Here is a 144,179-nt window from a genome sequence, read left to right as displayed (position 1 = left end):
TCAACCTCAACCTTTATTGGTTAATGATAATAATTTTCCTGGATACATTTCAGGTTTAGGCTGCTAAACATATTGCATCCCTCAAACCAAGCGGGGTTATGTTTTTGTTCCATGATTTCACTAAAATAAGGGAGGCCACAAATGCACTATAACGTGTATTGGCTCAACTAAACATTTGAACTTTCATCGGATCATCCCACATAACACTAGCAATTACAGTTCAAATTATTATTACTAGATTCAATTATTAAAAATTTTCAATTTTACTATCAAATTTTATGATTATCTAGCAATTTACTTTTTCTACCCCTACCCCACACTTATTTCATACAATGCCCTCATTGTATGCATAAAAATAAATCAAAATTAAAGAAAAGGGAGAAAAAGGAACAGACTCCCCTGGGATAGTGGCGTGAGCATCTCCAAAAGTGTGGAAAACGTACATCCTGAATATGGACCTCCAAAAATAGAAACTCAGTGTAGAACTGGGTGAATATGTAAATAAACCACGAACATGACTCGAAACTTCAATTCTTCAAAGTGGGTGCTAGTAAGTAGAAATGTGGGAAAGGAAAAACTGAGACACGTCGTGGCAAAGAGCACCACGTCGTGATATGAGATGAAAGCGCGAACAACAGGCTGCTTGATTTCTTCAAAGTTCATGAGCGCCACGACGTGGCGTAAGGATTCCACGTCGTGGAAACTGGACATCAGCAAAAATGCCTTATTTCTTTCATGCACTCTAGCAACTTGACCAATGGCTAAATGGTTTAAGACGCTTCTATGTAAATATACTTCCCAACTATAACCTCTCTCTTACTAACGTACCCCACACTTATCTTGAATTGTGGGTTCCAACTCACGACTCTAAGCTTCCTTGACTTGACTAGACAAACACGACTCTAGAGTTAACCTTATATGCTCCTTAGAATTCCAATGCTAATCTGAAAAATGGAACAACCCAAAAGAAATAAAAGAGTAACATCATAGTTCAAGAAAGTTTTACATTACAAACCAAATTCAAACATAAAAAAAAACTACTTAAAACAAAACAAAATAAAAGGAAAAGAAAAGAAAATCAATCATCATCTCCTTGGTCCTGCGCTCCATTTGGTCCTGCCCCGTCATTCTGCGGACGCCAAAGCTCCTACCATGTCAGAAAATAAGGATACTGTGGTGGCATAGAAGGTGGTCGGGTCACACCCAAATGCGAATAAATACCCTCAGTAAGCTGGGTATGATAAATGGAATGCCCCCGGAGGTTATCCAAATAAGTTCCCACCCGGCTCTGAAAAGGGTCGGTGGGCACTCCCTGTACATACTGTGAAGTAGCACGCTCTCTCTCGACCTCACCTCTAGCTCGCACATTCCGACGTCGTGGTCTGGCTGGTGGTTGCTGCCCTGGTTGCGCCTCCTCTTGCTCCTCATCTATCGGCGGTATAACAAAACGACCCCCGACATTCACCACTGCCCGCATAACTCCTAAGACTTGAATGGTCAAATCGGTGTCCGGGAATCGAGTAAGATTCCTCACAAAGTCATGGGTCAAAATATGATATGACCTAGCAAGGCGAGTAACCAAATGCCCCCCCCCCCCCTAATCGGACTCCCGGGCCTAGAATTGGCCGCTTTCTTCCCCATGAACCTCGCCAACATATACGGTAAATCATAGCAAACTCCCGGGGTAATAAGATTCCACAAATAAAACAAATTATGAATGGGGACTTTATCACCATGATGCTTGTGATTTATTGAAAAAGTGATCAGGCGATGTAAAAATCGGAAAACAGGATTCCGAATTTGTGACTCGAGTCACGAGTATTGTACTCATGGCTAGAAATACCCCGCCATAACTGAACATCCATAATACCGGGATTAAAATCCCGAACGCATCCAAGCAAGAACGGTATGAAAAACGGAGATTGAGTCTCCGCTTCGGTATAAAGCCCCATACGCCAAGCGAATTCCCGAAGACTACACTCTCTATAAACACCACCCAAACGAAACACAAGTGCCCGGTTGTAGGTAAAATCAATGGTGCGTTCCTCGAAGCATATGGTAGAGAAAAACTCCACCGATAATTCCAGGTATACGGGTTCTTGAATGGCAAACAAATTCCTCCACCCGTGACAAGTGAAAGAAAATTGATCTCCTACATATGTTTTCGACCAATAACGTTCCAACTCAGCAACCATTCCCACACCACCGAGCCATCCCCAATCGATAATTGGGGCTATCGCAAATTCCCTATTGTACAGCCATCCCAGCCGATTCTCATAAGTAGTTAACAATGGTTGGGGAATGTTTTGAGGAAACTGATATAAGGGATGTATACTCGCCACATCAATCGGGTTTTCCTCCTGTGGAATAGCTCTTCGTGGTCCCATTTCTGCATACAAAATCAAACCAACATCCAAAATATTAAAAGAATTTAAACTGTCTGCCAGAAGTCACGACGTGGCCAGGCTCACCACGTCGTGGACCGCAGTCGAACCCTGTATGTGGATCGGTCATTTTGTATGCGATTTCTACCAAAATTAATGCTTGGGGTTTGTTCCTATGGACATTTAAGGGATATGCAACCTAGAATCAACAACTAGTTTCAATCAATTTCGTGAATCACATAAACCCTAACCATGAAAGTTTAAAATTGTAAGAACTAACTACAATTAATGAGTAGAACACATACCAAGTAGAGTTAATTGACAAGAACTTGCAAGGAAATTGGAAGCAAATTAAGAACTTGGCTGTGGGGACTTTGTTCTCGTTCGTGCGGCAGTAGCATATGGGAATGAGAATGTTGGTCAACGGGTTTTAAGGAAATGGTCCCCCCGTGACTTTTTTAAAGGCCACGTCGTGGCTGGCTATGCCCACGTCGTGGACTTTAAAACTGTCATCTGTTCTCATGATTTCATTTTTTACCACGACGTGGCTGTATCAGCCCACAACGTGGCAAATGCCTGATTGCAAAAAAAAATTTAAAATCATACATTTTAACTATCTACTTTGCATCTCATTTATTAATTAAAGTTCCCACAGCTAATTCTTTGCTAAGTATCAGTTATTGGATGATGAGTTGTTATCTTCCTAATTAAAAACTAAAAAGAAAAGAAAATGCAAACCAAGCTCGGGTTGCCTCCCGAGAAGCGCTTCTTTTTCTTGGAGTCTTGAGTTAGACTCCGTGCCTTCTACGTTGAATCTTCTGAAGAGTCCACCACTAAGATCTTTTGTTCCTTGAATCGCCTCTTGTAAGCTTGAACTCGCCTTTTATATGCCTTCTTTGAATTCTCCTTTTTAGCTTTACCCTCTTCTTCAAGCTTGCATTTTGTGCCCTTGGGTTCTTCCTTGCACCCTATAGCATCCTCCTCCTCTTTCACCACCGGCTTTGTCACTCTTGAAGTGACCTCCTCTTCATCACTTGTCATCTCCTCATCCTCTTTGCTCACCCAAGAAGGCGGACTCTTGTAAGCCATGACTTCAATCAAATATGGAACAGATGCCCTCGGTTTTGTTCTTTTGACTTAATGAACTGCCTTGATCTCTTCTTCCATAAGCTTTTCCAGTTCTTCTAGTTCATTGTCTTCATTAATTGTGAACACCTCTTCTTTATCCTCTTGGAAGTCATCTTGTATTCCAAAAACTTCTTGTTCATCTCCAACCCTCAAAGTGAGCTTAGACTCACGAATATCAATAAGAGCTCCAGCAGTGTTAAGCAATGGACGACCAAGGATTATTGGAACATTGGGATCTTCCTTCATATCCAAAACTACAAAGTCTATTGGAAAAACGAATTTTCCAATTTTCACCAAAATATCCTCCACGATGCCCCGGGGTTGTGTCACTGAACGATTCGCCATGTGAATCTTCATTTTTGTAGCCTTCATCTTCTGAATTTCTAATTTTTGATAAAATGAAAAGGGAATCAAATTAATGCTAGCCCCAGAATCGGCTAAAGCATTAACCTTGATTTTATTACCAAACTCACACGGAAGAGTGAGGCGTCCAGGATCTCCCATCTTTTCTAGTGTCTCTCCCAACACGGCTTTTGAGGTTTGTTCACTTAGAACCACCTTTGATTGCTTCTTTAATTGTCTTCGAGTGTCTATCAAATCTTGCAGTAATTTCTGACTCTCGGGAGTTTTGGATAAGGACTCAACAAAGGGAGTATTAATCAGGATCCCCTTCACATGCTTTACAAACTCTAAATGCTCCTTCTCCAGTAGACTAAGTGCAGCTCGGGGTGGAAATGGCAACAGTGGCTGATAAACTGGAATGGGGTCAAAGACTTTTTGATCAGACATGCGCCACGTCGTGGCCAGAGGAGTGCCACGTCGTGGCGAAGCTATTTCAGCAACTTTTTCACTTTCGAACTTTGACTTCTTGGGTTTTGGATCGGGCTGCTGTGGTTCTTCTTCCAATGCCTCCAGGAACTCAGAGATTGCTTCTTCTTCAGTATCGATGGCCATTACGTGAGATTGTGTCTTTACTTTGGGATTCTTCGGGGACAATTTTTCATGAACCAGAGTGGCTAGTTGACCAAATTGTACTTCAAGGTTATGGATGGAGGCTTGCTGATTCTTTATTAAGGTTTGTTGTTCCATAATAGCAGAATCAGTGGCATCGTGTCTCTTTTCCGAAGCTTCGATAAACTTCATCAAAATGGTCTCTAGGTCGGGTTTCTTCTCGGCTGGTGACTGCTCCTTTTGATAAAAGCCTCGACCTGTCTGCCTATACTTCTCTTCTTTTTGCTTCTTATACTCTTCATATGGCAGCCACTCCTTCTTCGGTTTCCTCCAGTCCTCATCAAACTTATCCCCACTAGAGTAGCACACTTGAGCTTTTCTGTTCCCAAACTCATCTAAATTGCAGTCCTTGGTCAAGTGTGGACCACTACATCTCTCGCAACCCACTCTTATGGCATATATTGACTGGTCCATTTGTGTTATCCTTCGATCCATATTATTCAACATGGCCATTACAGCTGCTATTTCTTCAGTTTGGGCCCCTCCATCGCCTTTGATTCCATCTTGCCTAGGGTTGTGGTATTCGTGAGAGTGCTTCTCGAATTCTTCAATTAGCTCCTTGACCTCCCTTGGATTTTTCTTTGTCAAAGGTCCTTGAGAATCAAGGAGTTGTCTTGTCATAACGTTGACCCCATCATAAAAGATTGACATCTCTTGTTGCACATTTAGATCATGCTGAGGGCAATTTCTGAGCAAGCCCTTGTACCGCTCCCATGCTTCGTATAATGACTCCCCCGGCTGTTGCTCAAAGTTGGATATTGCCTTCTTGAGTTTGGCTATCTTGGACGGCGGGCAAAACTGGTCTAGGAATTGCTCACGCATTTGAGCCCAAGTGGTAATTGTACCCGGTGGGAGTGCTTTTAACCACTCCTTAGCAGCTCCTTTGAAAGTGATGGGAAGCATCCTAAGAAAGACTGTGTTTCTGTTGACATTTGGGACATTGAAGTAATCTGGAATGTCGTTGACTTCATCTAGATGCTTAAAAGCATCCTCATGATCTTTCCCGAAAAATGGGATGTCCTTCAGTGCAGTTAATATGTGTCCTTTCAACTCGAATGTGACAGTGGCAGGTATTGCGGGTTGGACTAAACCGGGACCCACATCTTCTCGGATCCGCTTCTTGTAAGATCCCATGGACATCTCTTCAATTACTGCCATCTCGTTCCTTGGCTCGTTCTCGGGTTCGCTTGTGTGTTCTTCAAATTCCGGCTTGGTATCGTATTCAGACTCGGTTTGGACGGGCGTATGATCCAAATGCTCAAGATTGCTCTTGTGCCTCGAGGATGAACTTGACTCTCTTGTCTTCTTTCCCGACTTCCTAGAAAAAGCTGACTTCAATTCTTGTAAGGGCGTCTTTTTCTTGTGAATTGCAGACTCGGGGTCTTCAAGTGGTGGCACCAAGGGTGTGTTTGAGCTTCTGGTCATGAACTCCTGCAACTTGCTAAACTAAAAACGTAAAACTAAACTAAAATAAGAAAAACTAACTAACAACTAAAAATCTAGTTTTTTTAAATGTCCACGTCGTGGCAGGTATATGGCCACGTCGTGGACTCTGTGACTGACAGAAAAAAAATTATTTTGCTGAAAAATTAACTTTTTGTGGTTTGTACTCCACAAGAAGGATCGGTTAATTTAATGCAAATAAATAAGCTAAAAACTAAGAAAAAACTAAGCCGTTCCCCGGCAACGGCACCAAAAACTTGATGTGCACAAAAGTACCCACTAATTTTAATATTTATAACCTAACAAACTTAACTAACTATGCACTTATAGGCAGTGTACCTAGTCAGATTACAGTATAGCTTGGGTAAGTCGGGTGTCGATCACAGGGAACGGTGTTCTAATTAATTTACTTACTATTAAATTAAGCTAATTATTAACAAGTTTAAAAGGGGTTTTATCTGATTTTACAAGATCAGATGAACTTAAATCAAATTCAATAAGTAAAAACACACTCTTGTTTAGTTTGAATCCACTTCTTCCTTATGGCTTAGCTAATGATTACGGATTATTAAGTTGGTTTTTAGTTGTATTAGTAATTTAGTTCTAACTTTACCAATAATTAACCAATTCATGTCAAACCATGTATGTTCACACATAATTAAACACAGAACTAATTATGAATGTAAATATGTTATGTAAGATTTGTAATATAAACGCAATTATGGTCACAATACACGTTCTCTAGCACAGCTAAGCTTATTTACTCTAATTACTAACTAAGATTGTTCAATCCTATCTCGAACAATTCAATGTTCACTAAATCATTAGGTAAACAAGTTCATGCAATTAATGGTCACTAAGTTACACAGAACATGCAATCAAGCAATTAGAGAAACAAACAATAGCATGCTAGGTTATACAAATCAACCACAAGCAATTTTTACCAACCAAACTTAATCCATAAAAATTGAACTATTCATAAGCTGGAAGCTTCATCTAGCTAAACAAGAGTAGCTAGATTCAGCTGCTCATCCTAGCAACTAATAAACCAACACAAATTGAATCAACGGAAAACATGTTCTTAATTAACTAAAATATAGACCTTTATTCTTTTTGGTGTTGAAAACCTTCTTCTAGACCCTTTCTTTCGCTCCAAATCGTCTCCTGGAACTCTTTCCTTTGGCCTAAAAGGTTCTTCTTTTCCTAATAATCAAGAACACTTAAATAAACTCCAAAAACCCGCGCCACGCCGTGGCTATCCAGGCCACGTCGTGGGCTTCAAGTTATCCGTACCGGGAAAGGAATCCTCCGAATTGCGATCTTTATCTTCTAGAACCCTCATGCCACATCGTGGCCGACTTTGCCACGTCGTGAATTCAGTAGCTTTCGTGGATTTATACTTTTCTTGTCTTTCAAGTCTCCTATGTTCCACATATTGTCACTTTTAGTCCCTCTCTTCGAAAATCCTTTTAATTGACTGAAAATAACAATTTAAAGTCATAAGTACCATTATTCTAAACATATTATCAACTTATTAATAAAAATGTACTTAATTATTGCCTAAAAATAGGTATAAATATGGCAATATCAGCAGTCAACAGCGGCAGCCACCACCTCGTGGTGATGGCGGTGATCTTCTTCAATTTTGACTAACAAAAACTTATATACATTCACCATTGAAACACCCACATAATATACACACATAGAGCCACCTCCCACGGTGGCTGGTGGCGGCAATGGGTGGCAGAAAACAACAGAAAACAGTGGCAACCACCACCTCATGGTGGTGGCGGTGGGTTTTCCGGCTAAAAATCGCACCTATGACCCCACGAATACAGCAACCAGCATGTACACTCGAACATACACTTATACAGCCACTGCCTTGGTGGCAGGCGTTGCCGGAAAAGACGAGAAAAACGGTCCAATGGCCACTGACGGCTGTAACGACGTCTCCGACGTCATATCTAAAGAAAAGAACGAGAGAATGAAAAAAGATGAGTTGTAGGTGGATTTACCATGCGTTTCTGGTAGCTCCCAACCCTCACACGACGAACACAACACCTCATGCGGTCTTCGATGCATCTCTCGGTGGTGGCGGCGGCGCTTCAACAGTACGGTAGCGAGCGGCAGACGACACATCGACGTGGCGGCGACTGAACACAAGGTTGGCGGCTGGAGTCTCACATGGTGGCTGGTGAATATGTTGAGTATTAGGGTTAGGGCTTAAACAATGGGAAGGGACACGGGTGTATCCCGTGTTATACCAAACTTTCATTCGATTTAATAAGTTTAGTCCGTCCCTTCAGAAATATTTTCGAAACTAACCCATAATTTATCCTTTCAACCCTCAGCATTAAAACCCATTAAAAATAGGTACAATATTTACCATTTACACCCCTGCTTCCATAATTCCTATCAAATTCGATCCTTAATTTACCAAACAACCCCTTAGCCTCCAAAATCTCTTTAAATGAAGTCCCAAAAGTTATCATTTACTCTATGCCTTTAATAATACTTACAAATTAAGTCCGGATTTTACACTTTTAACCCCCAATCTATGGAATTGTGATGATTAGCTCCTTGAGACCAACACCTTGCTATATAATTATTTATTTTAGGGCTACTATACATTAATTTATTTAAATATTTATTTACTTAATAAATGGGGTGTTACAACTCTCCCCTACTTAAATTAGATTTTGTCCTCGAAATTATTCATTACCATTCCTTACACGCTAAACCACTAAAGTAACATGACCACAACCATGGGCACACCCTAGCCTTCCCCAGGATAACCGTGACCAACCTTCTCAAGGCCCTAAAATCCGCAGATGAGCGAGTTCCTTGAAACAAGATCACATCTACTCCATCTGAAATCTACAGTCTCGAGGTTCCTACTAGAAGACAGAAGCAATGACCCAATTATCCCTGCATATCGCTTATACTTGGCCAAGGCTCAAATAATCCCACTGTGAATGACTTAGCATATCCTAAGCTATCTATGACTCTAACCATACATGAAATCCTATAATGCTAATACTGTCATGCATATCGGGGTGTTGGCCTCCCCTTTGGTCCATTTCAATCGGGTACTATACGAAATACTGGAACTACCTGAAACACTAAACTGTCTGAAACATTGAACTGCCTGAAACACTGAAATGCCTGAAACACTGAGTTGCTTGAACGGCATGATGCCACATGGCTGCTTCCCCAAAGTCCACCGGGACCTCCCTAGTTCCATCTTATCTGGAATGCTGACGTCCTGTCTGGTTGTTGAGCCAAGAGCAATCTCACAGTCGCCCCACGCAACATCCGAACAAAATCCTTGTCTTATTAATAGTTTCCACTAGTTATCTTGCCACTGCAGTTCTAACGACTTTCTGATCTAACTGATCGGGTCCATATGTCGGATCCTGACATCATCAACTCCAAGGATAAAGTGATTGCTACCTGACCAATGGTAGCCTTATGTCACAAACAACCTTCAACGGTCCATTGCTTCCTTGATCGCATAACTGTAGTGGCATTCCGACAATCTTATCCCTGGCTCCACCAGGTCTAATCCTACTGGGGAAATCCATAAACCAATCTGTGGATTTGCCACGCCCTCACTGCTACACTCGAACTGGTGGGTACTACTATTCCTTACGTGATCTAACAACACTCTCATGCTATCTACTAACCTAGTTAGTGTTACGGCTACACCCACAGACTTACAACACTCTAGCACTATCTACCAACCTTGTGAATGCTACGGCTACACCAGTAGACTTACAACACTCTAGCACTATCTGGCTGCTAGTAAATGATATGGCTACACCCGCGGACTTACAACACTCTAACACTATCTGGCTGCTAGTGAATACTACGGTTACACCCGCAGACTTACAACACTTTCTCACACTATCTCGATTGCTGATCACTAATATGAACATATTCAACGTCTAGCATACACATGACCTACCATCCAAACTGAACTCATGTCCTGACTGGAATCCCCAACGTGATTCCCTAAGGCCTACTATCACGTGACCCCGCTGCGTCAGTACCGCACTCATGTCTATGATCGAAGTGTCACAGTAAACTGCGAAACCATCTACATCCTTTAGCAAGGTGAGAATAGGTGCCTTGAACAACCGTTGTCTGAGAGTCTCGAAGGCTGCCTGCTGCTCAAGCCCCCAGAGAAAGGCCACCGACTTCTTGGCCAGTCGAGTCAACAAAACTGCAATCTTGGATAAGTCCCGAATAATTCTCTGGTAATAACCCGCTAGACCCACGAAACTCCGAACCTCAGTTGGAGACCTCAGAATCTCCTACTGCATCACTGCATTACGAGCTCTATCTTGGCCGGATCGACCATAATACCCTCCTGGTTGACAAGGTACCCAATAAATTTCACCCCACGCAACCAGAACTCAGATTTGGAGAACCTTGTAAAAATTATCTCCCTCATCAAAGTCTCTAGCACCCCCCCCCCCTTAGGTGCTCCTTGTCAATATCTCGTTCTCAAGCTCTAGAAATCGTATCATTCAGGGTCTCGCGCCCTGAGATACTCACAATCTCCCTGCTATCATTCTAAAGTATGTTACGATACCTTACCTTCTTTATTTCCTCATCTGCTACATACGGTGGTACCAAATAAGCTCTGTCCCAAGATTTGGCAGTAATCCCTGCCACAGTCTCAATCGTCTGCTGGAGATCCAATAACTCTTGCGCCTCACTTCCCTGGGCAAACTCTGCCAAGAATCTGGTCGAAAAGTCATCCCATAACATAGCATCGACCGCATCATCACTCAACTCACTACCAACCTCTGCCGTCAATCATGTGCTCTGTCCTTCATGAGATAGGAAGTAAGACGGATCTTGTCCCATTCGGGCAATGACTGGTACGAAAAGCGTTGGCGATATCTTCCAACCATCTGCTGCTAGCAATGGGGTCCCTAGCCCCATGATAATCTGGAGCTTCACAAGCTCTAAACTCCTGAAGCATCAACGCACACGTCCTTATCATGGTTGCTATCTCAGTGTAGAATGCACTCATCCTCTCATCATAAATCTCTAAAGTGCCCTCCTTGATCATACCGGAGATCATATAAGTCTGGTAAATGATATTGTGCGTACTCTCAGATGAAATGAACTCCCTCATCTGACCATCAAGATGTCCGGCTCTAGAGTCCGAGCTTGATCCCTCACCAGCACCAGAACTACCATCTAGCCTACCACATAGTGTCACTATACTCAGAAATATACCATCTCAATCATCAGAATACTCATCATAACTCGAGGGATCTCACACACTACAATTTTCACGGGTTCATCTCAGCCTTCCTTGATTTGAGTACGTATCCTCTACTTTCAGTAGTACGGACACATACTACCTTCCACATCTATCCATACTTTCCTCAAGAACTGCCTTGACTCCACCAAGTCCCTTCTACTACTACTATTGATCTCATGCTAAACTCATCCTAGGCTTGCCTTAGGGAAATCACCAACCCACTCTCCGCCATCAGCTGCATAAGAAGTCCCTGCTATACCCCCTAACTAGCTCGTGAATACTATTACATATCACTAAGACTAGATAATTCTTCGAATGAGAGATCCTACCCTACTGAAAGGGTTTTGAGCATTCTAACACTCCTATGGTGTACATCCAACCCTAGATGCTTTGGATCTATTTTTTCTCTAATATACATGCAAACTTTCAATATTCCAAAGCATCATCCTAACTAGCATATAATGAAGTATATATACTACAAAGTTCTAGTTAGATGACATAACTTTTGTTGTAGTTGGAAGCCTTGGACCTTTAAGAACTTAGTGCCCCAAGTGTTGCACCTCAAATGGAATCACACAACACCACCAACAATGGAGGAACTTGAGAGGAGGTTACTTGCACTTATAAAATCGGCTTGCCCTCTTGTGTCACCACTAGTCACCCATATCATGAGCTAGAGGGGTTCTTATATAGTGTGGCTTAATTAGGGCTACACCATGCAAACCCTAATGTGCATGACCTTCCATATTCCTCATGATCCATGAGTTTAAACCTCCATGGGTCACCACATGGGTTTAGCCCAACATAAGGAACTATGGATCATAAGCCCACATTATAAGAATGAATGATTTACATAACCAATCCCCATATATTTAATTAGTCTCTTTTGATCACAAAATTAATTCCAAATTAATTCTTGATCAATACTAATTAAATAATATTATTTCATATTAATATATTAGAACTTATAATATATTAATAAATCATAAATAACCTCTTCTCAAATATCCATCACTCAAATTGTTCCGGTGCCATGCAACCCAAATGGACCATGCTATTCTCGGGTCAAGTACACATGCCAATTATAGTTATGGGCTTAGACACCTAATCCAACAGTCTCCCACTTGGATAAGTCTAATAACTATTATTACAAGTTCGACTCCACAACCCAACTAGCAATCATAGCTCTTTAAAGTCGTTGTCAAACTCTGACCTAATCAATGACGCGTCCATTAGATAAGGGATCATATATTCCCCCATTCTAGATATTATATAGACATGAGACATGGATTTTAATCATTCTCTTTGTCCATCTGTTTTTTCCCAGTTTCCAATTTATGACGACCGACTAATTGAACAAATCAAATCAGTCCAGGCTTGGTTAAGCACTTAGGGGTCTCATCACTAAATCATCGAGGGGCCCACAGATATCGCTTTTATCCACATGGGGTAAAAGGAACGGATAAACTTCGACCCAAATGCTTGCTTGTACTTACTCATCAAATTACACACAACAATATGTTTTATAACATCCAAGTTACTAGTGCGTTTACATATGTCAATGTGCAACCGACTCGCAACTACAGCTCACATGTCTCCGCTTCAAGAATATAAGATATTATCGTCTCATAATCACTCGTGATAAAATCCATGAAGTGATTCAGATGTGCGTGGGTTGAATCCAATACTCGAATCTTATTCCAAGAGTACTCATGAACACTACAGCTATGTCTAAAACACCTAGATCAACTACAAACCCATTCATGAAAATCTTGCCTCAACACCTACTTCCAAAGTATCATCGATTGTGGATGGTTTGAATAACCTAGTTATTCAGGAAGTCAAATCATACAAAATGAAACACAAGAATAATACTAATCCTATATGGCCCCAAAACTTTTGAGTCCCGTATTGATTGCTTATTATTCATTATATAATGTTTTGAATAATCAACTTAATACTTGAATTAAAACAATAGTTTTCCCATGCTCCAAGCATGCACGCTTTGTTTATCTATGGTCTTTACTTTGTGAAATAGATCAATTGACAACATTTCAATGATTCTCATTTCACAATTCCAAACCCTTATTGCAAGTGTAAGAATTTCAAATTCTTATCACTGTTAGAAAGTGTTAGATTCTAAACTATCATGCAATGATTATTTTGTAATGTCTAGGTACCAAAAGTCATTGAGACTTGACCAACGATATTACAAAATATTCCTTTGGAGATTGTTACAAGACAATTCCATGGAAATGAAGTCTCAAATTCAAAGTACATTCCTTTGAACATCCTTCTAACATAAAAGTTTCTAACTTTCACATCTATTTTTCAACTCCCAATATGGAAATATTCCATATTTTCCATATGACAACTTATTATTAATAGACTATTGTCTATTCATAATAATGTCAATATGGTCCATCCAATAATATACTTCCAACTGTCATTAAGCGACTAATCATTGGCGAACCTTAGATTGTCCTTAACAGTTGCTTAACCACTTTAGTCATATCCGGTTCTATTCCTTTTTCCCTTTTAGTGCCCTAGGCATTTATAGCATATGCAATCGATCCTATACCCGAAGCATATGGGACACGATTCATAATGTCTAACAAAAAGACATGATACTTGATCAGTCTTTTGTTATAATATTTCTATTTTCCATATTCTTACAATTCGAATTATAAAGAGGGATGTCGTAATCATAATCAAATTTTGAGAACGCAATTAACATTTTCATATATAGAATTTTCTTATGTTGAACCATTCCAACATAACATTCATATATATTTGACTAAATTTGATTAAAAACTCAATGTAAGCTTTTAGATGTGAAATGAAGTATGAATTCCTCTCCCTTAATTATAGAAAAACAACATTTTCAAACCCTGCAACTTTGCGAATTGAAACTTTTGTTTTCTATAATTAATATTGCTAACTTGCAGCTCTTAACGTAATAATTGTGCTCCCACTAGCATAATAATTACATTCTTATTAGCATAACACTTATGCTCCAACTAGCTTTGACATGTACTCAGAAATCAGTTGGACATCTTGAAATCAATATTATTGACTTTTTTTTTACTAAAGTTCAGATTTCTAATATGAGATGCTTCGACAAGACTTTATCTAAGCTTCTCAAATTCATACACCTTTCCTTAGATAGCTCACATGTGTGTCTTAACAATTTTAGAACTTACAGCAATAAGTCTCAAATGTTTAGACCTTTTCCATTTCTCATAATTCGAGCTATGAAGAGGGATGTCGTAATCATAATCGAATTTGAGAATGCAAATAACACAATCGCTCTCTCCTTAAAATCTACTTAGTGAAAGTGTTTCCTCACAACCATTTTTATGAATTGGAGAGAAAACTTATGACACTTATATTTTATGGAGTATGTGTTCCTATCCATGTGAATTTATCATAACCATAATCACAAGACAAGGTTAGAGACATATCCAAACCCATATGGACAGAACTTGTTTAATCTTAATTTCTTGCCACTTGGCAGCACAAGGGCCTACCATTGCTTCCAAGTTGTTATGCAAACAATTGAGAACTCATAGAACTCACATACATAGTCAACTGTAACTGGAATAGGCATATAAACAAGGTTATGAACCTCAAGTTGTAACATCCCAAGTTCGAAACAAGAAGTGAAGGGTGCTAAGTGTAAATAAAGGAAGGGACTCGACGAGTAGGAACGCTTACTCGCCGAGTCAGAGCGGGTTTGGATCGCAAATCAAGTGACCAACTCGCCGAGTCGGAAGCTGGACTCGACGAGTTGGTGCTGGAATGAGAAAACCCTAATCTTAGGGTTTGCACCCTATTTAAAGGACTTTATGTCCTTCTCCCAGCCTCCTAATCCCCCTGAAAATTCCAAAAACCCTAACCTTCGTGTGAGACTTCATTATTGAGGAGATTGGAACTTGGAAGAGGAAATTGGTGGGAAAGAACTTTAGCAATTAAAGGCTTGCTGCAAAGGAGTGGTGTAGATCCGGGATCTACTTCAGTGGAGCATATATTGGAGGTAATAATCTGTTGCTTGGGCTCTTTGGTATCTAGATCTATTATCATTTGAAATTTAGGGCATTTTGGGTATGATTAAGATCTATTTCGAGTTATAGGCTTAGATCTAAGGTTGCTACTTCAGATCTAGTCTTGTGATGGTCCATAATGTCATAAAGTTTCGGTCATTGAGTTGTTGGTGAAGCCTCTTTGTCCAAAACCCAAGCCCTAGTGTGTTTTGGGCCTAAATCTTCATGGTTTCACGTAAAGTTTGCAACTTTATGTGAGGGTTGGATTGTAGAAGGGTGGATCTATGGATTTGAGCCTCTGCATGGATCAAATAGCTTCTAAATGGGTTGAGAACTGGAGAGACTCGACGAGTCACATAGGTGTACTCGACGAGTTGTATGAACATAAGCATGGACTCGACAAGTTGGAAGAACAACTCGGCGAGTCTGTTGAAGATTGCCTTGGACTCGGCGAGTCTGTTCTTGGACTCGGCGAGTCTGGTCGCGGAACCCAACCTCTTTTTGTTAAAGCCTTGGATTAAGTGAGTCGGTTGGCGACTCAGTGAGTCGAACAGGATGGGACTCAGAGATTGTTGGACTCGGCGAGTCTTGGGGCGACTCGGCGAGTTAAGTTGTGTAATGAGAGTTTTCTGGGTATGGGAACTCGGCGAGTAGAGTCAACCAGGAAGGTTGACTTTAACTGAGGACTTTAACTTTGACCAAGAGTTAACCAGTTTGACTTCCAAGGGTAATTTGGTAATTTTGGTATTTATGGAATTGGTTTTTCGTGTCGGTGGTCGGAGCAGCTTGGTCTTATCTCTTCAGTCGACAATTGTAGGTGAGTTATCCGCACTATATCAATAGGGTCTACGGCACCAAGGTTGGCCCTTTATCGGATGGAAATTCAGGTATTGTTTGTTATGTTATTGCTTTGCTAGACCTACATCCTGGTATTTAGGATGGTGTTATGTTAGTGACTTGGTTAAGGTCGGTACACGGTATATAGGGTAATGTTATGCTAGTGACCGGTTAGGTCGGAATCCTGGTTAGGATGTTGATATGCTATGTGATCTGATAGACTATTGTCTGGTTAAGGATTTGTTATGTGATTAATTGTTTTATGTGCACATGGTTGTTTGACGGGGGTTTGAGTTGAGGCGGGTCCTGCTTTGTGCTGTAGGCCAACATACCCAAGGCAGACCGGATATTCCGAAGGCCCGGCGAGCGGTCCGGATAGGCTGCAGGCCCCAAGAGGGCGGACCAGACGTGCCGAGGCTCGGAGAGTGGACCAGGCCGACTAAAGGCCCGGTGCGGCGGACCAATCCCACAGTAGAGCCGATGTGCATGGCTATTTTATTTGCGATATGTTATGAGTATGTTTATGTGTGGTTGGTATTTTGGGGGTAACTCACTAAGCTTTCGGGTTTACAATTCAGTGTTTTGTTTCAGGTACTTCAGGAGATCGTGGCAAGGCAAAGGCGTGATCGTACCGCTCCTCATGTTTTATGATTTACAAGATATGGTTCTGGGGAATACTCTGATGTTTAAATTATTTTGAAAACGAATGTATGAACTTGATGGTTTTTGAATGAATTAAAATGTTTAATTTGGCTCGAATTTTATGGTCGTTACACAAGTCATGTGCTAGTGATTAACAATAGGCTTACTCTTAATTAGTTCTTGAAATTTTTCAAGATCTTTAAGACTCTCACTGACCTCTTGACATATAAGATTCACTTGGTCAAGGAACATTACTTGACAAATAAATATTCAAGAGTTAGTTCGGATTCTAATCAAGACTAACACTTCACACAATTTGTCACACCCCCGGACCAGACGGCGGAAACGTCTGGAGGTGGGTGACTTCATTGTGCAGTATCATAACAATTGAATATAAATGAAACAGAGCAATCCAAACATCATACATTGAGATAAAAAAACTTACATGCTTTACATATTGTATTTGTTCTTCGGATTACACTAAAGATACATAAGTAGAAAACTTCAACTACAACTAAATGATCTTGCATGCGCGTCCCTTGTTTCCTGCTTACTAGATCCCTGAGAATACAAGTCGTTTTGAAAAGCGTCAACTAAAAAGTTGGTGAGTTCATAAGAATTTTTGTATAAAATCGTTCACACTTGTTTAGAATTGTTCTCGTTGTACTTTCAGAAAATCAGATATTTTCTATGAAATCGTTTGGAGTCTTGCCTTGAAAATCCTGGTTATATGTGTGCATGACATTACTTTCGTTCATCCTTATAAGGAGTGATCTTTGAAAAGTATTGCAATTTGTGGAAACGAGTTATGTCCGAGAATAGTTCTTTTGAATAGTCATAGTCGACCATTTCAAGAAAAATCCCTTATTTTCAAAAAAGAGAAATCGGGTTGAAAATCTTGTTCCTATTATTGAGTAAAATTGAGTGTGTGTTCTAGTTTATCGTTACCGAAATCGTAGAAAAATCGTTTTCTCCAGAAACTCCTATATTTTCGGCTATAAAATATTCGTAAGTTCTCATTTATCGTTATTAAAATCGTAGAAAATCGTTTTCCATTGAGTCCTACGCTTTTTACTTTGTAAAATAGCAGTATTTCGACTCTATACTCGTTAGGAGAAAGAATCATGGCAATTGTGGACATTCTACACAGTGAAAAGAAAGGACAGTCAATGCAACAAATGCGGACCATCACCTATCACATATAGGACAGTCAACACAACGTGCCAAATTTTATTTATGAGTTTTTCCTTACACAAATTTCTAGTTAATATAACATATTCTAATGAGTCGTTATAACCATACTAATCATGACGGAGGCCTGTGTTGGCGTTTCTCAAGTGCCCTCGGTTTGGAAAAGACATTTGTCACCCTATACTGGCCAGTCTAGCTGTAGCGAACAGCGAAGGTGCGGGGTGTCAACCCTGTATAGATCTATACACAAATTCCCGATCTCCCTCCAGGAGACTCTGGCTATAACTCCTTACAGGACTTAGACGTACACTAATATTTTCATATTTAGGTACTTTTGAGATTTGTCTGACTAGAATATTAACAACCTTTTGAGCAATCGTTAGAGTTCCATTATTTGTTAGATAAATAATGAAATTCGTACTTATTGAATAGAAATATCGTTCTCATTCCATATCGTTGATTGTGCTCGTTAACTGGGTGCTCATGTTCGTCCCTTTTCGTTTATTGAAAAATGAGTCATTTTAATCAAGAAAAAAAGTGTCAAGTTATAATTTGTATAAATTTATAACAGCCGGTTATGACACACATTTTCTGTTTATGACATATAGAAAATTACTTATGTTCTTGGAGGCTTTACGACGGCAGCTTATGACATGCAAATATTTCTGTCATAAAGGCTCTTTTTGTATATTTTCTTGACGCAAACTTTTATATTGAATATTTATAAAATAATCCCTGATAGTTTGCAAATGGTCACAAAGTTTCCATTTTTGAAAATTACAAGATATGGTGTCCATTTATTAAGGTCCTTTTTATAACTTCTATATCTAGACATGAAAGCATAGATAAAGGGGTTAAGTTGGACACTCCCAATAGTTGGGAGACTCTTTTGTACACAAAGTATCATGTGTTCTTTATGAAATTGTGAAACCTTACGTTCATGAATATATTATTGAAATATTAATTTAATAATATTTCACACATACATACAAACATACGTATATAAGCAATCATTTAAGAATTTAGGCAAGATTTGACTTGTACTCTCCCCCAAAAACATTAAAACATTGAAAAAGGTAGGGTATGAAGCTCACCTTGAGTTATTTGAGGAGTTGTCTGGAGTTATGGAGTGAAGATCTCAAGCTTAAACTCTTGCTGAGACGAGGAACTTCCCTGGGAGGGATGATTTCCTAAGGATGATCATCACATATTATTATGAATAAAATAATATGGATTCATCTTGAAATATTATAAAATATTAGATGAGTGAAGGAATTTACCTTACAAATCCAGGGAGAAATTGGGAATTTTGATTTCAGCAAGATCTTGTTCTTGCTCTTGAAATGAATCTTTGAGAGAAAATGAGAGGAGTGAGAGAAAATGTGAAGTCTAAACTCCTTACTGACATTGCTTTGAGGATGTAAAAAGGGAGGGAATCTTTTGTGGGTAAAGCATTGAATACTGTGATTTGCATGGGAAATGAGGATTCCATCAATTCACAAAGTCAACCTCTTTGTCCTTTCTTTTTATCCCAACCATTTATTTTTTTTATGAAAAATATGCTTAAAACAATGAATTTTAGAATAAAATAGGGATTTAAGGGGTTTAGGATAGGAAAAATACAAGTCTAGTGTGATACCCGACCTCAAAGTACCTTAAAATAGTGAAAAAGTCTGAAAATGACCAAATTCCGGAGCTAAAAGGTGAAATCCGAAGCCATTATGCGAATTCCGAAGTTATATCACAACTTCCGGAGTGGAGCTTTAGGTAGGGATGTGCAAAAAACCGCATAAACCACACAAACCGCCCACACCGCACCAAACCGCACCGCATAATGCGGTTTAGAATTTTGCAGTGCAGTTTGCGGTTCATAATTTTGTCAAATTGCACTATGTGTTGCGGTTTGTGGATATATATATATATATATATATATATATATATATATATATATATATATATATATATATCAAAGTTTCTAATCACCAAATACTTCATATTGTCCAATAACTTTATTCTATATCACGATGGTTAAATATGGTAATTAAAAACTTAAAAGACTATGATATCAAATTTCATAAGTCATAACAACTTAGCAAAACATTATATGGTTTTTTTTGTTTGCAATATTTATGCCTTTTAAAGGGTATGCAATATAATTAATAAATTTTAAAAGTGTTTAAATGCAATGAATAACAACCAAAGTTATAAATTGAAACAACTTATCAAACCGCATAAACCGCACAAACCGCCCGCATGAAACCGCGCCGCATAATGCGGTTTACAACTTTTGTGGTGCGGTTTGCGGTTTCCAAAAAACTCAAACCGTATGTGTGGTGTGGTTTGTTGTTGCAACTCTAAACTGCACCAAACCGCGCCGCAGACACCCTTAGCTTTAGGTATGCGAGGGTCTGAAGTAGTTGGCAAGAAGGTTCCGGAGGTGCTGGACAGGTTCCGAAGCAAACAATACTTTCCGGAGGGCTGTTCTCGGATTCCGACTTTAGGCACGCGTTTGGGTTGGTCCGGACCGAGGATGCGAGACTAGCTAGACTTCCGAAGCAATGCAAGGTAAAGTGTTCCGGAGTGATGATCTGAAGATCTGAACATGGAGCATCTGGAGTGAAGCCTTCTGGAGTCCATTAGAAGATCTGAAGCAAAAGGGTTCCAGAGTGAGAACCTTCTTGGTTCCTTAGAAGGTGTCCGGACTAAGAGGGTTCCAGACCAAAAGGAGTCCGGACCAAGAGGTTCAGGACCAAGAGGATCCTTTTGGGGTTTCCTCTTCTAGTTTTGAGCTGTTTTCGACTGAGAAAGGTACTTGTTTGAGAGAGATTTAAGATACGTGAAGAGATTTAGGAGAGATTTCACATACTTGGAGAGATTTGGGAGGGATTTCACATACTTGGAGAGATTTGGGAGAGATTCAATATACTTTGAGAGATTTCGCATACTTGGAGAGAATTGGGACAGATTTCACATACTTGGAGAGATTTGGGAGAGATTCACTATACTTGGAGAGATTTCGCATACTTAGAGAGATATGGGAGAGATTCACTATTCTTGGAGAGGGTTGCATTCTAACACTATATGGCTCTTTAGGAACTCATATTAAACACTTAGGTGTGTTAGCACAAGCCTCACTATAGTCCTTGCTTACTTGAGGATGAAATTTCCTAGCCAAAAAGGCTAATTATGACACAATTGGCCTTAGTTGGTCTTTATTTTATCCAAAACATCACAACTTACCAATTTCAAATGTATAAGAGTAAGAAACATTTTACTCTACATTTGATAAGTGTTATAAACCTTCTTAAGATTATGTCACTCAAGTTACAACCTTGGAATATGACTCTAAAAATTGTTTTTGGAACGAAGTATGACTCATCTTTGTAACAACACGTATTTTCAAAACAATTTTTTAATTTTTCAATTAATATAAAAATCATCCAACATTCTCAATTTATCAATTTTAACAAATTTCATCACGATAAAAACATATCCCAATATAATAAAACAAATCTCCTGCCAGTGTGTACGGATCATGTTGGCGCCTTCCTGCGATCATCGCTAGTACTTGAAACACATAACATATAATATTGTAAGCATAAATGCTTAGTGAGTTCCCCAAAATAACGCATACAACACATACGCCTCTCATGGCCATAACACTATGGGATCTTCCGATCCATGTGCCTCAGGGAACTTCCGTCCCAACTTTGGTAGACCTTCCGGCACTACCAGTATCACCTTCTGGTCCTCATCATCTTGACCTTCCGGTCCATACTCTGTTGACCTTCCGGTCCAGATCATGGTACTCATAACATACATAGCACATATATATATCACATAGCGACACATATCACATACTCCGCATAACATATAAAACCTTCCGATCACACATGGTTACCACCCTAGGTAAAGTATAGTGAGAAGACTCACCTCGTATGCTGTCTAGCAACTCACATGGTCGGTACCCCTGAACCTCGTAACAATGACCTAGCCCCGCCTAAACATATAAGCAATCATCTCAAGTCAATAACGGCTCTCTAGGCTAGATTAGTTCGTTCCAATGTTCTCTCAGAAGGCTAAAAGACCATTTTACCCTTCTAATGGTCCTAAAGTCCATGTGTTGACCCAACCCTAAAAGTCAATGAAAGTCAACGGTCAAACTTTGACCCGACTGGTCGAGTGCACATAGGTGACTCGGCGAGTCCCATCGTGTACTCTGGATCTTTCTAAACCTTACTCGACTTGTTGAGTGAACCTTCCACTCGACGGCTACATCCGGTCACGATTCGTGGGGCAACCCGACTCAACTTGTCGAGTTCCCTATGGATTCAGTGAGTTTCTTCCATAACTATCACCCAATCGACCTTCTGAGGTCAGATCTGCTTCTCTAACCTATAGATCTGACTTCCTTATGTCCAATAATCACGTAAAGGTCAAATCTTGACACTCATGCAATGCATTCAAAGCTTCTTTTGGTGAAATGGCTTCTAAAATGGCATCTTAGGTTCATTCCCTCCATGGGAAAATATAAAGTTGGATAGGTAAATCTCTCTGGGCCTCTAGAGGTCCAGATCCAGAGTATAACACTAAGAGGGACAACATATGCCTCAATTCAAGCCATTAAAGAGGTATAGAAAACCCAAGATTCAAGGATTTGCACAAAAAAGAAGAAAGTGTCGATTTTCTACCTCAACAATGGAGACCCAAGCTTGAAAACCACATAATCACAATCCCTTTGACCTTCTATTGCTGGAAACACCTTCTTCTTTGCAAAACCACAACAAAAGGGATCAAAATAGCGCTCTCTCTCTCTCTCTCTCTCACACACACACAACTTGCTCAAGCTCTCTAGGGTTTCTCTCTATGGACTGGTAGCCGCAAATGAGGGATATAAGGTCCCTTAAATAGGGCACAAGCCCGGAGATTTAGGGTTTTTGACATCAGTGCGGACTCATCGACTCCACCCATAGACTCATCGATTCCGTTCATTAATCCAGTCAACAATCGTGATCCTACTCGGCGAGTCTAAGCGTCAACTCGCCGACTCCCTCCTCATAATTCAAATTCAACAATCACAATATGATACCTAGAAATCCGGATGTTACAATTCTCCCCCAATAGAATCAGACTTTTCCCTCGAAGTCTAATTCTGTAAACAACTATGGGTGCTGCTTCCGCATTTCTGCCTCCGGCTCCCAAGTCAGCTCCAACCCTCTCCGATGTTGCCACCGAACTTAAACCAGGGGCACCTCCTTTTTCCTCAGAACCTTGATCTTCTGATCCACCACCGCGATTGGCCTTTCAACATAATTCAAGCTTGCACCCACCTGAATATCCTCCAATGGTACCACTACCGAATCGTCGGCTATATACTTCCTCAATTGAGACACATGAAAGGTATCATGTATCTGGCCCAACTCTGCAGGTAGCTCTAAACGATACGCTACCCTACCCACCCTCGCTGTCACCCTGAAAGGGCCAATGTATCGGGGCCCCATCTTGCCCCTCTTCCTGAAACGGATCACTCCTTTCCAAGGAGACACCTTCAGGAGTACGAAGTCTCCAACCTGAAACTCAAGCTCGGATCGTCGCCTATCCGCATAACTCTTCTGACGACTCTGGGTTGTTAGCAATCTCTGCTTGACCTGCTGAATCCGCTCAGTCATATGAAGCACTATCTCAGTGTTACCCATCACTCGCTGCCCTACCTCTCCCCAGCATATGGGAGTCCGACACCTCCTCCCATACAACAACTCGAAGGGAGGCATACCAATGCTTGAATGGTGGCTGTTGTTATAAGAAAACTCAGCTAGTGGTAGGTACATGTCCCAACTCCCTCCGAAGTCCAACACACATGCTCAGAGCATGTCCTCGAGCGTCTGAATCGTCCGCTCACTTTGTCTGTCCGTTTGTGGGTGGTAAGTGGTACTGAAATGCAGCCTCGTGCCCAACTCCTCATGGAACTTCTTCCAGAATCTGGAAGTGAAACATACATCTCGATCTGACACAATCGAGATCGGTATTCCATGTCGCGATACCACTTCCCTCACATACAACTCTGCCAGTCTCTTTGCAGAAGATCTCTCACTGATGGCAAGGAAGTGAGCTCTCTTCGTCAGCCGGTCAACGAACACCCAAATTGCATCGACACCCCTCGCGGTCCTCGGAAATTTGGTGATAAAGTCCATGGAAATATGTTCCCACTTCCACTGGAGAACCTCAAGTGGCTGCAACTTGCCATGCGAACGCTGGTGCTCATCCTTAACCCTGCGACAGGTCAAGCACCTCTCAACAAACCATGCAACATCCCTCTTCATACAGGGTTACCAATAATCTTTCTTCAGATCCAAATACATCTTATTGGCCCCGGGATGGATCAAGAACCTCGATATGTGTGCCTCCTCCATCAAGGTGGTACATGCCCCTCCCGCAAACAGCACCCAAATCCGGCCCTGAAAGGTCATAAGCCCTCGGCTATCAATAACGAACTCAGACACTTGCCCGATCACCCACTCCCTCTTGCGGTTCTCTGGTTTCACGGCTTTCGCCTGGGCCTCCCGAATGGTGTCCAACACTGGAGTCATCACCGCCAACCTCATACATACATCCCGAATCGGGGCACTCTCTGCCCTACGGCTCAGAGCATCAGCTACAACATTAGCTTTGCCCGGGTGGTATAGGATTTCACAATCGTAATCCTTTACCACATCCAACCATCTCCTCTGGCGCATATTCAGGTTTGGCTGATCCATTAAATACTTCAAACTCTTGTGGTCCGTGTATATGGTACACCGAACCCCATACAGATAGTGACGCCAGATCTTGAGGGCGAACACTAGTTGCCCCCAACTCCAAATCGTGAGTGGCATACCTCGTCTCATGAGGCTTCAGCTGCCTCGATGCATACTCTATCACATGCCCTCTCTGCATAAGCACTGCACCCAATCCTAATATCGATGCATCACAATACACCACAAAATCCTCCATCCATTCCGGGAGGGCTAATACTGGGGCTTCGCATAATCTCTGATGAAGCGTCTCGAATGAGGCCTGCTGCTCTGGACCCCAACTAAAAGTCACACCCTTCCGGGTCAACCTGGTGAGAGGAACGATAATCTTGGAGAAATCCATGATAAATCTCCGATAGTATCCGGCCAATCCTAGAAAAATCTTGATCTCGGTGAGGGATTTCGGCACCTCCCATCTTATAACCGCCTCAATCTTGGCCGGATCGACCAATATCTCATTCTGGTTAATGAGGTGCCCCAAGAACTAGACCTCTCGTAACCAAAAATCACACATGGAGAATTTGGAAAAAGCCTCTCTGACCTCAACACTCCGAGAATCTCTTTCAGATGCTCCTCATGCTGCTCTCCAGACCTTGAATATACCAGAATATCATCGATGAACACGATCACCAACCGATCCAACATCGGTCTGCATACCCTGTTCATGAGATCCATGAACGCTGTCGGTGCATTGGTGAGCCCAAAAGGCATCACCACGAACTCGTAATGCCCATAACAAGTCCAGAATGTTGTCTTCTGGATATCTTCATCCCGCACTCTCATCTGATAATATCCAGACCTCAGATCTATCTTAGAGAACCAAGATGCTCCCTACAACTGATCGAACAGATCATTGATCCTCGGTAATGGATAATGGTTCTTGACCGTCAACTTGTTAAGCTCCCAGTAATCAATGCACATCCGGTGTGAACCATCCTTTTTTTGACAAAAAGGATCACATCCGGTGTGAACCATCCTTTTTCTTGACAAAAAGGATTGGTGCTCCCCACGGTGACCTACTCGGTCTAATAAACCCCTTCCCCAGCAGCTCCTGAAGCTGCGAGGATAACTCCTGCATCTCTGGCGGCGCAAGGCGATAAGGCACCTTGGCTATAGGCGCTGCCCCCGGGACCAAATCGATGCGGAACTCCCCCTGCCTCTCGGGAGGCACACCCGGAAATTCCTCAAGAAAAACATCCGGGAACTCATGCACTATCGGAACATCATCAATCGAACTCGGCCTCCCCGCGGCCACTAGTGTGTCCATCACATAAGCTACAAATCCGTTGCAACCCTGCTGTAAACTCTGTCTCGCTCTAGCAGCCGAACAGAATGCTGACCTACTTCGGGTACCCTCGTCGTACACCGTAAGTGCTCCCCCACTAGGGTCTAGTATCGTCACCAACCGTCACTCACAGTCTATAACAGCCCCAAATCGGCTCAACCAATCCATGCCTACTATGACACACATGTCCCCCATCGCAATCGGGACCATATCTATCAGGAACTCAACACCGAAGATCTCTAGTACACATCCTCGAATCACATCCGTAGCATACAATCGGGACCATACCTGTTCGATCAACTTCAAGGTTCAAGTTATTTTTCGAAGATCGATCTAAGGTCAGGATATCATCAGCTAAAAGTAAGAGAGCAAGATATCGAGAAGACTGCATTCAGAACTAGATATGGACACTATGAGTTCTTGGTTATGTCGTTTGGACTAACCAATGCTCTGGCAACATTCATGGGTTTAATGAATAGGGTTTGTAATCCGTTCCTTGATAAATCCGTGATAGTGTTCATAGACGACATTCTGATCTACTCGAAAATCCAAAAGGAGCATGGCAGACACTTGCGAGAAGTGTTAGAAGTCTTGAAGAAGGAGAAGTTGTATGCAAAGTTCTCCAAATGTGATTTTTGGATTCGAGAAGTCCAATTCTTGGGTCACGTGGTCAACCAGGAAGGGATAATGGTCGATCCAGCAAAGATTGAAGCTGTAATGAAGTGGGAACAGCCGAAAAGTCCCACGGAGATCCGAAGCTTTTTAGGATTAGCCGGATATTACCGAAGGTTTATCCAAGGCTTTTCTTCGATCGCTAGTCCATTAACATCTTTGACCCACAAAGGAGCTACTTATGCTTGGAGTGATAAGCATAAAGAAGCATTCAAGAAGCTAAAGAAAAGGCTATGTGAGGCACCAATTCTATCTCTACCCGATGGAGTTGAAGACTTCGTTGTTTATAGCGATGCGTCTGGGGTTGGATTGGGTTGTGTTTAAACCCAAAGAGAAAAGGTGATAGCATATGCATCTCGACAGTTGAAGGAGCATGAAAAGAACTACCCTACTCATAATTTGGAGTTGGCAGCGGTAGTTTTCGCTCTGAAAATATGGAGGCATTACCTCTATGACACGAAGTGTAAACTTTTCACCGATCATAAGAGTCTCCAATATCTCTTTAATCAGAAAGAATTGAATATGAGGCAACGACGCTGTCTAGAATTACTTAAAGACTACGACTGTCAGATACTTTACCACCCCGGTAAAGCTAATGTTGTTGTTGATGCTCTCAGTCGGAAAGTCAATCTTGAAGGAAAAAGGCCAAGAGCGTTGAAAATAGAAGTTGTCTCGACCACTGTGGAAAGTATAAAGAAAGCTCAAGAAGAAGCTTCTGAGAAGAATGACCGAAAGGAGGAACGTTTAGGTAAAACGTTAGTGTTCGGTATAAACAGTCACGGACTGAAGGTGGTCCAAGATCGGATTTGGGTACCTAAGTCAGGAGGAATAAGAGATCTTCTGATGGAAAAAGCTCACAAAACCATGTACTCAATTCATCCTGGTAGCACTAAAATGTATAGGGACCTGAAACCCTACTACTGGTGGCCAACGATGAAGCTTGATGTTTCAAAGTATGTGGCCGTGTGTGTGACTTGTGCGGGAGTCAAGACACAACATCCGAAACCATATGGGAGTTTAGAGCCTTTACCTGTGCCTATGGATAAATGGGAAGACATTGCTATGTATTTTGTCACTAAACTACCCAGAATGAAAAGTGGTCACGACATGATTTGGGTGGTCGTTGATCGATTCACTAAGAGTGCGCATTTCATAGCAGCCAAGGAGAAATGGTCTATGGATAAGCTTGCGAATTCTTATGTGAAAGAAATTGTGAGGCTTCACGGTGTCCCGTTAACGATTGTGTCAGATCGTGATAGCCGTTTCACCTCAAGGTTTTGGAAAAGTCTACAAGAGGAAATGGGTACCAAGTTGTGTTTAAGTACAGCCTACCATCCACAGACTGATGGTCAGATTGAAAGAACGATACAAACACTTGAAGATATGCTGAGAGCATGTACCCTATAATTCCTAGGTAACTGGGATGAACATTTACCTTTGGTAGAGTTTTCCTACAATAATAGTTTCCACTCGAGCATAAAGATGGCACCTTATCAAGCTTTGTATGGACAGAAGTGTCGTACGCCATCGTGTTGGCTTGAGGTTGGGAAAAAGCAGTTTATGGGTCCCGAGATGGTCCATCAAACCGCTGAAAAGTTGAAAATAATTAGAGAAAGAATGTTAGCAGCTCAGGATTGTCAAAAGAGCTATGCTGACAAGAAGCGAAGACCGATGACTTTTAAAGTTGGGGATTCGGTTTTACTTAAAGTCTCGTCGTGGAAGGGACTTATAAGATTTAGTAAAAGGGGAAAGTTAAGTCCAAGGTTTATTGGACCGTTTAAAGTTCTTCAGAGGATTGGGAACCAAGCTTACAAGCTAGAACTACCAGAAGAACTGAGTGGTATTCATAACACTTTCCATGTGTGTTATTTGAGGAAGTTCATGGGAGAAGTTCCCGATATAATTCCAATTTCTGAATTGAGAATTGATGAAAACAAGAGGTTAATTGAAGAACCAGAGGCAATTGTTGACCTAAAGACTAAGAAGCTTCGACGCAAGATGGTCGAATTAGTGCTTGTTCGTTGGAAACATTCGAATGGGCCAAATCTCACCTGGGAAACGGAGAGTGACATGTTGAGTCGCTATCCGCATTTGTTTGTCGATGTGTGATTCCGGGGACGGAATCATCCTAAGGGGGAGAGAGTTGTAACGCCCGCGTTTCAAGGCTAGGCATTTTCATTGATGTAATAGTCTAGGTTAACCTTTGTAACCCGTTTTGAAATAATAAGAGCGTATTATTTGTGTATTATGTGATTCGATTAATTAAGAATAAAATAAGTGTCAAAATTTAAGTGTAAAATAAACTCAATATCTTTGCATAAAGTTGTAGTGGCCGAAACGAGGTTTCCGAATATATATAGAACGCCCAAATCTAACTTCGTATGAGGAAGTTATGATTTTATGAAGTTTCGACTTGGCAGTATGCAGCCCGAATCCTCGATTTGAGATCGAGCGGTTTATAGCCGGAACAATCTAAATGGGAATCGAAGATCTCGTTGTTAGTAGCGAAACGATGAAAAGTTAGGCGAGAACGGACGTCGGACGAAGAAGTTATGAATTTATAACGAAGTTTTCCTGTCCGGGCCTGCTAAAAATAAATAATAAAAATAAAGTCAAAATTAGCCGACGGAGTCTAAACGAAAGTTGTAGAGCGTAGTCTCACCTACGCGTGGATATAAATAACATCGAAAACGGAGTTCGTATGAAGAAGATATGAACTTTCAAAGTTTATTAAATAATTAATATTTAAATTTATTTATTATATCCGATATTATCCGAAGAGGAGTCACCGGACTTATCCGGATTACGCCCAGCGTAAGGCGGTACGCCCCGCGTACAGCGAAGCATGACGCGCCTCGCACTCGTGTGATTTCGGATACATAATCCATGACGACCGAGGCAGTATGCCCCGCGTAACCTAGTACGCCCAACGTACGTACTGCGAGGCCTCAGCCTCCTACAAATAGGATGCGATGGTTTCGGGCATTCTTGCTCATTTCTTCTCTTTTTCACGCCGAAGCTCTGCATGTAAACCCCCGAAGCCATCCTGATACCCCGATCTCATATCCAAGTTAAGAAGGAAGTTTTACGCTCCTGAGATCCCGAGGAGTGCGATTCCCGAGCCGAAGCTCTGCCCGCGAGGAGTTCGATTTTTGTGAAAATCTTCCAGATCTACGGAGAATCACTACTTCTGCAAGCCGTAGTGCTATCCGATCATCTTTTGATCAAGTGAGTGTGTAGTTACTTTCTTCCAACACATTATTATGAAGTATTTTATATAAAATACGTGCTATGTGTATATATTTTGTTGTTATATGTGTGAATGTATATCCACTATCTTCTATCTCATAGATCTGATTTATTCTCTATGAAATACGTGTTATGTGTGTGTGCCTCATCGGTTATGTGGATGGAATATGTATTGATTAAAGCATGCTATACAGGTTTTAAACTATGTATAAAAATGTATATTTTTATCTACTAATATGTTGGGTAGAACATGGGTAGACATTTGGTGTGTAATAAACAGATGAGAGGCCTCGATGTTGTTTTTATTTAGTCATCTAGCGGAGTTTAGATGACGACCACAGACTTTTCTAGACGGTCTTGTGGAACGCTAGCAGGCTCGCCACCTGTAGGTGTTAATGAACTTGAGTGTTCATTCGCTGTACTCCATCCCCCTTGGTTGCCTTATTTGACATATACTGCCGGGAAACCCCCGAATGCATGTGTTGTCGCCCCGATGAAATATTCTTAGACTAGGTCCCTTGTGTTAGTTATTTTAGGGACATAAAGTGAGAATAACGGGAATGGGTAATTGGGTTATTGTTGGTTGATGAAAATTAATTTAATTATTTATAGTGGGTTGAAAACCCTATATGCTCACCAGGCTCCCAAGCCTGACCCACTCAGTTTCTTTGTATTACAGGAAGTGGCGCGATGGCATAAGATGGATAATCATAAAGTTGTTTTGTTTACAAGTCTGTATATGTATATATTTGCTGAATGACTTGTAATGTTATCGTTTATGCGTTATGGTCTGTATCGGAACATGACATCCCGAGTTTTGTTTATATAATGAAAATACATTTCTTTATGAATGGCTTTCGTAAATATTATTTTATCATGTTTTGTTTTTGGGAACAAATTCTGCATCTCTTTTAAAATCAAAAGGATTTACTCTGAAAATGTTTAAAAAGCATAAATGAAACCGGTCTTTTCTGGCCGAGATTTTGGGGATGTCACAGTTGGTATCATAGCATTAGTTTAAGAGAACTAGGAATTTGTGGGATTTCTAGACTTAAACTTAAAATGCTAAGTGAAATTTGAGATGTGTGTCTGTTATATTTTAGACGCGAGCACTAGTTTATTTTAGGAAAATTGCCTAAAATGCTTTTATGTGCTAAATGTTATATGTTTGCCATATATGATATTATTTGTTCGGATCTATGGTCTGTTGCCGGCCGGATCTAGCAACCTTATGTGTGTAGGATTCTAAGCGTATGTCTACGAATTTAGAACTAGCATGTAAACGTTTCGGAGTGATAAGGATGATTTGAAAATCTATCGTGAAAGAGGATCTAATTTCACCTTATTTGGTGTGTAGATCAAAAATGGTGAGAACAAGAAGTGGAGTTGGAAATGCTGATGAAAATAGGAATCAACCACCAGTGATTGAGCAAATACATATCGTAGCAACAGCACCTGAGCCGATAACAATGGCTGGTGTACAAATGATGATTCAAACAATGTTGGATTTTCAAATGGAGGAGACTAGGCTGTTGCTTCAATAGAATCGTGAAGAACTGTTAATTCAAGTGGAAGAGCCTGAATTAAATGAAGGGCACTCGGAAGGTGGAAACTTCAGTGGGTCTGTTGGTCAAGCCAACCCACCGATAGTTAGGCAAAACAACCATGATGGAAGGAATGATGGAATGGGATGCAAGTACAAGGACTTTCTAACTTGCAAACCATCGACCTTCAATGGAAAGGAGGATCCGATTGGAGTTATGGATTGGATCTCAGAAATGGAGTTAGCCTTCATGACTTGTGGCTGCAGAGGCAAGTTGCAAACTATCTATGCAGTGCGTCAGTTCCGAGGTGGAGCCGTTCGATGTTGGAACACTCTAGGACAGACTTTAAGCCCTAATGAGCCACTGCAGTTGTCATGGGCAGAGTTCTTGGCGTAGTTCAAACGCTAGTTATGCTCGACTCAAAATCTGTTGGAATTGGAGAATAAGTTTTTGGCATTGACAAAAGGCAGCATGTCAGTTGATGAATACACTAATAACTTTACAGATAAGATGGAGTTTGCTTTGAGCATCGTTCCAGATGAGCTGACAAAGGTGGACCGGTATGCGAAGCGACTCCCAAGGGAGTACGAGGTGCCGGTACGTCAGGCACCTACTCTAGAGGCAGCTATCTGGGCTGCTAAGTCTGTTGAGAACATGATTAAGGGGAGAACCACCAACAAGGTTGAGGTTGGTGAGAAGAGAAAGTTTGAGGGAACATCTGGTTCCGGTAAGAAAAGCAAATTTTCGAAATCTAATTCGAAAAAGTTTGGTGGAGGAAAAGGAGGTGAAGCGAAATGGTGTGATAAGTGTAAGAAAAAGCACTTTGGGAAGTGTAGTGAGGATGTAACCTGCTACAAGTGTGGAAAATTTGGACATTTTGCCAATGAGTGTTCGAACAACAAAAGGATGTGTTTTGGTAATAATGAAGAGGGGCACATTTTGAAAGACTGTCCGAAGAAGAAGGAGGCAGCAAAGCCCAACATTCCACCAAAGCCGAAGGCGAGAGCCTTCCAGATGACACTTAAGGCTGTGAAAGATGAATCTGATGTCGCTTCAGGTACCTTTCTTGTTAACGAATTACCTGCTCAATTTTTTTTTTTAATTCTGGAGCCAACTACTCCTTTATTTCGCATGAGTTTGGTAGAAAACTAGCCTTGCCTGTTGATAGACTAGATAATGCTTTATTAGTCGAAGTTGCTAGTGGCAAGTTTGTACCTGTTAGCCATCGTATGAAAAACATCTTAATCGACCTGAATGGGAATAAGTTTCACGAGGAATTATTGCCTATCGAACTTAATGGTTTCGACATCGTTTTGGGAATAGATTGGCTTAGCACCAATGACGCCGAGATATTGTGCAGAAAGAAGATAGTAAAAGTAAACCCGCCAGGGAAAGAGTCATTTATGGTGTATGGGGACAAACGCAGGGTAAATTTTGGAATCATTTCTCTAATGAAAGCCAGAAAGTGTTTTGACCAAGGGATGTACATCATATTTAGCATTCGTGATTGATGCTAAGAAGGAAAAGAAGGTAATGCAGAGTATTCCAGTGGTGTGTGATTATCCGGAGGTATTTCCCGAACATCTTCCTGGATTACCACCTGATCGACAAGTGGAATTCCGCATTGACTTGTTACCAGGAACCACGCCAATTGCAAAAGCACCTTACCGATTAGCACCGACGGAGATGAAGGAGCTAATGATGAAACTTCAGGAGTTATTGGACAAAGATTTCATTAGACCTAGTTCATCAACCTGGGGAGCTCCGGTGTTATTTGTAAAGAAGAAAGATGGAAGTATGAGAATGTGCATTGATTACAGAGAGCTTAACAAGGCAACAATAAAGAATAGATATCCGTTGCCGAGGATTGATGACCTGTTCGATCAACTTCAAGGTTCAAGTTATTTCTCGAAGATCGATCTAAGGTCAGGATATCATCAGCTAAAAGTAAGAGAGCAAGATATCGAGAAGACTGCATTCAGAACTAGATATGGACACTATGAGTTCTTGGTTATGTCGTTTGGACTAACCAATGCTCTGGCAGCATTCATGGGTTTAATGAATAGGGTTTGTAATCTGTTCCTTGATAAATCCATGATAGTGTTCATAGACGACATTCTGATCTACTCGAAAATCCAAGAGGAGCATGGCAGACACTTGCGAGAAGTGTTAGAAGTCTTGAAGAAGGAGATGTTGTATGCAAAGTTCTCCAAATGTGATTTTTGGATTCGAGAAGTCCAATTCTTGGGTCACGTGGTCAACCAGGAAGGGATAATGGTCGATCCAGCAAAGATTGAAGCTGTAATGAAGTGGGAATAGCCGAAAAGTCCCACGGAGATCCGAAGCTTTTTAGGATTAGCCGGATATTACCGAAGGTTTATCCAAGGCTTTTCTTCGATCACTAGTCCATTAACATCTTTGACCCACAAAGGAGCTACTTATGCTTGGAGTGATAAGCATAAAGAAGCATTCGAGAAGCTAAAGAAAAGGCTATGTGAGGCACCAATTCTATCTCTACCCGATGGAGTTGAAGACTTCGTTGTTTATAGCGATGCGTCTGGGGTTGGATTGGGTTGTGTTTAAACCCAAAGAGAAAAGGTGATAGCATATGCATCTCGACAGTTGAAGGAGCATGAAAAGAACTACCCTACTCATGATTTGGAGTTGGCAGCAGTAGTTTTCGCTCTGAAAATATGGAGGCATTACCTCTATGGCACGAAGTGTAAACTTTTCACCGATCATAAGAGTCTCCAATATCTCTTTAATCAGAAAGAGTTGACTATGAGGCAACGACGCTGGCTAGAATTACTTAAAGACTACGACTGTCAGATACTTTACCACCCCGGTAAAGCTAATGTTGTTGTTGATGCTCTCAGTCGGAAAGTCAATCTTGAAGGAAAAAGGCCAAGAGCGTTGAAAATAGAAGTTGTCTCGACCACTGTGGAAAGTATAAAGAAAGCTCAAGAAGAAGCTTCTGAGAAGAATGACCGAAAGGAGGAACGTTTAGGTAAAACGTTAGTGTTCGGTATAAACAGTCACGGACTGAAGGTGGTCCAAGATCGGATTTGGGTACCTAAGTCAGGAGGAATAAGAGATCTTCTGATGGAAAAAGCTCACAAAACCATGTACTCAATTCATCCTGGTAGCACTAAAATGTATAGGGACCTGAAACCCTACTACTGGTGGCCAACGATGAAGCTTGATGTTTCAAAGTATGTGGCCGTGTGTGTGACTTGTGCGGGAGTCAAGACACAACATCAGAAACCATATGGGAGTTTAGAGCCTTTACCTGTGCCTATGGATAAATGGGAAGACATTGCTATGTATTTTGTCACTAAACTACCCAGAACGAAAAGTGGTCATGACATGATTTGGGTGGTCGTTGATCGATTCACTAAGAGTGCGCATTTCATAGCAGCCAAGGAGAAATGGTCTATGGATAAGCTTGTGAATTCTTATGTGAAAGAAATTGTGAGGCTTCACGGTGTCCCGTTAACGATTGTGTCAGATCGTGATAGCCGTTTCACCTCAAGGTTTTGGAAAAGTCTACAAGAGGAAATGGGTACCAAGTTGTGTTTAAGTACAGCCTACCATCCACAGACTGATGGTCAGATTGAAAGAACGATACAAACACTTGAAGATATGCTGAGAGCATGTACCCTAGAATTCCTAGGTAACTGGGATGAACATTTACCTTTGGTAGAATTTTCCTACAATAATAGTTTCCACTCGAGCATAAAGATGGCACCTTATCAAGCTTTGTATGAACAGAAGTGTCGTACGCCATCGTGTTGGCTTGAGGCTGGGGAAAAGCAGTTTATGGGTCCCGAGATGGTCCATCAAACCGCTGAAAAGTTGAAAATAATTAGAGAAAGAATGTTAGCAGCTCAGGATTGTCAAAAGAGCTATGCTGACAAGAAGCGAAGACCGATGACTTTTAAAGTTGGGGATTCGGTTTTACTTAAAGTCTCGTCGTGGAAGGGACTTATAAGATTTAGTAAAAGGGGAAAGTTAAGTCCAAGGTTTATTGGACCGTTTAAAGTTCTTCAGAGGATTGGGAACCAAGCTTACAAGCTAGAACTACCAGAAGAACTGAGTGGTATTCATAACACTTTCCATGTGTGTTATTTGAGGAAGTTCATGGGAGAAGTTCCCGATATAATTCCAATTTCTGAATTGAGAATTGATGAAAACAAGAGGTTAATTGAAGAACCAGAGGCAATTGTTGACCGAAAGACTAAGAAGCTTCGACGCAAGATGGTCGAATTAGTGCTTGTTCGTTGGAAACATTCGAATGGGCCAAATCTCACCTGGGAAACAGAGAGTGATATGTTGAGTCGCTATCCGCATTTGTTTGTCGATGTGTGATTCCGGGGACGGAATCATCCTAAGGGGGAGAGAATTGTAACGCCCGCGTTTCCAGGCTAGGCATTTTTGTTGATGTAATAGTCTAGGTTAACCTTTGTAACCCGTTTTGAAATAATAAGAGCGTATTATTTGTGTATTATGTGATTCGATTAATTAAGAATAAAATAAGCGTCAAAATTTAAGTGTAAAATAAACTCAATATCTTTGCATAAAGTTGTAGTGGCCAAAACGAGGTTTCCGAATATATATAGAACGCCCAAATCTAACTTCGTATGAGGAAGTTATGCTTTTATGAAGTTTCGACTTGGCAGTATGCAGCCCGAATCCTCGATTTGAGATCGAGCGGTTTATAGCCAGAACAATCTAAACGGGAATCGAAGATCTCGTTGTTAGTAGCGAAACGATGAAAAGTTAGGCGAGAACGGACGTCGGACGAAGAAGTTATGAATTTATAACGAAGTTTTCCTGTCCGGGCCTGCTAAAAATAAATAATAAAAATAAAGTCAAAATTAGCCGACGGAGTCTAAATGAAAGTTGTAGAGCGTAGTCTCACCTACGCGTGGATATAAATAACGTCGAAAACGGAGTTCGTATGACGAAGATATGAATTTTCAAAGTTTATTAAATAATTTATATTTAAATTTATTTATTATATCCGATATTATCCGAAGAGGAGTCACCGGACTTATCCGGATTACGCCCAACGTAAGGCGGTACGCCCCGCGTACAGCGAAGCATTACGCGCCTCGCACTCGTGTGATTTTGGATACATAAGCCATGACGACCGAGGCAGTATGCCCCGCGTAACCTCGTACGCCCAGCGTACGTACTGCGAGGCCTCAGCCTCCTACAAATAGGATGCGAGGGTTCCGGGCATTCTTGCTCATTTCTTCTCTTTTTCACGCCGAAGCTCTGCATGTAAACCCCCGAAGTCATCCCGACACCCCGATCTCATATCCTTGTTAAGAAGGAAGTTTTACGCTCCTGAGATCCCGAGGAGTGCGATTCCCGAGCCGAAGCTCTGCCCGCGAGGAGTTCGATTTTTGTGAAAATCTTCCAGATCTACGGAGAATCACTACTTCTGCAAGCCGTAGTGCTATCCGATCATCTTTTGATCAAGTGAGTGTGTAGTTACTTTCTTCCAACACATGATTATGAAGTATTTTATATAAAATACGTGCTATGTGTATATATTTTGTTGTTATATGTGTGAATGTATATCCACTATCTTCTATCTCATAGATCTGATTTATTCTCTATGAAATACGTGTTATGTGTGTGTGCCTCATCTGTTATGTGGAATATGTATTGATTAAAGCATGCTATACAGGTTTTAAACTATGTATATTTTTATCTACTAATATGTTGGGTAGAACATGGGTAGACAGTTGGTGTGTAATAAACAGATGAGAGGCCTCGATGTTGTTTTGATTTAGTCATCTAGCGGAGTTTAGATGACGACCACGGACTTTTCTAGACAGTCTTGTGGAAAACTAGCAGGCTCGCCACCTGTAGGTGTTAATGAACTTGGGTGTTCATTCGCTGTACTCCATCCCCCCCCCCCCATGGTTGCCTTATTTGACATATATTGTCGGGAAACCCCCGAATGCATGTGTTGTCGCCCCGATGAAATATTCTTAGACTAGGTCCCTTGTGTTAGTTATTTTAGGGACATAAAGTGAGAATAACGGGAATGGGTAATTGGGTTATTGTTGGTTGATGAAAATTAATTTAATTATTTATAGTGGGTTGAAAACCCTATATGCTCACCAGGCTCCCAAGCCTGACCCACTCAGTTTCTTTGTATTACAGGAAGTGGCGCGAGGGCATAAGATGGATAATCATCAAGTTGTTTTGTTTACAAGTCTGTATATGTATATATTTACTGAATGACTTGTAATGTTATCGTTTATGTTTTATGGTCTGTATCGGAACATGACATCCCAAGTTTCGATTATATAATGAAAATATATTTCTTTATGAAATGCTTTGGTAAATATTATTTTATCATGTTTTGTTTTTGGGAACAAATTCCGCATCTCTTTTAAAATCAAAAGGATTTACTCTAAAAATGTTTAAAAAGCATAAATGAAACCGGTCTTTTCTGGCCGAGATTTTGGGGATGTCACATGTCCCTTGCCGCACTTCCCACAGGTGCGACCCTTCTTGCCTCTAGATCTCGAATCGGCGGGCTTAGCCCGCTTGGCTGCCGGCTAAGACTGTACCGGCTGCCTATCCCTCCCCTGAGACTCGGTCTCCTCCCTAGCTTTAGTCTCCAGCTTAATCTCCCTTTTCCGGGCATTTTCCTAGAGCTCAGCAAATGACCGGTAAGTCGAGTTCGCCACGAACTCCCGGATTTCCCTCCTCAAAATGCTCAAATACCGACTCATGCATGCCTGCTCAGACGACAAGTGCTTAGGGAAAAAAAACTTCCTCTCATGGAACAACCGTGTGATCACAATCACTGACTTCGTCCCCTGCTTGAGTGACAAAAACTCTTGTGCCAACCGCTCCCTCTCTATCGGGGGAACGTACTCGTCTCTGAACATGGTGGTGAACCTTTCCCAGGTCACCTCAGAAATCTCTGCAAGAGTGAAGTTCGCTGTCACAAACTTCCACCAGTCCTTCGCTCCCAAGCGAAGCTAGTTCAGTGCAAACCGAACCCTCAAATGCTCTGGACACGAACAGGTGTATAAGCATCCCTCTATATCAAAAATCCATCTCATCGTAGCAATCAGATCCTGCGTCCCATCAAAATCTGGTGGCTTCGTATTGCTGAACTCCCGGAACAACATCGAGTCACCCCCCTGAGGTCTAGCAGCAGCCACAACTGCAGTAGCTGCAACCTCAGTAACCGCTGCGTACCGCTTATCAAAGGTCTCAATCAATGTAGTCTTGATAGACCCAAACATCTCCGGAATCTCGGCTTAGATTGCCGCAACCACCTCATCGTGGATCATTTGACGAAGCTCCTCGTCACTTATGCTGCTCGTCTCCGGTCTGTGGCGTGTCCCAACCATCATGTCTCTGAAATACAATATAAAAATATCAGAGACTTGCTCGAGCATACTCGCACTCGATAACTCAACCCTACCTGTTCCCTAGTACCCTAAGGATCCTTACTTGGATTGTGCACCCAGTGTCTTCAGTAGTACGAGCCCTATACTACCGTCCACATCGAATCAATATTCAACTTAAGTCCTCCTCCTTGGATCCTAGATCACAAGTACTCTACATCTCGCTAGTATAGGCTACCCTTCGATAGACCCCTCATAAGCTCCTCACTGCTACCCACTCACTCTCAAGCATCTCCTAACAGCAGAAATCTTCCTAGGCTAAGGCATCACAAATCAGGCCACTCTAGTCCTAATATGAACACCTAGCCTACTCTAGCATGCATAACATATCTCATAACACATAATGTAAGGGTATTTTGGGAAATCACCGTTCAGGCGCTGGCTGATCGTACACACTGCTTCCTTCTGCTTTTCTCAAATTCTTTTACTTCCTTAGAAAAATTGTTTATTTTATGAAAAACTTCCTCAAATCCTCACTTTGAGTTCAGATACGCCCGAAGGTGCATCCGAATCCCTCAAACCAAGACTCTGATACCAACTTGTAACAACGTGTATTTTCAAAACAATTTTTTATTTTACAATTAATATAAAAATCATCCAACATTCTCAATTTATCAAGTTTAACAAATGTCATCACGATAAAAACATATCCCAAGATCATAAAACAAATCTCTTGCCAGTGTGTACGGATCATGCTAGCGCCTTCCCGCGATCATCGTTAGTACCTGAAACACATAACACATAATACTATAAGCATAAATGCTTAGTGAGTTCCCCAAAATACCACATACAACACATACGCCACTCATGGCCATAACTCTATGGGATCTTTCGATACATGTGCCTTAGGGGACTTCCATCCCAACTCTGGTAGACCTTCTGGCCCTACCAGTATGACCTTCCGGCCCTCATCATCTTGACCTTCCGGTCCATACTCTGTTGACCTTCCGGTCCAGATCATGGTACTCATAACATACATAGCACATACATATCACATAGCAACACATATCACATACTCCGCATAACATATAATACCTTCCGGTCACACATGGTTACCACCCTAGGTAAAGTATAGTGAGAAGACTCACCTTGTAAGCTGTCTAGCAACTCACATGCTTAGTACCCCTGAACCTCGTAACAATGACCTAGCCCCACCTAAACATATAAGCAATCATCTCAAATCAGTAACGACTCTCTAGGCTAGATTAGTTCATTCCAATGTTCTCTCAGAAGGCTAAAAGACCATTTTACCCTTCTAATGGTCCAAAAGTCCAAGTGTTGACCCAACCCTAAAAGTCAACGAAAGTCAACGGACAAACTTTGACCCGACTCATCGAGTGCACATAGGTGACTCGGCGAGTCCCATCGTGTACTCTGAATCTTTCTAAACCTTACTCGACTCGTCGAGTGAACCTTCCACTCGACGGCTACATCCGGTCACGAGTCGCGGGGCAACCCAACTCAACTCGTCGAGTTCCCAATGGATTCGGCGAGTTTCTTCCATAACTATCACCTAATCGACCTTCTGAGGTCATATCTGCTTCTTTAACGTATAGATCTGACTTCCCCATGTCCAATAATCACATAGAGGTCAAATCTTGACACTCATGCAATGCATTCAAAGCTTCTTTTGGTGAAATGGCTTCTAAAATGGCATCTTAGGTTCATTCCCTCCATGGGACAACATAAAGCTGGATAGGTAAATCTCTCTGGGCCTCTAGAGGTCCAGATCCAGAGTATAACACTAAGAGGGACAACATATGCCTCAATTCAAGACAATAAAGAGGTATAGAAAACCCTAGATTCAAGGATTTGCACAAAAAAAAGGGTCGATTTTCTACCTCAACAATGGAGACCCAAGCTTGAAAACCACAAAATCACAATCCCCTTGACCTTCTATTGCTGGAAACACCTTCTTCTTTGCAAAACCACAACAAAAGGGATCAAAATAGCTCTCTCTCTCTCTCTCTCTCTCACACACACAACTTGCTCAAGCTCTCTAGGGTTTCTCTCTCTGGACTGGTAGCCGCAAATGAGGGTTATAAGGTCCCTTAAATAGGGCACAAGCCCGGGGATTTAGGGTTTCTGACATCAGCGCGAACTCGTCGAGTCCACCCATAGACTCGTCGAGTCCGTTCATTAATCCAGTCAGCAATCTCAATCCTACTTGGCGAGTCTAAGCGTAAACTTTCTGAGTCCCTCCTCATAATTCAAATTAAACAATCACAATATGATACCTGGAAATCCGGATGTTACAATCTTCTAGATTTAACCATTTCAACAATTCACGATTCCTCTTCTTAGCCATACAAATGCACTAAGATGTCCTTGGAGGATCAATTGTGATATGGTTTCATAGTCATTAAGATGATCATAAAACACGATACTCAAGTACTCTCCCATCTTTTCAGATTGGAGAAATTTTTTATCCTTTTGTCTAATTTGATTGTTCTCATTCGTGTTGCCATACATTGAAACTTTTCCAATGTTCAGAATTATACTTAAACTTGTAAGCATAACCATATTTACTAAACTTTAGTAAATCTTGACAAATAGTCTTATCGTTCTTTGTGGTGGACCTGACCAGCGCACACTCAATGTACCCGATCCCCTAGTCCTTCACTTGACTCACATATTCATGTGAACAAGGAATTAGTCTTAATTTCCCAAAGATGAAGTTCTCATTCATCACACAATACAAGTTGCATGATTCCAAGTTTCTATCCAACTAAAACTTGGGTGATGAGAATCTTTCCTTATTTGGTAAATTTTGACATTACCACAAATGAAATATCAAATTCATATTGCTAACATAGTGACATACAAACATCAATTTTCACAAATGCCATTGCAAGAAGATATAATAAAATAAAACAAAATTTTATTATGAAAATGCAGAAAAACTTTTCCTTGCAATGCAATTACAAATGAAAACTATGTTATTACAAATTTCTAAGCAATCTATCATAACTCTTAAGCAGTAGCTCAAAAATCCGATCATCGAAGCATGCGATTGAAGTCCATCTTCGCGACCAGATTTAGCATACTCTTCATTTAAACTTACTTCCTTTTGCATGATCATACAAAACATCAAAATGCAACCTTGTCACATCATGTATTAAGAGTCAACAATTATGAACTTAATAGAGTCAAACAGTAGACTTACCTGAAGCAGAGTCAAATCTTTTTGATTATACCTTCTCTCAGATCTTTCAGGTAGTCAGGGCAGCTTCACTTCCAGTGTCCCTTCAAATGGCAATAGAAATAAATGGCTTCTTTTGCATTGGCACATGAGATAATCACAGACTTAGACTTTCTCTTTACCATTTGGTCAACCGGGTTGACTATGATCGAGCATTGACTTTGAATTTGACCTTGAATTTGACCAAGGTTGACCCATGAAGGGGTCTTGAGAAAGGAATTGTATTTAATGGGTTGTTTTTATATAGGGCGTGAGTAGAGCCAGTTGCAAGAGTAGAGACGTACAACTATTGCACCCGACATTTGAGGTGAGTTTCCTCCTGTAGGAAAGGTTCGAAGACATCAATGCCGACCGTTTATGTATGTTAGTATGTTCCAGACTAAGGTCCGATGTAGGGCGGGGCCCAATATAGGTTTATATGTTTTTCGGGTTTCGATCCGATGTCGGGGCGATACCCGATGAATGTTTGTACGCTTGATATCTTTGTGATTTTTGCATGTGTTTGTATTTGTATATTTCCAGACTATGGTCCGATGCCAGGGTGGTTCCCGAGGAATGTTTGTATGCTTTCCAGATCTTGGTCCGATGTCGGGTGGGACTCGAGGAATGTTTATATGTCTATGATTAGGTGATTATGCTTATGTTTATGTGATTAGTAGATATGATCATACATATGTCGAGCTTTGTCCAATATCGGGCGGGGCCTGATGCTGGATGTGGCCTGATGTCGGGCAACGCCAATGCTGGGTGGGGCCCGATGTAGCAAGGCGGGGCCCACAATATGTTTTTATGTGATTATGTGATTATGTGATATATGTATGGTATGTGATAGTTTGGGGAGCTCACTAAGCTTCTTGCTTATGGTTTTCAGTATTGGTTTCAGGTACTTCTGGAAGCAAGGGGAAGAGCTCGGGATGACTGCATGACACACACCGTTTATGCTTAGCATGGGATGTTTTACTCTGATTTATTTGACATGTGATTGATATGGATATACTATTTTGGATACTGGAGATATTATGGTTCATGTTTTGATAAATGATTTTTAGTAATTTTGGGTTAATTAATGATTTAAAAATGAATTTTTTGGGATGTTTCATTGTCTAAGGGGTTAGACATATCAATGATTTGTTGCAGTATTCATGAGTACTTTTGAAATGGGGATTTAAGTATTAGATTAACCCACACTCAGAGAATTACTTCATGGATTTTATCATGAGTAACTTTGAGACGATAATATTTTATATTCTTGAAACGGAGACATATGAGTTATTGTTTACGAGTTAGTTGTGCATTGATAATACGTAAACACATTAGTAACTTGATGGGAGATCAGTTAGGGCAGAGCCTCCGAAGGCTCAGGGTCGTGCTTTCCAGCTCACAGCGGAGGAGGACAGAGCAGCACCGGATGTGGTGGCTGGTATGTTTCTATCCTCATCTCGTTTTATTTATCTGACGTATGCTTATCTGTTGTATCTGTGATTAGGTACGTTTTTGGTGAACTCTTTGCCTGGTTTGGTTTTATTTGAATCGGGGGCGAGTCGGTCCTTCGTGTCTCAGTCTTTTAGTACGGAGTTCCGTGCGCCAGTGGGCGAGTTAGAGTGTCCGTTGCGATTGTCTATTGCCAACGAACACGGGGTTTCTGCTTCTTCAGTTTATCGAGGATGTGACTTGGAGATTTTCGAGGTGTCTTTTCCGATAGATTTGATTCTGATCCCCATGGGAGAGGTGTGCGTGATTGTGGGCATGGATTGGCTCAGTCGGTTCGGTGCTATGATTGATTGCGAGGGCCAGCGAGTGGTGGTTCGAACCCCAAGTGGGGGAGAGTTGGTTATATATGGTGAGGGTACTAGAGTAGGATCAAGGTTTTGTTCTGCTGCCAGGGCTCAGTAGCACATTCAGCATGGGTGGATGGGTTATTTAGCGTATGTGGTAGGAACGCGAATCAGGGACCAGACCTCGGTTTCCGATGTACCAGTGGTCAGGGAATTTGCAGATGTGTTTCAGGAAGAGTTGCCAGGGATACCTCCGGAGAGGCAGGTCAAGTTCAGGATCGACCTGGTTCCAGGTGCGGCTCCTATCGCTAAGGCGCTGTACCGATTAGCGCCACCAGAGATGCAGGAGCTGTCATCGTAGCTGCAGGAACGATTGGGCAAGCAGTTCATTCGACCTAGCAGTTCTCCATGGGGAGCGCCGATTCTCTTTGTCCGGAAGAAGAACGGTTCGCACCGGATGTGCATTGATTACCGGGAGTTGAACAAGATAACGGTGAAGAACCGTTACCCACTCCCGATGATAGATGATCTATTCGATTAGTTGCAGGGCGCATCTTGGTTTTCCAAGATAGATTTGAGATCTGGGTACCATCATGTCAGGGTCAGAGAGGAAGATGTGGAGAAGACCGCGTTCCGAACTCGTTATGGACATTACGAGTTCGTGGTGATTCCATTTGGGCTCACCAACGCGCCAACAGTATTTATGGATCTGATGAATCGGGTCTGCAGACCGATGCTTCACCGCTCGGTCATAGTATTTATAGATGATATCTTGGTGTATTCCAAGACCCGAGAGCAGCATGAGGAGCATCAGCGAGAGCTGCTGGGAGTCCTGAGGTGGGAACGGTTGTACGCCAAGTTCTCGAAGTGTGAGTTTTGGTTGCGAGAGGTCCAGTTTCTCAGACATCTCGTTAACCAGGAGGGGATTTTGGTCGACCCGACCAAAATCAAGGCGGTTATGCAATGGGAGGTCCCGAAATCTCCCTCAGATGTTAGGAGCTTTCTGGGATTAGCAGGATACTACCGGAGATTCATACGGGATTTCTCCAAGATTGCAATACCCCCTCACTCGTCTGATGAGAAAAGTGATGGATTTCCGGTGGGGCCCCGAGCAGTAGAGGGCGTTTGAGACCCTCCGTCAGCGTTTGTGTGAGGCACTAGTCTTGACAATCCCGGAGGGTGTTGAGGTTTTTGTGGTGTTCTGTGATGCATCCATCACAAGTTTAGGGGCGGTCCTCATGCAGAGAGGACGAGTGATAGCTTATGCATCGCGGCAGCTGAAGCCGCATGAGACGAGATACCCTACGCATGACTTGGAGTTGGGGGCCGTGGTGTTCGCCCTCAAGATATGGAGACATTACCTTTATGGGGTCCTATGTACCATTTATACGGATCACAAGAGCTTGAGACATATCATGGATCAGCCGAACCTGAACATGAGGCAACGCAAGTGGCTAGACGTAGTCAAGGACTACGATTGCGAGATCCTTTACCTCCCTGGTAAAGCGAATGTGGTTGCAGATGCTTTGAGCCGCAAGTCGGCTGGGTCTTCCACCCCCGCGACATGTATGAGGATAGCAGTGGATTCCCCTCTTGTGAGTTTGATCAGAGATGCCCAGATAGAGGGCATGCGACCGGAATATTTAAAGCTGGAGAGGATCAAGGGTGAGAACACCAGGTTCGTGTAGGACAGTCGGGGATTATTGACCCAATGCGGTCAGGTTTGGGTTCCGATGTCTGGTGGGGTTAGGTAAATGGTTATGGAGGAGCTCATAAGTCTCACTTCTCTATTCACCCGGGGGCCACCAAGATGTACCGGTATTTGAGTTTGAGCTATTGGTGGCCGTGTATGAAGCACGAGATTGCTTGGTACGTCGAGAGGTGCTTGACCTGTAGGATGGTCAAGGCCGAACATCAAAGGCCGCATGGCAAGCTGCGGCCCCTGGAGATTCCCATGTGGAAATGGGAACAGATCACGATGGACTTTATCACAAAGCTGCTAAGGACGGCGAAGGGGTTTGATGCCATTTGGATCATCGTGGATCGATTGACCAAAAGTGCCCACTTCTTGGCCATACAGGAGAGTTCGTCGGCCGAGAAACTGGCCGAAGTGTATGTTCGCGAGATCGTGTCTCGCCATGGGGTTCCCGTTTCCATTATCTCTGATCGGGATGTCAGGTTTACCTCCCACTTTTGGCAAAAGTTTCACGAGGAGCTGGGCACGCGATTGCACTTTAGCATAACCTTCCACCCGCAGACAGACGGCCAGAGCGAGCATACTATTCAGAACCTCGAGGACATGCTGAGGGCATGTGTCATCGACTTCAGTGGGAGGTTGTATCTCGCCATGGGATTCCCATTTCTATTGTCTCTGATCGGGATGTCAGGTTTACCTCCCATTTATGGCAGAAGTTTCATGAGGAGCTGGGCACGCGATTGCACTTCAGCACAACATTCCACCCGCAGACAGACATCCAGCCAGAGCGAGGGGACTATTTAGACCCTCGAGGACATGTTGAGGGCATGTGCCATCGACTTCGGTGGGAGTTGGGATTCTCACCTACCGTTTGCGAAGTTCGCCTACAACAACGGCTATCATTCTAGTCTTGGCGCCCCGCCATTCGAGCTGTTGTACGGGTGGAGGTGTCGCACCCCAGTTTGTTGGGGAGAGGTGGGTCATAGGGTGATGGGTCGGACAAAGGTGGTCTTGCGGACTACCGAGAAGATTCAGCAGATCAGGCAGCGGCTGCAGACAGCTCAGAGTCGGCAGAAAAGTTACGCCGACAAACGCCGATCGGAGTTAGAATTTCAGGTAGGTGACATGTTACTTCTGAAGGTCTCGCCATGGAAGGGTGTAATCCGCTTCAGGAAGAGGGGAAAATTGGGCCCTTGGTATATTGGGCCATTCAGGATCATCACCAGGGTTTGCAAAGTGGCTTATAGGCTTGATCTTCCGGAGGAGCTTAGCCGGATTCACAACACGTTCCATGTCTCGCAGTTACGGAAGTGCATCATGGACCAGGAGGACGTTGTATCACTGGATTATATTCAGATTGATGAGCACCTGAACTATGTGGAGAGGCCTGTGTCCATCTTGGAGAGCAAGAAAAAGATTTTGCGGCAGGTGCAATGGGAACATCAGAAGGGATCTGAGTGGACATAGGAGCCGAATGCAGAGATGCGCGAGCACTACCCAGCGTTATTTATTCTAGAAGACTTCGAGGACGAAGTCTATTTCAAGTGAGGGAGAATTGTAACGCCCCGATTCTCAGGTATGGATTTAAGAAAGAATCTCCTTGGGTTAAGTCCTACTCGGCGAGTTAAGGGTGCGCTACTCGTCGAGTAGCAGCGAGGGGGATCACATATTTAATGACCTACTCGCCGAGTCCATAAAGGGACTCGACGAGTAGGAGCTGATAGAAGAAACCCTAAGTCCCAGGTTCTGCCTTCTATTTAAGGAGGCATAAGCCTCATTTGGCCTCCTTGCAGTCAGTAAGAGTTTGAAAACCCTAACCGTGTATTGTGTCTTTCTTGTGCTTTGTAAGCTTGGAAGGAGGGCTTGTGGGAGGAAGAGCTTGGAAGAACCAGGGGATAGGAGCAAGGAAGGAGTGGGAAATCCGAAATCTGCCTTAGTTAGCACCCATTAAAGGTATCAAGTCGACATATTTATCTCTTTTCCCTTTTAGATCTCATATGGTGGAAATCTAGGGTTTTATGGTTTGAGTAAGGTGATATTGCAAGACATGAGCTAGATCTGAAGTTGTAACTTCAGATCTGGACCTTTCCTGAGTCCTAGATTCATAAAGTTCCTGTCTTGGTCGTGAATGAGGCCCCCTTGTGCATGAAACCCATTAAGAGCTTAGTTTTGGCATTAAGAGCCTCTTTAGCCATGCATGCACGTAAAGTTTGCAACTTTACGTGAAAGGCATGCCCTGGGAGCTTGGATCTGTAATTTGGAACCTTTGCATGACTTAAAATGGTTCTGTATGCATTAAGGACTGAAGGAACTCGACGAGTTGCAAGGGCGACTCGGCGAGTCAGATAAAGATAGCCATGGGCTCGACGAGTTGGATGAACAACTCAGCGAGTTTGATGAAGATTGCCATAGACTCGACGAGTTGCATGAACAACTCGGCGAGTCGGATGAGTTTTGCCCAAGTTAGGAACGCGTGTGTATCAACGTGTTACTAGAAGGAAACTCGACGGGTGGCCATAAGGCCTCAATCGAGAATCGTGGGAACTCGACGAGTCACCCTGGTGACTCGGCGAGTGGGTAAGGATTTCAAGGAACTCGGTGAGTAGCTGAGGGTACTCGATGAGTTAAGGTCAACATGGACTGTTGACCTTGACTAAGGACTTTGACTTTGACCAGGGTTAGCTAGTTGGGTTATGAAGTACTCTGTGAGGATGAAGACTTATGAGCATGTTTGTAATGTGGTAATAGGTGGTGGAGTCTTTGACGAGTGATCGGAGAGCTGTGATTTATTTACCGAGGTGACATCTACGAGGTGAGTTATTCTCACTATACTAAGGGGTCTAAGACACCAAGGCCGACCCATTGGATTTGATATCCTAGTAGTTATTGATATGATGAGTTGAGTCAGTAATGTATGCCAATTGATATGCTAGTCGAGTAGATCTGTAGGACTGCCTGTGATACTGATTGATTACCTGTATGTTCATTTATCTGTTACATGTCGACATGTTAAGTGGGGTAGGTTGAGGTTGTAATGCTCCGTGCGGTAGCCAACAAATCCGAAAGTATTCCAGATATGAGCTGAGGGCCCAGTAGGCATTCCAGACTCATACTGAGGACTCGGGTACGAGCTGAGGGCCCGGTAGGCATTCCAGACTCGTACTGAGGGCCCAGGGGTAGTCCAGCTTGTAAAGCTGTGGACCCAGTGCATGATGTTCTGTTTTGATTGATATGATATGTTAACATTGATGTTGCTATGTGGACTATATGTGTATCGATATTTTGGGGGTAACTCACTAAGCTTTCGGGCTTACAGTTTCAGTTTATTGTTTCAGGTACTTCAGGGGATCGAGGCAAGGCCAAGACGTGATCATACAACTCATCCTATTGTGTTTATGTTTCTAGGAAAAACTCTGATAATCAATATTTTGAAAACAAGTTGTAATGTTTTGATGAACTTGATATGTTTTAAAAAGTTTAAATTGGTTTGAAATTTTGGATGTTACACCAAGTACGCATGATGCAACAGATTTCATACTTTGGGTCAAAATTGAAAATACTTGATGTTTGGGTGTTACATTTCGGTTTTGGAACCATTTTTTACTTGCTTTTTTCTCAACAATTTTTATAATTTTAGTCCAATTTTGAATGACCATAACTCCTTCATAGAATGAGCTGATTCTTTTCCCATGTTGCAGCCCTATGTTTTGGCTATAATTTTGGCTCAAAAATGGTTAAACAAGTTAAGTAATTGCTAAGTTACATAACTCTAAATATGGGTTGTTATGCTGTCGGTTTTTTCTTAGCATTGTTTATAATTTTTGTTCTACTTTGAATGACCATAACTTCTTCATACGAGTTCAAAATAAACTATTTTTTCTCAGCTTGCAACCCTTTATCTTGGCTACAAATTTGACTCAAAAAATTGTTGAATTAGTTAAGAAATAATCGTGTTATAGAGCTTTAAACTGAGGCAATTAAGGCTGTATAAATTTTTTTATCCGTAAAATTAAGTTCAATTTATATCTCATTATCATGGTAAATTAAATCACTAGATAACGAGAAAATTCTGACCTCAAAATACGAAAATGGAAATGTAGTTTGAAAGTTCAGTTGTTAATGATTTTGTAACCGAAAAACAGAATCAAAATCGAACTGTTATTTTCAGTTCGGTTTTATATTTCTTCATTTCCGGTTATGTAAATTTTCCAAACTCCATAAAAAAAAAGGGAATATGACTTATCAAGGCAATTAACTTTTCGGTATGTTCACATCTGGGTAACTATCTTTTTTTTGTACATTTCTAGGTAACAAACTTTTTGGAAGTGTTCACATATGACCATTATGACCTGCTATAGCATGTTAAATCTTAGATGTGAACGCTTTCAACAAGTTTGTTACCTAGATGTGTACAAAAAAAATAGTTACCTAAATATGAACAAGACGAAAATTAAAAATTAAATTACATGAATGGTCCCTGTGGTTTAGGGGAATTTATGGTTTTGATCGCTAACTTATTTTTTTAACTTAAATGGTCCCTACTGTTTATTTTTGTTGCGCGTTAGGTCCCCGTCTTACCTAAAAATACTATTGTGCCCTTATTAATTTATTTTTTTAATTAATTTTCTTATTTACGTATTTATTTTTTACATATTTAAAAAAATTAATTGACCACACATATTTGTATCTCTTCGGATGATCCCTACTGTTTATTTTTAATTAATTTATTTTTTTAACTCGGATGATCCCTACTGTTTATTTTTGTTACGCGTTTGGTCTCTGTCTTATCTAAAAATATATTTTTCCCTTATTAATTTTTTTAATTAATTTTCTTATTTATGTATTTATTTTTTATAAAAAAAAAATAATATACCCCACATATATGTATCTCATCACCGTAAAACTGAAACCACATTTGAGAAATTTAATTTGAGTCTTACCATTCACCATCTCATCTCTGATCCTCCACATCTTCTATTTCTTTTCTATCTTTAGTAACATCGATGTCTTCACCGTCTTTTTTTTTGGTACTTCAACTCTGGCGAACCAACACCATAACCTACTGTCTCTTCATCTTTAGTGGGTTGTGGTGTTGATTCGACGGAGTTGAAGAACCAAAAAAAGAAGTGATGATGAAGACGTCGATATCACTAAAGATAAAAAATAAATAGAAGTTGAGAAGGATGAAAGATGGGATGGTGAGGAGAACAGATATGTGGGGTCTACTAATTTTTCTTAAACATATAAAGCATAAGTACATAAACAAGAAAATTAATTAAAAAAAATAATAAGGGAAAAATAGTATTTTTAGATAAGACAGAGACCAAACGCATAACAAAAATAAACAGTAGGGATCATCCGAGTTAAAAAAAAAATTAATTAAAAATAAACAGTATGGATCATCCGAGGAGATACAAATATGTGTGGTCTATTAATTTTTTTAAATATGTAAAAATAAATACATAGATAAGAAAATTAATTAAAAAAATAAATTAATAAGGGCACAATAGTATTTTTAGGTAAGACGAGGATCAAACGCGCAACAAAAATGAATAGTAGGGACCATTTAAGTTAAAAAAATAAGTTAGCGACCAAAACCACAAATTCCCCCAAACCACAGGGACCATTCATGTAATTTAATTTTTAATTTTCGTTTTGTTCATATTTGGGTAACTATTTTTTTTGTACACATCTAGGTAACAAACTTGTTGAAAACGTTCACATCTAGGATTTAACCTGCTATAGCAGGTCATAATGGTCATATGTGAACACTTCCAAAAAGTTTGTTACTTAGAAATGTATAAAAAAAAAATAGTTACCCAAATGTGAACATACCGAAAAGTTAATTACCTTGATAAGTCATATTCCAAAAAAAAAAAAAAAAATTGCACGAATGGATTTTGTCAAACGACATAGGAACATGTCGTTTTGATACAAATTTTGTCAAACGACATAGTAACATGTCGTTTTGATACAAATTTCGTGGGTAAAGGCCGGCGAAGAACTCAACTCCGGAGTCATATGATATGTTATCGTCATCCACTGTTTAGTGGCGTCACTATTGCTACTTAATTAAACCCTAGTACCATACACATCCAAACGCCTCCTCTCTCTCCTTGATTTCATCAATGGCGAATCCCACGAATGCAGCAGAGGGGCGACGACAAATGTTCGAATCATTCTATTCGATCATTGCACTTGTATTCATATTAGTGGCCTGTGTGGAGCTCTGTGATGCATCTACAGTCGTCGACGTTTACCGTCTTATACAGTATGATATCGCCGGTGTTCCTTTTGGATCTCGTGTCGCATCTCTTAATCACCACGCTGGTTCTTCTCTCTTTGCTCCTGGTTCCGATCTCTCCCGTACTGTTGTCATATTTCCCCTAAGTGAATTGAACGAAACATTCATTCGAGGTAGCTATCTTTTTCTTTGCATCCAATAAAGTATTTTGATCAATTGCGATTTGAATTTCGTATCAGAACCTATAGAGTAGGGATCAATTCGATACGTGCTAATGTGTTCGTCATCGATGCAAATATCATACATGTGACCTGATTTTATTAATCGTAAGAGAGTACTGATGCTTTTGCGGAGTTCCCACGTTCTTGGATCGGAAAATGATTTTGGTTAATGGACATGATTGAGGATTAGACTCCGGTTTTCTTTGAGTTTGAATAAGAGGAAATTGCTAAATTCGTTATTTATTGGGATTGGTTTTCATAAGTGGTCGAAATCAAATAGGATTTCTAAAGGTTAATTGCAAATCAATTACACCGATTCCTATCAGCCTTCCCCATCTGATTTGGGATTAAATGTTTATTCCTTTACTTCTATAATAATCCGATTCAAAATTTTAACTATTGTTGACCATATGGCAGAATATATTGAACAGGGAAAGCCTTTAGGGGGCTTACTACTTCTACTTCCTCGAATCTTTCATCCTGACAACAGTGAAACTGTTGGTGGACATGGTGTAAGCTCTGATAAGGAGAATTTGAAGAAAATCCTGGTGAATTTAGAGCAGAAGCTAATACATTCTAGTATCCATGTAAGTCAACATCGTGCATATACAAATGAATTTTTTTCTTACATTTTTCCATCTTGCTTCTTAAATACATCTTTCATTTTACAGTATCCTGTGTATTTTGCTTTTGAAGATGAAGATTTAGACTCAGTGTTAGCTGATATCAAGAAAAACGATGCAGCTGGTCAACCTGCAACTGCAACTACTGGGGGGTTAGTAATTAGTAATCTAGTACTATATCTTTTTTACTTCATATAACATTGAAAGTGGATCTTTTTTTATATACCCTTAAACCGAATTTCTATATATACAAAAAAACTGTCATTAAAGTCAGTGTTTCTTTCATTACAGATACAAGCTTATTGTCACATCACCAACTCCCAAGAAACTCACATCTCCCACAATCACCAACATCCAGGTTTTCATTTAAATCAAAAACTGTGTTGAATTGCAATAAAATTTAAAAGATTTTTTACACCATGTTCAACTATTTACAGGGGTGGTTGCCTGGTTTAAAAGGTGATGGAGATTCAAACCAACTCCCAACTATAGCCATTGTAGCATCATATGATACATTTGGAGCAGCTCCGGTATTTTACCATTTTACCCTTTTCTACAATCAAGTCACATGGTATAAGTATTTACTACTTACTTCCATTATCTCTCCAGGGATTATCTGTTGGAAGTGATAGCAATGGAAGTGGTGTTGTTGGACTTCTTGAAATTGCAAGATTATTTTCCATCTTATATTCCAACCCTCACACTAGAGGAAAGTATAATCTACTCTTTGGTTTGACATCTGGTGGACCTTATAACTACAATGGAACTCACAAGGTGACTCATTCACTATCTTTCTAAATATATATAAATATTGTATTTCTGTAGTTGTTTAAATGTGTTTTTTTTTTTTTTTTTTTTTTTTTTAAAATCATGTACAGTGGCTTAGAAGTTTTGATCAACGTTTGAGAGAAAGTATTGATTATGCTATCTGCTTGAATAGCCTTGGGTCAGGGGAAAATGGGTTATGGGTTCATGTTTCTAAGCCTCCAGAGAATGCATATGTTAAGCAAATCTTTGAAGTAAGTGATAAAAAAGATTAAAGATTAAAGAATCATTGTAGTTTTTGGAATTTCATATAATCATATATTCTAATTTCTAATTCACATTTGTGTGCAAATCTAGGGTTTATCTGATGTAGCACAAGAACTAGGGCTCAAAGTTGGGCTAAAGCACAAGAAAATCAACATTTCCAATTCCCGAGTAAGTTCAAATTTTGAAGTAGAATTTTTAATTTTATTATTATTTATTATTATGAACATTTCCAGTTGTATACAGGTAGCATGGGAGCATGAACAGTTTTCAAGGTTAAGAGTTACTGCAGCAACAGTTTCTGGACTTTCTGTTGCTCCAAATTTGTTGGAAAATACTGGAGGTCTTTCTGATAACAGGTGAATATTTTATATAATAATTATATTTAAAAAGTATTTATTATCAATATAAAAATGATAACTGAGATTCTGTTTGTTTTATTTTTATTTATTGAATTAGAGAGTTTGTAAGTGAAGATGCAGTTGTTCAGAGTGTGAAATTGGTTGCTGAAAGTCTTGCAGTAAGATTTTAATCAAAATATTATTTTATTATTATTGGTTTACAAAATTTTGATGATTTTGGTATTATGTGAACAGAGGCATATATATGGTCAACAAGGGAAGAAGATGGAAATATTTGCAGATAACACAAGTTTGGGTGTGAATCCTTTTTACATAAAATCATGGCTTCATCTTTTATCAACAACACCTCGTGTTGCTCCATTTCTCTCCAAGGACAATCCATTCATCATGGCATTGAAAAAGGTAAACATTTTTTTTTTAAAAAAAAATAATTGATTAATGAGCATTAACAAATAACAACTGACATTTATTTGAATAACAAACAGGAATTAGCAGATCATGTTGCAGAGGTGAATTTGCAACATGATGTGCTTGATGGAATGTTCACATTTTATGACTCCACAGTTGCTACACTCCAGATTTATCAGGTAACTTTATTATTTATTTCTATGATTATTTTATTTCTCATTTTCACATCAAAGATTTTGAATTTTATTAACTTGTTATTACAGGTTGCGAGTGTGACATTTGACTTGCTGTTGCTATTAGTCCTGGGATCATATTTAATTACACTTTTCAGTTTCCTTGTCATAACTACCAGGGTATGTTAATGTTTATGTTATAATAGTTTTTAAGGATTTAAAAAAAAAGATATAAAAAAATGGAAATGATGTTATTTATTTTATATATATTTTTTTGGGGGAACAGGGAGTGGATGATTTGATCAGTCTTTTCCGACGTCCTCCATCACGGAAAGCCAAAGCAGCTTGATGGTGTTTGGTTTGGTTTGGTTGTAAGGGCAGAGGTTAGATTTGGTTTCTTTCTTGTAGCTTTCTTAGGAGTAATTTTTCATTATAATTACTATCATTTAACTTTGCAGAAAATTTTGGTTATTATGTTTTTTCATGTAACCTAACCTCTGTAATCTTTCCCTATTTAGTATCCACAAATTTCTTCTCAACTACCAATCACTGAATGCTCAAATATTGATGAGAAACATCTTGTAATAATTGTTGTTGATAACGAATTTAGATTAAAATGAAGAAGAAAAATCTTCTAGTTTTTCTAAAATAATATAGGATAATGGAGTATTGTATATATATATATATATATATATATATATATATATATATATATATATATATATATATATATACTAGGCACGTTTGAACCCAAGAAAGGTAAATTGGGTATGTTAAAAGATAAATGCAGAATGTTATAATGGAAGGTAAGTATGATGCTGTAATTAAAAGAATTTATCACAATTCAATGTCGTGATAACGAAAAAAAAATAAATAAATAAATGATAATGGGAAAATTTTCGAACTAAAATGTCGTTTATTTAGATCTTCAGTCTCATTGCTTCCATGACTAAAGATTGTTGGACTTTCTCTATACTTCATTCCATTCTTCAGTTTTGATAGCTGCTAATTTATTCACCTGTCAAATTAAATAAATTACAGAAGTAGTTTATAACTTTGTCTTATTCTTGAAAGTTTCCTAATTAAAGAAATGTACACAAGTCCATAAAATGTGCATTACCTTTCTTACATATAGGTCTTAATAAAATAAGGATTCAATTCAATGCAAGAAAGAGGAACCAACTGTGTAATTTAGACTAAACAAAATAAATCAAAATATGTTGATATTTCTTATATGTAGCCCATTAATCGTTTGTAGTACCAAGTGTACTATGGACATATAGAACAACACCACGAATAACAACGAATGAGACACCATTCAGTTTGGTCTATGTATCCGAAGCAATAATCCCACTAGAACTTATCTTACTCACGACAAGGGCTATGAACTATGATCAAGAAGCAATCAATGAAGAGATGAGAACAAACTTAGAACTTTTGTCCAAACGATGAGAGGTAGCGGCAATCCATCAAAGTATATTATAAGAAGCAAACAGAAAGCTACTAAAACCAACTAGTACATAATAGATCTTTTTGGGTTAGGGAATATGCATTGAGAAACAATGAGACAAGCAGACAAGAGCCACAAGAAAAAGCTACTACAACCTACTAGTACATAATACGGGTCAGGGAATATTTTGAGAAACAATAAGACAAGCAGACAAGAGCTACAAGAAAAGTACGACTAGGAAGGACCCTACGTAATCAGTGAAGCCAACATAGATGGATCATAAATCCTAAAGACAACAGAGGAGGATACGATTACTTGGTCATGACACGCTAAAAAATTGAAGAAGTTTTACATATAATAAGGAACTGAAAATATACATAAAAAAAGAATCAATTTAATCCCTTGCATACATACGAAGACTTCTCAGACTTGGCAATTTATCTGACACGCGTCAAGAAAATGATAATATTTAGATAGATGGCAAATGACACCCTAACATGGTCAAAGCATCATAAAATGCTCATTCTGAGCACCATCAAATAATAGCATTGCATATAAAGGGAAAACGACAACCTAACATGATCATAACACCACGTGTTGATCATCTAATACAATCATATAGCAGTATTACATATATAGGGCAAACGACACCCTAATGTGATCAAAGCTTTTCGATACCTTACTTAGGTATCAAGGGCAAGTATAAGGTCGGCTACAAAGGCACCTCGATAATTCACAATCAAAAGCAACAACAAAATAAGGGCAAATGACACCCAATCCTAGTCATACATTAACCGTGGGATTAACAAACCCTTGCATAAAAGCTTCAAAAGCTAAGTCACAACGGGTTACCTCGAAAGTCTAAAACTATGGGAATACATAATGATAATAACCACACAACTGATAATAACCACACAACTCGTTACAAATTTCATACACTAAATACTTAAAACTTATGAGAATTAGAACATTTTAAAGGTTTAACTAAATTAACCCAACAATTTCATTAAGTTAAACAATTCAATATAATTTTAAATCCAACATAATTAAATTATAAGTTAAGAGTTTCACTAAATATAATTAATAAAATTCAAATTTTTATATCAAAATGCTTATGTCAATTTTTTTAAATAAACACCTAACAAATTAAATTTATAAACTTTATAAACTTTCACTTTTATTTTTATAAAATACTCCATCAGTTTTTATAAAAAATTTCCTTACTAAGGGAATCTCTCCCAAATATGCGCCAATCACATTCATTTACTTCTCCCTCTTGGCTGGGTTAAAGTCAACCACTCCCCCCCCCCCCCCCCCCCACACACACACACCAATCTTTTTCTTCCTAGTTAATTCTCGAGAGTAGTTTTGCATGCCAAAAGGAGAAAAAAGTGAGCTTAGAGCCAAGATATTTGGGAGATATTTAGCCATTTCATTTTTTTATAAGCATACACATATTTTTGCAATTTTGTGGATCATTTTGGTGAAGTAAAACCCCACAGAGGCAACGAGAGAGATGTGATATAGTGAGATAGAATTCGAAAAAAGGTAGGCTTAAGAGGTTGTAAGTACTCATGTTCTCTCTTTTTCTTCTTCTCCCCTCTCAAAACTCTCATTCTCTCTACACACACACTTCGATGTTCACCGTATACTCTCTATAGTCTTTAGGGTTTGTTCATAAGTTTCATTCATTTTTTGTCTTTACAAGTTCATGTAGATGTATCCATACAATGGTTCTTATTTTGTTGAGTGGGAGTGAATATTGTAGTGAGATTATCTGTGTATTTAAGAGAGTTTTGTGAGTTTAACAGATACATAGATACATATTCACACATAAATATTAGTATCAAGTATTTTCTAGTCTTTGTGTTTAATTTTAGATTTTTAGAAGACTAATGCGGAGTGGAATTACTAGAGAACCATGCGAGATATTAGTTGACTTGATAATAACTCAATTAGGCTTAGAGAAGATGATGGATATTGATGAGGATAATGAAGATGTTAATTAAAGGAGAAGATTAGGATGATTCTGGGAAAAATAATGTTTGGATGGACTCTTTGTGGTGTTTGGGCTATCTTGGAAGACACTTTGGGCCATAAAATCCGGGTCTTGAATATTGGTGTAACACCTGCAGATTCGGGCTAGTCAATTAAGATATAATAAGCGTTAAAAATGACTTTTTGATAAAAGATTATTTAGGATAAATAATCTTAACCAAAGTTATAGTATATGCGACAAAGATTCCGTACATTTAAAGAATGTCCAAATATGACTTCATATGAGAAAGTTATTATTTTTCAAAATTTCAGTGTAGCAGTATACGACCCAACACTGAAATTGAAATCGGTCGATTGTTAGAAAAAAGAATCTAAACGAGAGTTGAAGATATCATCAATACCTATTCGTCAATATAAAGACATTCGAGAACGGATATTGTATGAAAAAGTTATGATTTTTATACGGACTTTATCAGTCCAAGTTTGTTAAAAATATAACTTCAAAAATAAAGTCAAAATTAGACGACGGAGTTTAAATGAAAGTTGTAGATTTCGTCAATAGCTACACCTGGATATAAAGAACATCGAAAACGAAGCTCGTATGAAGAAGATATGAATTTATGAAGAAACAGAAAATCCTCATATGCATTCACGCGCGTCGACAGGGCGCGTGGCATGCACTGACACTCACCAATTTAATGACACGTGCCACTACCTAGAAGCTGCCATGTCACTCGGTACGACCAATTGCACGTTATGCACCAACCATTGGTGCGGCGTGCACTACTTTTCAGCCCTATAAATATGTTCGATTCTCAGCTCATTTCATCATCCCTTCCTCTGATTCTCTCTAAAAATCTCTTTCATATCTTTAGCCCTTTACTCCCTAAGCTCCCAACTTCGTTAACGAGACCCCGCGGTGCCAGATAGTCGACGAATAAAAGCTCCCAGATCAGAGTTCTTCCCACATAATCCTTGGTTTTCATCAGAATACTCTGTAAGTTAAGCTACACTTATTTTATTCAAGTGTAACTTTTAATTATAGTTATATTCGTTATTATGAACCTATAATTAAGATTTATTAGTGATTCGATGTCATTATACTGATTAATCTACTTACGAGGATGATGTCTAGGCTGGATTTAGTGAAGTGTTTAAAGTGAGATTTCCAAAAAATATACTCTATAGTCTATATACCAAACATACCCTACCTCCGATATGATCATACCTGATTGTTCCTTAGTTGATCGATCTCGATGTGGACATTGAGATTAATGAGGAATCTAGACTATAATTAGTCACTCGAAATATAAGACTAAAACTTAGTAATATGAACCTAGATCACTTCAGAAGAAAAAATAAAGTACCAAGGTGAAGTTTTGCCCAAATGCTGAGGCATCTACTCTTATCAAGTGAATGCATAATTACTTTCATCTTACACATAAATATGAAGTATTTAGATAGTTAAATGCTATATGTGCTTATATGCAAAGATGTTTTTTGTTAGATGAAATATTATAAAGATAAAATTTATATGATATATATATATATATATATATATATATATATATATATATATATATATATATATATATATATATATATCATATATGTATTTTACAAATATAGTACATTGGGTAACGATGGGTAATGAAAGATGTCATAGTATGATGAAAGATAAGATGCCATAGTATGATGAAAGATAAGATGTTATAGTATGATGAACGATAAGATGTTATAGTACGATGAAAGATGTAGGCAATGATAGGATGCTACGACTTTAGAAAAAGGTACTAATGTAATAACGATGTAGGAATGGTACTAGCATACCAACCATCTAGTCATTTAACAGAGTATAGGTGACGACCACCAGACTATTTGATGATAGTCTCGTGGAACACATGCATGTTTATAACTTGTAGGTGATGGACTTCATGCCCATTTGATGTACTCTACCCTACCTACACGTATTGCGGATAAATCCCTGTAACGGTATTGTCTGCAACGATGATTAAGATGATCCTTAGGACATATCCTTGGGAACGAAAATATAAAGAAAACATACTAATATGTATTGCAGAGAAATCCCTATAACAATACTGTTAGCAATAATGATTATGATGATGACCCTTAGGACAGATCCTTAGGGAAGAATAAAGAAGAAAACGGGGATGGGTAATCGGGTTAACTGTTTGAATATTAAACATATTAAATATATTATTGTGGGTTGAAAACCCTATGTACCACCAGGTTTCCTAACCTAACCCACTTAGTTTCTTTGTATCACAGGAAGCAATACAAAGATATTGTTCGGACCTGATGAGAGATTCGAGGAAATATAGGCTATAGAATAAAAGATGATGTAAGGCTTATGTTTATGCTTATGTTTCTTATATCAATTATGACATCCCAAGATTTTAATAATCAATGAAAAACATTCTTCATAAATACTTTTACGGGACCAATTCCACATTTATAAATGAACTATAATTAAATAAGCATAAATAAAAAGTTTTAAAATGGCCATAAAAATAAGGATGTCACAGTTGGGTACACAAACCAAAAGAGGAAAGAAAGATCAAGTATGAAAGTGACTTGTGCCTGCAATTCAAACTCCGACCATCTCACGCGGTCACATGAGATTGTGCCTTATTTTCATGCGCCCACATGGCGCCTGCATGGATATTTTTTTCTTTTCATTTTAAGTGGTATTTGGGGTATGTTAGATTCCATTTTTCACAAACTTCGACCAATCATGTAGGGAGCTTGTGGAGGACAATTTCTTGATGTTCTTGGAGCTTTGAAAGTCTTATTAGTTCATCTTGTTGAAACATTTTGATGTTGGGTACATTTCTTTCTCTTCTTTTCACCTTAGTCATGAGTGGCTAAGTTTTTATTTATCAACATTGGAAGCAATCCTTAAACACTAGTTTATATTTTAAGGTTTTTATGAACTTGTAGCTCTAGATCTATAAATGCAATCCCCTACCGAATTTGTATGTTGTTTTTATGTTTTTATTCATGAGTTTAAATATGTGAATGACAATGGCTAGTTATTTTCTTGATTAAGTAATGGATCTTCAAAACAATAACGAATTTTATGGATGTTTTCATCTTGTTTCAAAGTCATGAAATTGTATTCTCCAAAGTGAATGTGTAAGATTTTGACACCTTTTGGATTTGGTGTTTCTTAAATCATCAATTTTCATGAACAAACTGTTTGATTCATTAATTTAATTAAGAATATGTGTTATGAGCTTCTCTAACCATCATACAATTAATGAAGAATCTAGATAACTCAAGCTTTTGAGTTGATATAAAATTACAAGTATTACACCATGATTCCTAGTGATGAGATAACTAGTTGTTTATGTAAAAAAAATCTAATGTTGATTATCCCATATCTATTTATTCATCAATTGTTGTTTACTATTTTGCATCACTAACTTGCTTTTGTCACTTTAGATCTATACTAACTAACTAAAAAACCCTTATTTTTATTTAATTGTCATTACAAAAACACTTTTGCGAATAGATTTTATAGATTAATAAATTGAGCTAATATCCGTGGATTTGATCGCTTTACCACTATACATTATAAAATGTGTAGAATATATGATTGTTTATTTGTTGGTCTCAACAACCACCATCTATTTCATGAGACAATCGCGGTAAATCATGTTCTAAAGGTGCAAGCATGATATTTATGGATCGGACAAAATTGGTGCCATTATCCCACACATCCTTTTTCCATAATATGATCATCAGTTGCAGAACACTTAAGATTTAAAATTCTTCAATGATCCAAGCAACGTTATGCTTTTTCAGAACACTTAAGCATGTTATATACAAGCACTACAAAGATGTCAACGAGTTGCCTTAACAAAACATAGATGAAGAAAAGGTTGAAGTAGAAGCTTTAAAGATCTTATCTTTTGGGTCTACCAAACTTTTTTTGGGGGTTCCTGTAACACATATCAAGAGTTTTGAAGTTGCGAAAAGTGCTGACAAGAGCAAACAAACATGCTTACACAACCAGGTATATAGTCTAAAGGGAACCAATGCATAAGCAACCATTCAAATTCTTTTGCAAAATTATTATAGAACTTATTGATCAGTTGGACATGATTGAGTTTCAGGTTACCCATATTACACAATGCATTTATTTTCAATTCAAGCGGCCATGTTTAGCGTTTATTTCTCAAACATTTTCATGTGAAGGACGACACCCTGAAGATTTCACATACCCTGAGAAGAGAGTGACAATAAGAAAATTGTAAAAGTTATATAACTAAATAGGGATATAATACAAAATTCTATAAAAAAGAAAAATTACTTCAAGACCAATTAACTTTGATGATTCAAAGCATGTGACCAAGTATGAAGTATATACAAAGGTCTATGTGTCAAAAAGTATACCTCACATGTGTGTGTGACCAAATATGTTGAACTATCTTGGCGATAAAGCTCTAAAGCAACCTTTCTTTTCTGATGATTGATGAAAACAGATAAAAATTATTAATACATTAACGATTATTCACATACATCTCTAGGTCTTGATCTAGATCCAATCAGACATTTATCTGATCCAGTATATAAAAAAACTTGATTATCTGAACCAAGAAATTGATCCATTATGACAGATCGGTCTTGTTAAACACAGAGTTTTTATTTTCAAATTTTACAAAAAGAAACTCATATTTTATTGGAGTTCAATAAATCAATAATAAATAGGTAGACTTTGGTCATGATCCATATATTAAAAATAATTAGGTTATGATCAATATATTTAATATAAATGGATCATGATCCATCTATCTAAAGAAGTTAGGTCATGGGGCATCCATTAGTTAGCGGGTCATGTTCCACCATTGTGCGTTTAGTTGGATCATAGTTCAAATCAGTTTAGTACTTGATCCAATTCAACTCGGATCCATGGATAACCCTAGTTATAGCATATATATTGATAGTGGATGAAATTGTTGTTTGAACAGCTTATGGATGTTGTTAATTGTTATGTAAGAAGACAAGTAAACAATGTTGGTTGTATGATTTTCTAAGTTATAGATAGGGAAAATGACATAAAAGGCTTAAGATTTCACAAAAATGTCGGTTTTACCCTTGGATGTGTTTTATGTTTGGTAAAGCCTGAAGTTTTGTTTAATTTGTTTATTTTTACCCTTGTAGCCGGTTTTCAGGTAACCTACTGGTTACCTAATGCCAGTAAAGCCCTTGAATTTTCAAAAATGTTCAGATTTACCTTTAAGTTTTTCAAAAATGTTCGGATTTACCTTTACATTGACTGTTGTTGTTATTATTATTATTATTATTATTATTATTATTATTATTATTATTATTATTATTATTATTATTATTATTAATACATTTTTAATTATATAAAAATATTTTATACATACATTTTTAAATGTATAAAAATATTTTTACTTATATAGTATATTTTTAAAAATATATATACTTGTATTTAGTATTTATATACATTTGAAAACACTAAATCTTCATCTATAATTGTTGAATTGAACAGAAAAAGCTTGATAAAGTAAAAAATGTCGTCAATGATTGATTTTGCAAAAACAAATGCTTCAGATCAATATAAAAAATGATGCATTTTGTGATCTTTTTTTGTGAACTTACAACAAACATAAATGAAGTTTACACTCGTATTTGACATTTCGTTATCAATTTTTGAGATAAAAATAGTTAATGAATGATTTTAAGTTGATAATACTTAATTTTTACAGTGATCAAATGTTTTTGTCAAGGGTTTTTTAATTATATTATGTATTTTCCATTTACGAGTGTTATTTGTTGATCATTTATTGTTATCTACTCACTATTAACCTAATATAGTTGAATAATAGAGGTTTTTTCAAATTTTATACTAAATCTTATCTGTAATCGAGTGTTTTTATTGAGGTTTTCTAATTACGAGGGTTTTATAATTGTTACGTTATGTTTTTAATTAACGAATATTTATTTTTCTTATCTATTTAGTATGATGTTTGATAATAAATACATATTGATACTTGGTAATATGTACAAATACATATAATTATGTCTTTTATATAATATAAACCATATAAATATGTATTTTTATATTTATATGTATATAATATATTTTTATATGAAATAAATATATATTTATACTTATACCTACTAAATACAAATAAATACATTTTTAAAAATGTGTGTATAAAATATTTTTATACATTTAAAAATGTATTAATAATAATAATAATAATAATAATAATAATAATAATAATAATAATAATAATAATATGTATAAAAATGTATTAAAAACGTATGAAATTTTTTTATTCATTTAAAAATGTATGTAAAAAATATTTTTATACAATTAAAAATGTAATAATAATAATAATAATAATAATAATAATAATAATAATAATAATAATAATAATAATCAAGGTAAGGGTAAATCCGAACATTTTTGAAAATTCAAGGGCTTTACTGGCATTAGGTAACCTAGGTAACCGGTAGGTTACCTGAAAACCGGCTACAAGGGTAAAAATGAACAAATTAAACAAAACTTCGGGCTTTACTGGACATAAAACACGTACAAGGGTAAAACCGATATTTTTATGAAAACTTAAGGGCTTTTATGTCATTTTCCCTTATAGATACTACTATACCGGATAAAAAGTTATACATAATAGAAAGTAAAAATAATATTTAATAAGAACATATAATATCTACCTTTATATATGGGGCTGTCTTTTTGGATGACATCACGATAAAATGGAACCACCCCAGTGCCATGCCATAGGTGTCGCCTGCTGCTCAGGTAGTATTCTCCTGTTGTTGCTTGAAAAGCAGAGAGATCTCCACCAATAATGTGATTCCACGACTTGTAATAACCCAACACATCCTCTTCTTCTTCTTCATCCATCTTTCCATCATCAAACACAAAACTCACCCCACACTCCTCTGTAAGTTGTTCTACGTCTTCTGTTACAGTAGTAATAGTAACCTGATCTCCACCTTCCATTTCATTCATCCCAAACATCCAATGGCTTAACAATATTACACACTCTCCACCTACATTGACTCTGTAAACATAATGATTGTATATCCAGGTGCAGTTCTTCGTTATATTGCTAATTGTGATCATTGGCAAGAGTATGAACTGATCATATGGAAATGGAAACGTGTAGACATAGCAGAAGTTCAATCCTCTAAGGCTGTTAGGAGATGATGGGATGGTAAATGATACTGATGGCCCCTTGCTTCTATTACTAATCAAATTTGGCATCTCTTTCCCCCCATAAATTGTGCTGAATATGCCAAATTCATAATACATCTGCCAAATACAACCACCTAAATTAGTCACCATAATATATATATATATATATATATATATATATATATATATACACACACACACACACACACAGTCACTCTAAGATGGATAGTTAACAAGATCCAAACCTGGATTTCAGATTCCTCTGATCCTCTACCCCGATAATACGTTCTCACAGGACTTTTGTTAGGGAGGTCAAGATTAGTCCAGCCCAAACTACATAATACCTTTTTCTCAACACCAACCATTGGTTGTATTTTGAACATGCCTTGAATTTCAATCGACGAAAGTGCTAAATGATCTGAAAGTATCCACAACTTGAGTGGGAACATTTTTGGATCAAAAACAAGTTTTCTTAGCAAAGTTTTAGAATTAAAATCGAGGTCCATCTCTTTTAATGTATGTGGAGGATGCTCAACTGATGTTAACATCTTACAGTTTTTCATACTAAGCATCTCAAGCCTAGGAAGACTTCTTACACAATTGGGCAGGGAAACGATAGGATTGTCATCTAAATATAATTCCTTTAACATAGATAGGTAACTAAAGTCCTTGGGAAAGGATTCAGTGGAAAATTTATTATTTGCAAGTGACAACCTTACTAAAGAGCTTGGTAAAGAAGCCGCAAAGAATTTCAAATCACTTGGTATAGCATCCAAAACGGCGGAGGAAGAGGTTTTAGCCTTGACAATTTCTCGTGAATCCATATCCATAATCTCCATTTGAGATTCACCGAGATTACAACCCTCTAGCAATAGTGTGGTAACCTTCTTTAACATGTTTATGGTTCTTGGAAGTTTTTCAAGCTTGTTGCAGTAGCTAAGATCAATGAGGAAGAGTTCGACACATGCCTCAATTGATTCACAAAGCTCAACCAAACCAATGCAATTTGTAACTATTAACCTCTCAAGTGCTGGGAGTTCCTCAAAGCCACCTATACTACAAAGCTCTTCACAAAAACTTAAATTAAGAATCTTTAATGATCCAAGCAACCTTTTGTCTTTTAAGCACTGCTGAAATGGGGACAAGTTGTAATATTAATGAATTTTATCAACTCAACAATGACTAATAATAAACAGTGATAAGTTACCTTTCGGCTCTTCTCAACTCGGTGTGGATTACTATCATAAATGGCAAATGATTGAATATTGCTATATGACATGTCGAGAACAACCAGATTCTCCATCGGGTAGTCTAAAGGCATTAACTTTAAAGGGAACCCATGCATGCACAACCATCTCAATTCTTCTGGAAAATTCTCATAAGACCCACTAATGTTCAGATAATTGAGTTGTAGTAGCCTCAAATTATCCATGTTACTCAATGCATCTGTTTTCAGCACAAACGATGCACGCAGCTTCTCTTTCTCAAGCATTCGCATATCAAGGGCAAGGCCTAGAAGATTTTCCTTAGCCTAAGAAAAAACAAAATGCCAAAACAAATGTTAAAATGCTAAACATGGCATCTTAAAAATACTTTAAAAAATAAAAAAAAATACTTTAAACATGCATACATGGCCTTTTACCTTTTTTTGTTTCAACACTTTGAATGACTCCTCATGACACCATAATCGACTTCGCTTCCATGGCTTGTCAGGCGATTCTTGATGTACTATGAATCTTCCTGTCTCTTGAAGCAACTGATGCATCTTGAATTCATTATTCCATCTGATACTAAGTAGGCATCTATCAATGAGATTCGGGATCCCAGATCTTGTGTTTATACGACATGCCCTTAATATTGTTTCAGCAATATCTTTATCCATCCCAACAAAAAAACATGCAATATGCTTAAATAAGTCTTGATCATTTTTGGATGGCAAAGAGTCAAAGCTCATTCTCAAGACATTACTTATGTGGGAACCGATTTCTTTCTTTAGCCCTTCTATGCACCCTTCCCAATAAGCTACATCTCGATTATATAGTGACTTGCCCAAAACTTCAAGAGCCAATGGATGTCCTTCACAATACTTCACAAGCTTTTCTAACACCTCTTCATAACCTGCCTTAGGATCGTTGCACATGAATGCATGAAAACACAAAAGTTTTTTTGATTCAGTCTCAGATAAGACTTGGAGCAAGTGCTTTGCATGTCTTGGTTTAACATTTGTTTTGAATAGTGCACAACTCTCTGTCACCCACGCGTCTTTTGTTGTTATAATGATTTTGCTTCCAAGATGAAAACCTTTGCTTCCGATTAATGCGCCCAACTGGTCAAGACTATCTACATCATCAAGAACTATAAATACCTTTTTTTGGGCTACTGCATTCTCTATCTTTGAGGTGTATATGGAAACATCATGAACTTGAATCGAACTTATTTTTGAAATGTCATGGTAGAGTTGTTTTTGTAAATCAAGCAACCCATTAAATTTTTCACCACATCTCCTACTAATATCTTCAATAAAGCTGCTTGTGTCGAATTCATGAGAATGTAACCCATAGACATATTTGGCTAAAGACGTCTTCCCGATCCCACCCATGCCTAAAATAGTGAGAACATCTGTCGTTTGTGAGGATGCATCTCTTAACCATGAACTGACAAATTTGATAGAAGAGTCCACCCCAAAAAGTTGTGGCAGAGGTCTCCTTGAGGATACACATAATCTGCGATAGATCTCCTTAACAATTTCTTCAATCAACTCAGTCTCTCGCCTGAAACTTCAATTTAATAAGAACCACAAGACTAACAAACCAAATTCAGATATTTAATTTACCCAAACACCCAAGTAAAATTTATAGCATATTAATTAAGCTATGTTTATCTAATATTTTTCACATCAAAAATATACTATTATATTTGCAATTCTAACCATGTAAGCATATAATGCATGAGTCATAATTTGTATGTATGATAATACTAGAGCCACCAATGTAAAACAAGATTTCACTAACTATATTTCATTTATGTTTCTACAAGTCTGTTGAACTTATATATCGTTGTGGTTTTGCATGAATCTAAAATACATATGATAGTATAAGAAAAGCTATGATTCAAAAATAGTATGATATTACAATAAATGCATAGCAAGCCATTCAAAATTTGATTAAATAAAAGATTATTAGAATTATCAAATAATTAATATATCTATATGAATTAAATTACGACAAATCTTCATAAATGGTCAATGTGGTTTCACAAAGTATCAAGTTTAGTTCATAATATTTTTCGGTTCCTTATGGTTTCAAATTGTATCATGGTTGTCCCTCACAGATATAAAAAACCTTTTATACCCTTTTTAATTTCTTTTATATTTTTCTTTAAAAAGACTTTCTATTATGGTTGTCCGACATGATTGGTGCTGACCCTCCTCTTCTTCTTTCTCTCTCTGGCGAGACCAACAATCTACCACCTACTTCTTGCTTCTGGCTACCAGAGAAACTAACCACTACCTCCTCTTCCCCTGGTGTCATCTCAAACACCCTCCTCTTCCCGCCTTCTCCTACCGGAAACCATCACAAACTCACCATTCCTTCCTCTTTCTTCTTCAATAACCACCCACTAAAACCCTAGTCGTTGTCCTCCGGCTCGATTTCTTGATTAAGTTCATTCCATAAGAATTTCATCAAGTTCAGGTTTGTTTTAGGAGGTGTTTGGGATTTCTTTTAGAATGACTTTTGATTTTTATCTTTTTCAAAAAGTCAAAAAAAAGCCATAAGGTGTTTGGTTAATAGAAAAATTATTTTGAAAACGACTTTTTGTATAGAAGAAAAAGAGGGGTTTTTAAAAGTCACGAAAACATGACTTTTAGTTACTTTACATGTAACAATTAAACCAAACACTTTTTAAAAACGGTTTTTGGCTTTTACCCCTCAAAAGCTAATCCAAATACATTTTAAAAAACTTATTTTGCAAAAAGTTATTTTACAAAAAAGACTTTTAAGGTTAAAAAGTAATCCCAAACACGCACTTAGAGTGGTTTGATTTTCATTTTCTTCATGATTTATGGGGTTTTGATTTCCTCCATGGTTTATGTTTAAAGATCCATTCATTTATGATTTAGGGGTTTAATTTATGGGTTTAAGCATCCATTGCATAATTTTGGTTGTGGCAGAATTGATACCGATTGTGGTGGTGATCAACGGGGAAACTAAAATTGCAGGAATGTTGGTGGTGGCTGGAGGTGAGAGTTATCTGTAGGAGGGTGAAAGTGAGGGTTCCTATGAGTTTTGTGCGAGAGTGATAGATAATCTCATTCATTCGAGAGGAATGGACTCTCCAAAAGAAGAACAAGAGTTCTCTTACAATTCAATTTTTAGCTACCTCACTCATACTACTAACTACTATATATATATATATATATATATATATATATATATATATATATATATATATATATATATATATACTACTAAGCAAAAAGACAAAAGGGAATATCAGCTTGGCAAGGTGATATCCCCACTACTTTGTCCCACCACTAACTCCAGTAAAATAACTAAAGACCAAACTGCCCTCCATACAACATTTTGGAAGCAAGCTGCCCACAATAACTAGAAGTCCATGTGGCTAATCAGAGAAGAGTGGGATGTGGTAGGGTGGGGTAGGGTAGGGTGAGGTAGAGGTAGGCTATTAATTTTTTTGTAAAATAAATTTAAAGCAAATAATATATATATATATATATATATATATATATATATATATATATATATATATATATATATATATATATATATATATATATATATATATATATATATATATAATAAAAAGGGTATAAAAGTCTTTTTATATAGATGAGAGACCAACTACGACAGAAATTGAAACCACAGGGACATTCCATGAGATTGAAAAAAGTTATGGACTAAACTTTATATTCTCGGAATCGAGAATGATGAAGATTTGTCTAAAATTAATAATACAACAATAGATCTATTTCAAATTATTGAATTTTGGTTCTAACTCAAAGCATGTCAGAACTTATTAAAACGGTTAGTTACTTATGCATCATTATCGAAATTTAAATGTCTGAATGAATTCGTTTCTGAGATCAGAAAGTACAAAAATCAGATTCAACTTGATGCATATTGGTCCAAATTCCAAGTTGAATATATAAAAAACTGATTTTCTGATATTTAAGAAGCATAGCTTTAAAGAGAAGACGACAATGAAATTTCATGCGTTACTTTTCATTTTCTTGGTAAAGTTTGAGTGCTGATCTGGCACTTTATTGCCACATCATCATTTATAAGATGTCACATATGCAAAAAAGTTATAAAACATCAACGGGTACTCCAGTTAAAAAAAATGCTATAATCAGTACAAAATAGAAACTATGCTGGAATTATGGGTAAAACCCAAAGTATATTTCCATATTGGTAAAAAAAAGCCAAGTGGGTTGCTATATCCCGCAATTTGCCAAATAATAAATGTAGAGCAAATTCTTCAAAATTTGATTGTAACTGCAAAAAGTTATCAGGAAGCATAATCTATCTGTATGAACTAATTTATGAGATCAAATTATTGAAAACTTTGATCTAACTTTATGCATCCTCTTTATCCAGTTTAAACGCATCATTTGATGATACTAAAGAAGCATATTGGAATACATCGAGAAAAGATAATCCTGACTTTTCATTATGTTAATCAAACAAAATTGGAGTATGGAAATATAGGCAAGAAAGTGGTTACCTGCCATTTGCGTTCTCCCCTTTCAAATTAGCAACTTCAGTAAGCGCTCGAATCCATCCATCAATCTTTTGAGCCAATTGACTTCTTTTATTTGCATTTGTCTCTCCCTCCATCTTCTGTATGTGTTTAGCCATTGAAAGTCCAAAGGTACTTTGTTGCTTCCTCACATGGGTGGGCTCAACATGATAGAAGATGGGGATAACAATTTGGTTGGATGACATTCGTTGCTCAAGTATCAACACCAATTCATCCAAGCACCATGATGAATTAGCATAATTCTTTGACAACACGATAACAGAAACCCTAGATGATTTAATCGCACTCTCTAATTCTGGTTTAAGATCTCCTCCGGTTTCATTCTCTTCATCATCCAAAAAGGTAGAGATGTTGGCATCCAGGAGGGCCTTATGGAGATGATCAGTGAAAGCATATCGAGTATCAACACCCCGAAAACTTAAAAATACATCGTATTTATGATCTTTAGAAGATGAAGAAGATGATACTTCGATATATTCAGAAAGAACAACCATTAAGAGTGATGGGAATGTATGAGCAACTTGAGACTAGACTTACAATAACGTTAAAGAGTAAGTAGTGGGATTTATATAGGAACTCAAAGTCAACTACTTTTGATAAAAATCATACCTTCTCCTAAATATATACGTCAATTTACCACTTTTTATGGAAAGGTGCACTAGTTTCGTTTTAAGCATTATTCATCCGTATAACATTGTTTCAGTGTTTTTAGTCCCTAGATCTTTTAGTATAACAGTTAAAATTCGTATGTTTTTAGTCCTTAGATCTCTGTAGCAAGCCAACAATCTGATTCCATTGTCTCCTCCAGGAACAAGCCAACATTAGCCTACTTGTTTCCGTCAACCCGTATCCACCACAGTTTACCATCACCGTCGTCCAAACCCTAAACAAAATCAAAATCAAACCCTGAAACATCATAGAAAAACAAACGATAAAGCCACCAAAACAGAACAACGGAGGACGACGACGATGGGCTCTCGGTGGGGAAAACAACGGAGAAGTAGGGTGGTAGGAGTTGGAGAAGCGGGAGGCTAAAATGAAACTATAGGTTGTTTTTAGGGATCAAACGCTAAATGTAATATTATTGGATTATCATGCATAAAAAGAAAAAAAATTTGAATGGGCAATTTTGGTGATGCATGTTATTTTAATGAATACGGTCATTTTCTTGAATTTTATAAAAATGATCTTAAATGAGCGTACTCCATGGTGTGTGACGTCGGGGTATCAATTGAATAACACAACACGCAAAGAATACCCTAAATGAAATTGGATGAAATTCAGATTCAAATCCGTACTCATGTCATGTTTTTTTTTTCTAATGTAAGATGTCATGTTTCTTAATGTTTGTATTCAAAGTTCAAAACGCAATTGATATGATATTAACGTGTGTTTGTCATGTTTTGATACATCCGCGTATGAGCTATTTGGAATCATGATACAAATTAATCAAGAGACAATTGTTTAAAATAAACAACTTGCACTTATTTAGATTTAAATTTTCAAAGTCTCCTAAGTATCCAAAGCTAAATATGTCTCTAATCTTCACTAAGTCATTCAATCTAAATAAATGTCAAAATACATAGGTTAGACTCGGAGGACCTAACCAACATTCTACAAGTCAGCTCTTAAGGGTATTGGAAAATGTCAACATTCCATACCCAAAATCAAACTCTTAAAATAATAACCTTTAAAAGAATAGTAATTTCATTTGTTGGGAAAGAAGCATATTAAAAGTAGGGAAAATCTCTAGAAAAGTCCTAAAATTTTACCCTGATTTACGAAAAAGTCTCAAACTAAAATTTGTTTACGAAAAAACATGAATTACAGGTAAAAATGACGATTTGACCCCCTTTTTTCCGGTTCACCGATTTTATTACTTAAATGTTTCACTAAAATTCCATTATTTTACCATAATTTGCGAATAAATCACAAAATAAAATTTACTGATGATTTGGCAATTTTCTTCATGTAACATACATTTTATCAGTTTCATTGCTAATTTAGACACCTAGTCATTAAATTAGCATATAAGATGAATACGATGGGTTATATAATGTCACATTTACTGTAAAATTTGATATCCATCTCATCGACTCATTTATGACTATGTATCTACGTTAGCAATGAAACCAATAAATGTGTGTTTCCAAGAAAAAAGGGCAGAAAATGAGTTGATGTCTGATGAGATGGATACATTGGGTTACATAATATTAAATAGATAATTTGATATTTCTTATAAACGTAAAAAATAACACAGTTGTTAGTTTATGTAATTATTGTAGTCTTCTTTGGATGCATTTTATGTTCCAAAAAGATATACAGTACATTAGGATATCAAGTTTTATGCTAAACATAGCATTATATAACTCAACATATCCATCTCATCATCTTTTTTAATGACTAGACGTCCAAGTCAACAATAAAACCAGTAAAATGTATGTTACATAGAGCAAATGGCCAAATTATTAGTAAATTTTATTTTGGGACTTATTCGCAAATTAGTGTAAAATAATGGGACTTTAGAGAAACAGGTAAGTAATAAAATCGGTAAACCAGAAAAAATGTGTCAAATCGCTATTTTTACCGGTAATTCATGCTTTTTCGTAAACAAAATTTAGTTTGAGACTTTTTCATAAATTATGGTAAAATTTTAGGACTTTTCTGAAGATTTCCCTAAAAGTAGCATTACTCAGTATCAACAAAAAAAACAAGAAAAAAACTTCAACATCTTAAAATGCAATGCAATGCAGTGAAAATGTTTTTAAACCCAACCTAAGTTATTCTAAAATTCCACCTCACACACCACAACTTAATGGGAAATTATGTGTATAAAGGACACACATACCAAACCATTACATATGTGGGCTCTAAATGCTAGGATACAAGGCGGAATTAAAAAGGGATTAAGGGAGCACATGTCCCCCAATGGTTTAAATTATATATATATATATATATATATATATATATATATATATATATATATATTGTAACATGCCAAAATAAAAAAAAAATTTAGTTTTCAAAACCATTTCGAATCTATAAGTTTGATAAAAACAAAGTTTCCAAAAGTTACAACCACATATATGATGGGTTTTAGGTAAAACAAATAAACTAGAAAACAATTCCTAAGTTCACATGCAACCTACTTTGGATCTATGTTTTATCTATTGAACATACAACTTTGAATTGCAAAACAAGAACCCTAGAGGAGAGAGGCTATAATCGAAATTTACAACCTAGGGTTTAGTAATTACATACCTTTCAATTGTTATAGTAAACAATTGATAATTCCCTTGATCTTGATCTTGATCTTCTTGGAAGCTTAGCACCACAAGTGTAATGCCTCTAATGGAATCACACCCAAACTAGCAAGAAGGAAAGTAGAGGAGAGAGGGGAGAGGGAGTATGCAAAATTTCGGCCCTTAGGGTTTCTTCAAAAGAAAAGAGTGACCAAAACATGAACCAGGAGGCTCCTTATATAGCTGAGGGATCTAGGGTTTAGGGGAAACCCTAGTTATCCTTTGCTTAGGGCCTAAGCAAACCCAAGGGCCTTATCCAAGCCCCTATGGACGAAATTATTAGGGTTTCCCCTAAAGATTTCGTCCACCCTTATCCAAGGGGGTTCTAGAGCCTTCCACTCAACTATTAGATAATTGCAAACTAGTCCCTGCACCTTATAATCAATTCTTTTAACCCCAAAATTAATTCTAATTAATTTCTGGCTAACAATTAATTAAACAAAATGATTTCTCATTAATATATTAATCTTTTAACATATTAATAAATTCATTTATATTAATTTATTAATCTTATAATAAATTAATATCTCTCCTTTCATAATTTCCTTGTCTGATTGCTAGGTTTGAGGGCAACCCAAAAGGACTGTGCTGCTATCAATTCAAGTACATACCAATTATAGTTATGGGCTTAGACACCTAATCCAACAGTCTCCCACTTGGACAAGTCTGTAACTATAATTGCTAGTATGCCTTCTAAATTTGACCAGCAAATTGTAGCTTCCAAAAAGCTGCTGCCGAACTCTGACCCAGTCAGTTACGTGTCCTAAGATAAGTGATCATATAATCCTTCGTTCTGCGATATCCCTAGACAAAAGACATGGAATGCAATCAACCTCTTTGTCCAGAATCTATGTTTCCCGATTCCTGATTTGTGATGATGTAGGACTTCTAATTGAACACATCAATTTAGTCCTGGCTGGACCCAGCACACAAGTCAACACCAAATCATCGAGGGGCCCACAGATATCGCTTTTCCCGTTAGGGAAAAAGGAACGAATAAACATTGACTCATATGCTTGTATCTTTTACTCATCAAACCATACATGATAATACATTTTATAACACCAAGTTACTGATGCGTTTTCGTACCACCAATGCATAGCCGACTTGCAAATCACAACTCATATATCTCTGTTTCAAGATTATAAGATATTATCGTCTCAGTATTACTCGTGATGAATTCCATGAAGTAATACTCTGAGCGAGGGTTTATCCAATACTCAAATCTCAATTTCTGAGTACTCATGAACGTTGCAGCAAATACATTGCCATGTCTATCCTTAGACAATCTACAATCCAGTTCATGACAGTCTTGATTCACTACTTACTTCCAAAAGTACGAGCGACTGTGGAGTTTGAATAATCTTATTATTCGGGAAGTAAAACATGCAAAAATGAAACACAATAATAAACAATTGACAAAAGGTAGAATCCAAACTTATAAATAATACTTTATTATTTAATCACCAAAAGTCAATTACATTTACTTTGTTACAAGTTTCAGAAAACTAATCTAACTACTAAAACTAATATCATCTTTCATTCCTATGCTCCGAGCATGCTGAATATGCTTAGCCCTACTCAGACCCTTTGTGAGGGGATCTGCTGGGTTATCTTCAGATGACACCCTCTTCATTATAAGATGGCCTTCTTCTACTCTATGTCTGATGAAATGGTACTTTCTGTCGATATGTCTGGTTTCACCATGATCTCTCGGTTCCTTTGTCACGGCAACCACTCCTTCATTATCGCAGAACAGTTCCATAGGCTCCTGGATGGTTGGAACAACTCCGAGATCTCCGATGAAGTTCCTCAACCAAGCTGCTTCTTTCGACGCTTCACTTGCTGCTATGTACTCTGATTCACAAGTAGAATCAGCCACCGTATCTTGCTTGGAACTCTTCCAAGTAACTGCTCCTCCATTTAATAAGAATACCCAGCCTGACTGAGAACGGAAGTTATCTCTATCCGTCTGAAAGCTGGCATCACTGTAACCATCTACTCTCAAAGTATCATTGCCACCAAGTACAAGGACCCAGTCCTTTGTTCTTCGCAAATACTTGAGTATATTCTTCACGGCTATCCAATGAGCTCTACCTGGGTTTCCCTGATAGCGACTGACCATGCTCAAAGCAAATGCCACATCAGGGCGAGTACATGTCATAGCGTACATGATCGATCCGACAGCGGAAGCATAAGGTACACGACTCATGTCATCTATTTCCTCGTCTGTACTCGGGCATTGAGTCTTACTCAATTTGGTATTGCTCTGGATAGGTAGCTCTCCCTTCTTGGAATTTTCCATACTAAACCTCTTTAGTACCTTATCCAAGTATGTGCTTTGACTAAGTCCAATTAGTCTCTTCTTTCTATCTCTCAATATTCTAATCCCAAGAATATAGGCGGCTTCTCCTAGGTCTTTCATGGCAAAACACTTTCCAAGCCAAGACTTAATTTCATTCAAGGTTGGAACGTCGTTACCAATGAGTAATATGTCATCGACATATAACACCAGAAAAGTTACTATACTCCCACTAGCCTTGATATACACACAAAACTCATCTTCACTTCTAGAGAAACCAAACTCTTTGACTTTCTCATGGAAGCAAAGATTCCAGCTGCGAGATGCTTGTTTCAATCCATAAATGGATTTCTCAAGCTTGCATACTTTATTGGGAAACTTTGCATCAACAAAACCCTCTGGCTGACTCATGTAAACATCCTCAGCCAACTTCCCGTTAAGGAAGGCAGTCTTGACATCCATCTGCCAGATTTCATAGTCATGAAAGGCAGCTATGGCGAGCAATATCCTAATAGATTTAATCTTAGCCACCGGCGAAAAAGTCTCATCATAGTCAACCCCTAGGGTTTGAGTGAAACCTTTTGCAACCAGTCGAGCCTTGAACGTATGCACATTCCCATCCATGTCTGTCTTCTTCTTGAAGATCCATTTGCACCCAACTGTCTTCCGACCTGGTGCACTATCAACCAAATTCCAAACTTGGTTTTCATACATGGACTTAATCTCGCTGTCCATTGCCTCTTTCCACTTGGAAGACTCTGGGCCTGCCATTGCTTCCTTATAAGTGACTGGTTCATCTAAGTTTACCAGTGTTCTGTCACTTATGAATGTGTCACCATCTGAAGTAATATGAAAGCCATACAACTCAGGTGGCACACTCACCCTAGTGGATCTTCGAAGAGGTAATGATTTATCAACCGGTTCAACAGGAACTGTTTCCTCTGGTTGAGTGCTAGTGTCATATAAGGTTCCTTCATTGGTTGACTCTTGAATCTCTTCAAGGTCAATGGTACTCCCACTGTCCTCTTTGAATATGAGCTCTCTTTCTAGAAAGACTCCTCTTCGAGCTACAAACACCACGTTTTCACTAGGTCTGTAGAACAAATATCCAAAAGACTGCTTTGGGTAACCACTGAAAACACATTTCTCACTTCTAGCTGCTAGCTTGTCGTGAGTCTCTCATCTTATGAAAGCTTCACAACCCCAGACTTTAATATGTGCTAACGAGGGAACTTTCCCTATCCACATTTCGTGAGGTGTTTTCGCAACCTTCTTTGTAGGGACAAGATTGAGGATGTGGGCGGCTGTCTCTAAGGCATACCCCCAGAAGTGAATAGGAAGCGAGGCACGACTCATCATAGAACGAACCATGTCTAACAAGGTTCGATTACGCCTCTCAACTACACCATTTAACTGTGGTGTCCTAGGAGGAGTCAATTGTGAGACTATCCCACATTCTTTCAGATAGTCGTTGAACTCGGTACTAAGATACTCCCCGCCTCTATCGGATCTAAGTATCTTGATCTTTCTGCCTAATTGATTTTCGACTTCATGATTAAACTCTTTGAACTTTTCAAAGGTTTCTGACTTATGTTTGATCAAGTAGATGTAACCATATGTGCTATAATCATCAGTGAAAGTCACATAGAATCGATTAGCATCCCTTGTGGTCGATCTGAAGGGCCCACACACATCTGTGTGTATGAGATCCAACAGACCTTCACCTCTTTCACAAGACCCTGTGAATGGTGATTTTGTCATCTTTCCCAAAAGACATGATTCACACATATCATCTGATTTTAGGTCAAATGATTCCAACACTCCATCCTTTTGGAGTTGGGCTATGCGTTTCTTGTTAATGTGTCCAAGACGACAATGCCACAAGCATGCCTTGTCTACACTATTAGACAAGTCAATATTAAGTACACTATTTCCTAAGCTATCAACACAAGTCACTGTTTCATACACACCATCACAAGGTAAAGCTTCAACCACAAAAACACCATTCTTATAAACAAAAATTGAACCATTCAAATCATTAAAAGAATATTTAAAACCTTGTCTGAACAATGCATGAAATGAAATAATGTTTCTCGTCATCTCAGACGAATAGCAACAATTTATTAAATCTAATCTAACATCATTACTGAGCAAAAGTTGATAAACTCCGATCTTGGTAACTGGTGAAGACTTTCTGTTCCCCATGATCAAGTTTATTCTCCCATGCTCTATTTCCTCACTTTCCCTTAGCCCCTGCAAATCAGAACAGATATGAAATCCACATCCTGTATCAAGGACCCATGAACGAGAAGATAATGAGTTATTAGCAGAAATAGTGTAAATACCTGCCGAGGATGGCTTCACTTTGCCATCCTTGATATCTTGCAGATATTGTGGGCAAGATCTCTTCCAATGCCCCTTTTGATTGCAGTAAAAGCAGATGGCCTCTTTTGGATCAGAAACATGGGGAGTGGAACCATTGGGCTTAGCCTTCGGGCCATTACTAGATGACACAGCTTGAGCCTTGCTCTTCCAGTTTTGCTTGGGAGGACCTTTCCTTTTCTTCCCCTTTCCCTAGGTGTGGAGGGTATACTTTTACCCTTCATCCCTGCCTCAGCTGTCTGCAACAAGTTGTGCAATTGGGCCAAAGTCTGCTCAGTGTTGTTCAAATGGTAAGTTAAGATAAACTGACCATAACAATCAGGCAACGAGTTCAAGACCATGTCAATGGCCAATTCCTCATCGAAGTGAATGTTGAGCTTGACCAAACGCTCTATGTAGCGTTGCATTCTTTTCACATGAGACACAACTGATTCCTCTTCTTTCATTTTGCAAGCCATGAGTGACTTGACTACTTCATTTTGCTCTATGTAGCGCAAATGTTGAGCAAAGAGAAGTTGTGGTTGGAGGATGAAGAAGCAGAAGTGTTTCCAGGAGTAGACATTTGAAAAGAAGGATAGTTTTAGTTTAGATTTCAAGACACCTCAATACAATAACCCAAATATATCATATCAAGGTTAGGACCCAACTATGACGATTTACAACTTAGAAATGGGATGCCGAGATCCAAGTTTAAATCTCATAAAGGTAGGTGAATGACGATTCACCAATTCCACCATTAGACAAAATAAACGAAATGAAATTCCTAATTCTTTTGAGATACATTAAAACTATTTAATGGCATGTTTTAATCTCGGATTATGCTCTACTATTTGTGGTTGGGATACCGAGGATCACAAACTAGATGTGAATAACCACACAAATGTGCTTGGTAACCTTATTGTCTTTATCATTAACTATTGATGTGCCGGTAAACCACACACGCTCCATCAAAATGATAATTATAAGATACCCATTACTACTCTTTATTAGTGCCTTTTAGTGTGCCGGTTAACCACACACGCTCCACTAACGACCAATAAAGCATAATGTGCAATTTCATGGATTAGCATACTTTTCACATTTTTCCTAAAGTAACTAGAGTTGGGATTTTGAAGAATAGTGTTCTAGTACTTTCTTTAATAGCATTATACTTTTAATGGGAAGTAGTTGTCCTATCAAACCCGTTCTGCTAACGACGCTCCACTAATCAAGGAAGCGGTGGGTGAGAGTGGACACCCATTCAACTACCATTTTATAGGCAGTTTCCTTATACCCCCCTTATAGACTAGCTTCGTGAATGAGGCATACTAGCGATTTGACTGACCATATTCTTATACATATATAATATTTAACTTTTAATTATAATATATATATAAGGTGTGTTTTAATAACATTTTAAAACTTCAAGGGTTTATATAATTTTTTTTTCGAAATTTAAACTATTAAATTTTAAATTTAAATAAACCAATTAATTAGATTTAATATTTATCTATTAATTAACTTTTAATTAATTTATTAAATCTTGTAAGGATTATCTAATTAAATTAAACAATTAATTTAATCCTAATCCATATCCCTTCTAGATTTCGAAAATATGGGGATAGGATAATTTCTTTATTTTTCTCAATTATCCAATAAGGCAACTATTATCCAAAACAAAGAAACCCTAATCTTTATAGCATATTTCGAAATTTTCAAGGGAGGAGGCTAGGGTTTTCAAAACCCTAACCCTAATTTCGATTAGGGTTCTTTGGAGGCTAGGGTTTTCAAAAACATTTGGGAATAATTGATAGAGGTGGAGGAAGTGAAGTTCCAAGACATTTGGGAAGATCATAGATGTTTGAACAAGACATCTTTTGGGAGATATTCAAGATGGTTGATCTAAATTTCTTAATATAACACCCAATATGAAATATTAAGGCTAGGACCCAACACAATACTATTATAACGTGAAAGAGGGATGCCTTAATCCAAGCTATAAAATATTTGAAGGTAGGAGAACGACGATTCACCAATTTCCACCATGAAAACGAAATAATTTAATTATGTTTTACTTGGATTTGAAACTCCTAGATCTTTTGAGATTCATTGAACTGTTCAATGGCATGTTTCAATCTCGATTGTGCCCTCTCAAATTTTGTGACTGGGATGCCGAAGATCACAAAACAAGTTGTGAAATACCATGCAAATATACTTGGTACCTTTAATATTTACCCCTTAATCGATGTGCCGGTTAACCACACGCGCTCCGTCGATACTATGATAAACATTAAGTTACCCTTTGTGTACCTTGTTCAATCCAGCTAGTGTTTCGGTTAACCACACGCGCTCCACTAACCGACTTAAGCAAAGTGCAAAGTGTAATTTAATGGGTTAGCACCAAATTCACATTTTCCTAAAATAACTAAGATTGGGAATTTATAAAAGGTTTAGTTACTTTATATTTATCATTAATACTTTTAATGAAGGGGGAATTCTTGTCCTTGTCTTACCCGTTCGGATAACGACCCTCCACCAGTCAAGGGAGTGGTGGGTGAGAGTGGACATGCGTTAAATTGCTATTTTATAGGCAGTAACCTTATACCCCCCCTTATAGACCGGCTTCGTGAATGAGGCTTACTAACGGTAAGACTGACTTGCTATTTCATATATATATATATATATATATATATATATTAACTTATAATACTATAAAGTATAAGGGTTGAATTTTAACTTTTAAAATTCTAAGGGCTTAACTTGGAATTAAAGTATTCATAAGGGAAAACTTTATAAATTCCAAAACTTGAGGGCAAGTTTTGAAATTATTCAAAACTATTCAATTCCATAACTTATGTGTTTAAAGTAGTTTTAATTCAAAAAACTCTTCAAGTTCCATAACTTGAGGACAAGTTATGGAAGACTTTAAACTATTAAAAGAATATGACTTTTCTTTATCATAACCTATGGAAATATTTATGAGTTTTATGAATCTTAAATGTGACTTTTCATATAACTTGAGGAGAAGTTACAAAAACACATTTTAGAATCAACTATTAGATTAATTTGGATTGAAAATAACAATTTCACATAATTTTTCTATTAATCTAAGCAACTCATAAGAACAAGATAATTCAATCAAAAATTTTCATGTAATTAGCCTAACCATTAAACTAATACAAAACATGAATCTATTGACAATTATCTTTGAAATTGGATTAGCATGAACATTACCACATCAAAAACAGGTTTATAAATTGAAAAACAGCTTAGGGTAATGTTCCTAGTCCATTTCCAGCCAAAACAGTCGAAGATATGTTGTCCGGGGTCCAACTCGTCGAGTGCATGAACCAACTCGGCGAGTTGGATGAACTTTGCCTTGGACTCGTCGAGTCCCTTCATGGACTCGGCGAGTATGCTGAGCAGACAACAACAAACTTCGATTTTTCAGCCAATTTTGCAAGTATAACAAGAAAACAAGCCTAGGCTCTGATACTACTGTTGGGTTTTGAGCATTCTAACACTCCTAAGTGTACATGCGACCCTAAATACCTTTGATCTATGTTTTCTCTATTATACATACAAATATGAATATTCCAAGGTATTGCCCTAACTAGCATACAATCATAAGTACTAGTGTAACAAAAACTAGGTAGATTACATACCTTTTTGATGTAGCTTGATTCCATGGAGCTCAAGAGCCTAGTGCCCCAAGTGTGACACCTCAAATGGTTCACACAACACTAAATACACTTGGAATAACTTAGAGAGAAATGAACCACTTCATGAAATCGACTAGCCCTCACCAATCATTCATAGTGGCCGATTTTTGGGAAGAATAAGATGCTTATGTAGTGTGTCACAATTAGGGTTACACCATGTAAACCCTAATTGTCATGGCCTTTCATTTCCATGATCCATGGGTACAAAAACACCATGGATCATCCAATGGGTTTTAGCCCAACTTGATAATCCATGGAGCATTAGCCCACTATACAAGTATGGATGATTTACACAATCAACTCATATATTTAATTAGTCTCATTTTGATCACTTAATTAATTCCAAACTAATTCTTGATCAATACTAATTAAATAATCTTATTAATATATTAGAGCTTATAATATATTAGTAAACCTTAAGTGTTATATATCTCATTTTAGTCTATCCAAATGCATGATGCCATGCAACCCAAATGGACCATGCTAATCGGGTCAAGTACATACCAAATATAGTTATGAACTTAGACACTAATCCAACACTCAATCATAGGGGTTTTGATAGACCCAAACATCTCCAACAAAGACCTTCGATCAGCAGCAGCCACCTCAGTGGCGATGATCTCCCAAATCTGATCATCAGTCAATCTTGGCCTATCCTAGACACCCGCTCCAGATCCATAACGAAATCCCCTCGTGAATACCATACTGAAAACAAACCAGAATATATCATAAATGCCACAATTCATAACAGAATAACCATCTCAGACAGACGAAACCCTCAGGGTTTATGAATACCTTGCTACGCGTACGGGTCATGTGCTTCAAGTAGTACGGGCCCATACTACTGTCCACACCGACCCACATTTGTCCCAAGGATCATCAAAAACTGCCCAAAACAAATACAACTAGGATACACATACATCTTATTCTCACTCTCTCGAGAGTGACTAGTCACGCCTCATCTGGATGTCTACTCACACACCTACTCATCCATGAAACTTCCACCAACTTTGCAGCCACTCGTACATACTAATTATACATAATATTAGATCCTATAGACAGTCAAATACTTGATCCTACCCTAAGACCACAACCAAACAAGGAATAGGAAGTAAGGCCAAATCAAACATTATTAGGCTATAGAATCTTAGTTGTGTACAACTATGATGCACACACTAAGCAACTACAGTAATGATGTCAATTTCATACAAGAGATCCTCCTAGGCTATCAGGCATCATACATCAGGAAATTCTATCATGCAATTCTTGAAGATCCCTAGCCTATCACTAGCATGCAGTTCTATCACAATCATAACAATAACAGTGTGGTAACTTGGGGTATACTTTCTTGCTCCGACTGATTGTACACATCGCATCCTTCCTTGGTTACTTTTGAAAACAATTTTTTGAAAATCATTTTGAAAACCTTTTGGAGTTCCTTAGTTTAAGTCTGGATTCACACGAATGTTCATCCAATTCTCTCAAACCAAGTCTCTGATATCAACTTGTAACATCCCAAAAATCAGAGTAAAATTTTCATTTTTCCAAAACAACCCCAGGACAATAATTGTTTACAAAACCATTTTTTCAAAAGTGATAATCAATAATCAGAGTATCCCAAAATCCAAATAACATAAAATTCGAAGGATGTGCACAATCATGCCTTCGTCTTGCCACATTCATCTAAAGTAACTGAAACAATAAACTGAAAATTGTAATCCAAAGTTTAGTGAGTTCCCCCAAAGTACCACAACACACATAACATATACAACATTGCATGTTGGGTCCAATCAGTCATTGGACTGGAATACCGTTGGGTCCACAGCCATCGGGTTGGATTACCCCCGGCCCAATCATTCATCAGATTGGAATGCTAATATGCAATGAGTCCACTTAATCATCAAACGGGAATACCAATATGTAATGGGTCCACTCAGTCATCGAACTGGAATACCCTCGGGCTCACAGCCATCAGGCTGAATTACCCCCAGTCTATTAGCTCACGCATATAGCAGTAAAGCCTCAACCCAAACCATAACATGTCGACATATACATAACAGATAACATATAATTAGTTAACAGACAAACAGGAAGATCTACAGATCACTGTCGCATAGCAACATCCTATATACTAGGACACAGATCTAACAGATCACTATAGGATAGCAACTTCCTTTATACCATGATACATAATCAAATGGGTCGGCATTGGTGTGTTCGACCCACAAGAACAGTGAGGAAAACTCACCCCTTAGTCCGAACAAATAGTTGAATAGGTCTCTGCTCCGAAGATCAGCTCTACTCGTCACCTATTCATCAAATAGTGACCAATCTCAAATACAACACAAAATACCCAAAATACCCTTAGGTAAAACTTGGTTAAATCCTGGTCAAAGTCAAAAAGTCAAACCTGGTCAACAAAGCTGAGTACGCCCAACGTACTCAGCTTGTACGCTTAGCGTACACGAGGCTTGTCCAAAAACGCAAGGTTTGACCTCGTACGCGCAACGTACTTGGGTTACGCCTAACATACGCAACTGCTCCCTTTTCCTTCTTATTAAGAGCCTAATCCCTAAGCTCTTTTTCCTAATTTCCAGATCTAATCCTCAACTAACGTCCTTAACCATAAAGTTTCCAACTTTATGGTCTTGCATGGCTATTAAGTGCCCAATAGCAAAAACCCTAACTTCTTAACTCATTAAGACATTATACCCCATGCATGGAAGAAAACTAATAATTAAGATTGCATTTTTGTGACCTTAGATACTCCAAAAACATCTAGAAGGACAATCCATTTGGGTCTAGAGCATGACATACTCAAGAAAAACATGGATTGGGGACAAAAGCACATAATAACATCATACAAGCTAGATCTAACCAAATAAGCCTCAAGGTATGAACTTTATACCTTATAGAGATGTAGCAGTGTGTAAAACTTCTAGATCCAAGGTTGTTCCTAACTTTCAAGTTGTTCTCTTTTCCTTATTCTTCCTCTATGAACACCAAAACACACACACACCAATGGCTCAAGAATGCTCAAATCGAATTAGGGTTTGCAAAGGGGTCGAAATGGGGCTGGGGGCTGATGAAAGAAAGAAGTCTTAGGAGTTAAGGATGTTTAAATAGGATCCAAACCCTAAAAATTAGGGTTTGGGATTCTACCACGTACGCCCAACGTACGTGATCGAGTCCCAAAATTTACAAAAATGCCATTTTGGTCCAATAAGCAACAATACTCATATCAAGGGCTAAAAGTGGAAATACCTAAATATCAAGATGTTACAACCTCAAACGTCTGAATGGTCCGCTCACCCAAGATAACATAACCAATCGGGCATCGCCCATGGGTCTCACCCAAGCTAACATAATCAAACGGGACTCGCCCATGGGTCTTACCCAAACTAGCATAACCAAACGGGTCTCGCCCTCAATCGGGAACCATATGTGCAATCGAACACCACTAACAGTCTAAAAAGTGTTTGGATTATCTTATAACTTATTAGCTAATAAGCTTTTTAAAAATAGTGTTTTGATTAGCTTATTTTTATAAAATGTCTAAAAAGGAGAATAATATAGTGTTGAGAAAAGAAAAAATATTTAAGGTTAAGGGTAAATAGATAAATATAGACAAATAAGCAAATCATTTGGAAAAAAAAATTGTTTTCACTCGAGACTTATGAAAAATAGCTTATTTTTAGATAAAATGAGTTCATATGCTTAAGCTAATAAGCTAATCCAAACATTAATTTTTTATAAGCTCAAAAAATAAACCAATAAACTAAAAACTTGAAAAATAAGCTAAAACAAACACCCCTTAAAATAAATTTTATTAATTCTTTCAAAAAAAAAGATTTCAATAATTTAAAATTTTTCTAACTTTTATATGTAAAGACAAATATTCACTAAAACATATATAAGCTAATAGACTTTTTACTAAAAAAATAATTCAAACATTTTTTTTCCTACCACAAACCTTTTAGAAAATTCATTTTTTTACCGATATAAATCAATAAATGTTTTTGCCCAAAAGTTATCAAAGTGAGTTTCGTAATAAAATCCCAAACAATGTCTAAACATAACTACATTTATCCGCTCAAAACGATAAACCCCCATAGAACCCTAACGTCTGCTTATCCTCAAACGACCATAACCTTCAATTCAATACAACGATCTTCACCAAATTATTAATCTGGAAGATGCACATCTGCAGCGCATTCAATCGCTGTTCTTCAATTTCATTGAATCAAGAAACTCTCTATTTCTGTCCCAAATTCGTTCCAGGGAACATTAGAACAACGATCGTCACCGTAAGTGCGAAATCCTCCGGTAACAAGGACGGCGATGGCGGCGGTTCAGTAGTCGAAGACGCGAAAGGCTCAGGTACGACCGCTAGAGGGCGGAGGTTGCTCAAGGTTCGAGAAGAGAAGAGGAAACGAGAATACGAACGACTTCACAATTATCCTTCTTGGGCTAAGTAATCTCTCGCCCCCTTTTCTTCTTACATCATTCAATTCCCCATTCTTTCAACCTTGAAGCCAAACCATTTCCATGAATGGTTTCAGGGTATTAGAAGATGCAGCAAAAAACGACATTGAGCTTCGAAATGTTCTTGGTGACACCATTGGAAAGCCAGAACAAATGAGACAGAAGGTAATAATAACAGTATCTGTTTTCATTTCTGCAATCTTACATTTGTTTAAACGACGAACAAAATCAACAAATATGATTGTACAGGTTGAAGATAGGATTCGGAAAAAAGGGAGAGATTTTCACAAAGCTAAAACTGGTTCTGTTGTTGCATTCAAAGTCACATTTAGAGAGTAATTAACTTGTATTTACACTCTTGTATGATGATCGATGAACATAATCGCTCTTAATTTCTTTTGATTTGTGATTAACAGCTTCAGTCCTGTTGGTTCCCATATATGGTTCAAGTTATATGGTCCACCTTCTGATCGAGATGTTGACCTAATTGGCAGTGTAACTAAATTCTTCTCATTTTCTTGATTCCATTTTAAACAAAGAATAAAAAAAATCTATAATTAATTAATCTTGTTTATACGTGACACACAGGTTATTCAGTCATGGTATGTCATGGGTCGATTAGGTGCATATAATTCATCTAATTTGCAGGTGATAAACATGATATATATAAATAATTTGTAGTGATTTCATGATATATAATATTAAATTTGTGAATTGTGATGTATACGTGGCAGTTGGCAAATACATCCATGGAATACAATCCTTTGTATGATGCAGATAAGGGCTTCAATGTGATGCCATCATCGTTTCATGATGTTGGGGATGTTGAGTTTCAGGATAATTGGGGACGTGTTTGGTATGGAATTTTGATATTATTTTATTAAATTATATTGTAATATATGTTTGTAAAATAATTAATTAATAAGTTTTGAAAAATGTGGAACAAACAGGGTAGACATAGGTACTTCAGATTACTTTGCTCTTGATGTTCTTCTCAATTGTCTCACTGTATTGAGTTCAGAGTAAGCTTCTGATTCTTTTATTTATTCTCATTAAGGATAAAGTGTTGTCTGGATTAATAATGTTTGAAAATGTTTTTTTTTTTTTTTTTTTTTTAATAAATTTGGCAGGTATTTGGGTATACAACAAGTAGTATTTGGTGGAAGGAAAATTGGTGATTGGGAAGAAGGAATGAAAAACCCTTTAGATGGATACAAATACTTCAAGATTTAAACCATTATTGTCTTTAGGTGTAAATTTATGAGTAGATTAGAGAGTATGAGTAGCTGTTAAAAAAAAAAAAAACAAAGGTTGAGTTTTTATTGAATTTTTATTAGAGTTTGAATTTATGAGTCGAACTTTATTAAGTTTCATATGGAAACACCTCAAGTTTGAATTTATGACTTCAATTTTTATTCCTATGTATGAGTCTTGAAGTAAACTTGTTTTATACTTTTATCAATGAAGAATGGTTTTAAAAGCTATTTGAGGTTTCGAACTCTATAAACACTAACCTCAAAAGGGCACCATGGGAAATTTAGATATAATAAATACTTACAATTATACAATCCTTGCTTCAAGTTTTTTTAAATTATTTCTTACAACTTGAACTTTTGAAGATAGATGTTCATTATGATCATCAACATCTTTCATTAAAGCAAGAAGTTGTTCTCTGTATAATGCACTTAATCGCTTCTTTACACGCAATTCACCACTTAGTTCTTGAATTCTCTTGTCTTTTTCATCCTACACAAGACATTAATATTAAAAAAATTATTCTTTTAACAAGATTTTATATAAAGAAGTGAATGAAAACTTACAAATGTTGCACGTTTTTTAGAAACTGAAACAGAAAGTGGATGATTGTGTTCCTTCACAAATTTTCTAACAACCCAATTCCCAGGTTTCTCTCTCTTCACTAAAATCATTGCTGTGCAAATTTCTCGACTTTTTTTATTCTTTTTCTGGATCATATTCATAGTGTTCTTCTTGTTGTTATGATGTTCTGAATCACCTCTACATCCAAGGCCACGTGAAATTACGCTTCCGTCCCTCTCTGACTTACGAGAGGATAAAACACGGGTAATGAAACCAACCCGGGTTGCATACTCATCATAAAATGTTCTTGCTGCTTCTTCTGATTCAAATAGCATACCTTCACATGGTTCTTGATTATTTTCTGAAGGTGTTTCTGTCTTTTCAATGTCATTTTCCAAATTTTCATCCATGGATAGAACTTCACTTGCATGATTCCAAGCTATATCTCCTTCATGGCATGTGGATTGTGTTCTACAAGCAGTTGTTGGATCATGATAGAAGGAAGACATTTAATTTATCCTTCATGCTTGAACAAACAAACAGCAAACATAAACTGTAATTGATAAATGTTAAAAGAGCAATGGGGATTAGGCAAAATAACATATTTAGAATCAATTGATTTCAACGTTATAGGATTCATGAAGTGGTGCGATATTACTTCATGCGATATTCAAATGTACTCAAAATAGAAATCCTAATTGGGAAAAAAACATGACCACCGAGTTAGAGGATTTGAGCTTGCATTCTGTAAACATGTACATATAACTCCATTTAATTTTGGGAAGAATTAACACGTTATTACTAACGATAATCGAATCCTGAAATATCATACTCATTCGATGGGGTTGCAAAAGAAATAAACTTGAGCAGAAATTAGAAGATTAGAACTCACAAATCAGGCTGTAGAAGTTGGAGGCGAGCTTTGAAAAATTCTACGTTAGTGCGTTAGTCGACGGAGGTTATGCGGTGAGCTTCGAAGGTGGATATGGTGGCAGTTCGGAGAAAGGTGAGCTGTGAATTATCGAACCCTAAATGCCATTTTAAGGGTTTTAAAGTCATATGGTTATTAAAATATCAAAATTTGACGATTTTACAATTTTATGAGGTGAAAAATGATTTTACAATTATACTACCAGATCTCACCTCTTTAACTGAGTATAAAAATTAATAATGTCACAAGATGCAAGAAGTTTTATAAAGCATTACTATTTTATCAATTTATCTTGAGTTAGAAAGAGCACACAAATAATGATCCATACTTGGTTTTAAGTCTTACTTGTATATTGTCAAAATAATCTTATTTATTTCTAATTAACATGTTTTATTCTTAATGTTTATGTTTTTTAGCAACAAAAATAAGAATGATGTTTAAGAAGTTAAAGTTAATTACATTATTTTACGACAAAATTTAAAAATGAGTTGATTACATTAGTATTCTAACCACTTATAGCGAGTAAGTGGTTAGAATATTAGAAAATGTTGAAACAATGGCCGATACATATTTACGATGACTTAAAATAATATATATTTTTTTGGCTAAATATATATTTCGTAAGTCTTATAACTAAAATTTAAAAATAATATCATGGTTTTTGACTTTTTTTTAGTCGATTGTAATTAACAAAACATTAAAAAAAAAAAAAGCAATATGTTTTATAGATATTAAGATGTATATTACTTAATACAAGAGCAAACAAAAGTAAAAACACATTGCTATTTCTTGCATTTATCCCCTTTAACTACCATATAAGGTTTCAACTTGTACACAAGTCTTTCAAAAGATGAAAGTAAAAAAAAAAAAAAAAAAAAACGAAACATTTTCTAAAATGAGTAAGTTGCAAATCAAGAAGCAACACCATCTAAAGATTCCTGTATATGACGAAAAATTTGACTTATTCTCAATCAAAAAAGACAAGAAGTTTCAAACTTATTATCTATCTATGAGTTTCAATCTCTTTCGACTCCATTGCACTCACGTTGTTTACAATCTCTTGAATCTTTTTTGACAATGACTGATTGTGTTCCTCAATGTGCTCAAAAACCATTTCCAAATGTCTTTTGTAGGTTGCTGATCTTCTTTTCTCAATTGCTAGCTGTTGTGATAGTTCCCTGATCTTATCATGCTCATTCTGCAATCAACCAAATCAAAAATCTGCATCAAAACCCTAATCACGCTTTTCAAGCTTAACCCATTAAGTCATTCCATATAACGTAAAATAAATGAGATCAAACAAACTGATAGAATAAGATAGAGATTAAGACAAACCGGATATTGGTCATAAATCAAATCCCTTCTCCCTTTTCCAGGTGTTAATGGATGAGTATGCTCTTTTACGAATTTTGTAATCACCCATTTTCCAGAGCTTACTTTCCTAACTAAAACCATTGCTCTACAACCAACTCTTGTTTCCACCCTTTGTCTTACTATTTTTTCACGCTTATCTGGCATCCGAAACCCTTCTTTGTTACAAACAAGAGCTCTTCCTATAGCTGTTCCATCACGCCTTGATCTTGAAAGCTTGCTTACACGGATAACAAATCCAACTTTTGTTGCATATGCATTGTAGAATGCATGTGCAGATGCTTCAGATTCAAACTCTTGACCAATATATGGTTCTTCAATGTTAACATTGTGGGACCCATCTAGTGGGATTATGCCTCTTTCGGGCTCATCTTGATCGATTTTTATGTCATGGTTGTTGTGAAATAATACACCTTCAAGGGAACATCCTACCATGTCATTGTCATTGTCATTGTCATTGTCATCTTCATCGCCTTTTCGGCTTTCTATCTCAAGCTCTGTGGAGTTTAGTAGTACCTCACCATTGACATCATCGTCATCAACCTCAAAATCCACTGTCATACAAGAACCAATTTGAAAAATTCGTTAAGAAAAAGAAGAAATTAGAACATACATACATAGGAAATAGGCAAAAAGGTAATCTAGATGTTTCTTTTATAAATTTGCCCTCATTTTCTTTGAATGGTTGATTTGGGATTGGTGTGCGAAGGAAAAATTACAGAAATTTAGAACCCCATCTTCAATTAGCTAATTCAATTTTTAGCACATTTGGATTTTGCATACTAATTTGTATAAGAAATCCAAACATGATTGGCGGATAAAAAGCTCAAATGGCGATTCAAACTGATTTGAATTAAGAATATACATCACGTGGATTACACAATTAACAGCTAAAACTAGTCGCGTTTAGTCAAAATTCACAAACACTAGCAAGCATTAGCATTTCATATAGTTTCCCTCTACTGAATCAAATGCGAAAGGAAGTAACAAGAGAGAAAAGATGTTTGAATATGATATCAAAAATTCTACGCTACCCCAGAACATAAATTAAAAACCAATTAATACAAAAATCGTCAATTGAATATCCCTTATGTCTTGTTTTCGTTCAAAGAAGCACATTGTTACGGAACTTATGGAAGAAAGATAGTGTTTTTGGCGAAATAATTCAAGAACTGATATGGGATTGCATTAAATTTTACAGAAACGAAAGAAAAAGGGTGAGAACTTACTCAAAAATTGGGATTAAGAGTATGATGATCGCGATGTGAGGATTGTTCAGAGCTACAGTGAGAGAGAGAGAGAGATGCGGTTGGGGATTATATGGACGGAAGCCAAAGGAGGGGAGGTCGAGAGTGCAGAAGCCGTGAGATGAGACTTGTTTCGAGGGCAATTGCAATTTGCAAACAAGGGAAACTATTCAGGCAAAATAAAACGGGTTTGGGTCAGTTATATGAATTTTTTGAATAATAAATCGTAAAAATAGTTAAATATTTATTTTTGTAGGCAATATATTTTATTTTTCATTTATCAACAATTTTTTTTCACTAAAGTTAATAAAATACATTAACTATGCCAAATTAGGAGATGCTTCCATCAATAATTGAAATCTTCACTTTCTAAGACAGGAAGGTGCGTGTGGAAAACTTCCTTCATTTTTCCTTGTCACGTCATATTTTCCTCTATTTTCATTTTCTTCACCAAAAGCCGGTGTCGGAAACTTTCTTCACATATATTTTTTTGTTTTTTTAAATAAAATTAATTGATTTTGATTATTTATATTTTTTTATATGAATAATAAACATAAATTTTAAATAAAAACAAAAACCCATTCATTAATTAAAAATAACATTAAAATAAGCAATATTAATTTTTTTAAACTACTAGAAAACAACAAATATTAAAAAACCACAACCTAGAAAACATAATTAATATCCGAATTTAAAAAAAAAAAAAACCAAAATACTTCATTCAGAATCACCGTCTTCGGCATCGATCTCATCGTCATCATCGTTCTCATCAACGTCATTCTCGTCATCGAAATCATCTCTCTTGACGAACATATCTGAATCATCATCTGATTCGTCAAACAAATTCTCGTGTCAATACTGATGGGTTTTGGGCATAAGACATCCTATGTGCTCATACAAACCCTAAAGCTTGGATCTAGGTTTCTCTATTGTACATACTTTGAATCCAAGACTTTGAACCCTAATTCTAGCATATGGAAATCAGAATTCACATGTAAATAGGTTTAAGAACATACCTTGATTGTTATATAGCAATAACAATCCAATTCCTCCTTGAATTGACCTTGGAAAGCAGAGAGTCACAAGTGTTACTCCTCTAATGGCTTACAAACACCATAAGCAAGTGGAGAAGGTATAAAGAGAGAGGAGGGAGGTTAGAATTCGTCCCTAGGACTTCTTGGGAAGGGTTGGACGAAATCCTAAGTCCTAGAGGGTTTATATAGGTGTAAAGATAGAGTTTCAGTCATTATCCTTATCTAATTGCTTATCCACCAAGCAACCCATAAGATAATCCTTGAATCCTTATCATAGTCGAATTCTAAGTGATTATCACTTCAAATTCGTCCACCATATATATAAGATAATTCTTACCTTATTTTGTAACTATCACATAATTACAATTCAGCCCCTCTAGTTTAATTAATTACACTTGATCACAAAATTAATTCTTAATTAATTATTTGACCAATATTAATTAAACAAATATGATTTCTCCTTTAATATATTATTCTTATAACATATTAATAAATCATAATAACCTCTCTCTCTTTATTTATTTCTCCAATCAAGTTGCTTTGGTGAAGGCAACCCAAAAGGACCATGCACCATCGGGTCAAGTACATACCAAAATAGTTATGGACTTAGACACTAATCCAACAGTCTCCCACTTGGATAAGTCTAACAACTATTCTGCGTATGACTTCGGATCCCGATCTGCAATCGTAGCTTTCCAAAGCCGCTGTCAACTCTGATCATATCAAATACGCGTGTCCTTAGATAAGGGATCATATATTCCTCCATTCTAGATATCATATGAGATATGATTTCAAGTCATTCTCTTTGTACTATTTCTCGATTTCCGATTTATGACGACTGACTAATTGAACAAATCAAATTAGCCCTAGCCCGGCCGAGCATTTACGTTTGTCATCACTAAACCATCGAGGGGCCCAAAGATATCGCTTTTATCCTACTTTGAATAAAAGGAACGGATAAACTTTGATACAATGCTTGCTTGTACTCACGCACCGAATCACACACAACAATATGTTTTATAACACCAAGTTACTGGTGCGTTTACATATTATCAATGTGCAACCGATTTGCAAGATACAACTCACACATCTCGGTTTCAAGAATATAAGATGTTATCGTCTCACCAATCACTCGGGATACAATCCATGGAGTGATCCAAGTGAACGTGGGTCTAATCCAATGCTTAAATCACATTCATAAGCACTCATGAACGTTGCAGCAAACATTTGCTTATGTCTAATACTTTTCTAGACATTCCACACACCAATTCACGACAGTCTTCATTCATATCTACTTCCAACATATGAACGACTGTGGCCCGTTTGAATAATTCGATTATTCTTAATAAACTCAATTATTCTGGAAGTCAAAACATGCAAATGTGAAACACAAGAATAATACTAATCTCATATGGCCTCAAACCTTTGAGTATAAATAAAACTCCTTTTATTTATCACCATATCGATTACTCATTATTTGTCGTTTCGGGTAATCAACTTCTTACTTGAATTCCAACACTTGTCTCATGCTCCTAGCATGCACACAATGTTTACCTATGGTTCTTACTTTGTGAAATAGATCACATTGAACACATTTCCAATCCTTCTCATTTCACAACTCCAAATCCTTTTTTCATAAGTTAAAGAATATCAAATTCTTGCTACTTATAGAATATGCTAGATTCTAACATTCTATGCAACTATCCTTTCGTAATGTCACTGCACCAAAGTCACAAAGACTATTGCCAATGATATTACAAAGTCTTCTATCGGAGATTGTTACAAGACAATTCCATAGATGTGATGTCTCTCACTCAAAGTACTTTCTTTGAACATCCTTTTGCATAGAAGTTTCTAATCTAGTCATTCAATTCCCAATATGGACACACTTCCATATGTTCCATATGACAACTCATTCTTAATATAATCTTATCTATTTGTAATGATATCGATATGGTCCATCCAATATGGAAACATTTCCATATTTTACAATACTATACTTCCAACTACTCACAAGCGACCAATCCTCTTCGAACTTTGGATTGTCCTTTGATAGTTGTTTAATTGTTTTAGTCAAAACCAATTCTTGTCCTTTTTCACTCTAAATGCGCTAGACATTTGGAAAATTTTAGAATGGTCAAACATTAAAGCATTTGCAATCGATCCTATACCCGAAGCGTATGGGACACGACGGATAATGTTTTATTTGCTATGTTCTCAAAATTCGAATTTGAAATGAAGCATAATATTCTCTCCCTTAATTATAGCAAAACAACTCTTCAACTATTGCGACTTTGCAAAGTATGACTCTTGTTTTCTATAATTAATATTGCTAACCTTGCAATACTTTCCTTAATAATCATACAATCATAACTTTTATGCTCCCACTATCTTGATGATTATTATAAAACATAACACTTTATGCTCCCACTAGCTTCGACATGTATTCATAAACATCTTAACTTTCAGAAAAACAATGCTTATTGAATTTCTTAAGTTCATGTTTCTAATACTTAGTGCTTTGATAATCTTTTATCAAGGATTCTTTATACACCTTTGCCTTCGATAGTTCATATGTGTGTCTAAACAATTAAGACTAATTGTCAAACCTCACAATTCAAAATATGGAAATGGATGCCGTAACCATAATTGAATTCGAGAATGCAATTTTACAATCACTATCTTCTTAAAATCTGTCTTAGTGAAAGCATTTCCTCACAATCATTTTCATGAAGGAGGAAATCTTATGACACTTAGATTTAAACAGTGTATTTGTTTCTATCCATGTGAATTTGTCAAAACCAAAGTTTACGACAAATTCAAACTCTTATGGATCAAACTTTCTTGATCTCGATTTCTTGCCTTTATGGTAGCACAGCTGCCCACCACGTCTTCCAAGTAGTTAAGCATCTCACCCTTTCTTATCAAGGTGCCTTGCCTTTTATGCATTCAAGATGAGAACTCATAGAACTCATATGCATAATTAACTCAATTGGAACAACACATAATCAAAATAATGTCAATACGATAGGTTGTAAATCTCAACTCGTGTGCTAGTGATGATCGATAAGGTTTATTTGATTTGTTCTTGAAACCTTTCAAGACCATTAAGAGTCCCACTGAATCCTTGACATATAAGATTCTCTTGTCAAAAACCATTCCTTGACAAACAAATATTCAAGAGTTAGTGTAGCTTTTATCAAAACACTTCATAAATTGGTCCTAGTTGGTCTTTGTCTTATCCAAGACATCACAACTTTCCACATTTAATGAAAGTTACAAACCTTCTTAATACCTTTCACTCAATGTCACAATCTTAACTTTAAGACTTGTTATTGGAACGAAGTATGATTGACTTATTGATTTAACCATTTCTTCAATTCTTGATTCCTCTTCTTAGACATACAATTGTACTAAGACTCACTTAGAGGATCAATTGAGGTATGGTTCTTAATCATTAAGACCTATCATAAAGCATAAAAGGTACTCTCCCATCTTCTTAGAATGGAGAAACTTTTATCTTTCTGCCTACTTGATTCTTCTTATTCATTCTGCTATTGATCTAAACCCTTTAATCAATTCAGAATTACACTTAATCTTTTAAGTATAATCATATTTACTAAACCTTTAGTAAATCATGACGAATATCATTGTTACTCTTATGGTGGTCTTGATCAACACACAACATTGTGTGCTCGATCTCTTAGTCCTTCACTTGACACTTTGTCAATGAATTTGTCTAATTTCCAAATATGAAATTTCTCATTCATCGTGCAACCAAGTTGCGTGATTCCAAATTTCTGTCCAATTGAAACTTTGGGCGATGAGAAACTCTCCTTATTTGGTAAATTCGCGACTTTTCCATAAACACCATAAATAAGAATCATATCCATTTGTTGTAGAAATATTCAAACACCAATTTTCATAACGATTTTATTGCAAGGAAATAAACAAATAAATAAATAAGTCAAACAAAAATTTATTTTATAAAAGCAGCGGAAAACATTTGTCCTTACAATGTAAAATCCATTGAAAACTATGTATTTCAAAAGAAAATTTCTAACAACTCTATCATAACTATCTAAGCTCAAAATCTAATCTTCAAGTCCATGTGATCAAGATCCATTCCTTGTGATTAGATTCATCTTGCTCTTTCACCAAGCTTCCTTTCTTTTCACCGATCCTGTAAAACATTCAAATGCAATCTTATTACATTATGTATTAAGAATTAATGAATAGGTACTTAATGGAGTTAGATGGTGGATTTTACCTGAAGCGCAGCCATACTCTTTGACTCTCCCATCTTCTGGACTTTTCAGGCTCTTTGGGCAGACTTGTATCCAACGCCCTTTCTTTTGGCAGTAAACGCAGGTCGGTTCTCCTAGAACGTCCTCGGAAGCATGGTCGGTTGATTTTTCCAACAAATATGCTCCATTGCTTCGCCAAATCATTTCTGATTCAGCAGCAATGAGCATGTAAGTTAGGTCAATGAGGTTGTCGTCATGATTCATCATATAATACTTTCTTTTGAACTCATTATATGATTCAGGAAGTGACTGCAAAACCCAATTCACAGCCAACTCATATGGGAATGACACACCCAACATTATCAACCTATCAATGTGTGATTTCATTCCTAGAACGTAGGCACACACGGGTTTACCATCTTCATGTTTCATTTCCAATAGGGCTTTAGTGATATTGAACCTTTCAATTCTTCGATCTTGTAGGCTAGGGAGAACAATAGGAGGAGGAGGAGGAATTGAAGCATGATTTCTTATTCCTCGATTGAATCGTGGAATACCATCTTCATGTGGAAGGCTTGTTCCACGGGATTTGGGAAAACCATAGTTGTCGAACTTTGACATCTACAAAACGGGAGAAAACGAATTCAAGTTAGTTGATTGATTGAGTCCTTAGTAAATCACCCAAATGAGATACTAAGGCTAGGACCCAACACAATATTCCACAACTCGGGAGAGGGATGCCGTAACCCAAATTGCAGAACATTTGAAGGTAAGTGAATGACGATTCACTAATTTCCACCATGAAAAACGAAAAAGAAATTTAAGTTTTAAATCTATGAAAACTCCTAGATCCTTTGAGATTCATTGAACTTTCAATGGCATGTTTAAATCTCGATATGCCCCTCTTGTTTGTGACTGGGATGCCGAGGATCACAAAGCGGGTGTGAATAACCATGCAAACTACATGGCGCCCTCACATGTTACAGTCGCCTATTCGATGTGCCGGTAAACCACACACGCTGCACCGAACTATGACAAACATTGAGTCACCCTTTGCTACCTTTGCTTACACCCTTTTAGTGTGCCGGTTAACCACACACGCTCCACTAACGTCTTCGCAAGGGCACAAAGTGTAATTTCATGGAATTGCATCAATTCACTTTTGCCTAAGTAACTAAGATTGGGAATTTTTGAAAAACATTTAGTTACTTTTATAATTCATTATACTTATAATGGAAGGTTTCGTCCTATCCTACCCGTTCGGCTAACGACCCTCCACTAGTCAAGAGTGCGGTGGGTAAGAGTGGATACCCATTCAATCGCCATTTTATAGGCAATTTCCTTAAACACCCCTTATAGACCGGCTTCGTGAATGAGGCCTACTAACGGTAAGACTGATTTTTACTCATACATATATAATGTTAGACTTTTAATGTTATATATAGTATAGGGTGTATTTTACACTTTTAAAATATTAGGTGGTTCAATTTAACAATTATACTTTTAATTCACTTAAATTGTAAACCTAAACTTTTATGGATTTATTAAACCTCTTTAATTAAACACCTTAATTAGTCAATAAAACCATAAGGGTGTGATTTGAACTTTTTCAAAACTATACTAGAGTTTTAGAATTTAACATTCCTAATTAAACTTTTAATCAACTTTTAAATTCCAAAACTTGAGGGCAAGTTTTGAAACATTTCAACACATTAGGGTTTAGAATTTAAATATGCATCAAAATTAAACTATTTAATCAAAATTTAAATTCCAAAACTTGAGGGCAGGTTTTGAAACCTTTTTCAAAACATTAGGGTTTCAACTATTTAAATTTCAAAACAACAAAACTTTTGGGGTTCAAATTTAAACTATAAAACCTAAAGGGCCAAATATGAAACTTTTCACAGCAACAAGGATCAAATAACAAATAATTCAAATTAACATTTAATCACATAATTATCCATATTTGATGATTTCTTGCAAAATAATTTATCAATTTACTTAAAATAATTAATCAATTATCTTATAAGGAAACAATTATCTTATTAATTGATAAATATCTTCAATTAGATTAAAATTATAGTCAAATATATCATATAATCGGATTAATATTAATCTAACATGATAAGGTAATTATCCCAATGCAAAAACAGCAAGAAATCCCGAGATAAGCACTATCTGACGCACCGACTCGCCGAGTCACCCTCTGGAACTCGCCGAATAGGGCTGACTCGCCGAGTCCAAGAGTGACTCGCCGAGTCAGGTCGAACAGTGAGGCCAAAACACGATTTTCAATTACATCAAGCATCAATACAATAGAAACCAATCATGGCTCTGATACCACTGATGGGTTTTGGGCATAAGACATCCTATGTGCTCATACAAACCCTAAAGCTTGGATCTAGGTTTCTCTATTGTACATACTTTGAATCCAAGACTTTGAACCCTAATTCTAGCATATGGAAATCAGAATTCACATGTAAATAGGTTTAAGAACATACCTTGATTGTTATATAGCAATAACAATCCAATTCCTCCTTGAATTGACCTTGGAAAGCAGAGAGTCACAAGTGTTACTCCTCTAATGGCTTACAAACACCATAAGCAAGTGGAGAAGGTATAAAGAGAGAGGAGGGAGGTTAGAATTCGTCCCTAGGACTTCTTGGGAAGGGTTGGACGAAATCCTAAGCGCTAGAGGGTTTATATAGGTGTAAAGATAGAGTTTCAGTCATTATCCTTATCTAATTGCTTATCCACCAAGCAACCCATAAGATAATCCTTGAATCCTTATCATAGTCGAATTCTAAGTGATTATCACTTCAAATTCGTCCACCATATATATAAGATAATTCTTACCTTATTTTGTAACTATCACATAATTACAATTCAGCCCCTCTAGTTTAATTAATTACACTTGATCACAAAATTAATTCTTAATTAATTATTTGACCAATATTAATTAAACAAATATGATTTCTCCTTTAATATATTATTCTTATAACATATTAATAAATCATAATAACCTCTCTCTCTTTATTTATTTCTCCAATCAAGTTGCTTTGGTGAAGGCAACCCAAAAGGACCATGCACCATCGGGTCAAGTACATACCAAAATAGTTATGGACTTAGACACTAATCCAACAAATACTCTGTCGGCTAGGGATGAACATAGGCGGGTACCCGTCTCATTTGGCGAGAATCGGAATCGGAACCGAAACCGGCAGTTCCTAGAAAGTTGAAACCGGAACCGAAACCAGTTTAGGCGGTTCTTAAATTTTTGGAACCAATACCGAAACCGGCGGTTCCGGTTCCAGAACCGGGTAACCCGGTTACAACAATATTTGTTTAGTTTTGTTAATAAAAACTGCAATTTAGTTCGGTCTAAAATGTATCAATTTGAACCAATGACAGATAAAATTAGACAAATATATTCTAAACCGGTCTAAATAATACTATACACATTTTTTTTAATATCAAACTACAACAAGATGCTTTGGTAATATTAAGGCTCTAAAGTAGATACTTTGTTTATTTTATATTTGTTGATCGTGTACATAAAAGTGAGTGTGTGAGTGTGTGTGTATAAACCGGTTTCGGCGGGTACCCAGCGGGTAGTGGTTCTGAAAAAATGAGAACCGGAACCGGAACCACTTAAGGCAGTTCCATAACTTTAGGAACCGGAACCGGAACCGCTTAAGGCAATTCTGGTTCCGGAACCGACAGTTCCGAGGCAGTTTCGGTTCCGAAAGCGGGTACCCGGTTACGATGCTCATCCCTACTGTCAGCGGCTGAATATGAGCCTTGTAAACGTGTTCCACCAAATCAACACAAAGGGCGTGATAAATGTTGTGATCGTGTAATTTTCTTCTATTTGCCCTATACTCTTGCATACCAACGGCTAATCCTTCAACATTTGACAAAAATTCGTTTTCGTTGTATTGACCAGTGTTGCAAAAATCAGACAACTCGACTGAGTACTCGGAATCGACCATCTACTGAGGCGAGTAGTGTTGACTCGGCAAAAAAAATCGGATTAAGTCAAAGTCGGTCAAACCCGGTCGAAAATCGGTCAACTTCGCTCCAACTCGGTCTTACTCGGGATACTCGGTCAACAAGTCAAACTCGGTAAATAAATTCAAAGTCGGTCAACGAGGGAAAAAATTGACAACCCAATAGAACTTATTTCTACAACCTGATCCTCTCTCGTCTTTCTCTTCTACTGGCGAATTGCGATACCAGGGCACCAGGCTACCAGTGAATAGCGATACCAATGAGGCAATGAATATTAATGTTGTGTTCCTGACTTCCTGTCTTCCTGAGTCGTGAATCGTGATTGTGCATTGGCGATATCCTCCACTAGCGATCGAAGTTCTTTATCTCCTACTCTCAATGTATCTCGTTGTGTTGATGATTTGATTTCTTCTTCAAGAACTCGGTTTTTTTGTATTTAAGTTTGTATATCTATCCCTGTTTCTCATTTTTCTCGTTTCTTCAAGAACTCGATACTGGATTTCTATATCTTTATTGTTACAGTGTTATTCTATCTCGCTATGGATTTCAGATTTCTTCATCGAGAACTCCCACAATGTCCTACTGTTACTCCCACTAATCACTATGTATTACATCAAGAAATATATCCATGTTTCTCATTTTTACCTTAAGATTGTTGGTTGGTGTGTATTAGTGTACTTATTTCATGATTTCTTTACTAGTATGGTGTGTATGTATTTAGTATTTTAGTGTATTTCGTGATTTCTTTACAAGTGGCAGTGGATATGTATTTGATTGTCCCTGTTTCAGAATTCAGATTTCACTGTTTGTATGTATTTTTTTCCCTGTATTATGTGTACTAGACTAATAGTATATTAGTTGTATGTTATTATGTTTTATCATTTTCTATGTAATAGACTAATAATAGTATAAATGTATCATGGTATGTAATATGATTGTATGTTATTTTTTTATCACTTTGTTTGACAACATGATATTATTCTCTTTTCTGAAACAATGTGTGTGTTTTAGACTCACTAACTCACTTCGTGTAAGATAGATTTCTAACTGCAGTAATGACATCAACCACAACAACCCTGTCTACGGGATCAACTGCAGCTCAAGAGAATCTTAAAGGCAAATCAAATGATCCTGGATGGGAATATGTAGTGTGTGTGAATCCTAAGAAATTGGAGCGAGTGAAATGCATTTTGTGTCATAAAGAGATGGGCGGGGGAATCAATAGACTAAAACAACATATTGTACAAATTAAGGGAAATGTTTCTTCATGCCCAAAGGCCACAAAACATGACCAAATAAAATGTAGAGATACTCTTCTTGATAACCAAAATAAAAAGAAGGGGGAGGTAGATGAAAATGAGTATTTAAGAGCACAAGTGAATATTAGAAGTAGTGAGAATGAAACCATTACCATCGATGATGATTTGATGGAAGATTCATTTGGCTCTAAGAAGGCTAAATGTTCTTTTGGGCCTATGGATCGATTTCCAAACACTATCAACCCCCAAGATGTTTCAAACATGGGAAAGAGCAAATAAGAAAACATGTCAAATGTTATTCGTAAGGAACACATGATTCGTATGAAAGAATATATTTGTAGATGGGCCTATGAATGTGCCATTCCTTTTCATGCCTTTGAAAAGGATAGCTTCAAAATTATGTTGGAGGCGGTTGGCCAATTTGGACATCTTGTGTAACACATACCCTTAATTTTATGCTTGAAGGTATTAATTTTAATTGTGCTAAGTTTATAATTTAGTGTTTTTATTAATTTTTAATAATATTATTAACGTTTTATTTATTCTAAAAGGTATTGGTGGGCTACCTAGGTATAAGAAAATTCTCAACCATGCAAAAACATTCACGATGTTTATTTATGTTCATCATAAAACTTTGGCAATGATGATACACTTTACCAAGAAAAGAGATATTGTGCGACCGGGAGTCATGAGATTTGCTTCTGTATTTCTTACTTTGCAAAGTTTGGCCGATAAAAAGGCCCAACTAAAACAAATGTTTACAAGCGATGAATGTGAATCATGTAGACTTAGCAACACCATTAAAGGGAAAGTCGCATATGATACTGTGGTAAATGCCATATTTTGGACCAGTGTAGCATTATGTTTAAAGGTTTTTGCCCCTTTGGTCAAAGTTCTTCGGATGGTTGATGTAGATCGAAAGCCATCAATGGGTTTTGTATATGGTGAGATTCAAAATGCGAAACAAGAAATTATTAATACTTTGGGCAACAATAAAACAACGTATGAGCCTATTATGGATATCATTTCAAAAAAGATGAAAGGTGGCTTGATACAACCTTACGTTTGACGGCTTACCTTTTAAATCCATATTATCTTTATAAGAATCTGGAGATCCAAAATGATATTGATGTGACCGATGCGATTGTTGACTTTGTCGATACAATATATCCGGGAGATCATTCTTTGCAAAACCATATCGTGATGATTGAGTTTCCGGTTTACATGGGTAAACAAGAAAAATTTAGTCGAGAAATTGTTGGATTAGGTGTCTAAGCCCATAACAATAATTAGCATGTACTTGAATTGATAGTAGCAATGTTCTTTTGGATTGCCTTCAAACCTGGCAATTGAATAGGATTATTATTGGAGAGAGAAGAATGATCTATTAATTTATTACTTGGTTAATAAACTAATTTATTAATGTATTATGGATATAATATATTAATTAGAAATCATATTGTTTAATTAATATTTAATCAGAAATTAATTTGGAATTAATTTTGGGATTAAAGGAATTAATTGAAACTATAGGGACTAAAGGTGACAATGTTCAAAAGTTGAGCATTGAGCATTCTAGAACCTCCCTTAGAGGGATGGAACGAAATCGAGAGTGTCCTAGGGTTTCCTTGGTCTCTAAGGGTGCCTTAGAAGCCTTAGGGAGGAAGTTGAGGGATTAGGGTTATCTACGATACATTTGCCTTATCCTAAACCTTCATTATCATCTATATAAACCCCTATAGGGTTGGATTTCGTCTAAGGGCACTCCAAGAGAGGCTAGGGCCGAATTTTCTGTGACATCCCCATTTTCGCGGCCAGAAAAGACCGATTTTGTTTATGCTTTATAAAAATCAGAGTACTTCTTTTAATAAAAATGTTGCGGAATTTGTTCCCAGAAAAACATGATAATCGCGTTATCAAAGCATTTCTAAAGAAACATATTTTTTATTCACTTTTAAAAACATTTGGGATGGCATCGTCAATACAGAAACATAAGCATAAACAGAACTTACATTTATTTACACTAGTGATCTACATCTCTTTTAAATCTCCCAGTGTAATGTGACTTCATATCGACACCTGTGATACAAATAAACTCAGTGGGTCAGGTTGGGAAACCTGGTGAGTACATAGGGTTTTCAACCCACAATAATATACTTATTATGTTTTAACAATCAAACAATCAACCCAATTACCCATCTCCATTCTCTTCTTTATTCTTAAGGATCTACCCTAAGAACCAACTATTTCTCATTCATTCATTCCTAAGGATCATCCTAAGGAAACAACATGAAGTCCATTGTTGCCAATGACACTTTGGTCAAACGCAGCTGCTAATCTTGTCACTTAGGCGCAACTGCCAGAATTGGGACATTTCCTATGAGGAGCTTCTGTCGGTATTGACCTTTTAACGCCACTGTCATGGTCATAAGGCTCCCTATTAGGCACAGCTGTCGATACTGTCCTTAGAGCGCAGCTGCTAGGACATTTACCGTAGATCTAAAACATCTACGGGTTGTGGCGCAGCTGCCAGTGCTCATCTACAGGGTACTAGGTCCACCGATACCAATGTATACCTATAGGGCACTAGGTCCATGCTACTAATGTTCCTCTATTTCAGCTTTTATCCCTCATCATTCATCTACCCATGTTTTACCCAACATATCTTGTAGATATAAAATACTTTATACAGTTTACATCATTTAAAACATGTATAAAAATCTTTCACCAGCATAGACAGCAAGTATTCAGACAATATGCACACATAGCACGTAAATTTATAATAAAATACTTCATATCTATGTGTAAGATGAAAGGGACCATGCACTCACAACACGTAATATATATTAAATACTTCATATCTATGTGTAAGATGAAAGTAACTATGCACTCACTTGAGAAGGTGGTGACTCGGTACTCGGACAGCGCTTCGTTTACTTTAAAATAATTTCCTTCGACGAAACCTAGTATTATTACCACTAGATTTTAGTCTAATATTTACCATGACTAATTATTAGTCTTATTATTATTATATAAGCGTTTAAACAATACTTTCCAACCACTATGTACAGACAGGGGCCAGACATAAAACACCGGAGGGCAGGACCATTTTGGCATATAGCACTTCTGAAATCCAACAACCCTATGCGGCCCTTTAAACCAGATTCCCCGTACCGCGAGTAGTTAAAAACATATTATAACGACACTTATATAAGTCATAATAATAGCTCAAATATTTATTATAAATTTATAATAACAATACTAATTTTAAATATAAACTATATTTAAAATAAGGTAAGCATAACTTACTTACAAGGAGATTTTAGCTAGGAGTTGGGCTCTGTAGGGGCAGAACTTCGTCGCTGAATCTTTCTAAGAAAGATTCGTGCAGCGCTTCAGCGCTCACCTTAATATACTAAAACTACAGAAAGAGAAGTCGAATCACGAGGGACCGAAATGCTCGGGGGATAAGGAGAGAAAGACTCTTGAATCAAGAGAATGGTGCAATAAATATGAGAGCCCTAGCCTCTTATTTATAGTAATTGAATTTACAAAAACTACCCCCCATAATTACTTAATGACCTTATAGTTATATAAACAACTAAACACCCCTTTATAATACTATTTTAAATAGATTTAAAGATATTTGTACTAAACTAATGTCGAAAGAACTCAACATTAGTCTTATAATGACCGCATCGTCGATACCTTTCTAATGATATAGACATATGTATATATATGTGTACGTATATATGATTTATACTTTATTTTAATACGTAAATATGCTATTATAATTTGTAACTCGTTCATACGAACTCCGTTTTTGACGTTCTTTATATCCATGCGTAGGTGGAGACGCACTCTACAACTTTCGTTTAGACTCCGTCGGCTAATTTTGAATTTATTTTTAAAGTTATATTTTTAACAGGCCGGGACAGGGTTGGTCCGTTATAATATCATAACTTCTTCATCCGATGTCCATTTTCGTCTGTCTTTTTATTGTTACGCTACTAATAATGAGATCTTCAATTCTCGTTTAGGTTGTGTCAGCTAAAAATCGCTCGATCTAATATTCGAATTTCGGGCTGTACACTGCTAATCCGAAACTTCGAAAAATCGTAACTTCTTCATACGAAGTCAGATTTGGGCGTTCTTTTTATTGAAGTTCTTAGTTTAACATATTCTACGACTTTCGTTTGGAGCGCTAAGGCTAAATCTCGCTCTATCATAAATTTACTATTTACGCTTCCCGGCGTCGTGCCGGTTCCGACGCGAAACTTCGACGGGTCATAACTTCTTCGTTATAACTCGGATTTCGGCGTTCTTTATATGTACGGAAACCCTATGACATATTCTATAACTTGGTTAAGATTATTTATTCTAAATAATCTTTTTGTCGAAAAGTCGTTTTCGAACCCTATTGCCTCTAAGTTGACTAGCCCGGATCTGCGGGCGTTACATTTTCCACTTCGATTCTCTCTCCATAGTAATCCTTAGTTGCTAGGTTTGTTTGTGAGCCATTAGAGGCACGACACTTGTGGCGCTTGCTACCAAAGTCCAAGATCTTCAAGGATTTGATTGTTATTACAATATAACAATAAAGGTATGTATCCTAACCCTAATTATATGTTAATTTCGAAAATTACATGTGCCTTCTAGGGTTTCTAGTTTTTTGTGTTCAATGCTTGTATGTCTAATAGTGAAAACATAGATCCTCTAACTAGGGTTGCATACACACATATGATTGTTTGTTTTGTATAAAACTCATCAGTGATATCAGAGCGTATGGTTTTTGTTTTCAATTAGATTTAGTACAATTGATTGAACTATACAAAATATGGGTTTATGGCTATTAAACCTAAGGCCTTTAAATTTTCGCAAATTTGGGTTTTAGAACCATGTTTTTCGAAAATCCCTAATGGTTTTCAAACACTTTCCTTTGGCCACCTTGGAATCGAAATCTAGGGTTTCGTAACCCTAGGTTTTTTGATTTTTTGGCAGCGTTAAAAGCCTTGCCTTCCACTCTAAGTAGAAGATTTCGAAATCTAATGAATAAGTTAGTAGGTTGTTATTCTTGGTAATTATCTTGTAAATTGTTTAATTGGATAATTAAAGATATCCCTACCTAAATTTCGAAATCCATGGATAAAGCATTAAATTAAGTTAATATGCTTAATTTAAATTGGTAATCATTATTTGATTTAATAATTTAATTAATCGTTTAATTTTTGAATAGTTATTAAATCAAAGGTTTTTTAAATTTTAAGATTTTAAATTAAATGGTTTTAATTTTTGAAAAATTTAATAAAATTAAAAAAAAACTCTAGTATGTTTAAAATACACCCTTATACTATATAAAATTAAAAGTCTAATATATTATATATGTATAAATAAAGATTCAGTCTTACCGTTAGTAGGCATCATTCACGAAGTTGGTCTATAAGGGGTGTTTAAGGAAATTGTCTATAAAATGGCGATTGAATGGGTATCCATTCTTACCCACCGTACTCTTGACTAGTGGAGGGTCGTTAGCCGAACGGGTAGGATAGGACACAACCTTCCATTATAAGTATAATGAAAAACGAAGTAACTAAGCACTTTTATAAATTCCCAAAATCTTAGTTACTTTATGAAAAATGTGGAGTTGGTGCTAATCCATGAAATTGCACATTGCACATTGTTGGTCGATTAGTGGAGTGTGTGTGGTTAACCGGCACACTGATATGGGACCAATGAAGGATGGCAATGGGTTGCATGATGTTTATCATAGATCAATGGAACGTGTGTGGTTAACCAACACATTGATTAGGTGATTTGTAACATCGTGAGTACCAAGCTATTTTGCATGGTTATTCACAGTGTGTTTGTGATCCTCGGCATCCCAGTCACAAATAAAGGGCACAATCGATATTTAAACATGTCATTGAAAAGTTCAATGAATCTTAGAGTTTCAATTCATTTAAAACTTAAATTTCCTTTTCGTTTTTCAAGGTGGAAATTGGTAAATCGTCATTTACCAACCTTCAAATGTTTTGCAATTTGGATAACGGCATCCCTCTTCCAAATTATAGAATATTGTGTTGGGTCCTAGCCTTAATATCTCATTTGGGTGTTTTATTAAGGACTCAATCAACTAACTTGAATTTTCTCCCGTTTTGTAGATGTCAAAATCTAACAACTATGGTCTTCCTGAATGCGTTGGAAAAAGATTTTTGCTTGAAGATGATATTTCGTGATTTGATCGAGGAACAAGAGATCATTCTTCACTTCCTCCACCACCTCCTATTGTTCTCCCTGACCCACAAGTTCGAAGGCTTGAAAAGTTCAATCTCACTCAAGCCCTTTTGGCAAGTAAACACGAAGAAGGTGCACACGTCTTAAAGATGAAGTCGCACAGTGACAAGTTAAGAATGTTGGGAGTCGTTGTCTGTGAGAAGCTGGCTGTTGACTGAGTTCTTTGATCGCTTCCTGACTCATATAGTGAGTTCGTAAGAGTGTACTATATGATGGACCACGACGTGACCCTCATCGATCTCACCTATTTTCTTGTTGCTGCTGAATTAGAAATGATTTGGCGCACTGGAGAAGCAAATTTGATTGGTATATCTGCCTCCCAAACCTCCATGGCAATGAAAGGCATGCCATGGTCAAAAAGTTTGACCATAAGAGAAAGGCAAAGTTTGAGGTAGTTCCATGTGCTATTCCAAAAGAGTCAATTTGCTTTTATTTCCAAGAGAAGGGGCATTAGACACGAAGTTGCCCTGTTTACCTGAGAGATCTAAGAGATGGGAAAGTCAAGACGTATGACTCTAGTTCAGGCAAAATCCATTAACTAACTCTGTAAGTTCCTATTTTTTGATTCTTAATACATTATGTGATAAGATTACATTTTTTGATGTTTTGTAGAATCGAAGAAAAGAGAGGAAGTTTAAAGGAAGAAGTGAGCTGAGTTTGATCGCGAAGAAATGGATTTCGATCGCATGATTCGATGATCGGATTTTTGGGGCTGCTACTTTTAGAGTTATGATAGATTGCTTAGGAATGTGTTATAAGGACAAGTTTTTCCGCACCTTTTATAAATAAAATAAATTTTTTGTTTTTGTCTTATTTATTTATTTCCTTGCAATGGCATGTATGAAAAATTGACGTTTGTGTATTTCTAGTTTTAGCAATGTTGAAATGGATGTGATTCTTAGTTATGTTATTTGTGGAAATGTCGAGAATTTCCCAAATAAGGAAAGATTATTGTCGCCCGAGTTTCAATTGGACAGAAACTTGGAATCATACAAATTGTATTGTATGATGAATGAGAACCTTCATATTTGGAAAATTAAGACTAATTCCTTGATAAAGAGTCAAGTGAAGGACTAGGAGAACTGATACACATTATTGTGCATTAGTCAAGTCCACCACAAAGAACAATAAGATTATTCGTCATGATTTACTAAAAGTCTAGTAAATGTGGTTATGCTTACTAAGTGTAATTCTGAATCATTGAAAAGTTTCAATGTATGGCAGAACGAATAAGAAGAATCAATTAGGCAGAAAGATAAAAGTTTCTCCAATCTAAGTAGAAGGGAGAGTACTTTAGTATCATGTTTTATGATCGTCTTGTTGATTATGAAACCATATCACAATTAATCCTCTAAGGACATCTTAGTGCACTAGTATGGCTAAGAAGAGGAATCTGAAATTGTTGAAATGGTTAAATCAAAAGGATGAGTCATACTTCGTACCAAAATCAAGTCTTAGAGTCATACTCCAAGATTGTGAATTGAGTGACACATCTTAAGAAGTTCTAACACACTCTTCAAATGTGAAGTAGAAAATTGTTTTTCTTACTCTTGCACGTTTGAAATTGGTAAATTTTGATGTCTTGGATAAGACAAAGACCAACTAATACCAATTGTGTGTAGTGTTTGTCTTGATAATAATCCACACTAACTATTGAATATTTGTTTGTCAAGAAATGTTTCTTGACAGGAGAATCTTATATGTAAAGAGGTTAGTGGGAGTCTAAATGATCTTGAAAAGTTTCAAGAACTAATCAGGAGTAAACCTATTATTAAACACTAGCGCACGACTTGAGGTTTGTAACCTATCGTGTTGACATATCCTTGTTTATGTGTCATTCCAGTTTAGTAAACTATGCATATGAGTTCTATAAGTTCTCAATAGACTGCATAAAGGCAAGCACCTTGTTCAATGAAAGAACATTGACAAGTATAGGTGAACTGCTAAATAACTTGGAAGCAATAGTGGGACCCTTGATGGCAATAAATCAAGTATGAACAAGTTCTGTCAATATGAGTTTGGATTTGTCACGAACATTATCTTACGATGATGGTTATGACAAATTCACATGGATAGGAACACATACACCATAAAATCTAAGTGTCATAAGGTTTCTCTCCTTCATGAAAAGGATTGTGAGGAAACGCTTTCACTAAGATAGATTTTAAGGAGATAGCGATTATGTAAATTGCATTCTCAAGTTCGATTATGATTACGGCATCCCTCTTCATAGTTCGAATTGTAAGATTTGGCGATTAGTCTGAACATTTGGGACTTTGTAATATAAGTTCTGAATTAGTTTAGACACACATGTGAGTTATCTAAGGAAAGGTGTATAAGTTTGAGAAGCTTAGATAAAGGCTTATCGAAGCATATCGTATTAGAAAAGATGAACTTTGGGAGTCAATAAGTATTGTTTTCTAGAAGTTTAACTGATTTCTGAATACGTGTCAAAGCTAGTGGGAGCATAAATGTTATGTTGGAATGGATATAATCATCATGATAGTGGGAGCATGTTTATTATTTTAAGTGTTGCAGGTTGACAATATTAATTATTGAAAACAAAAGTTTCACTTTGTAAAGTTGCAGGGGTTGAAAAGTTGTTTTGCTATAATTAAGGGAGAGGATGTTATACTTCGTTTCAAATCTAAAAGCTTAGATCGAGAAATTTTAATCAAATTTAGTCAAGGATATATTAACTGCATTCTCAAAATTCAATTATGATTACGTCATCCCTCTTCATAGTTCGAATTGTGAGAACGTGGCAAATAGAAATATTATGGAAAATGGCTGATAAAGTATCATGCTTTTATGTAAAACATTATGAATCGTGTCCCATACGCTTCTCATATAGGATTGATTCCATATGCTATAATATTTGACCGTTCTAAATTTTTCCAAATTTCTAGGGCATTAAGAGGGAAAAAGGGACTAGAACCAGATTTGACTAAAATAATTAAACAACTGTCAAGGACAATCTAAGGTTCGCCAAGGATTGGTCGCTTGTGAGCAATTGGAAATGTACTAATAGATTGACCATATTGAAATTATTATGAATAGACAAGATTCTATTTAGAATGAGTTATCATATGACAAATATGGAAATGTTTCCATATTGGGAGTTGAACGTTAAGAATTTATGTCTAGATTAGAAATTTTTATGCAAGAAGGATGTTCAAAGGAATGTACTTTGAATGTGAGACTTCACATCTATGGGATTGTCGTGTAACAATCTCCAATAGAGCACTTTGTAATTTCATTGGCCGAGTCATGGTGACTTTTGTGCCGTGACATTACGAAAGGACTCTTGCATAAAATGTTAGAATCTAACATATTCTAGTAGTGGCGAGAGTTTTGTATTCTTACACTAATGATTAGGATTAGGAATTGTGAAATGAGCATCATTGGAAATGTGTTCATTTGATCTATTTCACAAAGTAAGGACCATAGGTAAACATAGTGTGCATACTTGGTGCATGGGACAACTGTTGTTATAATTCAAGCAAGAAGTTGATTACCCGAAACAACAAATAATGAGTAATCAATATGGTGATTAAATAAAAAAAAATGTTTTATTTATACTCAAAGGTTTGAGGCCATATAGTATTAATATTATACTTGTGTTTCACTTTGCATGTTTTGACTTCCAAAATAATAAGATTATCCAAATCCTCCACAGTCGCTCATACTTTAGGAGTAGGTATAAATGAAGACTGTCATGAATCCATCTGTAGATTGTCTAAAGTGTTTAGACATAGCACAAGTTTGTTGCAGAGTTCATGAGTGCTGCTATAAGATTAGAGTATTGGATTAAATCCACACTCACTTGGATCACTTCATGGATTTTATCACGTGTGATTGGTAAGACGATAATATCTTATATTCTTGAAATCGAGACGTGTGAGTTGTATTATGCAAGTCGGTTGCACATTGATAATATGTAAACGCACCAGTAACTTGGTGTTATAAAACATATTGTTGTGTGTGATTTGATGAGTAGATACAAGCGAGCATTGGAGGCGAGGTTTATCCGTTCCTTTTACCCAAAGTGGATAAAAGCAATATTATGGATATAATATATTAATTAGAAATCATATTGTTTAATTAATATTTAATTAGAAATTAATTTGGAATTAATTTTGGGATTAAAGGAATTAATTGAAACTGCAGGGACTAAAGGTGACAATGTTCAAAAGTTGATCATTGAGCATTCTAGAACCTCCCGTAGAGGGATGGAACGAAATCCAGAGTGTCCTAGGGTTTCCTTGGGTCTAAGGGTGCCTTGGAAGCCTTAGGGAGGAAGTTGAGGGATTAGGGTTATCTAAGATATACCTTCCTTATCCTAAACCTTCATTATCACCTATATAAACCCCTATAGGGTTGGATTTCGTCTAAGGGAACTCCAAGAGAGGCTAGGGCCGAATTTTCCATTTCGAGTCTCTCTCCATAGTAATCCTTGGTTGCTAGGTTTGTTTGTGAGCCATTAGAGGCGCGACACTTGTGTCGCTTGCTACCAAAGTCCAAGATCTTCAAGGATTTGGTTGTTATTACAATATAACAATAAATGTATGTATCCTAACCCTAATTATATGTTAATTTCGAAAATTACATGTGCCTCCTAGGGTTTCTAGTTTTTGTGTTCAATGCTTGTATGTCTAATAGTGAAAACATAGATCCTCAAATTAGGGTTGCATGCACATCTAGCAATGTCTAAATTGTAACCCTACTACAATGAAAACCTTGAAGACAAAAAGGGCATATGTGCTTGTACATGGAAGTATACATTTTGGAAGTCACATACAAGGTAATCTCTTGAAAGTAAACAAGGTTATCAAGGCAAAACTAGACAAATGGATTTGATTAAGAATCACATGATATAGATACAAGAACTTGTAAAATGTGTCACAAACTTGAGCACTCAAACTACAAGGCCAACATATTAGAGTCCTTATAAACTAAGACCATAAACCCTTTTCAAGGGGACCACCTTTGGCCATGAACTACCCTAGAAACCCAACGTATTGTCGTGAACACCTTAAATGGGATAAGGTAGGGCGTAAACTACTTTAGGAAGCAATGTTAGGGTGTATGTAGCACCCGGTTCCTGGTACGTAAATGTTATTTGAGTATTTCCTTTCTTTTAGCCTTGGACTCGGCGAGTCATAGGTCCGACTCGCCGAGTGGATGCGGGACCCGGGACACGTTTAAGTTGGCGACTCGGCGAGTCCATATCCTGGACTCGGCGAGTCACAGCTGTTGGATGAAACCCTAAGTTTCAGGGGTTTGCACCCTATTTAAAGGACTTATCCGCCCAGGCCAGCCCCCATTCTCTCCCCAGAAGCTCCAAACCCTCGTTCTAAGCTTGTTCCTTGAGAGTTTGAGGCTATTGTGTGTGTTCTTGAAGGTTTTGAGGAAGAAGGGGAAGTAGATCAAGAGGAAGGAAAGGAATCCAAGCATCTTTGCACTCTTTCAGCAGTTCCTTTGAGGTATAACCCGTTTTTCCCCTGTTTCTATGCTTATTACTTCATGTAAGTCATTCTTGAGCCAAACCCCAAGTTTGTATGTGCAAATTACTTCGTAATAGGCTGTTTGGCCCTTAGATCTAGGCAAGATTGAGCTCCAGGAGCTCAGATCTGTTAGCTTTATGGCCCCATGTTGCTTGTTCACCCTAGATCTACCCTTTTGAGACATTTTGAGCCCTAAAATCCATATTGGTGAATATCCACACGTAAAGTTGGAAACTTTACGTGTGATTCGTGTCCTAGAAGTCCAGATCTGTGAATGGCATGGACTGGAGTCGAGCAAATCTGTGTATTTAGTGGATGCATGGCAACGACTCGGCGAGTCGTTCATATGACCCGGCGAGTCTGTTCGCGAGTCTCCGAGTTTGTCCCCTTTTCGTAGTGTCGAGTGAGCAGTGAGTCACGGGGTGTGACTCAGTGGGTCGGAAGCTTAACTCATCTATGGAGGTACTCGGCGAGTCAATGCCCTGACTCGGCGAGTTCAAGGCAATCTCCTTAGATCAAGAACAGACTCGGCGACTTGTTCATACAACTCGGCGAGTCTTAGCATAAGAGTTCATCGGATGAATATGAACTCGACGAGTTGTTCATACAACTCGGCGAGTAGGATGAAGGACTTGAATATTGGTTAAGAAGGTGAACCCGTCGAGTCATCGCCTAACTCGACAGGTAGGATCGGGATTCAGAGCAGTCGTTTGGATAGGGACTCGGCGAGTTGGAAAGCCAACTCGGCGAGTCGGGTCAACTGAAAGTTGACTCTGACTTTGACTTAGGGCATGGTCAGGGGTAAAATGGTCATTTTACCCAAAGGTCAGTGAGCAGTGTTTGATTGGGTATATTGTGGGAATTGCAGCCGGAGGATTTCCGGAGCAGCAGCAGCAGCAGTAGGCAGTCAGTTTCCGATCAGATCAGCAGCTACTTCGAGGTGAGTTACCTTCCAGTAGCGGTGGGTTTAAGGCCACAACGCCGACCCACCAGTAGGAGACGTATGATAGATGATTGTCTTTGTGATATCATCTAGGATAGCTACTACATGATATGTTATATGCTAGCGTGATATGTTGTATGTGATAGTAGTCGAGTTCGGTCGCTAGGACCGAAGGGTAGTCAGACACCCCAGATACGTCTGACAGAATATGATGATATGTTTGCATGCTGGCTTGTTATGTTATATGCGATAGAGGTAGTACGAGGGCACCAGTCCCTGTGGTCGGTTATTAGGACCGATGGGTAGTCAGCACCCCAGAATGGCTTGACATGGGTAGTCAGCACCCCAGAATGGCTTGACACGGGTAGGACGGCACCCCAGAATGGCTTGACATGGGTAGTCAGCACCCCAGAATGGCTTGACATGGGTAGGACGGCACCCCAGAACGGCCGTACCGGGTAGTCAGGCACCCCAGAATAGCCTGGTAGTATGTATGTTACGTGTTTGTATGGTATGTGGTACGATGGGGGAACTCACTAAGATTTGTGCTTACAGTTTTCAGTTTTGGTTTCAGGTACCTCCTCAGCTAGGGGAAAGGAGTCGGCGCGGTAGCAGCATGTCACACACACACTCTCCGGTTTCCGCATTTACGAGCTTCACTGGGATTTGTACTCTGATATTTTGATTGAATGAATGAATTGGCTTTTAGACATGGTTCACTTGTGTTATGATTTGATCAAACAATGTTTTTAGTTTTTAATATTTTCTAAAGTAATGTTTTTAAAACGAAATTTTTGATCATGAAAATTGGGTCGTTACAAGTTGGTATCAGAGCCCTGGTTTGAGGGATTCGGACACACCTTCGGGAGTGTCTGAACTCAAATCGAGGGATTAAAAGATTTTCTAAAAGAAAATGTTTTCTAAAATTGAGAAAAGAGTTTTGAGAAAGAACGAAGTGTGTGATGTGCGCGACCGGCCGAGCTCAAGTAAGTATCCCCAAAGTACCCATACAAGTTTATGTTATGTTTATCAGCTTTTGTAGAACAACATGCTAGAATAGGACTAAGGATCTAGGAGTGATGCCTTGTGTGCCTACTTTATGTGTTCCAGTTGTATGGGAACTTGCATGCTAGTAGTTGAGTAAACAATAAGTAGGATAGCCTGCTTAGGTTATGCCTGGTAGTATGAGCTTAGCACTTTATGCTAGCTTAATTCCTGAGAGTAGATAGAGTTAATTGAGATTGTTACCCTTATCTGAATGTTGCTTGCTTCGTGCTACGTGGGACTCTGAATTATGGGAGTTAGCCATTAGGCGAATGCGTCACGTCACATGTGATCAGGGTTGAATAATCTTAGAGTGCCGGATTTGATCCTACTGCGCAGCTCTTGTTTGAGTCCAACCGTTGTAGGGACGAGTCGGGTACTCGAAGGATTATCTGAGCCTCGTCACATGTGATGGTATTCGGGTAATGGCTAATTGGCATTACAAGGAGGCCTGCAGCAGCTGAGGATTGGTTAGAGTGGAACTAGAGATTTCCCTAGGGCAAGACTAGGATGAGTATAGCAGTAATCAGCAGTAGTGAAAGGGATCTGGTGGAGTCGAGGCATTCCTTGAAGAAGGTACGGATAGATGTGGAAGGTAGTATGGGCCCGTACTACTGAAACCAGAGGACCCGTACCCGAACCAAGGATGGCCAAGATAAGACCAGGGAACTTGTAAGTAGATGTGATCCCTCAGGGAGTATCAGTATCACTAATGATTGTTGTGATGTATTGCAGAATGGTGGTACTTCGATCGAGGCCGGTAGATGGTGGTTCAGGAGAGGGGTCAGGTTCGGGATCAGGTTCCGAGCCGGTTGATGAGGGACTACGCGAGTTCATCGCGTCAGAGATTACCAAGGGTATCCTTGAGTCGACTCCCATTATCTTTGGGTCGATCAAGGAAGGGATCATCGAGTTGATGGAGGATCGCCTCAGGGCGTTCAGGAGCGACATGGCATCTGGCCAGTCGGGATCTCGCACACTGTCCTTTAAGGACTTCAGGGGTAGTGGTGCGCCGGATTTCCATGGGGTGAAAGACCCCATTGCTGCCAGGCGATGGATTGCAGACATCGAGTCTGCCCAGTTGACTAGCTTCTGCCCCGAGGGGTCGAAGGTGAGGTATGCAGCAGGATGTTTACGGGACCGAGCCCGGGATTGGTGGGAGTCAGTGGGTGACTCGTTGGGAGCCTCAGCTATCGAGGCTATGACCTGGTCGGACTTTGTGACCAGGTTCAGGGCAGAGTTTGCGCCGGCGGTCGAGCTTCAGCAGCTGGCCAGAGAGTTTCTTGACATGAGACAGACGACGGAGACTGTGGCGGAGATCACCGCCAAGTTCCGGGAGAGGGCTTTGTTGGTGCCCCAGTATGCCGGTGACGAGGACATGAGGAGGACTCGTTACCATAATATGCTACGAGCTGACATCCGGGAGCATGTTAGTTTTTCGGCTTGCCCTACCTTGGACTCTATGATTGCCAGGGCGAGGGAGAGGGAGATAGATTTGGAGCACATCCGGAAACGGAAATTGGAGGAGGGACAGGCAGGAGGGGCTTCGGGGAAGAAGCCCAAGGGATCAGATGGTAGGCCGAAAGGCCAGTCAGGACCGAGTCGCTGCAGGAAATGCGGCAGGCCGCACGAGGGGGCGTGCAGGATGGGATCATCAGGCTGCTACAAGTGCGGCAAGTCCGGGCACATCAGCAAGGATTGCACTGCTCCGACAGCAGTTATTCAGACATCAGAGTTGCTGTGTTTTCACTGCAATCAGAGGGGCCACAAGAAGGCCAATTGCCCCCAGTTGATAGTTTCAGCGCCGGTGAAGGCGCCAGCTCCAGCGACCCTGCGGATCACGGATGGCCGGCAGGGCAAGTCAGAGGCTCCAGTGGTGAGGAGCCGAGCATTTCAACTGACTACCGAGGAGGCACGCGCCGCACCCGATGTGGTGACGGGTATGATTCTTTCCCTCTATCTTATTTTTATAATGTTATGTTATTGATATGTGCTCTGTATGTATACGTATGCATTAGGATCGTTCCATGTGAACGGCCTCCCAGTTCAGGTGTTATTTGATTCGGGTGCGTCCCGATCATTTGTTTCCCTTGCGCTTAGCAAGAAGTTTCATGAGCCATCAGGCGAGTTAGATTGCCTTTTGGAGGTGGAGATTGCTGATGATCGATCGGTGCGAGCATCGATGGTATTTCGAGATTGCGTGCTGCGTTTGTTCGAGGAGCGCTATTTGGTAGATTTGGTTCCCATACCGTTGCGTGGGAACAAGGTGATTATAGGCATGGATTGGCTGAGCCCTAATGGGGCTGTGATAGATTGCGCGCAGCAGCTAGTGCGGTTCAGGACCCCAAGTGGGGGAGAGTTAGTGATTCATGGAGAGAGGCCCCAGTGTGGACCCGCTGTATGTTCAGCAGCGAGGGCTAGGCGCTACCTTCAGCAGGGATGCGCAGGATATGTCGCGTATGTGATGGATACCCGGGAGGCGGGTAAGTCGACAGTGAGCGAGGTTCCGGTGGTCCGAGACTTTGCAGATGTTTTCCCAGAGGAGCTTCCTGGGATACCTCCGGAGCGACAGGTGGAGTCCAGGATTGACCTTGTTCCTGGTGCGGCTCCGATAGCCAAGGCACCGTATCGGTTGGCTCCTCCCGAGATGCAGGAGTTGTCTACGCAGCTGTAGGAGCTGCTAGACAAGGGATTTATTCGTCCGAGCAGTTCGCCCTGGGGAGCCCCGATTCTGTTTGTGAAGAAGAAGGACGGGTCGCATCGGATGTGTATAGATTATCGGGAGCTGAACAAGGTAACAGTGAAGAACCGTTACCCGCTTCCGAGGATTGATGACCTCTTTGACCAGCTTCAGGGAGCATCTTGGTTCTCCAAGATTGATTTGCGTTCGGGTTATCATCAGATGAGGGTCAAGGAGGAGGATATGCAGAAGACCGCGTTTCGGACGTGCTATGGCCATTATGAGTTCGTGGTGATGCCGTTTGGACTCACCAATGCTCCTGCCGCGTTCATGGACCTCATGAACCGCGTATGCAAACCGATGCTGGACCGGTCTGTGATAGTCTTTATCGATGATATCTTGGTTTATTCCAAGACTCAGGAGGAACATGAGGAGCATCTGAGAGAGGTGTTAGAGACCCTGAGGAGGGAGAGTTTGTATGCCAAGTTCTCCAAGTGTGAGTTTTGGTTGCGCGAGGTGCAATTTCTTGGACACCTCGTCAATCAGATCGGGATTCTGGTCGATCCGGCCAAGGTCGAGGCCGTGATGAGATGGGAGGTTCCGAAGTCTCCATCTGAGATTCGGAGTTTCCTGGGATTGGCAGGCTACTATCGGAGATTTATCCAGGATTTCTCCAAGATAGCCGTACCCCTGACGCGGCTGACGAAGAAAGTCGTGGTCTTTCGGTGGGGACCCGAGCAGCAGGCTGCATTTGAGACGCTGAGACAGAGATTGTGTGAGGCGCCGATCTTAGCCCTGCCAGAGGGTGTAGAGGATTTTGTGGTTTATTGTGATGCGTCCATTTTTGGGTTGGGCGCGGTACTGATGCAGAGGGGGCATGTCATTGCCTACGCTTCGAGGCAGCTCAAGCCTCACGAGGCGAACTATCCGACACACGATTTGGAGTTGGGGGCGGTGGTCTTTGCCCTCAAGATTTGGCAGCATTACCTCTACGGGGTTCGATGTACCATCTACACAGACCACAAGAGTTTGAGGTACCTCATGGATCAGCCGAATCTGAACATGAGGCAGCGTCGATGGTTGGACGTGGTGAAGGATTATGATTGTGAGATCCTTTACCACCCGGGGAAGGCCAATGTGGTGGCCGATGCGCTTAGCCGCAAGGCGGCGCCGATCAGGGACGTTTGCATGAGGATGACCGTGGTGACTCCCCTGTTGGAGCAGATTCAGGAGGCTCAACAGGAGGCTATCAAGGAGGAGCATCAGAAGAGCGAGCGTGTGGTGGGTCAGGTTTCCTCCTTTGATTATGATAGCCGAGGACTTTTGACACTACACCGTAGGGTGTGGGTGTCGTATCACGGAGGCGTGCGCCAGATTTTGATGGAGGAGGCGCACAAGTCCCGATTCTCTATTCATCACGGGGCGACGAAGATGTATATGGATCTTCGTCTAGACTATTGGTGGCCCTGCATGAAGCGGGATGTGGCATGGTATGTCGAGCGATGTTTGACCTGCAGGAAGGTCAAGGCCGAACATCAGAGACCGCATGGCAAGATGCAGCCGTTGGATGTTCCACTGTGGAAATGGGAAGATATCACGATGGATTTTATCACGAAGCTTCCCAGGACCGCACGTGGAGTGGATTCGATTTGGGTCATCGTGGATAGATTGACCAAGAGTGCTCACTTTATTCCGATTCAGGAGAGCATATCGGCTGAGAAATTGGCCGACATCTACATCAGGGAGATTGTGGCACGACATGGGGTGCCAGTATCGGTGATCTCGGACAGGGATGTGCGTTTTACTTCCAGATTTTGGAAGAGATTCCATGACGAGTTGGGCACTCGTCTGCATTTTAGCACTGCCTTTCACCCGCAGACGGATGGGCAGAGCGAGCGGACCATCCAGACTCTGGAGGATATGCTGCGGGCGTGCGTGCTAGACTTCGGTGGTAGCTGGGATACCTATCTTCCCCTGGCCGAGTTCTCCTACAACAACAGCTATCACGCGAGTATCGACCACCCTCCCTTCGAGATGTTGTACGGACGGAGGTGTAGGACCCCAATATGTTGCGGTGAAGTTGTCCAGAGGGTCATGGGGAGCACCGAAGTGGTGCTCAAGACGACCGAGAGGATCCAGCAGGTCCGGAGCAGGCTTCAGACTGCTCAGAGTCGGCAGAAAAGTTATGCCGACAAGCGTCGATCTGATTTGGAGTTCCAAGTCGGGGATATGGTTCTCCTGAAGGTGTCGCCCTGGAAAGGCGTCATTCGATTCAGGAAGCGGGGCAAGTTGGGCCCGCGATTCATAGGACCGTTCAGGGTCGTAGCCCGGGTGGGCAAGGTAGCGTATAGGTTGGATCTGCCAGCCGAGCTCAGCCAAATCCATAGCACTTTCCATGTTTCTCAGTTGCGAAAGTGCCTAGTGGACGATTCTGTAGTAGTACCTTTGGAGGATATTCAGGTGGATGACAGTCTGAATTACATTGAGCGCCCAGTCGCAATCCTCGACAGGAAGTCGAAAGATTTGAGGAACAAGAAGGTGGAGCTAGTGAAGGTGCAGTGGCAGCACCGCAAGGGTTCGGAATGGACTTGGGAGCCGGTGGACGAGATGATGGAGCATTATCCCGAGCTGTTTCAGGATCGAGCAGCAGACTTCGAGGACGAAGTCTAAAATAAGTGGGGGAGATTTGTAGCACCCGGTTCCTGGTACGTAAATGTTATTTGAGTATTTCCTTTCTTTTAGCCTTGGACTCGGCGAGTCATAGGTCCGACTCGCTGAGTGGATGCGGGACCCGGGACACATTTAAGTTGGCGACTCGGCGAGTCCATATCCTGGACTCGGCGAGTCATAGCTGTTGGATGAAACCCTAAGTTTCAGGGGTTTGCACCCTATTTAAAGGACTTATCTGCCCAGGCCAGCCCCCATTCTCTCCCCAGAAGCTCCAAACCCTCGTTCTAAGCTTGTTCCTTGAGAGTTTGAGGCTATTGTGTGTGTTCTTGAAGGTTTTGAGGAAGAAGGGGAAGTAGATCAAGAGGAAGGAAAGGAATCCAAGCATCTTTGCACTCTTTCAGCAGTTCCTTTGAGGTATAACCCGTTTTTCCCCTGTTTCTATGCTTATTACTTCATGTAAGTCATTCTTGAGCCAAACCCCAAGTTTGTATGTGCAAATTACTTCGTAATAGGCTGTTTGGCCCTTAGATCTAGGCAAGATTGAGCTCCAGGAGCTCAGATCTGTTAGCTTTATGGCCCCATGTTGCTTGTTCACCCTAGATCTACCCTTTTGAGACATTTTGAGCCCTAAAATCCATATTGGTGAATATCCACACGTAAAGTTGGAAACTTTACGTGTGATTCGTGTCCTAGAAGTCCAGATCTGTGAATGGCATGGACTGGAGTCGAGCAAATCTGTGTATTTAGTGGATGCATGGCAACGACTCGGCGAGTCGTTCATATGACCCGGCGAGTCTGTTCGCGAGTCTCCGAGTTTGTCCCCTTTTCGTAGTGTCGAGTGAGCAGTGAGTCACGGGGTGTGACTCAGTGGGTCGGAAGCTTAACTCATCTATGGAGGTACTCGGCGAGTCAATGCCCTGACTCGGCGAGTTCAAGGCAATCTCCTTAGATCAAGAACAGACTCGGCGACTTGTTCATACAACTCGGCGAGTCTTAGCATAAGAGTTCATCGGATGAATATGAACTCGACGAGTTGTTCATACAAATCGGCGAGTAGGATGAAGGACTTGAATATTGGTTAAGAAGGTGAACCCGTCGAGTCATCGCCTAACTCGACAGGTAGGATCGGGATTCAGAGCAGTCGTTTGGATAGGGACTCGGCGAGTTGGAAAGCCAACTCGGCGAGTCGGGTCAACTGAAAGTTGACTCTGACTTTGACTTAGGGCATGGTCAGGGGTAAAATGGTCATTTTACCCAAAGGTCAGTGAGCAGTGTTTGATTGGGTATATTGTGGGAATTGCAGCCGGAGGATTTCCGGAGCAGCAGCAGCAGCAGTAGGCAGTCAGTTTCCGATCAGATCAGCAGCTACTTCGAGGTGAGTTACCTTCCAGTAGCGGTGGGTTTAAGGCCACAACGCCGACCCACCAGTAGGAGACGTATGATAGATGATTGTCTTTGTGATATCATCTAGGATAGCTACTACATGATATGTTATATGCTAGCGTGATATGTTGTATGTGATAGTAGTCGAGTACGGTCGCTAGGACCGAAGGGTAGTCAGACACCCCAGATACGTCTGACAGAATATGATGATATGTTTGCATGCTGGCTTGTTATGTTATATGCGATAGAGGTAGTACGAGGGCACCAGTCCCTGTGGTCGGTTATTAGGACCGATGGGTAGTCAGCACCCCAGAATGGCTTGACATGGGTAGTCAGCACCCCAGAATGGCTTGACACGGGTAGGACGGCACCCCAGAATGGCCGTACCGGGTAGTCAGGCACCCCAGAATAGCCTGGTAGTATGTATGTTACGTGTTTGTATGGTATGTGGTACGATGGGGGAACTCACTAAGCTTTGTGCTTACAGTTTTCAGTTTTGGTTTCAGGTACCTCCTCAGCTAGGGGAAAGGAGCCGGTGCGGTAGCAGCATGTCACACACACTCTCCGGTTTCCGCATTTACAAGCTTCACTGGGATTTGTACTCTGATATTTTGATTGAATGAATGAATTGGCTCTTAGACATGGTTCACTTGTGTTATGATTTGATCAGACAATGTTTTTAGTTTTTAATATTTTCTAAAGTAATGTTTTTAAAACGAAATTTTTGGTCATGAAAATTGGGTCGTTACAGCGTAAACACCTTTGGTGGACCATCTTAGGGCGTAAACGACTTAGGGAATCCATGCTTGGATGTAAACACTATACTAGGAAGTATCTTAGGCGTAAACACCATCCTATGGAGCATCTTGGGCGTTAATACCTTGGTGGACCACACTTTGGGCGTAAACACATCAAATGGAAGATATAAGAGTTGTAAACCCTTACATGGACCACTTAAAATCCGAAAACAACTTCATATCTTAAGGGGTTTACGGATTAGGGAAGGAATAAGACAAAATCAATTAACTTTAAGATGTGATATCTTTTTCCATTTTCCCATGCACTCACAGTTCTCTACGTAATACACAACGTATATCCAGGAAGCAACCAACAGTCCTCAAGGCAAACTTCACATCAACTCTACTCCTCTTATATGAACGAGGCCATCCTCACTAGACCACACCATTTTCCTCATTCTTGTTCTCTGAGTAATCCATACTCTCTCATAAACCCCTCCCTCATTTCACTTAGCAAGCACTTCAAAATACTCTTAAGAACTAACCTAAGATCCTTCAAGTTCAACATTTTCCAAGTATCATCCCCAGATCCTTGTAAGTATTTCAAGTTTCGTTAGTGATTCTATACATTATTTTGTTTATTTCATCCTATTTACACATAATATTATGTGTTAATATTCTTAGGATATACTAAATTTCAAAGAGTTTACCAAACTCGTCGAGTGTTAGGACTTGAAAACTTCTCAACATCTCTTCAAATCATCCACCAAACCAAACCAAGGTGAGCTTCATACCCCCATATTTTCAAGCTTTTCTATGTTTTTTTTTTTTTGGGGGGGGGGGGGGAGAATACAAGTCAAACTATATTTATTCCACAAATAAATAGAAGTTTTTCATGTTTATGTTAAGGATAAATTATTGTTTGTACAAGTTATGGTATTCTCTAGTTTTGATATAAATATGGTGGAATGTAAATATTTCAGCAAAGCTAACATGATCAATGTTATAAAACCATAAGGAAAGCTCAAATCTGTAAACTACATGCTTTTGGGAATCTTTATTAAAAGATAGTTTTTACTAGTAAGCTTTGATACAATATAGTCATTTACAAACCTAGTGGGTTTAATACCTAAGTAATATGTTTTGATTTCATATCTTTCATGCTGGAACACACCTGCACATTTATATAAAAGGGTATATAAATCATTTCAAACAAACAACATAAACAATAATCGATGGCGTTTGGAAAGTCACGAACTACGTTTTCAAAGAAACTTTTAATCATATAAAGGTATAAATATCCTGTTTTTACAAGAAAATGAGTCATAGTTCACGTAAATCTGTTAAGGCTCTTGTGAGACACCTTTAATCGTACCTACCTAGCGTACGTGGTCAGTCCTGTTAGTTATAATTAGAGTCTCCTGGTCTATATGGGGTTGACTTCTCACACCTGAGATGTTCACTATAGCTAGACAAGGCTAGTCTGGGCAAGGTTTTAGAACTCGTTACTCGGTACCTGTTCGGCCGACTACCGTGTAGCGAGTACTCAGGAGTACTCGGATCCAGTAATTCATGTAGAAACATTTTTAGGAAAATTATATATGTCAAAATCATAAGTTAAAACCTAAATTTGATTGAAATATATAACAAAATTAGATACATGCGAATACACAAAAACTAAAAAACACATAATGGTCTCACTTCGTGAATATACTGAAAATTTAAGATATATATATATATATATATATATATATATATATATATATATATATATAGTAATAATCACATGTGTGTGTTAAATAATAAATCGTTAAGTATATTATATATATTAATCACCGAGTCGATCGGGTTTTACAACACTGCTCAGTTCAGTAAGGGGCCGATCAGGGAGTACTTGGGATTCTGTAACTCGCCTCGGTAAGTAGCGAGTACTCGGAGGAGTAATCGGCCAACTCGGCGAGTTTTACAACACTGAGTTTGGGGTGACAAATATCTTCTCAGAAACTGACGCTTGTAAAACGACAACCCACACACTCTGTCATATCAGTATGGTTATAACGACTCACATAGGGATAAACAAAAATATTTTTGATTTACGAGAAGCTTATACTTCATTAGTTTTATTAAAAGAAATGAAACTATAAACTATTTTCTGTATGATATTCACCTCCATCTTGGTCTTGGGATTTAAGACTTGGTTTACGGAAAGCTTTATTAAAAGAAATGAGGCCATAAACTATTTTCCGTATTATACTTTCTTCCATCTCAGTCTTGGGGTATAAGACCACAGTTATACTGGATTTTTCTGAAACTATATATTTTTACTTTTCAAGTGAAGGATATACACCCCATTAGTTTTATAAAATACAAAACTATGTTTCATATATTATGTAAACTAATTTTCACAACTCCGGTCTTAGGGTTTTAAGACCACAACCCTCTTTTTATACAAAAGATATAGGATTTTCTAGGAACACCTCCTTTCTGATACAAACAAGGAAAACCAAAGAACATGCATGCAACTATACACAAATTTTATAACGAGACTCAAAAACTACTTTTTATAGAAAATATCGGATTTTCTGGAGTTTTACAACGTATTATGAACAAAGATATTACAACGTTTTACCTACAAATATGCTTATGAACTCACCAACTTTTTAGTTGACACTTTTCAAAACGACTTGTATTCTCAGGTATCTAGCAGGCAGGTACTCAACCCTTCTTGAGGGCCGGTGTTGCCATGTTACGTTTTTCTTACCTTTCAGTTATTTGTAATCAACTTTCGAACAATTGTGTCTGTAAACAATGTAATACTCTAAATCTAAATGTATGAATGTTTGTGTTTCTATGTTTCATTACTATTCAGTTGTTATGATATTGTACATGAAGTGACTCCATCCGCCCTTAGATGTTTCCGCCGTTCTGGTTTGGGGTGTGACATTCCTACGGAAGGCTTGGACGGTTTTCCTAGGGATACTCAAGGGTTTCTAGAATATCCCATGTGGATAATTAAGGAGATGGATAATTACCTAATTCGAATTAATAATATTATATTCAAATTAGGGTTATACATGGCATCTTATCTGTAATATAAATAGACCCTTAGCCTTACAATTTTCCACCACCATAAACCCTAGAAGGATAGCTGAAATTCTCAAGCTCCCTCCTTCTATCTCCTCTCTTTCATCCCCTTGCTTGTTTGGCTGTGATCTACTAGAGGTGTGACACTTGTGACGCTTGCTCTCAAGGTTCAAGAAGACTTGGATTTTCATTGTTATTGCTACATAACAATCAAAGCTATGTTTACTAACCCTAGTTTTGATTTTCAAAAATAATATAGATCTCCTAGGGTTTTCCATTTGATGTTCAAAAGTTGTATGTTCAATTAGAGAAAACATAGATCCAAGAATTAGGGTTGCATGCATACATAAGTTTTTGTTCGTTATGCTCAAAACCCATCATCAATAACATTATCCATCATTTTTTATTTTTTGGAACTATTTGGGTTTGAGTTTGATTTTTATTTTGAGTTTTATTTCTAAAACGATTTTGGATTTTAGAACCATGTGGGTTACAAGTTTTCAGATCTTTGATTTTTGATTTTTAAAAACCGGATGTGAAAGGTGCAAATTGGGGTGATTAGAGAACATGAGCGGAGAAACAAGATGCTGACTTTGAATACAATCTCTCTCTCTCTCTCTCTCTCTCTCTCTCTCTCCATTCTTATCACTTAAATTTGGCAATGGATTTAACTTTCCGGCGATTGATTTTAGGAGGATCTAATTTCTCGTTGTGATTGATTTTCCTAGTTTTGAAATCGATATGATTCAGTTTTTTTTGAAACCAATATGTTTTGGTTTGATTTTATAATATCGATATGCTTTTAGTTTCTGAAAATCAATAAGTGGTAGCGTAATTGAGAGTCGTCGGAAGGGAGAAATGTCGGAGGTGAGAGTTGTCGGAAAAGAAGGGCATACTTGGGAAGAGGGTTGCCGATGACATGTGAGAGATGCAAAGAAACGGACTAAAATACTAATGGGTGATCGCACTTTTTTACTTTAAATAATAATAAAATCAATAAACTAATTAAAAAAAATACACAAATGTAATATAATCATTGTATGTCCGAAAAGGGATGAAAAATAAAAGTTTTAAAACAAACCTTAAAAAATAGAGTATAAACTTACAACTTAACACTTGCCAAATTATATTTTACTCTTTTATAAATGTTTAAGCACACCATCACTCTCCTCTCTAAGGTGTTGTTTGTTTTTTTGATGAAAAATTCCATAAAGTCGGCGGACCACCTCTGCAACCCTCTGCAGTAGAAGAGGTGGACCAAACGGCTGCAGACTGTAATAAGAAACGTGATTGTTTTTTTTAACATCTGCATGTTGCTGCAAATATTAAAAAATTGAAATAAACTGATTTTATAATCCGAAAATAGTGTAACGACGTAAATTTTCAAATAAAATTTTCATTTTCAAACACAGTAAAACTTGTTTCATAATTCTGAAAATCACATAAGTCTCAAATGTCAACCAATAAAACACAATCCCAGAATCATAAAAGCAATCTCCCGCAAGTGTGTACAATCATGTCGGTGCCTTGCCGCGATCCTCGGAACTACCTGAAACACATAACACGGTAAGCATAAATCTTAGTGAGTTCCCCAAAATACCACACACATCACATTACCCACTCGAGGCTATATCTCAATAAGATCCTCCGGTCAATGTGTCTCAGTGGGACCCTCCGGTCCTACAACTCAGATGGACCCTCCGGTCCCTCAACTCATCAGCTCACTATAATACACAATAAGCATATCACAAAACAAATAGAAAGATATCTCAGAACATAGCTCATACACATAAGACCATCTGGTCACACATAAAGTTACCACACAAGGTAAGTATAGTGAGAAGACTCGCCTCGTAAGCTAGCAAATGAAACCTCAAACTCGGAAATCTCGAACTCTACCCACTGGTCAAGCCTCCGCCTAAAACATAATAATTATCTCTAATTAATATCGGCTCTCAAGAACTAGACTAACCCATATATACTCATAGAAGGGTGAAAAGACCATTTTACCATTCCATAGGCTTAATAGTCCATAATTTGACCAAACCCTAAAAGATAACAAAAGTCAAAGGCAGGGAGTACGCTGCACGTACTCGATATCCACGCTGCGCGTACTGGACTGCTATGCACACATCGGGGATGCTCAACCCCTAGGCCGCGAGTACTAGGATTATGCCCAACGTACGCACCTGTTTCACACTCCTCTCATTTTTGGTCTTAATCAGTTAAGACACAGGCTCATATCTCAGATCTGGACTCCTTAACGTCTCTTAGTCCAGAAAGTCAGTGACTTTAAGCATTTGCATGGCTGATTAGGTCACAAACACTCAAAATACCCATTCCCTTCCCTTAAGAAGCTCATAACTCATGCATGGCTCACTCTCAACGCCCAAGATTGGATTTTTATGACTCTACTACACATAATACACTGAAAAGGGGCAAATCAAGGTCTCTAGAGATCATTATCTCATAAAGTCTCCACCTTTTGGGACAAAAACCCTAATATACTCATCAATATGCTCATGACAAAGGAAAGGCAAAGTCTGAAGCTTTTTACCTCAATAAGAAGCCTCTCACTCAGATTTGCTAGGATCTAGAAACTTGGGCTCCAACTCCTTCTTCTTCAAGACCTTCTCTTCTCCTCAAAACCACGCAAACACTCACAAGGCTCAAACACACACACACACACACACACACTCAAGCTTAGAACGAGGGTTAGGGCACTCTTAGGGTTTTTTTTCTGGGAATGGTGGCCAGAAATGAGGCCATCATATTCCTTATATAGGGGACTCACCCCAAATTAGGGTTGCACACTGGGCCTAGTACGCCCAGCGTACTCACGGGTACGCCCAACGTACAAGGTGGTCTCTGCGTCACATGCACGCTGACGAGTACGCTAAGCGTACACCTCAGGTACTCCCCGCGTACTTGTTTTTTACTCTTTTTATAATAAGGGCAAAAATAGACAATAACTTGATAAATCAAGGTTCTCGAAGTATAACTGGACTTGGGATGTTACAATTTTCCCTCACTAGAATCAGACTTCGCCTCGAAGTCATGCCCCTCAGATAGCTCTGGATGCAGCTCCGGATGCTACTCCCATATTTCAGACTCCGGCTCCCAAGTCATCTCGGACCCTTTCCGGTGTTGCCACTAGACCTGAACCAGGGGCACCTCTTTGTTACTGAAAACCTTCACCTTTTGATCCATAATCACGATCGGTCTCTCGATATAATTCAGGCTCGCATCCACCTGAATTTCCTCTGGTGGTACCACTGCAGTCTCATCGGCCACACACTTCCTCAACTGGGGCACGTGGAAGGTGTTATGGATCTGGCTCAAATCTGCTGGTAGCTCCAAGCGGTACGCTACCTTCCCTACTCTAGCGGTCACCCTAAAAGGACCGATGTATCGGGGCCCTAACTTGCCCCTCTTCCTGAATCATATTACCCCTTTCCACGGGGATACCCTCAGGAGGACAAAATCTCCAACCTGAAACTCAAGTTCGGATCGTCTCCTGTCCGCATAACTCTTCTGGTGACTCTGAGCCGTTAGTAATCTCTGTCTGACCTGCTGAATCTACTCAGTCGTCTTAAGCACTATCTTAATGCCACCCATCACTCGCTGCCCTACCTCTCCCCAACAGATGGGGTTCCGACACCTCCTCCTATAAAGAAGCTAAAACGGAGGCATACCGATACAGGAATGGTGGCTGTTGTTGCAAGAAAACTCCGCCAAGGGTAGGTATGTGTCCTAACATCCACCAAAGTCCACAAAACATGCTCGAAGCATGTCCTAGAGCGTCTGAATCGTCCGCTAACTTTGTCCGTCTGTCTGTGGGTGGTAAGATGTGCTGAAATGCAATCATGTTCCCAATTCCTCATGAAAATTCTTCCAAAACCTGAAAGTAAACGCACATCCCGATCGGACACTATAGATGTCGGCACCCCATGCCGAGCTACCACCTCTCTCAATTATATCTCTGTCAACCTCTCAGCAGAAGAGCTCTCACCGATAGCAAGAAAGTGAGCGCTCTTCGTCAACCGGTCCACAATCACCCAAATTGTGACGACACCCAACGTGGTCCTCGGCAACTTGGTGATAAAATCCAAAAATATTTCTTCCCATTTCCACTGGGGAAACTTCAATGGCTGCAACTTGACATGAGGACGCTGGTGCTCGGTCTTGACCCGACGATAGGTCAAGCACCTATCGACTTCCCACGCAACATCTCTCTTCATACAGGGCCACCAATAATCTCTCTTCAGGTCCAAATACATCTTAGTGGCCCCGGGGTGGATCGAGAATCTCGATCTATGCGCCTCCTCCATTAGTGTGCGTCGAGCTCTGCCCGTATAGGGCACCCAAATCCTTCCTTGGAAGGTCATAAGTCCTCTGTTTTCCGTCACAAACACGGACACCTGCTCAATCACCCGCTCCCTCTTGCGGTTCTCTGGTCTCGCAGCCTCCACCTGGGCCTCTCGAATGATATCTAAGACTGGAGTCATCACTGTCATCCTCATACACACGTCTCAGATCGGGGTGCTCTCTGCTCTGCCGCTCAGGACGTCGGCCACCACATCAGCCTTACCCGGATGATAAAGTATCTTGCAGTCATAATCTTTCACGAAGTCTAACCATCTCCTCTGTCTCAAGTTAAGATTTGGTTGATCCATAAGATACTTCAAACTCTTATAGTCTATGGAAATGGTACACCGGACCCCGTACAAATAGTGACGCCATATCTTGACGGCAAACACCACTGCCCCCAGCTCCAGATCGTGGGTGGGATATCTTGTCTCATGAGGCTTCAACTGCCTTGATGTGTATGCTATCACGTGACCTCTCTGCATCAGTACTGCACCCATGCCCGTAATAGATGCGTCGCAATAAACCACAAAATCCTCCATTCCCTCTGGAAGGGCAACACGGGAGCCTCACATAATCTCTAGAGAAGGGTCTCAAATGAGGTCTGCTGCTCGAGACCCCAAGTAAATTCAACGCCCTACCGGGTCAAACTGGTGAGAGGGACGACAATCTTGGAAAAATCCCTGATAAATCTCTGATAATATCCGTCCAATCCCAGAAAACTCCTGATCTCGGTGGGGGATCTCGACACCTCCCATCTCATAACTGCCTCAATCTTGGCCGGATCGACCAAAATACCATTCTGGTTAACAAGGTGTCCCAAGAACTGGACCTCCCATAACCAGAAATCAAACTTGGAGAACTTGACATAGAGCCTCTCCGATCTCAATACACCCACAATCTCTCTCAGGTGATCCTCATGTTGCTCTCTAGATCTCGAATATACCAAAATATCGTCACTAAACACAATCACCGAACGATCCAACATGGGCCTACACACCCGGTTCATGACGACCATGAATGCTGCCGGTGCATTGGTGAGCCCGAAAGGCATCACCACAAACTCATAATGCCCATAACGTGTCCTGAAGTCCATCTTCTGGACATCCTCCTCGCGAACTCTCATCTGATGATACCTAGACCATAGATCGATCTTGGAAAACCAAGACGCTCCCTGCAACTGATCGAACAAATTGTCGATCCTCGGAAGTGGGTAACGGTTCTTGATTGTCAGCTTGTTCAACTCCTGGTAATCAATGCACATCCGGTGTGAACCATCATTTTTCTTTACAAAAAGGATCGGGGCTCCCCATGACGAACTACTCGGCCTGATAAACCATTTCCCCAGCAGCTCCTGCAGCTGTGTGGATAACTCCTTCATCTCCGGAGGTGCAAGGCGATAAGGTGCCTTGGCAATAGGCGCCGCTCCCGGCACTAAATCGATCCAAAACTCTACCTTCATCTCTGGAGGAACTCCCGACAAATCCTCGGGAAATACATCTGGAAACTCGCACGCTATCGGAACCTCGGAGATAGAACTTGATCTTGCTGCAATAGCCCGTGTATCCATTACATACGCAAAAAATCCCCATACATCCCTACTGTAGACTCTGTCTCGCTCTGGCGGCCAAACAAAATGCCGACCCAGATCGGGTACCCTCACCATATACTGTAAGCACTCCCCCACTAGGGTCTCGTATGGTCACCAGCTGACGCTCACAGTCGATCATAGCTCCAAATCGACTCAACCATTCCATGCCCACGATGACACAGACATCCCTCATCACAATCGGTACTAGATCTATCGGAAATTTAACTCCGAAAATCTCAAGCACACATCCACGAATCACGTCGGTCACTAATACCGTATGCTCATCGGCTATGGAAACTCTCAGAGGTCGAATCAATGTCTCTCGTCGAATATTGATGTGACGACTAAAAGCTAATGATACAAAGGATCGACTCGCACTTGAGTCAAATAACACCAAGGCAGGCACATAACTCACAAGAAAAGTACCTATACACAATCACAACATAAGCACAAAATATCTCAAAATAATACAATAAGAACACGTACCGACCACAACATCGGGCGCTGCGCGGACCTCCTCCCCTATCAACTAAAAGGCTCTCCCACGAACCTTCGGTGCCTTGGCCTTCGCTGGCCGAATCTCGGTAGCACACACAGAAGTAGGTACAGATCCGAGGGCTGGTCCCTACACAAGCTGAGGGAAATCGGCCTTCCGGTGGCCGGTCTGGTTGCAATAAAAGCAAACCGAGAATCCCTTGGGGCAATCCTTCGCCATGCGTCCTTCCTTGCCGCAAATGTAGCAGATCCCCGTTCGGCAAGAACCCTCGTGACTCTTGCCACAATTGCCACAAGTGCGGCCCTTCTAGCCCCCAACTCTGGAATCAGCGGGCTTGGCCCGCTTTGTCGCCGACTACGACTGCACTAGTCTCCGGTCCCTCCCCCGGTACTCCTCCTCTGCCTCCCTGGTCTGCAACTCCAACTCAATCTCTCTCCTCCTAGATTTGGATTGAAGCTTGGCCAATATACTATATGATGAGTTCACCATGAACTCTCGTATGTCCCTCCTCGGTATGCTCAGATATCGGCTCACACATGCCTGCTCAGTGGACACGTGTTCGGGGCAAAACATCGCCCTCTCATGGAACATCCTCGAAATCTCAGTCACTGATTCTGTCTTCTGCTTGAGAGACAGAAACTCCTGTGCCAACTGTTCCTGCTCCACCGGGGAAACATACTCGTCTCAAAACATTTGAAAAAACCTCTCCCATGACACGGCAACATGATCTGCAGGGGTAAAACCAACTGTCACAAACTTCCACCAGTCCTTCGCCCCCAAGCGAAGCTCGTTCAGTGCAAACCGAACTCTCAAATGGTCAGGGCATGAACACATGTAAAAACATCCCTCGATATCAGAGATCCACCTCATCACATCAATCGATTCATGCGTCCCATCAAACTCTGGTGGCTTCGTGTTGCTGAACTCTCGGAACAGCAACGAGTCACCTCCCTGGGGTCTAGCAGCAGCGACGGCTGCAGTGGCCATGGCAGCAGCAGACTCAGTGATAACAACATATCGCTCGTCGAATGTCTGAATCAAGGTGGTCTTGATGGACCCAAGCATCTCTGGAATCTCTGCTCGGATTGCTACAGCCACTTCCTCGTGGATCATCCTCCGTATCTCCTCATCACCACTCCCACTAGCTCCAGGGTTGTGGCGTTTACCCACCATGATGTCTTTGAAACACAACACAAAACTATCAGAGTCTCGCTCGAGCATACTCACACTCGATCACTCGCCCTTACTTGTTCCTTAGTATCCTAAGGATTCTTACTTGGACCGCTCACTGATCCGGTGTTTCCAGTACTACGGGCAAAATACTACCTTCCACACTGCACCAGTGTTCACCCCAAGTCCTCCTCCTCGGATCCCAATAACAAGTACTCTATGCCTCCCAAGCTACTCTCACAGTAGTCCTCTCGATGGCTCGCTCGTGCTAAATACTCATTCTCAAAGCAATTCACTGAAAGCAGAAATCCCTAGGCTAAGGCATCACAAATCAGGCCACCCTAGTCCTAACATATGATTTACCTAGCCTATTCTCTAGCATAAAATATATGTCATAAAATATCTCGTTACACAAAATGAGGGTATTTGGGAAATCACCACTCGGCTCTGGTTGATTGTACACAGGCTCATATCTCAAATCTGGACTCCTTAACGTCTCTTAGTCTATAAAGTCAGTGACTTTAAGACTTTGCATGGCTGATTAGGTCACAAAACTTCAAAATACCCATTCCCTTCCCTTAAGAAGCTCATAACTCATGCATGGCTTACTCTCAACGCCCAAGATTGGATTTTTATGACTCTACTACACATAATACACTGAAAAAGGGGCAGATCAAGGTCTCTAGAGTTCAATATCTCATAAAGTCTCCACCTTTTGGGAAAAAACCCTAATATACTCATCAACATGCTCATGACAAAGGAAAGGCAAAGTCTGAAGCTTTTTACCTTAATAAGAAGCCTCTCACTCAGATTTGCTCGGATCTAGAAGCTTGGGTTCCAACTCTTTCTTCTTCAAGACCTTCTCTTCTCCATAAAACCACGCAAACACTCACAAGGCTCAAACACACACACTCAAGCTTAGAACGAGGGTTAGGGCACTCAGAGGTTTTTTTCTGGGAATGGTGGCCAGAAATGATGCCATCATATTCCTTATATAGGGGACTCACCCCAAATTAGGGTTGCACTCTGGGCCTAGTACGCCCAACGTACTAGGTGGTCTCCGCGTCACATGCACACTGACGAGAACGCTAAACGTACACCTCAGGTACGCCCCACGTACTCGATTTTTACTCTTTTTATAATAAGGGTTAAAATAGAAAATAACTCGATAAATCAAGGTTCTCGAAGTATTCCTGGACTTGGGATGTTATAATTCTCCCCCACTAGAATCAGACTTCGCCCTCGAAGTCATGCCCCTCAAATAGCTCCGGATGCTGCTCCTGTATTTCAGACTCCGTTTCCCAAGTCATCTCGGACCCTTTCCGGTGTTGCCACTGGACCTAAACCAGGGGCACCTCTTTGTTCCTCAAAACCTTCCCCTTTTGATCCATAATCACGATTGATCTCTCGATATAATTCAGGCTCGCATCCACCTGAATGTCCTCTGGTGGTACCACTGTTGTCTCATCGTCCACACACTTCCTCAACTGGGACACGTGGAAGGTGTTATGGATCTGGTTCAACTCTGCAGGTAGCTCCAAGCGGTACGCTACCTTCCCTACTCTAGCGGTCACCCTGAAACAACCGATGTATCGGGGCCCCAACTTGCCCCTCTTCCTGAATCATATTACCCCTTTCCACGAGCATATCCTTAGGAGGACCAAATCTCCAACCTGAAACTCAAGTTCGGATCGTCTCCTGTCCGCATAACTCTTCTGGTGACTCTGAGTCGTCAGTAATCTCTATCTGACCTGCTGAATCTACTCAGTCGTCTTAAGCACTATCTCAATGCCACCCATCACTCGCTGCCCTACCTCTCCCCAATAGATGGGGGTCCGACACCCCCTCCTATAAAGAAGCTCAAATGGAGGCATGCCGATACAGGAATGGTGGCTGTTGTTGTAAGAAAACTCCGCCAACGGTAGGTATGTGTCCCAACTTCCACCGAAGTCCATAACATATGCTCGAAGCATGTCCTAGAGCGTATGAATCGTCCGCTCACTCTGTCCGTCTGTCTGTGGGTGGTAGGATGTGCTGAAATGCAATCGTGTTCCCAATTCCTCATGAAAATTCTTCCAGAACCTAGAAGTAAAACGCACATCCCGATCGAACACTATAGATGTCGGCACCCAATGTCGAGCTACCACCTCTCTCAATTATATCTCTGCCAACCTCTCAGCAGAAGAGCTCTCACTGATAGCAAGAAAGTGAGCGCTCTTCATCAACGGTCCACAATCACCCAAATTGCGTCGACACCGAACGTGGTCCTCGGCAACTTGGTGATAAAATCCATATATATTTGTTCCCATTTCCACTGGGGAAACTTCAATGGCTGCAACTTGACATGAGGACGCTGGTGCTCGGTCTTGACTCGACGATAGGTCAAGCACCTCTCGACTACCCACGCAACATCTCTCTTCATACAAGGCCACCAATAATATCTATTCAGGTCCAAATACATCTTAGTGGCCCCGGGGTGGATCGAGAATCTCGACCTATGCGCCTCCTCTATTAGTGTGCGTCGAGCTTTGCCCGTATAGGGCACCCAAATCCTTCCTTGGAAGGTCATAAGTCCTCTGTTTTCCGTCACAAACACGGACACCTGCTCAATCACCCGCTCCCTCTTGCGGTTCTCTGGTCTCGCAGCCTCCACCTGGGCCTCTCGAATGATATCTAAGACTGGATTCATCACTGTCATCCTCATACACACGTCTCAGATCGGGGTGCTCTCTGCTCTGCCGCTCAGGACGTCAGCCACCACATTAGCCTTGCCCGGATGATAAAGTATCTTGCAGTCATAATCTTTCACCAAGTCTAACCATCTCCTCTGTCTCAAGTTAAGATTGGGCTGATCCATAAGATACTTCAAACTCTTATAGTCTATGGAAATGGTACACTGGACCCCGTACAAATAGTGACGCCATATCTTAACGGCAAACACCACTGCCCCCAGCTCCAGATCGTGGGTGGGATATCTCGTCTCATGAGGCTTCAACTGCCTTGATGTGTATGCTATCACATGACCTCTCTGCATCAGTACTGCACCCATGCCCGTAATAGATGCGTCGCAATAAACCACAAAATCCTCCATTCCCTCTGGAAGGGCCAACACGGGAGCCTCACATAATCTCTAGAGAAGGGTCTCAAATGAGGTCTGCTGCTCGGGACCCCAAGTAAATTCAACGCCCTACTGGGTCAAACTGGTGAGAGGGACGACAATCTTCGAAAAATCCCTGATAAATCTCCGATAATATCCGTCCAGTCCCAGAAAACTCCTGATCTCGGTGGGGGATCTCGACACCTCCCATCTCATAACTGCCTCAATCTTGGCCGGATCGACCAAAATACCATTCTGGTTAACAAGGTGTCCCAAGAACTGGACCTCCCATAACCAGAAATCAAACTTGGAGAACTTGGCATAGAGCCTCTCTGTAACGCCCGCAAATCCGGGCTAGTTAATTTAGAGGAAATAGGGGTCGAAAACGACTTTTCGACAAAAGATTATTTAGAATAAATAATCTTAACCAAGTTGTGGAATATGTCTCAAGGTTTCCGTACATATAAAGAACGCCGAAATCCGAGTTATAACGAAGAAGTTATGGTCCGTCGAAGTTTTACGGCAAAACCGGCACGACACCGGGAAGCGTAAATAGTGAATTTACGATAGAGAAAACTTTATCCTTAGCAATCTAAACAAAAGTTGTAGAATATGTTAAACTAAGAGCGTCGATAAAAAGAACGCCCAAATCTGACTTCGTATGAGGAAGTTATGATTTTTCTAAGATTCGGCTTAGCAGTGCACGGCCCGAAACTCGAATTTTAGTTCGAGCGGTTTTTGGCTTACGCGACCTAAATGAGAGTTGAAGATCTCATTAATAGGAACTCAATGGTAAAAAGATGGACGAAAACGGAGTTCGTACGAAGGAGTTACGAATTCTTCGCGGTCATTTAACAGTCTAAACGCCTCCTACTGTTAAATTTGAGATCGGTCGAGAATTAGCCAATGAAGTCTAAATGAAATTTGTAGATCTTGTTTTTACCTACGCGTGGAAAAAAAGAACGTCGAAAACGGAGCTCGTATGCGAAAGTTACGGGGTTTAGAAGTCGGCAGGGTGCTGCTGCAAAAGGGGTGACGTGGCTGAATATGGGCCAAGGCTTTCTCCCCAAGGAAAGCCATCAGATGATGACACGTGGCACTGACTCGGAGAGTCAGTGAACCGACTCGGCGAGTCCGTCAGGATTTCACCCTATAAATAGAAGTGCCGGGTTCTCTCATTTCTCACACCTTTCCCCACTTCTTTCTCTCTCTACACTCTCTCTCTAGCCTATCCTAACCCCCCTAAAGTCTAGGTAAACCCCCTAGCACCCAAAGGAAGCCCCGAGGCTCCCGGAGTCCCAAGAAAAGAGCCTTTCGGCTCGGGAACGCTGCTCCAGCGAAGCCCGATTTTCGAGAAAACCCGCTGTAAGTAAGCTATGCCTACGCTATCTTTAGTATAGCTTATGTTTCAATATATTAATGTTATTAGGACCTTATAATAAGTATTTGGGCTATTATTATGAGTTATATTGAGTGTTATTTAACACTTATATAATAATAATAATAATAGCTAGACTATTAATTTGTCGCGGTTAACGTCAGACTAAACTCTAGTGGTAATGATACTAGGTTTTGTCGAGGAAGTTGTTTTAAGAGTAACGAAGTGCTGTCCGAGTGCCGAGTCACCACCTTCCCATGTGAGTGCATAGTCCCTTTCATGAACATGATTTTAATACAAGTATTGATTGGAGTATTAATTATATGTTTATGTGCGAGTTAATTGATGTTGCCTGAAATACATGTTAAAGAACATACCTGATTATATATGATGATTTAGGATGAAGAGTAAACCTAAATTAATTATGAGGAATATTGGGTAGTATTTTCTTACGAGTACGAGTGACTTATACTCTGAGAATAGAACTTTAGTATATGTCATTGATCCGAGAGCATGGATTAGACATAGTTATTGTCCCTAGTCCGAGAGTATGGATTAGGCATAATCATTCATCATTAACCCGAGAGTATGGATTGTCATTTGTCCCTAGTCCGAGAGTATGGATTAGGTAAAGTCGTTCATTTCTGATCTGGGAGTATGGATTAGGTAAAACGGCTAATCTTAGGTCCGAGAATATGGATAGTCTCGTTGTGAGGATCGACAGGGTGGGATAAGAGTTGTTTATATATATGGTGAAATGGTATATTTTGTGAGTTTTAAACTATATATATGGTATAACATTGTGGAATTGAAATCCCTATGTACTCACCAGGTTTCCCAACCTGACCCACTCAGTTTATTTATGTCACAAGTGTTGTCATGAAGTCACATTACACTGAGAGATTAAAGAGATGTAGATCACTAGTAAGTTCTGTTTATGCTTATGTTTCTGTATTAACGATGACATCCCAAACGTTTTAAAATAAATAAAATACGATTATTCAAAAATGTTTTGATAACGTATTTATCATGTTCTTCTGGGAACAAATTCCGCAACATTTTTATGAAAAGAAGTACTCTGATTTTTATAAAGCATAAACAAAATCGGTCTTTTCTGGCCGTGAAAATGGGGATGTCACACTCTTCGATCTCAATACTCCCACAATCTCTCTCAGGTGATCCTCATGTTGCTCTCTAGATCTCGAATATACCAAAATATTGTCAATAAACACAATCACCGAACGATCCAACATGGGCCTACACACCCGGTTCATGACGACCATGAATGCTGCCGATGCATTGGTGAGCCCGAAAGGCATCACCACAAACTCATAATGCCCATAACGTGTCCTGAAGGCCATCTTCTGGACATCCTCCTCGCGGACTCTCATCTGATGATACCTAGACCATAGATCGATCTTGGAAAACCAAGATGCCCCCTGCAACTGATCGAACAAATTGTCGATCCTCGGAAATGGGTAACGGTTCTTGATTGTCAGCTTGTTCAACTCCCGGTAATCAATGCACATCCGGTGTGAACCATCATTTTTCTTTACAAAAAGGATCGGGGCTCCCCACGACGAACTACTCGGCCTGATAAACCATTTCCCTAGCAGCTCTTGCAGCTGTGAGGATAAATCCTTCATCTCCAGAGGTGCAAGGCGATAAGGTGCCTTGGCAATAGGCGCCGCTCCCGGCACTAAATCGATCTGAAACTCTACCTTCCTCTCTGGAGGAACTCCCGACAACTCCTTCGGAAATACATCTGGAAACTCGCACACCATCGGAACCTCGGAGATAGAACTTGATCTCGCTGCAGTAGCCCGCGTATCCATTACATACGCAAAAAATCCCATACATCCCTACTGTAGACTTTGTCTCGCTCTGGCGGCCAAACAAAATGCCGACCTAGATCGGGTACCCTCACCATATACTGTAAGCACTCCCCCACTAGGGTCTCGTATGGTCACCAGCTGACGCTCACAGTCGATCATAGCTCCAAATCGACTCAACCAGTCCATGCCCACGATGACACAGACATCCCTCATCACAATCGGTACTAGATCTATCGGAAATTTAACTCCGAAAATCTCGAGCACACATCCACGAATCACGTCGGTCGCCAATACCGTATGCTCATCGGCTATGGAAACTCTTAGAGGTCGAATCAACGTCTCTTGTCGAATATTGATGTGACGACTAAAAGCTAATGATACAAAGGATTGACTCGCACTCGAGTCAAATAACACCAAGGCAGGCACATAACTCACAAGAAAAGTACCTATACACAATCACAATATAAGCACAAAATATCTCAAAAGAATACAATAAGAACACGTACCAGCGACAACATCGGGTGCTGCGCGGACCTCCTCCGCTATCAACTAAAAAGCTCTCCCACGAACCTTCGGTGCCTCGGCCTTCTTTGGCCGTATCTCGGTAGCACACACAGAAGTAGGTACAGATCCCATGGCTGATCCCTGCACAAGCTGAGGGCACTCGGCTTTCTGGTGGCCGGTCTGGTTGCAATGAAAGCAAACCGAGAATCCCTTGGGGAAGTCCTTTGCCATGTGCCCCTCCTTGCCGCATTTGTAGCAGATCTCCGTTCGACAAGAACCCCCGTGACTGTTGCCGCACTTGCCACAAGTGCGGCCCTTCTGGCCCCCAACTATGGAATCAGCAGGCTTGGCCCGCTTTGTCACCGGCTGCGACTGCACTAGTCTCCGGTCCCTCCCCCGGTACTCCTCCTCTGCCTCCCTGGTCTGCAACTCCAGCTCAATCTCTCTCCTCCTGGCATTGGATTGAAGCTTGGCCAATATCCTATATGATGAGTTCGTCACGAACTCTCGTATGTCCCTCCTCAGTATGCTCAGATATCGGCTCAGACGTGCCTGCTCAGCGGACACGTGTTCAGAGTAAAACATCGCCTTCTCATGGAACATCCTCGAAATCTCAGTCACTGATTCTGTCTTCTGCTTGAGAGACAGAAACTCCTATGCCAACCATTCCTGCTCCACCGGGGGAACATACTCGTCTCAAAACATTTGAAAAAACCTCTCCCATGACACGGCAACATGATCTGCAGGGGTAAAACCAACTGTCACAAACTTCCACCAGTCCTTCGCCCCCAAGCGAAGCTCGTTCAGTGCAAACCGAACTCTCAAATGGTCAGGGCATGAACACGTGTAAAAACATCCCTTGATATCAGAGATCCACCTTATCACATCAATCGATTCATGCGTCCCATCAAACTCTGGTGGCTTCGTGTTGCTGAACTCTCGGAACAGCAACGAGTCACCTCCTGGGGGTCTAGCAGCAGCGACGGCTGCAGTGGCCGCGGCAGCAACAGACTCAGTGATAGCAGCATATCGCTCGTCGAATGTCTGAATCAAGGTGGTCTTGATGGACCCAAGCATCTCTGGAATCTCTGCTCGGATTGCTACAGCCACCTCCTCGTGGATCATCCTCCGTATCTCCTCATCACCACTCCCACTAGCTCCAGGGTTGTGGCGTTTACCCACCATGATGTCTCTAAAACACAACACAAAACTATCAGAGTCTCGCTCGAGCATACTCACACTCGATCACTCGCCCTTACTTGTTCCTTAGTATCCTAAGGATTCTTACTTGGACCGCTCACTGATCCGGCGTTTCCAGTACTACGGGCCCAATACTACCTTCCACACTGCACTAGTGTTCACCCCAAGTCCTCCTCCTCGGATCCCAATAACAAGTACTCTATGCCTCCCAAGCTACTCTCACAGTAGTCCTCTCGATGGCTCGCTCGTGCTAAATACTCATTCTCAAAGCAATTCACTGAAAGCAGAAATCCCTAGGCTAAGGCATCATAAATCAGGCCACCCTAGTCCTAACATATGATTTACCTAGCCTATTCTCTAGCATATAATATATGTCATAAAATATCTCATAACACAAAATGAGGGTATTTAGGAAATCACCACTCGGATCTGGATGATTGTACATACTGCTCCGACTTGTTTTCTCTGAAACTCTTTCTCATTTTTAGAAAAAATTATCTCTTTTGAAAATCTTTCTCAAATCCTCAGTTTGAGTCCAAACACACCCGAGGTGCATCCGAATCCCTCAAACCAAGGCTCTGATACCAACTTGTAACGATGTAAATTTTCAAACAAAATTTTCATTTTTCAAACACAATAAAATTTGTTTCATAATTCTCAAAATCACATAAGTCTCAAATGTCAACCAATAAAACACAATCCCATAATCATAAAAGCAATCTCCCGCCAGTGTGTACAATCATGTCGGTGCCTTGCCGTGATCCTCGGAACTACCTGAAACACATAACACATAACACAGTAAGCACAAAGCTTAGTGAGTTCTCCAAGATACCACACACAGTACATTAGCCACTCGAGGCTATATCTCAATAAGATCCTCCGGTCAATGTGTCTCAGTGGGACCCTCCGGTCCTACAACTCAGATGGACCCTCCGGTCCCTCAACTCAACAACTCAATATAATACACAATAAGCATATCAC

The 144,179-nt window shown here is 39.1% G+C and overlaps 5 protein-coding genes and 1 non-coding gene across 9 annotated transcripts; 3 read left to right on the top strand and 3 right to left on the bottom strand.

Moving 5' to 3' along the window:
* Positions 1–5,190: 5,190 nt before the first annotated feature.
* LOC145080634 (small nucleolar RNA R71) lies at positions 5,191–5,297 on the top strand. Its single transcript, XR_013695229.1, has one exon. It is a non-coding gene; the product is annotated as a small nucleolar RNA R71 (small nucleolar RNA).
* A 46,365-nt stretch (positions 5,298–51,662) lies between these two features.
* LOC145096093 (M28 Zn-peptidase nicastrin) lies at positions 51,663–55,218 on the top strand. The gene is made up of 14 exons (XM_079033862.1): positions 51,663–52,036; positions 52,502–52,671; positions 52,756–52,859; positions 52,999–53,065; positions 53,145–53,237; positions 53,317–53,481; positions 53,586–53,726; positions 53,830–53,907; positions 53,983–54,095; positions 54,196–54,256; positions 54,333–54,500; positions 54,584–54,685; positions 54,770–54,859; positions 54,966–55,218. The coding sequence occupies exons 1-14, from the start codon at positions 51,748–51,750 to the stop codon at positions 55,026–55,028; spliced, it is 1,704 nt and encodes a 567-aa protein (XP_078889988.1). The 5' UTR covers positions 51,663–51,747; the 3' UTR covers positions 55,029–55,218.
* Positions 55,219–62,045: 6,827 nt separating this feature from the next.
* LOC145096086 (disease resistance protein RML1A-like) lies at positions 62,046–71,677 on the bottom strand. Of its 2 annotated transcripts, none has more exons than XM_079033858.1 (7): positions 71,092–71,677; positions 66,989–68,117; positions 66,554–66,877; positions 65,592–66,476; positions 64,860–65,463; positions 62,547–62,615; positions 62,046–62,375 (listed from the first exon to the last, which is right to left on the bottom strand). In XM_079033858.1, exons 1-6 carry the CDS (start codon positions 71,619–71,621, stop codon positions 62,578–62,580), a joined length of 3,510 nt encoding a protein of 1,169 aa, XP_078889984.1. In that variant the 5' UTR covers positions 71,622–71,677; the 3' UTR covers positions 62,046–62,375; positions 62,547–62,577. The 2 variants fall into 2 exon arrangements, with proteins under 2 accessions (XP_078889984.1, XP_078889987.1); XM_079033861.1 differs by having other exon boundaries at positions 65,592–66,473; positions 71,092–71,676.
* Positions 71,678–86,881: 15,204 nt separating this feature from the next.
* Positions 86,882–88,720, top strand: LOC145096070 (structural maintenance of chromosomes-like protein, putative (DUF3531)). The gene is made up of 8 exons (XM_079033842.1): positions 86,882–87,288; positions 87,377–87,464; positions 87,549–87,634; positions 87,716–87,794; positions 87,888–87,947; positions 88,034–88,155; positions 88,250–88,321; positions 88,430–88,720. The coding sequence occupies exons 1-8, from the start codon at positions 87,011–87,013 to the stop codon at positions 88,530–88,532; spliced, it is 888 nt and encodes a 295-aa protein (XP_078889968.1). The 5' UTR covers positions 86,882–87,010; the 3' UTR covers positions 88,533–88,720.
* Positions 88,721–88,809: 89 nt separating this feature from the next.
* Positions 88,810–90,161, bottom strand: LOC145096072 (protein FAR1-RELATED SEQUENCE 5-like). 3 transcript variants are annotated; one of them, XM_079033849.1, is made up of 3 exons: positions 90,010–90,161; positions 89,120–89,670; positions 88,810–89,045 (listed from the first exon to the last, which is right to left on the bottom strand). In XM_079033849.1, exons 2-3 carry the CDS (start codon positions 89,624–89,626, stop codon positions 88,860–88,862), a joined length of 693 nt encoding a protein of 230 aa, XP_078889975.1. In that variant the 5' UTR covers positions 89,627–89,670; positions 90,010–90,161; the 3' UTR covers positions 88,810–88,859. The 3 variants fall into 3 exon arrangements, with proteins under 3 accessions (XP_078889975.1, XP_078889972.1, XP_078889979.1); XM_079033846.1 differs by having other exon boundaries at positions 89,120–89,643; positions 90,010–90,160; XM_079033853.1 differs by having other exon boundaries at positions 89,120–89,588; positions 90,010–90,159.
* A 656-nt stretch (positions 90,162–90,817) lies between these two features.
* Positions 90,818–92,833, bottom strand: LOC145096064 (uncharacterized). Its single transcript, XM_079033838.1, has 3 exons — positions 92,649–92,833; positions 91,384–91,973; positions 90,818–91,246 (listed from the first exon to the last, which is right to left on the bottom strand). Coding segments are annotated over exons 1-3 (786 nt in total). The 5' UTR covers positions 92,650–92,833; the 3' UTR covers positions 90,818–91,051.
* Positions 92,834–144,179: the final 51,346 nt, after the last annotated feature.

The sequence above is a fragment of the Lactuca serriola genome, chromosome 1, assembly GCF_051521515.1.
Source record: "Lactuca serriola cultivar US96UC23 chromosome 1, Lser_US96UC23_V15, whole genome shotgun sequence".
NCBI classification, from domain to species: Eukaryota; Viridiplantae; Streptophyta; class Magnoliopsida; order Asterales; family Asteraceae; genus Lactuca; species Lactuca serriola.
The sequence above is the reverse complement of the archived record's forward strand: the minus strand, read 5'-3'. Positions and strand labels throughout refer to the sequence as shown.

What these genes read in the sequence shown, in the direction of transcription:
- LOC145096072 (XM_079033849.1), bottom strand. Translation starts at nt 89,626, where the DNA reads ATGTCTTCCTTCTATCATGATCCAACAACTGCTTGTAGAACACAATCC. An exon ending in CTAAAAAACGTGCAACATTT is followed by an intron (nt 89,046 to 89,119) that starts GTAAGTTTTCAT and finishes TGTCTTGTGTAG; the next exon opens with GATGAAAAAGACAAGAGAAT.
- LOC145096086 (XM_079033858.1), bottom strand. Translation starts at nt 71,621, where the DNA reads ATGGTTGTTCTTTCTGAATATATCGAAGTATCATCTTCTTCATCTTCT. An exon ending in AAGTGTTGAAACAAAAAAAG is followed by an intron (nt 66,878 to 66,988) that starts GTAAAAGGCCAT and finishes GTTTTTTCTTAG; the next exon opens with GCTAAGGAAAATCTTCTAGG. An exon ending in AGACAGCCCCATATATAAAG is followed by an intron (nt 62,616 to 64,859) that starts GTAGATATTATA and finishes ATCAATCATCAG; the next exon opens with AAAAGAAAGGTTGCTTTAGA.
- LOC145096070 (XM_079033842.1), top strand. Translation starts at nt 87,011, where the DNA reads ATGCACATCTGCAGCGCATTCAATCGCTGTTCTTCAATTTCATTGAAT. An exon ending in CAGAACAAATGAGACAGAAG is followed by an intron (nt 87,465 to 87,548) that starts GTAATAATAACA and finishes ATGATTGTACAG; the next exon opens with GTTGAAGATAGGATTCGGAA. An exon ending in ATAATTCATCTAATTTGCAG is followed by an intron (nt 87,948 to 88,033) that starts GTGATAAACATG and finishes TATACGTGGCAG; the next exon opens with TTGGCAAATACATCCATGGA.
- LOC145096093 (XM_079033862.1), top strand. Translation starts at nt 51,748, where the DNA reads ATGGCGAATCCCACGAATGCAGCAGAGGGGCGACGACAAATGTTCGAA. An exon ending in GAACGAAACATTCATTCGAG is followed by an intron (nt 52,037 to 52,501) that starts GTAGCTATCTTT and finishes ACCATATGGCAG; the next exon opens with AATATATTGAACAGGGAAAG. An exon ending in CCACAATCACCAACATCCAG is followed by an intron (nt 53,066 to 53,144) that starts GTTTTCATTTAA and finishes AACTATTTACAG; the next exon opens with GGGTGGTTGCCTGGTTTAAA.
- LOC145096064 (XM_079033838.1), bottom strand. An exon ending in TGATTTATGACCAATATCCG is followed by an intron (nt 91,247 to 91,383) that starts GTTTGTCTTAAT and finishes GGTTGATTGCAG; the next exon opens with AATGAGCATGATAAGATCAG.